At 36.4% G+C, this 108,099-nt stretch overlaps 12 protein-coding genes across 20 annotated transcripts; 7 read left to right on the forward strand and 5 right to left on the reverse strand.

The window, feature by feature from the left end:
• Positions 1 to 3,721: 3,721 nt before the first annotated feature.
• Positions 3,722 to 7,324, reverse strand: LOC121785763 (lipid droplet-associated hydrolase-like). Of its 3 annotated transcripts, none has more exons than XM_042184192.1 (14): positions 7,230 to 7,324; positions 7,052 to 7,156; positions 6,896 to 6,969; positions 6,727 to 6,798; positions 6,601 to 6,629; positions 6,257 to 6,307; positions 6,005 to 6,055; positions 5,759 to 5,818; positions 5,590 to 5,672; positions 5,243 to 5,390; positions 5,038 to 5,088; positions 4,831 to 4,935; positions 4,504 to 4,666; positions 3,722 to 3,877 (listed from the first exon to the last, which is right to left on the reverse strand). In XM_042184192.1, the coding sequence occupies exons 1-13, from the start codon at positions 7,277 to 7,279 to the stop codon at positions 4,517 to 4,519; spliced, it is 1,029 nt and encodes a 342-aa protein (XP_042040126.1). In that variant the 5' UTR covers positions 7,280 to 7,324; the 3' UTR covers positions 3,722 to 3,877; positions 4,504 to 4,516. The 3 variants fall into 3 exon arrangements, with proteins under 3 accessions (XP_042040126.1, XP_042040125.1, XP_042040124.1); XM_042184191.1 differs by having other exon boundaries at positions 3,722 to 4,116; XM_042184190.1 differs by having other exon boundaries at positions 3,722 to 4,666.
• Positions 7,325 to 8,996: 1,672 nt separating this feature from the next.
• On the forward strand, positions 8,997 to 10,832 carry LOC121786208 (putative HVA22-like protein g). Of its 2 annotated transcripts, XM_042184794.1 has the most exons (8): positions 8,997 to 9,080; positions 9,185 to 9,258; positions 9,336 to 9,434; positions 9,635 to 9,691; positions 9,788 to 9,851; positions 9,960 to 10,178; positions 10,457 to 10,594; positions 10,691 to 10,832. In XM_042184794.1, the coding sequence occupies exons 2-8, from the start codon at positions 9,227 to 9,229 to the stop codon at positions 10,730 to 10,732; spliced, it is 651 nt and encodes a 216-aa protein (XP_042040728.1). In that variant the 5' UTR covers positions 8,997 to 9,080; positions 9,185 to 9,226; the 3' UTR covers positions 10,733 to 10,832. The 2 variants fall into 2 exon arrangements, with proteins under 2 accessions (XP_042040728.1, XP_042040729.1); XM_042184795.1 differs by lacking the exons at positions 8,997 to 9,080; positions 9,185 to 9,258 and having other exon boundaries at positions 9,373 to 9,460.
• LOC121786209 lies at positions 10,762 to 11,521 on the reverse strand. Its single transcript, XM_042184796.1, has one exon. It carries the CDS (start codon positions 11,306 to 11,308, stop codon positions 10,868 to 10,870), a length of 441 nt encoding a protein of 146 aa, XP_042040730.1. The 5' UTR covers positions 11,309 to 11,521; the 3' UTR covers positions 10,762 to 10,867.
• A 10,724-nt stretch (positions 11,522 to 22,245) lies between these two features.
• Positions 22,246 to 34,085, forward strand: LOC121786283 (nuclear transcription factor Y subunit A-2-like). 3 transcript variants are annotated; one of them, XM_042184885.1, is made up of 6 exons: positions 22,246 to 22,373; positions 22,738 to 22,954; positions 32,028 to 32,086; positions 32,175 to 32,237; positions 32,575 to 32,718; positions 33,444 to 34,085. In XM_042184885.1, the coding sequence occupies exons 2-6, from the start codon at positions 22,744 to 22,746 to the stop codon at positions 33,750 to 33,752; spliced, it is 786 nt and encodes a 261-aa protein (XP_042040819.1). In that variant the 5' UTR covers positions 22,246 to 22,373; positions 22,738 to 22,743; the 3' UTR covers positions 33,753 to 34,085. The 3 variants fall into 3 exon arrangements, with proteins under 3 accessions (XP_042040819.1, XP_042040820.1, XP_042040818.1); XM_042184886.1 differs by lacking the exon at positions 22,246 to 22,373 and adding an exon at positions 22,538 to 22,601; XM_042184884.1 differs by lacking the exon at positions 22,246 to 22,373 and having other exon boundaries at positions 22,631 to 22,954.
• Positions 34,086 to 35,562: 1,477 nt separating this feature from the next.
• Positions 35,563 to 43,882, forward strand: LOC121787462 (DExH-box ATP-dependent RNA helicase DExH1). 2 transcript variants are annotated; one of them, XM_042186191.1, is made up of 16 exons: positions 35,563 to 35,883; positions 36,495 to 36,640; positions 37,521 to 37,620; positions 37,717 to 37,932; positions 38,016 to 38,111; positions 38,820 to 39,095; positions 39,203 to 39,406; positions 39,502 to 39,657; positions 40,704 to 40,796; positions 40,990 to 41,204; positions 41,689 to 41,848; positions 41,984 to 42,257; positions 42,337 to 42,529; positions 42,654 to 42,837; positions 42,969 to 43,337; positions 43,482 to 43,882. In XM_042186191.1, the coding sequence occupies exons 1-16, from the start codon at positions 35,578 to 35,580 to the stop codon at positions 43,614 to 43,616; spliced, it is 3,123 nt and encodes a 1,040-aa protein (XP_042042125.1). In that variant the 5' UTR covers positions 35,563 to 35,577; the 3' UTR covers positions 43,617 to 43,882. The 2 variants fall into 2 exon arrangements, with proteins under 2 accessions (XP_042042125.1, XP_042042126.1); XM_042186192.1 differs by lacking the exon at positions 35,563 to 35,883 and having other exon boundaries at positions 36,508 to 36,640; positions 37,517 to 37,620.
• Positions 43,883 to 47,276: 3,394 nt separating this feature from the next.
• Positions 47,277 to 48,931, reverse strand: LOC121785999 (E3 ubiquitin-protein ligase PUB23-like). The gene has a single exon (XM_042184502.1). It carries the CDS (start codon positions 48,668 to 48,670, stop codon positions 47,492 to 47,494), a length of 1,179 nt encoding a protein of 392 aa, XP_042040436.1. The 5' UTR covers positions 48,671 to 48,931; the 3' UTR covers positions 47,277 to 47,491.
• A 3,922-nt stretch (positions 48,932 to 52,853) lies between these two features.
• LOC121787178 (probable ethanolamine kinase) lies at positions 52,854 to 61,790 on the reverse strand. Of its 2 annotated transcripts, none has more exons than XM_042185837.1 (11): positions 61,529 to 61,790; positions 60,916 to 61,007; positions 60,644 to 60,750; positions 60,362 to 60,467; positions 60,125 to 60,247; positions 55,078 to 55,169; positions 54,457 to 54,541; positions 53,891 to 53,996; positions 53,717 to 53,783; positions 53,363 to 53,455; positions 52,854 to 53,282 (listed from the first exon to the last, which is right to left on the reverse strand). In XM_042185837.1, the coding sequence occupies exons 1-11, from the start codon at positions 61,651 to 61,653 to the stop codon at positions 53,163 to 53,165; spliced, it is 1,116 nt and encodes a 371-aa protein (XP_042041771.1). In that variant the 5' UTR covers positions 61,654 to 61,790; the 3' UTR covers positions 52,854 to 53,162. The 2 variants fall into 2 exon arrangements, with proteins under 2 accessions (XP_042041771.1, XP_042041770.1); XM_042185836.1 differs by having other exon boundaries at positions 53,363 to 53,461.
• Positions 61,791 to 61,876: 86 nt separating this feature from the next.
• Positions 61,877 to 68,044, forward strand: LOC121787179. The gene is made up of 9 exons (XM_042185839.1): positions 61,877 to 61,989; positions 63,585 to 63,668; positions 63,768 to 63,896; positions 65,418 to 65,536; positions 66,261 to 66,342; positions 67,029 to 67,088; positions 67,180 to 67,287; positions 67,515 to 67,560; positions 67,659 to 68,044. The coding sequence occupies exons 2-9, from the start codon at positions 63,591 to 63,593 to the stop codon at positions 67,871 to 67,873; spliced, it is 837 nt and encodes a 278-aa protein (XP_042041773.1). The 5' UTR covers positions 61,877 to 61,989; positions 63,585 to 63,590; the 3' UTR covers positions 67,874 to 68,044.
• Positions 68,045 to 68,271: 227 nt separating this feature from the next.
• On the forward strand, positions 68,272 to 70,945 carry LOC121787177 (BTB/POZ domain-containing protein At3g05675-like). Of its 2 annotated transcripts, none has more exons than XM_042185835.1 (4): positions 68,272 to 68,540; positions 68,863 to 69,030; positions 69,308 to 69,368; positions 69,463 to 70,945. In XM_042185835.1, the coding sequence occupies exons 3-4, from the start codon at positions 69,357 to 69,359 to the stop codon at positions 70,765 to 70,767; spliced, it is 1,317 nt and encodes a 438-aa protein (XP_042041769.1). In that variant the 5' UTR covers positions 68,272 to 68,540; positions 68,863 to 69,030; positions 69,308 to 69,356; the 3' UTR covers positions 70,768 to 70,945. The 2 variants fall into 2 exon arrangements, with proteins under 2 accessions (XP_042041769.1, XP_042041768.1); XM_042185834.1 differs by having other exon boundaries at positions 68,965 to 69,030.
• Positions 70,946 to 71,043: 98 nt separating this feature from the next.
• Positions 71,044 to 74,180, reverse strand: LOC121787175 (BEL1-like homeodomain protein 1). The gene is made up of 3 exons (XM_042185833.1): positions 73,161 to 74,180; positions 71,838 to 72,139; positions 71,044 to 71,749 (listed from the first exon to the last, which is right to left on the reverse strand). The coding sequence occupies exons 1-3, from the start codon at positions 73,614 to 73,616 to the stop codon at positions 71,176 to 71,178; spliced, it is 1,332 nt and encodes a 443-aa protein (XP_042041767.1). The 5' UTR covers positions 73,617 to 74,180; the 3' UTR covers positions 71,044 to 71,175.
• Positions 74,181 to 86,095: 11,915 nt separating this feature from the next.
• Positions 86,096 to 88,925, forward strand: LOC121786354 (aluminum-activated malate transporter 8-like). The gene is made up of 5 exons (XM_042184971.1): positions 86,096 to 86,392; positions 86,515 to 86,655; positions 86,787 to 87,059; positions 87,195 to 87,325; positions 87,974 to 88,925. Exons 1-5 carry the CDS (start codon positions 86,140 to 86,142, stop codon positions 88,586 to 88,588), a joined length of 1,413 nt encoding a protein of 470 aa, XP_042040905.1. The 5' UTR covers positions 86,096 to 86,139; the 3' UTR covers positions 88,589 to 88,925.
• A 17,836-nt stretch (positions 88,926 to 106,761) lies between these two features.
• LOC121786219 (NDR1/HIN1-like protein 1) lies at positions 106,762 to 107,641 on the forward strand. Its single transcript, XM_042184807.1, has one exon. The coding sequence runs from the start codon at positions 106,829 to 106,831 to the stop codon at positions 107,456 to 107,458; it is 630 nt and encodes a 209-aa protein (XP_042040741.1). The 5' UTR covers positions 106,762 to 106,828; the 3' UTR covers positions 107,459 to 107,641.
• Positions 107,642 to 108,099: the final 458 nt, after the last annotated feature.

Here is a 108,099-nt window from a genome sequence, read left to right on the forward strand (position 1 = left end):
CCACAATGGGACGGATGTCCCAGCGGACATCGCGACAGACTTCCTAAAAACACTGCACTGCCACGTCAAAAGAACATTCCATTGCACTGCCACGTCATAATGACATCCCACTACACAATGACAGACATCCCGACGAACATCCACAAAAAACAATAAAAAATCGGGACGTCCGCCGGGACGTCCGTCGTGTCAACGCAATGGCGGACATCACGACGGACGTCCCGAAAAGCCGCGGAACTCCGGTGTCCGCAGCGGACGTCCGTATCCATATGCATGCGGCCTAATGGCGGACGTCCCGCGCGGACGTCCGACACGCCGGTCCGACGTCCGTCGGGACATCTGCCATTGTGGATGCTCTAATATACAATTAGAATTAGGCACTATTTCAAACCCACCATTTTCCTATTTCCCTTCAAATCCATCGAAATAACAACCACCGCCGCGGCGTCGTGGTCGTGGCCAAGCTGCGCCACCTGTTAGGCGTTTTTGAGCTGATAAAACACTTAAATGATTCAAGAAGTGATTATGGTAGCGGTTGGTGGTTGACGGCGGTTACAACCGATTTATGAAGAGTAGTTATCAAGAAGCGGTTATTGAAACTGATCGAGAAGCATTGAGTTCGATCTTACTCTTCCTATAAGTAGTGCTACAAGCATCAGAGATAAGTAAGAGAGAGCATCTCCATATCAGAGAGAATACGGAGTGAAACCAAGGCGTGTTTCAAGTTAGATTGAGGGAGAAAATGAGTGTTCATAATTCCCGTATGTATTCGATCTGAGAGTGTTCTTCGTTGTAATTTTTAGCTGATCATCAATATATCCTTCTCATTATGTCAGTGGACGTAGACTTATGCCGAAACACTTATATCTCTCTGTTGTTGAATGATCTTGCTCCAATCGGATTTCACACCACCTCCCCGAGAACACGCTCCTTCCGCGCCCCCTGATCCACACCAACAGGAAGCCTCAAATCCAGAATCCGCCGTGGTCAGCGGGCTGAGATCGGAGCGCCTCTTCTTCGATCCCGGCGCGACGAGTTCCGCGCTGGCGGAGGCAGAATCAGGCGGCGGAGATAGAGAATCAAAGCGCAGCGGCGGCGCGGTGATGGCGGTGCTGATGCATTCGAGGGATCCGTTTCTCGATTTCAGGGCTTCGATGGCGGAGATGATGGAGGGCGGCGGGGAGAGGGATTTCAGGGCTTTGATTTTTATTATTTTTTATTAATAAAATTTATATTTCACTAATTCATCTAAAGTAGATTTAATAAGAAATCCATATACTACTGTACATGTTAGGCATCTATTTAATCCGTTGTTTGACTAATTAATTTGTTATCTATCAATATATAAAAGAGCAGTTTTCATGATGCCACCGTGGCACCATTTTGGCGGGAAACTACTATTGCTACTGCAGAATAATAGGAGTAGCTATCAGTCTTGAGCAATGCGAAAGGTATTCTAGAGCAATAGCTATTAGTCTATCCCTGCAACAAAATAGCTGTCATCTTGAGCAATGCAAAAAGTAGTCTAGAGAATTGTTAATACTAGCAGATTCATCAGACTTCTTTATAGACTAAATAAATTATACTCCGTAGTAAGTTCCTTTAGAGTATAAGTACTCCATCTTAAAATTCTTCAATAAATACTAGAGAGTGAATATGTGAAAGATATCTATGCTAATAGCAGAGAACGAGGAACATGCAACGAGCTGGAATTTGAGTGTTATTTGGTTTAAACGACGAAAGACGGCGACACAGCAGAGAATGGTGGAAGAGATTGAGCTTTGGAAGATTCGGAGGGAAAGCAGAGAGGAAATCGGGCAGCATGAACTGGGTGAAATCTGGCTTCGATGCGGTGGCTACCCGTAGTCGACTGACGGCGAGGCAAGGAAGGCGGTGGAGGGGATTTGCTGTGCGGAGAAGTGGGCAGTGGCGATCGAGTCTCCCCCTCTTCCGGACTGATTTTCCCTCACCTTGCCGGGAAATCGCTGTCGCCCCGGAGAAGTGGGCAGTGTTGATCAATTTGCTCTCTACAAAATGAGGTTTTGAAGCGCGTCGCTCTTTAATTACGCCCCATCCGATCCATTTCAAGTTTCTCAATCGGCCACTAGAAGTGGGGGGTCGTGTAGAGAGAGAGAGAGGCAAATAGGCGAGGAGGGAGTGAAATATTTGTTGTATTCATTTTTGTTTATAAACTTTTCCAAATGTATGTATTCTTCTAGATACATTCCGTTCTGCCTAACATATCGAAAAAGGATTGTAATGGTGATTAGGTGGCGCTGATATTTCAAGGTAATATGTGGATAGTGAGGTTGTAAATTTTTAGCCCCTTTTGTAGTCGACTATGGTGTTTCCTCAATTTTAATTTCTGTAGAAGCTGAGGGATGGATTGACGGCGTGGGTGTAGTGGTGAAGTTGGAGAAGGAGATGGTGTGGTGTGGTGTGGTGTGGTGGTGTGTTATTTTATTAAAAACCATTTTAGTTTAGTTATCAATTTTGTAGTGGTGTGTTTTCGGTTAATAATCAGTATTACTTGCCCATTTTATTTAATCAGTATTACCTGCCCATTTTATTTATTTAAATCTGGAATTGTTTATTTTGACTATAATTTAGTTTCAACTATTTATTACTCTTTTCATCCCATAAAATTTGTTTCAAATTGATATGGCGTGATATTTAAGAAATTGTTACTTTTAATTAAACAAAGGTGTATAGTGGAATGGTGTATTTAATACATATTTTAGGTATATATTTAAGTGGGATAAATTTTGTCTGACTGATTAAAATAGTAAAATGGGACAAATTTATAAGATGTGGAACAGAGGGAGTATATTTTTGTTATGAATTTGTTTTATTATAAATTCTATTTTGGTGTTAGATGGTGATGCTGAAAGTTATAAGTTGCCCTATTTTTATTATTGATGTTACTGTTTTAGAGACGATCCCTCTTCTATTTTCTTTTTACTTATTATGTTTACAATTTTCATCTTAGAAGTTTAGTAAACAGATTTCTATTTTCTTTTTACTTATTTTGTTTCATTTTTGACAATTTTCATCTTAGAAGTTTAGTAAACAAATTTCTATTTTCTTTTTACTTATTTTGTTTCATTTTTGACAATTTTCATCTTAGAAGTTTAGTAAACAGATTTTTTAAAAATATTGTGAACGTATATTTTGAATTTATATTATTCTCTTTTTACTTTGTGATTTTTCAAAGTAAAAAGACATGAAATATCACATATTAAGTCATCAAAAAATATACTAAAAGATATATTGAATACTATCATTTTGATGCATATTTGTTAATATATACTCTCTCCGTTTCTTCATAGTTGAGTCATTATATCATTTCGGGAAGTTCCTTTATAGTTGAGTCATTTCCATATATGTTAACTTTTTTCTCTTTCTTACATTACCATTTTTTACTTTATTCTCTCTACTTTATTCACTTTATACTTTATTCTCATTTTTTACTTTATTCTCTCTACATTATTCACTTTATACTTTATTCTCTCTACATTTTCCTCTCTCTTACGTTTTTACCTATCTATTTATTTGACACACCAACATAAACATTCCTTTCTAAAACTTCGTGCTGAAATTTTTTGCCTCAACTATGAAGAAACGGAGGGAATATCATTATTTGAAATTTTATTGTCCCGTGCATAGCACGGGTGGTAACACTAGTTATCATAAAATGAAACTACAAAGAAACATAGTCAAATTCCATAACTAAATTTTTTTCATATATGTAAACTTTCCAGCTACAAATGAAATAGGCTTGGAATCAAAATTGTGCAGTAACTATCATTTGACAGCAACAATACTAGTGATGGAAACACTTGGTGTTGTTGTCATCCTCTCCTCTCTCTCTCTCTCTCTGCACCAATTAGTTCAAACCATTAGCAGAACACCAAATCTCTGAACTCTCATTGTCAAGACAAACGAGCTGGAACGAGCCGTTGATTTTTTATTTCACGACGAGAAAAATTCATAATCGCTAATCCGAGGTGTGCACTAGGTAAACTCACGCTTGAACATCCAGCAAGCCACTCAGTGAATTATTCAACGGAGAAAACAAAAAAGGTGCATTCGATAATTTGGAGTCATGCATATGTCCTACAACAAGGTAGTATGAAATGAAGTGAAAAGACATGAGCTAGTTATGTAGATATATAGTGAATTATTAGGGGTGAATACTTCCCTTTTTCCCCACATAAAAATAGAAAAAAGGCACATCATCTTCATCAGAAATGCAAGAAAACAAACAAGTGAAAAGTAAATTATTCTGTGAGAATGTTGCTGGAATTGCATTAAATTTTTGGTGGTCCATTCATTCACATTTTAGTTTGAATCTTCATACGTTTGATATAGTGTGTGACCTTTTATTTAGTCATAATACACTTGACCTAATTAACTCGTAAACTAGCGTAGTTGATGGGTAAGCATGCGAAACAAGGACATGAGAGACGTCTTCCTTATGTAACTCGAAAAGAGGATTAAAACCTGTAGGCCGGCGTCAGCTGCCTTTTGCAAGTTGTATGTGGTTCTTGATCAAACTCGAGACGTGCTGAGCAACCCACGTCGAGCCAGCTGCAGTGCAGGAGAAAGCGTGAGTATGACCCTCGCGTTCAACGTCAAGACTTGCATCAGGTATCTGTTTTCTCATCTGTGTTTTTCCAAACAGAAAAGGGTAAGACTCAAGCAAGAGATGGCAAGCGTCAGTTAAAATACACAGAAGAGAGTTATCAGCTAATAAATGCGTCCAATTTGCTTATGTGAGCTACGAAATTAAGATGATATAGACGATGAACTGCTCAAAGGATCCAATACCTCTTCGTAAAATTGTAAAGGACCCCAGTGATCATCGAGGCCAAAAAGAAAAGCAATCCGGCTTCTCTTGCTCGCGATGAATTCCAAATCTGGTTTTTCTGGTAGCTGCATGTGGAGACGGCAACAGTTAAAAACGACAAAAACATCAGATGATACTGTCTGTAATTTTATTTTTTTGGGAGTTGGGAGCCAAAAAAGAAAGCTTACTGTCTGAAATTCGGTCATTGCCATATACAGCACATTTCGTAGTGTATGATACTGGAAAAGTAAACATAGAGTGGCTCGTATCAATCAGATTAAAACAAGAACGATTAGATTTATGGGCCTGGGGTACTCAGATGGATCGAGATAAAGAACTATCAAAGTAACTAATCATGTAACATAAGAACCATTGATTAGCAAACGACTGCACCTTCAGAATGTGTGTGCATAGCGCCTCAACAGCAGAAGAAGACCATGACTTCCCGACGAATATTTTTACAAGGAATCCTGTGAGCTCCGATGGGAGGGCTCCAAACAAGGCCCCGATGGCGCTAGCTGCAGTACATAATGCGGGAGACCTGATAATATAATTAGATTATAAGTTCATTTTCTAACACTAGTTATCATCAGCTAATCGACTATCGGTATATATCCACACTGGAAAATTTATTGAAAGAACATAGATTATAATCATCCATTACTGCATGGATTTACATGATTATGCATAGATGCAAATGCGACTCAAAGGGATAAAGAAATCGAAAGGAAGAGTTATACATTGCAAGTCTACGAATGAATGACTGTGTTGAGGATGCAGTGTTCAAAGCCAAAAACGGGTACAAACCAACGCAATATGTAACCTAACAGAGTAAACCGGCATCAGAGTCAAGACAAATAAGATATGATAGCAAAGGGCGAATTAGAAAAAAACAAGCTGACTGCATACCTTCTTGTGACATCTCTTAAGTACTTCAAGAGATATATACGAACCAATGGAATGGCCAACCTTTAGATACAGAGCCAACATCAATCATTAAAAGGTCTAGCAATTGAAATATGAAAACTTATAAAAATTTGAATCATATACGAGTTAGACATAGATTCTGTGAGAAGATTACAAATGTACGAGAGACTGCGTTCTACATAAATAAACTTGTTTTGCAGCAAGGTGGAAATGTTACTAGTGGTTTACCAGTATAATAGGTACTTCAACATCTTGAAGTTCCTGCTCAATAAAGCTTATCTGGAAAAAAAGTGACAAAAGAATAAAAGCCATTTCGATTCAAGAATTCCATGTAATAATCACAGATGGCCTGCATAGGAGAGAGAATCTCATATATCCACTACAATTGTTCAATACTTACAGCTGCTCATTGTTTACCCATTCATATTTGAGTGAGTAAGCTCTTTTCAGAGATATAATAACAATGCCGTGAGAATTTACCTTGTGATCAATTTGTTCTTCTAACGAGAACAACCTTCGAGACTCCCAATCCTGGCAAAACAAAAGGCATGAATCCAATGCCGTTTTCCGATTTCAATTAGAAGTATTCTCTAAGAGACGACGTTTATCAATTGAAAGGCATAAAAGTAAGATATCCAGCAAGAAATATCACATAGTATTCCGTAAAATCTAGAAGAAAAGAAAACGGCATTCATTATTGTGCAAAGCAGATCATCCTAAAACTGACAACTGAGCTTTGTCATGATTCACTTACCTTTGAGCTACAAATCAAACTTAAACTTCATATAAAAATATCACTTGGTAAACTCAAGGAAATTAGTTACCTTTTTCGATTGCGATATGTGGCTAATACCTTCACAAATGAAAACCAAACAACAATCAGCACAACTTCCACAAAAAAGCCCCCAAAAAACCTAAAACAAGATCATAAAAATCAAATCTTTACATGCCTGTGACAGAGGCAGTCCCTCCCAGTAGCTCATACAGTGACTCCAAAAATTCTGTGTAAAATGATACAACACCTACATAACATATTATCCATCCCCAATTTCAAACACAATTCGAAAAAAGCTACTTATCCAGTCATAATTCACATATAAATATGAAATAATTATACACCTGGGTTGCCTGGGATTAACAACACATGTAACTTAGGCTCGTTGCTATTAATCTCCAATAAATCCGTCTTAAATCTGCCTCGAAAATGGGTAAAAAATCAATAACATGAAAAAAAACTCTGATAAAATACAACAATTTTAGTAGGATCAAAGTTACCCTGAAATATTGGCAAGTCTGTAATTAGCACTTTTCTTTCCGACTAAACTCTTGCTTTCACTGCCCATTTTCGAGTGGATAATACACTTTGCTGGAAATTTGCTCCTGCGAAATGAATTGGGAATTGCAGAAATTGGTTAAAAAACTGAGAAATTTGTAACGCAATTAGAAGTAGTACTTTGTGTTGGATAGAAGTGCTGAAATGGGAGAGACAGGCCTCAGAAGCATCGAAATCACTCTTCAAATGGAAACAGCATGTGTCACCGATTTCAGTTTTAATTATAATTAAATTATAAAATAAACAAAAAAAATGGTGTAATTGTATCTAGAGGCTAGAGCTACTCACCAATGAAATTGCTAATTTTATTATTTTTTTGACTGATCTTTAAAATTGCTAATAAAATTCAAATTTTATTATTTTTTTGACTGATTTTTAAAATTGTGGAACCATTTAATATTTGACTAATTTTTATGAATTTTATGACAATTCCCCCTATAATAAAAGATATAAAGTACGAGGGCTACTCACTAATGATGCTTGCCTAAAATTAGGTAGCATAATATTTATCTTTTCTATATATATTTATTATGCATCTGAATAAATATTCACTGTATAGTTTGATGTTAGTAGAAAGCTGTAAGTCCTAATTGAAACTTTAAATAATAATTCCAAAATTAATTGTAGTTAGTTATCAATTAATATTAATTTAATATTTAGTTGCCATGTCGTCGAGGATTAGTAATTTGGTATAATGAATCAATGTTCACATTCAAAATACTACTCCTATATGTTATTTTAGTCATATTGTGAGCATTAATTACGAATTTATTTTTTAAAAGTTACCAACAATATAAGTTGTTTAGTTGATCAAATCATCATCTTGGATGTGTAATTGTGTTGTTTTATTTGGGCTTTTACCTTTTATCCTTTTATCACTTGCCACATTCCTAATATTATTGGGCTTTCATCCTCAACTTGTAATCTGGATTTCGCTTTGCAATAACAACACATTAGTATTCAATAAACTAACTTACCAATACACTTTTTAAATACTTCATTCGTTTTCCTAAAATAAAAACTCTTTTCTTTTTTACCTAAAAATAGAAGTTTTCTATATAGGAAGTTTCTCTTTCTAATATAGTGAGACCAATTTTCCACTTAACGCACTATATTTATCTTATTTTTATCAATTTTACATTAAAACTCATGTTCTTTCAAAAGTTTATATTTCCGGGGGACAAAATAAAATGATGTCCATATTTGGTATTTTGGTCCGTCCTTAAAATAATTTACATATTTACTTCAACTGACTCATTATATTCATATTCTATTATAAAATCAATATAAAGTAGGACTCACATTCGACTTACTCTTTTAACTCACTTTTTTGCACATTTCTTAATACTCGTATGAAGTTAAAATGAGACTTTTAATTATGAACGGAGGAACTACCACTTATTTACTCCCTCTGACCACGAATAAGAGTCAAATTCCTATCCGACAAAGGTTTTAATAAATGTTAAGAAAAGTAGGTGGAAGTAAGTTAGTGAAATATATATCACACTTGTATGTATTAATTTTAAATGACACGAGAGTGAAATGAGTTGATGAAATGTGATGACTACTATTCGCGGACGAACCAAAATAGAAAAACAGTATTCCTAGGTGCGGAACTAGAGCACAATGTAACAGTAATGAGATATAAAAACGACCGAAATCTGAATGTCGTACGGATGAGGAAAGACAGGAATGCCCCTCACCAGAACAGAACTGCCAAACTATAAACCCGTTAAATGGAGGGATCCCAAGAAATCCACTCCACCGTAAGTTTCCCTCCATTTTATTTATTCTCTCTCCTCTAATTTAAAACACATTTTTCTCTCTCCTCAAAACACACACCTATATATACACACCATTATACTAACACCGATTCACGCTTCATTCAAAAACTCTTCCTCTCCCTCCCTGCCTTTTCTGGTTTCTGAGATTTCATTTCATTTCTCAGATCCCATTCAATTCTCGCATTTGGTACCAAATCCAATTTCTCCTTCATTTTTTTCCAAATTTTGGATCATTCTACACAATTATTGTTTTGTATTTCCTTTTGATTTGTTTCTGGATTTGTTGTTCAGAGATATTTACAGGCGGGGAGATTTTAATAAGCGTTTGCAAAGATGATTGAGGAATTGATCACCAGGAGTTTGATGTATGTATTTTATTTTACTAATAAATGTTAATTTAATGGTTTTTTTTCTAATTTTTTTTTATTATGTTGGGAAACAGCCTGGTGTTTGGATATGCATATCCTGCATTCCAATGTTTCAAAACACTGGAGAAAAACAAAATTACTGTTCCAGAACTCAGGTTTTGGTGCCAATATTGGTGAGGACTCTGTTACGATGAAATATGTAATTTTTTTTAATTACTTATGTGCATTTGGCTTGTTTCATATCAATATTCATGAATTGAACTATTGTGACACAAAACAATTAGACATGCGTTACTTGAAATCATTTGTGTATATTGATATGATCAAAACACTACATATAAAAAGGATAATTATTTAGAATTACGTTGTGCAGGGTAATTGTGGCGCTAATATCAATTCTGGAGAGGGTTCTTGATATATTTATTTCATGGTAAGTTGCACTAATCAAAACACAATTAACAAATCCAAATTCCATTTTCATCATACTCTCTATTAGTAATTCCATGTCTTCAATTTTTTTTTGAAGGATCCCTTTCTACCGAGGGATAAAGTTACTATTGTACATTTATTTGTGGCATCCCGGCACTAAGGTAAAAAAATCTAATCCAGTCACCTTGAATCTTAGTTTGACAGGAAGTATTTTATCAACTAAGTTGTTGTGATTTATCATCATGATCTTTGACGCCTTGCATTAATAGGGAACCACATACATGTACGACAAGGCGGTGCAACCTTATGTTTCGAAGCACGAATCGACAATAGATTGGGGTATAGCAGAATTGAAGCAAAGATCCTGGGACTTGGTACTTCGTTATTGGTACAAAAGCGTAGACATGAGCTCAAAAAATGTTATACAATGTCTTCAGTTATTGATGACTCAAGTCATGAACGCTGCATTATCGAGACCTCAAGCACAGGTTTCAATTTGATGCTTTACTTATTACTTTATGTACTTATACATAATTAGTCTATACTATTAATTATTGCTAGAATAAAAAAAATTCTAAATTTTTGTATGCCCCACTTTTTTAAGACGACGTTAAACATAGTTTGATCCAAAAAAGGAATAAATTCAGTTACCTTTAATCCAAAATTTCTGAATTCAAGTAAAGTCACCCTCAAAAAAATTAAAAATTGATTCGCTTTTTATTTTAATAATTACTAATGATTTCAATTTTTTGACCTAAATTTGCAGGAGGGTCAATCCAAAGACGATTCGGCGTCTGCAGCGCAGGAGAACACGCCACCTGGAATCTTCAAGCGAAATGTTGCAGAGAAGCCGCGGCCGCCGGGAACTGCCGGCGGCCCAACCCCTAAATCCGACTTTATAAAGGTGAAACTCAATAATCAAGCAGAATTTATTCATACGGATGATGTAATTTCCCCCAATTTATTCATAAAGTTGATGATTTGATTTCTTTGCTGCCAGGGTCAGGTTGAGGGGCGTCAACAACAATTGAAGAGTAAATAAATCAATTCAATATAGATTAGGAGATTTTGTTTTTAGATTTTTGTATTTTTAATTCATTTTATATTCCAAATTTTGAAAAAAATTGGATATTGTACATTTGTTGTGTGTGTAAAATGTAAATAATCCGCACCGTCGCTATCTGGAGCTGCGGATCCAGACAAGCCGGAGCGTCCAATCGATAGCCTGCGCGGCGCCGCGGCGGAGCAAATCAAAGAAGGCGGCTAGTCGGGGAAAGACGCGGCGGATGAAGCTGCCGCCGGCGGATCCGGGGGAGGCCGACATCGGCTGGAGATACGCCCACGCCGCCTGCTTGACGAGGCGATTCCGGATGCCGATGTCGTATCCGCCGTGCGCGGAGCTCGGCCGCGGCGAATTGACCGCCGTCGTCGGGAGGAGATCCTTCAGCGAGGTGTAGCTGTGCGAATTAGGCTTGATCGACAGCAGCTCGAGATCGTCGGAGGAGGAGGAGCTTCTGTTGTGGTGGTGGGGGAGGAGATTGAGCTTTAGCGGCGCTACTGCGATCGAGGAGGGGACTGAACTCCGGCGGCGGAGGAGAGGCTGTGGCGGTGCCGCCATGAATTGAAAGCTGAGAGGATTTGGTTTTCAATTTCAATTCTGATTTCCTTTTAATTTGGACATTCCGTTGTTTGGAAAAGTGTGCTTATGGTGGGGAGATTTTCTGTTCAGTTTTTATTTTAATTTTATTTTCCATTTTTGTAATTCGGAAATGGAATCACGCGGTCACGCCAATTATTGGCGTATGACTCTTTACTTTATATTATACTATTTTTTTATTACTTATATTCCTTATACTGACTCTCCCAGCCTCTTTTTGGAAAATTATTTAATTTTATTTTCTTTTTTGACTGGTTAACAAGTTCTATTTAAATATGATTACTCACACTATTTATTAAAATACTCTTAAATAGTGGCAATACAATTAAAATGTTCTATTTTATCAATAACTTAAAATTTTCAATGTTATATTACAAAATTTAAAATTTTAAAAGATTCTTAAGAAGATATTGTATGAAGGGCGAATTGTCATAAAAACAACCAAGTTCGGTTAAATTCTAGTCAAATCTGCAATTTTAGAAAATGATCGATAATACTTACTCCCTCCGTCCCAATTTAGGAGTGCAATTTAGTTAGGGGACGGGTTTAAGAAATGGTTGGAGTGTGTAATAATTGAAGTGAGGTAGTGGAAAGTAGGACCCTTTTGACTTTTTGTTTGTAAAAGGTGTTCCTTTTGTTTTATTTTATGAAAATAATGGCATTTGAGTGTAAATTTCATAAAAAATGAGGTTAATTTTATGTCCAAGTATGATAAATTCTAAATGGGACTCTTAAATTGGGACGGACGGAAATGACAAAAAAAAGACTCTTAAACTGAGACGGAGGGAGTATTACTTTGATATAATTTCTCAATTTTTCCCCCCACAATCGCGTATTTGAAGGGATTTTTGTATGGTATGGCAAACAGGAAATACTATGTGCACGGAAACATTCGATTACTTAAACGACTTCGTTTAATACATTTAGTCAGTCGAGCCTTTAATTTTTACACAATTATGCTCACCGTCAATAAATTCAAACGCGTATCATGTCAAAAAAATTAACTATGAGACAATTAAGGAAAAAAGTCAAAGTTATAATATAATCGGTCATTTTTTTAATGTTGTGGGATGGACTAAAACTTAATTAAATTAATATACTCTCTCCTTTTCCTAAAATTAAAATTTTTAGAAATGATACTTGTTTTAATGCAAAATTGGTAAAGTAAGAATAAATAGAAAGCAAAGTGTGTTAATGGAAAATTAGACCCACCTCATTATAAAAAAATAATTTTTTCTTAAATAGAATGTTTCTATTTTTAGGAAATGGACCAAAAAAGAAAGAGTTTCTATTTTCAGAAAATAGAGGGATTAGTTTTTCTTTTTTGTTAATTATTTGCCTTCAATTTTTTTCATATACCGTCTTTGAAGTCAATACAGATTTGTTGATATGATTGGCTCATTTTTATTAATATAAAGGGATTATGGTCAATATAGATTTGTGGATATGACTGGCTCAATTTTTTGAATAAAGGGATTATGGAGATGATTGAGGGTAAATTTCAATAATAATGATAATTAAAATTGATGTTGGAGTTTGTTTTGTCCAGACATCCCAATTTCCATGCACACCATTTGTTTTAAGTTTCAATCTAAAGTATAAGTTTTAAGTTTCAATCTAAAGTATATTAGAATTTATAACAGATATTTGTAATTAGATAGTATATTTGAGTGTAATTTATAATAGGATTAGAATTTAAATTATATCTGTAATTAGTATTTGAGCGTAATGTGATCCCCTTTACAACCTCTGGATTTTGAGACTTTTAGGATGATAAGATTTAGAAACTCTTCTAATAAAATTGATACGTAAGAGAGAAGTAGAAAGAAAAAATAATTAAAGTATTATTGGTGGAGAATGAGTCTCACCTCATTAGAGAGAAAGGACTTTCCAAAATTCAAAAGTGTATATTCTTCTCTTTTTCTTTATCATTTATGGTTTCACCACCCACTACACAATTTTGACTATTTTTTCTCATTCTCTCTTATTTTACTAATTACACATTAAAACATGTGCCAACTCCAATTAACATATTTTCATGAGACGGAGAGAGTATAAGAAGACCCCACCGCCCTTCATTCTTACTTTACTAATTACACATTAAAACATGTGACAACCCCAAATAACATATTTCCATGAGACGAAGGGAGTATAAGAAGACCCCACCGCCCTTCATGTAAAAAAAACGCCCTTCATGTAAAAAAAAGGCATAGCTCCAATATTTTATAGTCATGTAAAATATGTAAGGGTTTTATATCCTTCCTAAATTAACAAACAACGAAATAACACTCAGTTGGTAAGATATTTCTCATCCAACTATTAGTAAGAAGTTTAAGTCCTAAAACTTTAATGCGAAAGGTTAACTAATAATATAAGAGCATCTCCAAGAAGAGAAGGTATATAGAAAATGTATGTCATGTATTTACCTTCTTAAAAAGTGAAATATACCTATCTAAAAAGTAACATATTCCAAAGGAAAAAAGTATATGAAAAGGTATATTATTTTTTAAAAATAAAATAATAGTACAAAATGCATTAAAAAATATAGAGTGTAATACCTTCTCAAATACCTTTCCCCTTGGAGAATGGTTTTTCATGAAAAGAAGGCAAATGCAGTAGTTATAATATTTTACCTCTCTATTGATGGGGAGGTAAAAACACCTATTCAAAATTAGAAAATGTATAATACCTTCTTAAATACATCTCCCTTTAGAGAATGAGTTTTCATTAAAAAAGGTAAATATGGTAGTTATATTAGTTTACCTCTTTAGAGCATCTCCAAGGGGATAGGTAAATGGAAAGGTAAAACTATATAACTACCATATTTACCTTTTTTTCAAAAAAAATCATTCTCCAAAGGAAGAGGTATTTGAGAATGTATTATACATTTTTCCATTTTGAAGACGTATCTTTACCTTTCCATTGATAGAGAGATAAAATTTTATAACTACCATATGTGTCTTTTTTTTTATGAAAAACCATTCTCCAAGGTAGGGAAAAGGTAATTAAGAAGATATTACCCTTTATATTTTTCAATGCATTTTGTAGTATTTTTTTATTTTCAAAAAATAATTTACTTTTTTTATATACCTTTTTCCTTTAGATGATATATATATCTTGGACATGCTCTAATAAAACACATAATACGCTATGAAGAAGCCAGTTACACATGCTCTAATAAAACACATGCTCTAACCAAAATTTCCTTTCCTATAGACAATAACTAATAGAGACGACATAACGTCCCAAAATCATTGTATTTGGTGAAATTATCTTACATTAATCATACACACCTTCTTCAATCCTTTCCCATCTCCCATGGCCTTATCCGCTCTCTCTCCGCCGTTCTCCACCGCTCGCCCGGCCACCTTCTCACCCCCGAATCTCCGCCGCAGCCGCCCCTTTTCCGGCCAACAACTCGACAACTCAACCGCGAACGCCTCATTCTTCTCGGGTTCATCGAAAAACAAGAGGAGCAGCTACGCAGAAGCCGTAAAGCAAGAGCTTCTCGACGCCATTCGCCCCCTCGACTGCGGCGCCGACGCCACCCCGGAAGATCAGAGACTGATCGATCGAGTACACCTTAATTAATTCTACTTTATTTTCCTTTCCATTTTCTTGATGAATTGGTGATTAATTAAGTAATTACAAATATGTCTCTTAATTAATCTTTAGATAACTAGGAAGCTTGAAGCAGTGAATCCGACAGCGCAGCCGGTGAAGTCTGATCTGCTGAATGGGAAGTAGGAGCTTCTTTACACCACTTCACAGCCTATTTTGCAGACATTGGTATCACATGTTTTTTTTGTCTCATTTAATCACATGTTTTTTCGAAGATGTTTGTTTTTTGTGATATACAGGTGCCTAAGAGTATCCACGACCGTGCTCTTGCCAGCGAGCACGGTTGTGGGCCCGGCGCCACTATTCATGTCTGCTCTCTGGCAATAGCACAACACCCACAGCTGTGCTCTTCCGCAATGACGAACACAATTCAATTTAAAATTCAATTAAACAAAAACATTTCCATAATATTAAAATTTATTAAAAAACCACAATAAATATTACAAATTACAAATAAAATAAAAAAGACATAATTAAAATCCTAAAAATTACATAATTAAAATACTAAAAATTAAAAATTACATAATTAAACTCCTAAACAATTTATCCATCTCCGCCGGAGTGTACGGTGTGCGGACACCGCGAGTAGGAGGAGGCGGAGTTTGGGAGGAGTTAATTTAGGAAGGATATAAAACCCTTACATATTTTACATGACTATAAAATATTGGAGCTATGCCTTTTTTTTTACATGAAGGGCGGTGGGGTCTTCTTATACTCCCTTCGTCTCATGGAAATATGTTATTTGGGGTTGGCACATGTTTTAATGTGTAATTAGTAAAGTAAGAATGAAGGGCGGTGGGGTCTTCTTATACTCTCTCCGTCTCATGGAAATATGTTATTTGGGGTTGGCTCATGTTTTAATGTGTAATTAATAAAATAAGAGAGAATGAGAAAAAGTAGTCAAAATTGTGTAGTGGGTGGTGAAACCATAAATGATAAAGTAAGAGAGAAGAATAAAAAAAGTTATTATAAATAGATATGGACTATTTCTATGGGACGGACGAAAAAAATATATAACATATTTCTATAAGACGGAGGGAGTACGTATAACTAATTTCGTGTACCGTATTCATTATATAGGGAAGCAGATAGTGATGGGCATTTTTTCTACTTTTATTATTACATCTGTCCCAAGCAGATAGTGATGGGCATTCTTTCTAATTTTATTATTACATCTGTCCCACGTTACTTTAATTAATCGTGTCTTTTAAGTATGTGATCAATAGGAGAAGAGAGAAATGGAGGAAAATAAAATAGCAAATAAAATAGAAATTAATACTGTAATGAAACCTCATAAAAGTCGAGTCGAATCGAATTGTATTTAATAGGGAAATAAATCATAGAGAATATTTTTTTCAATGAAAGGTTATATGACGCGCACTCATTCTACCATGAAATTTATTTAACTAACGATATTGAACGTTGGTATAGACTATAGATAATAAATTATCGTCCCTATTATAATTTGAAATTAAATTCATGTCCAATTTATAGAAACAGAAACGATAAATATATAATTAATGAGTAGTGATTAAGGGACATCACTAGTTAAATGTATAATTAAAGAACACGAATTTAGTTCACTATAAGAATAATTTAGTTCACTACACGAATGAGTGAACCAAAATGCCATTATAGTGAACTAAATCCTTGACGGAGTAAATACTTCACTATAAATGTATTTTGGTTCATTCCTTGTTTTTTCATATTGTGAATTAAAAAGCTCATATAGTGAACTAGATCGTTTTGATCTAATGACTGAGATTTTTTCTCTAATTATACACTTAATATTAGTTATACTTTGATCATCTCTCATTAATTATATATATACATAATACTCCTTGGGGGAGTATTATGTTGTTAACTCAATACCTAGTTGCTAACTACAATTAAATAATAGCCCTTAGATATTCAAATCAAGGGCCTAGATTATCAGTGTTGAAATGTCAATAAGATCAACAAAAAACGTCAATAAAGATATTAAGGTCAATTTACAACAAATTAGTTGTAACTAACTTTTGAAAAATATCACATAACTCGAAAACACATATAACTTTCTCGATTTAAATTATTTTTTCGCACAACATATGTATCAAATTAAAGATAAATTCATAAGGATTCAAACGAGATCTCACTTGCATATGCTCCGATGTCCAAATTTGAAAAAAAATCAAAAATTTTCAATTTTTTCGTACAGCAACAAATGTCAACATAGTATATAAAATATGTCAATATAATACATGTAGAATGTCATTCTTAAAGTAGTGTGTTGACATTCTCAAAGCATTGTGTTGATATTTTCAAAACACTATATTGACATTTTTATCCAAAATCCTAATATGGTAGTTTTTTTTATCTTTTTGATTTAATTAATAAAAACAAAAATTACACGTGACAAATTTTAGACCACTAGATTTCTAAAATCTTATGGTCTTAAATTAATTGTAGTTAGCAACTAGAGAGTGAGTTAACAATTGATCACTCCCCAACTCCTCGATTTTAATTTTTTTTATAATTAAGTATATTTACTCCATTACTAATATATCTATTTTACATTTTATATTAGGAAATACATCATTGATTTGATTCATAAAATCATCACTATAATTATTCTTTACATATTTGCACATTAATTAAATTTTTGAATGCCTAATCTTTTATGAATTGTACTCAATTTCTTTTCATTTATAACTTATCATAATGATAAGGAGATATTCACAATTCATCGTGAAAATAGTTTGATCCAGATCAAGAATTAAAGAGAGAGTTGGAATTGAAGAGATAGACTTCTTATTCTAAAAAAATCTTTACCTAATTATGTTTATCTTATGAAAAATTGTTGCAATAAGACTATGCGGTAAGAAGATTTTATTGCATTAAATGTTATTAGTATTTTCCTTGTTAGCACTTGTATGAAACTATATATATTCTTGATATTTGTACATATTTAATCAACCTTGTTCCACTTATCTCAACATTTCATTACAAGAGAAATAATTAATCATGGCTTCGCAGAAACTGATTATTTTGGTCGCCATCTTCTTGCTTGTTTCAACAGGTTTGTATAGTCGATAATTCAACTATTTTGAAATTATGTGACAAAAAGTGATTTAAAATGTGTGTTATTATTATATATTTTTATTTATCTTTTCTACTAAACTGCCGCTTGATAGATAACTCAACTATCTCGAAATTATGTGACAAAAAATGATTTAAAGTGTGTGTTATTATTATATTTTGTTTATTTATCTTTTCTACTAAACGGCCACTTGATGTGTTCGAAAGGGATGGCGGTGCCGTCGTTTAAGAAGAAATGCAAGACTAACGCAGACTGCGTGCTTTACTGCAACGAAGGATATCAAGCGTTATGTAGCAAGAGAGGCTATTGTCGCTGCATATTTGATCAAAAGAAACTAAGTGATGATGCTGTTGATGGATCTCAACATCTTGTGAAGAAAGATATTCATAGACTTTACTGATTTCAAGTTTCCATTTTGTTGAATCGTGACATCCATCAGTAAAATGATGAGTTCATTTCGCAATTATTTTTTCATTTTGATTTTGCTTACTCCATAACTTTGGCAAGAGATGCAATTTTCGGAGATTGATTTGTTATCCAAAAATATAAAATATAGACATGGAATTGAGATGTTACTGTAAAATCTTGAAACTAAATTAAGCCATATTACTTGGGAGTTGGGACATATTAATATTTAGTGGTAAGGCATCCTTTTTCAGAGATTTCTGAAAAAAGTGTCTCAAATCGCAAGCCTTTTGGAATTTGGGATTAAATTCGTTGACCTTTCGGAATACGGGATCATGGCATGCGAACTTTTCGGAATAAGAGATATTTGAATTTTTATCTATTATTTATCCCACAATATTTAAAATTGACCTAATTACCCCTAATATTTAATTAACACAATTTTAATGGAATTTTACTTCAATTTTATTTTCGCACAATTCTGTGCAACACCTCTCATCACCGCCGCCTCCATTGAATTTAAGCAGCAAATCAAGAATTTGATACTCAAATCTCCATTGCCATCTTCTCCGAGCTTCTTCATCTGGAATCGGATCCCCAACAAAATAACATAAAACACACAATCGTGATTGTGTGTAGGCTTATAAGGGAAAATTGGTGCTTTTGAGTGATGAAGAAGTTTAAGAACAAATCGATCAAGGGATTGTTGGGGAAGTAGGAGGAAGAAGAGAATTGGGTGAAAATAAAATTGGTGTGTGAAAATAAAATTGGTGTAAAAAATCTAAATTGTGGTGAAATATCAGGAGTAATCAAGTCAATTTGTAAATATAGTGGGATAAATAATAAGAAAAAAAAAGAAAATAGATTAAAAAAATTTAAAATTCTTTATTACAAAAAAATAGCATGCCACGATCTCATATTTCAAAATGTCAGCGAACTTAATTCCAAATTTCGAAAGGCTTGCGAATTGAGACCCAATAATTTTGCAGATAAATTGAATAAAATTGGATACCAAAATATAGGAATAAACCAAATACTCGAAATCCAAATGTCTATCGAAAAATTGGAATTTAAAAATGTAATTTTTAGATTTTGATTCGATTTAAACTTTTGGGATTTTTTTTCTCCCATTCGATTCTGTCATTGTTTCTAAATGGGCTAGTTTTTGGCAAGTTCAAGCCCGTGAGCTAGTTCCTTTTCCAAGGCCCAATTTGTTACATAGGTTGAAGTAGTTTATGAAATAGTAGTAGTCTATTAAACAATCTAGATCATGGAAATTACAATTTATTTTATTTTTTTTATTTATTTCAATCTCAGTTTCGCTGTTTTGATTTAATTTAACAATATTTAAATAATATGCACATATATATCCAGGGGTTTTTAATAAATAACAATTAAAACTAATTAGTGTGATTTTATTATTCATAATCAGGACATGTGTTTTTCACGATTATATTAGTAATAAATATTAATTATAAATATTATATTAAACAATTTTTAATTTTAAATTATCAATCTATTCAGATATTGCATTTAACGATTGCTATTGTATTTATATTTTTGAGAAGATTGTAATTGTTTGGAACTTTGGATATGTTAGTTAATAGTAATTGATTGTATTTTAGTGTAAGTTCTAGAAAAATAAATTTTTAACTTTTAGGTATTTTGTACAATTTTATGGTGAAACAGTCTCACAAGTTGATATGAATTTAAAAAATCTATAGAATTATAATAGCCGATTTCTAACTGATTTTTTTTCATCTAAACCAACGAACAAATAAAAGGAATAACAAAAAGAGGAAAATACCAAATATGATACGACAGGAAACTAAGATATTTAAATGTGTTTCTGTAGCGAGCCCATCAATGTTGGAACAGCACATGATCGTAAATAAACTAATACGTCAATTTAATTAACTAATAGTAATATATATATATATATATATATAATTAAGAGGTGTATTTAAAATCTTCTAAATTAAATAATAGTTCCATTACACTTGCTACTTTTATTACATGAAAAATATGCCATTGTTGCATTAATAAAATTTGTTATTCAGTTCTCATTTTATAGGTGAAGTTTAGGGTTCAATTTTCTTAGCTGTTATCTAGTAAGTATATAAAATATATTAGATGCCCCATCTAGAGATTCCCAAGGTTTAGTGAATTGGCAGTTAATTGTGAAACCGGAACTTCCGGTTACGATTGCGAATCAGAACCGTGAGATTTTGAACCATATGCCGATTCAGGTTCAAAAAATTTGGAATTGAAACCGGAACCGACGATTTTTGAACCAAAACCACAATCGCGAAATACCCTCAAGGTTCGGTTTCGATTCGAGATTTTTCAAAACCATAACCGGCGGTTCCTGAACATGAGCATGTCTACCCCATCAACTAATTCTTGGCTAGTAATTTTTCTTGATTTGTTATTAACATTAGTAATTTTTCTCGATTTGAATGGTAATATTCTCGTTTTGCAGTAAGTAAGATTTAATGGTAGTGACACAAACACCAATAAATTTGGAGCAAATACCGGTGGCAAAGAGCCATATGTTATTGGGAGGTATCCAATGCCACCATCCCCACAAAAATGGGGACCAATTGTATTTGCATTTTGTAAATATAGAAAACTCCACCCAACTCATTTAACATCAACATTTCGAGCACAAGTACATAAATTATTTTGCCAATACAAACCTCCAAATTTTCTTTATGGAATTAATAAACAAAAAATTTTAGTGGTTGCATTATCATAGATTCAAATATGAAATCTTTGACATATACATTATTACATATAGGTGTATTATAATGCTAGTTTTTCTTAAATTGTTAACTCATTAACGCAATGTATTAAAAATGTCAATACAAATTTGTGTTGACATTTTGATATACTATGTTGACATTTTAAATATCAATATTAACACAGTGTATTAAAATATCAACTAAGTTTATGTTGACATTTCAATGTCATTGTATTAACATTTTTAATACACTGCATTGATGAGTTAGCATAGTTAGCAATGGATCACACCTCGATTATCATATGTGCAACTCGCATTTGTGTTCATATCTAAGGGTTTTAGTTATTTTCATTTTGCAAATTATATTGATGCATGTGTAAGTCCTCTTGCGTTAAAGATAAAGACTTTCAGTTGGAGTTTATCTTTTAGTTCTTTTCTAATTTTGAATTTTGAATTTCAATTATTTTGTTTGTGTCAAATTCTATCTCCTTAAAGGGATTGAATTTATTTGTAGTAATTTCCAATTAGGATTAGAAGTTGAGTTTAGATTTAATTTTATTCCCTTATGTGACTGAGTTTATCTTTCCGTTTTCAATTAGTATTATGTTTGTTGACTAAAAGCCCTATTGTTAACATTAATGGTAGCTTTTTTGGAAAATTTAAGAGTAAATAAGAGTTAGAAATTTAAGTTTCTTTATTGGTTGGTTTCGTTTCACTAATATATTCGATCATTCTTGAGAGCGATTTGACATCATATTTTGTTGAAAGTCTGCTATTGCAAACTTGAAATATTCATATGCTTATATATTATATTCCAAAATTGTAATTTAATTTATATTTCATCCTCCTATACTCTTTGGCAGACCAATACTTTCATTTTTCAACAGTAAGAGAGTAGTATTTATTGCAAATGAGTAGAGATTGCAACAAGCTGCACTCCTAACTTCCACTAAAACACACTTTTAAGAGAGAAAGAGACAGATATTGCAAATTATATCATATAATTAAGCACTCTTGCATCATGAAATATTTATATATTTCCATTTTTGTCATTTCCTCCCACTACTATACACATACCTTGTTTGCCTCTCTCTCTCTCTCTAGGCGGCTCTGTTTGAAATTTACCGACAGTTTTGGATTAATTAGACGGCTGTTTTCTTCCCCTTGTAAGATAACAGGTAATCTCTCTACTCAAATCACTTGAATGATAAAATTCACTAATTCGAGACCACTTCTTCAAAAAGTGGAACAATTAAATTTTAAATAACCTAAATCTAGCTAGTTAATTCTATCCGTATATAAATTATCAATTCAATTAATTATTAGGTAGGCAGCTTTATTATGATTTAAATACTAATCTTACATCTGCACAAATCGACAATATCCACATCCATTTTTTATTCAAAGTAATGTGAATTGATCCCTTCCTTTTCCCATTAATCCCTACTTTCATTCTTATCATCTGATTTAACTCTTGTTCTTGCAAACTTTAAGCAAGATTTGTATAAAAAAAGGCTGAATTTTTTTCTTCTCTTTTACTAGATCAAAATGACCATGCACACAATATTCTTCAAAGAAAATGAAGGGATTTTCCAAGATCCACAGGAGATTCCTCTCTGGAGTGTGGTGGGATCTCCGCCGCCGCCGAAGGTGCTGTCTCTGGCCGGAAAGAATCTTCAGTTAGGTGTGGCTAAGGAATCTGATGAAGATCGGCGAGTTCTTGCAAAGGAAGATTCCACTCACTTCACTGTTTTTCCTGGTAATTATTTCTCAAACCCTTTTTTTGGTAATTTTTTTTTGCTTGACCTTTGCTTGAATTGGTAAAAAGCAACCGTCATAATTACTAGGTGAATAATGAAAAAGATTTCTTTGAATTACTTAATTGTTATTTAATTTTGTTTTTGTATGCATATCATCATTTTTCTAATATTTTTATATATTAATTATTACAGTTAGAGAGAGTAAATAAAGAAATTAAATTTGGCTACCTACTATTTGTTGTAGTAGAAGCGAAGGTTTTGGCCACAAGTTTTTGTGTAGATAGCCACAGCTTTTCTTTAAACAGTGATTTTTAATTATTTAGTTCTTGAATTACAACTTACACATTTGATGATTCCGCGAATTTTTGATAATGATAAATGCTCGTAAAAATAAATTACGACACAGAGAATTTTACGTGGTTCGATTTACTGAGGTAAATCTACGTCCACGGGGAGAAATGGGGGCAGGTTTGTATTGCTTGATCTGCGAATTACAGCTTACAACACAGACTTGCTATATGATTATTTCTCTAGAGAGATTCTAACCTCTTTCTATCAGATCTAAGTTCTATTTATACATTGAACTAAGATCGTGGCTTACATCATCACTCTAGGTCGTGGAGGTCGTGTAGGTCATGGCCTAAGATCGTGGCCTGAGTTGACGCCACGTGGCAGTGGGTGTGTTGGAAGTTGTGGAAATCCTGCATGGGTCCACTAACTCCTTGTTCGGTCGAATACTGAGACCGAACTGCTTTGGTTGCCGATCTGAGAGTAGAGCTTGATGCCGACCTGAGAGCAGAGCTTGATTGGTTGGCTTTTACCGAGCTGTAGGCTGAGGCCGAACTCTTTGGTAATGCCGAACTCCTCCGAACTCTTTGGTAATGCCGAACTCATACTCTTCCTTGGGCTTTGGGCTGATGGGCCGTCACTGCTGTTGGGCTTGTTTAGTTCGTACCCCATCACTACCCCCCCCGAAAGACGAAGTGAATCACTTCGGCGAAGCGAGTCACTTCGGCATTCTGGATAAAGGTACGGGGGAGGCTGACGTCAGGGGACATGCCTTGCATGTGACTGCATTAAATGCGACAGTAAAATCCGGCCGTTGAATCCTGAAAAGGTGGGATTCGAAACGGTGCGACGATTTTGAAATCTTCGCCGAATCTGATAAATATGCTCTTTCTTCCTCATTTGAACACCTTTGCTGTTGCGTCTTCTATACTCTCTCTTTCTCGAGAAAATTTCTTCCGCTTTCAAGAGCTTCTTCAGACTTTCTTCACTTTCAAAAAGTAAGAAAAATGTCTTCTTCTTCTTCTTCGGTGTCGGGTAGCGGTAGGAAAGGGGATAAGGGGTCTTCTAGCCGGAAAGAATCCGGGGAGAAGACCGTAGAGTATTTTCACAGTATCTTGAGTAAGGATACTGTGATATCCCTTCACGAGAAATATTTTTTACCTGGGGGGAAGGCGGTGGTTCCCGACGATGATCATAGGGCTAACGACCCGCCGGAGGGTTATGCCACCGTTTACGAAGCCTGCTTAGAATGCGGGCTTCGTTTTCCTCTTCCCCCACCTTTTGTAGAGCTTCTTGATTTTTTTCAACTCCCTTTAGGTCAGGTGACTCCGAACTCTTGGAGGCACTTATCGGCTTTTGCTGCCGAACTGCGTAGGCTAGATAAGGATCTGTCTCTGAGGGCAATCCTTAATTTTTTCCAGTTTAAAAGGAAGGGATCTTGGTTTTACTTGATCCCCTTACAGCCTTTTAGGGCCTTCTGCAGAACCAAGTGGCCGAAATGGCAAAACCGTTTCTTTTTTTATAATAGGACTTCGGCTCCGGGCTTTCCTTGGAGAAGGCCGAAGTCCGTGATTCCCCATCCTCGGTTAGAACCGTTGGCCGAGCTCGAGGGCGAGCTCAATAAGATTCCTATGATTAGGAAACAGTATTCGGAAACTGAGCTCGTCAAGGGCGACCTCGTGTTCAATATCTCGTCTTCGGACGAAGAGGCCGAGGGTGAGGATTTCTCTTTATCTTTATGCTCTACTGCTTTAACGAAGAAAACTAACCTTGTTTTCTTGCTTTTTGGCAGTGTTCATGCTGAATAAGGCTATCCGAAAGTCCTCCGAGCTTGAGGAGCCGGAGAAAGAGAAGGCTACCAGCTCGGCGCCTGATGCCGAGAAGAATCCGAAGAGGCAAAAGACCTCTTCGGGTCCAAAGAAGCCGGAGTCGACTTCGGCAAGTAGGAAGGGGAGGACCCAGAAGCCCCCGAGAGCGCCAGAGAAAGACGTGGTCTTGGCGCCTCCTTCGGAGCATATCTGTGAGCCATTTTTATGGCCCACGGACTTCGCCGAGGTGAATTGTCTTCTTGATTCTTTGGCTTGGCTTCTGTCCTGTATTTTTGGTGCCCTCTGTTGACTTTTTTTCTTATCCATTTTCAGAGGAACGATATGCTCTCCAAGCTCGTCGCCGTCGAACTCTCCAAAGCGTCCAACGACTATGCTGAGATGCAGAGGAAATTGGCGGCTGCTTGTCACCGGGCCGAGCAGGCCGAGGCAAACTTTGAGAAAGCCAGAGCTGCTAGGATTTCGGCCCAGGATGAAGCTCAGTTTGCCAAAAACCAGCTCGTCATCCAGCGAGAGCAGACGAAACGGAGTGATGCTGCCGCCGTGGTTGCCCAGGGGGAGGCTCTCCGTGTTTACACGGAGAAACTCTTTTTGAGCAGCCAGTTCTCGGCCTTTGTCGGTAGTCTGGTAAGGCTAATTGCCGATAAGGGCGAGCAGGGGGCCGACGTCGTACTGCCTCTGTACAGCCGAGAGATAGCAGCTCGGCTTCAGAATCTGCCGCTCCTTGAGGAGCTCGCTTCATCTTCGGTCCTGCTTTCTGCAGACCGAGTCCGGAGTTGTCGAGCTGATCGGGACGAGAACCTGGAGGCTATCTTTGCCTCCGTGGGACCCGTTTCACCCGCTTCGACTTACAACGGAGAGGGTGAGGCCGAGCCGCTGGAGCGGGAGGCCGAAGTCGAGCGAGCCGGGCATCCGGAGAAGGAAGCCGATCAGGAGACGCAGCAGATCGGCTACGGTGGCGCCGAGCAGGCTGAGGAGAGCAAGGAGGCAGAGGCAGAGGCTGAAGCTGAAGCAGATAAGGAGAAGGAAGCTGAACCTCACCGAGAAGGTGGAGACGAAGCTAGCGAAGTATGATTTCGTCTCCCTTCTCTTAGTTTAGTTTCTTCCTTTATGTAAAATGGCCTTGAAGCCCTCCTTGTATAGAAAAATTTTTTTTTCTTATGAATGAAAAAATTCTTCTTTCTGCTCTTGTGTCTTCGTATAGCCTTTCGTACTCTCTTACTCCTGTTGTGGTTTACTACCTGCTCGGTAAGCTGAAATGCCGAACTGACGTAGCTGCTTTGTATTCTTAACTCTCAAGGAGCTGGAGGTACTTCACTGGAAGCGGCTGTACTCTTCGGCTTTAGACGAAGCTGAGAAAAGAGCTATAGTCGATCAGACGAAGAATGACGAGCTTCTGGCTCGTTTAGTGAAGCTGGATGCCGATAATAAGGACTTAGAGTCCGATAAGAATGATCTGGAGGCCGAGCTGAATACGACCATTGCTGAGAGGACTGCATACGAGGATTACATCCGTGTGCGCGGGGGAATGACCATATCAGATGTTCAGAGTCGAGTTGACGAACTGTGGGAGGAATATAATGTACTCCGGAGGAACAATGCGCTGGAGAGCTCGGCTTGCCAACAAGTCGTGACATCATTGCGGCGCTGGGCTTCTCGGTACAACATTGTTCTTTCTCGGCGCCCCTCCATAGAAAGATTCCTTCGGCATATCGCGCCAACAGATGCTCGCACTCCAGATCAAACCTCTGGTTCCCTTGTTCAAAATCCTACTCCCAGCCAACAACGAACTCCGGAACAGCCGGAAACGTCAAGACGAGAACGGGCTCAGGAGCAACCGGAATCGTCAAGACAGGGACGGACTGAAATTCGCCGAGGAGTTGTGACTATGAGCGAGCAAGATCAGCAGATGCTTATTGCAGAGACTCTTCATCGCCGAGGTGTTAGGACTTCTCGGGCTCGGGGAAGAGGCGTTGGGTCGAGGATAGCATCTCGTCGACCTGCTTATTCTTCATCTGCTCGGAACAACCGAACTCGGCTTCCAGAGGATTTTGCAGATAGGTGGCTTAACTTCAGCAACCCTGGACAGTAGAATAGTCCTTTGTAATAGCGTAACGCCATTTTGTAGGGTAGCGGAGTTGTGTGCCGAACAAGATTTGAAAATGAAATTTTGTTTTTGTTTTCGCTTCTAACACTGTGTATTTACAGCTTAGCGAAAAAATTTCATCGTACTTGTCCTCGGTCTTATGAAGTAAACTTCTTTGACCGGACTTGTCTTTGGTCTGATGAAATAAACATCTTTGACCGGACTCGTCTTTGGTCTGATGAAATAAACATCTTTGACCGGACTCGTCTTTGGTCTGATGAAATAAACATCTTTGACCGGACTCGTCTTTGGTCTGATGAAATAAACATCTTTGACCGGACTCGTCTTTGGTCTGATGAAATAAACATCTTTGACCGGACTCGTCTTTGGTCTGATGAAATAAACATCTTTGACCGGACTCGTCTTTGGTCTGATGAAATAAACATCTTTGACCGGACTCGTCTTTGGTCTGATGAAATAAACATCTTTGACCGGACTCGTCTTTGGTCTGATGAAATAAACATCTTTGACCGGACTCGTCTTTGGTCTGATGAAATAAACATCTTTGACCGGACTCGTCTTTGGTCTGATGAAATAAACATCTTTGACCGGACTCGTCTTTGTGTTCTAATTTGGCGATTTTCGTCGCCGGGATCGAACTTTCCCTTGTCCTAATTCGGCGAGTTTTATCGCGTGGATCGGACTTTCCCAGTTAACCGAAGTGGTCTTATGCAGTAAACCTCTTTGACTAGACATGGTCGTCCTCGGTCTTATGAGGTAAACTGCTTTGACCGAACTTGGTCGTCCTAATTCGGCGAGTTTTATCGCGTGGATTGGACTTTCCCTTGTCCTAATTCAGGCAAGTTTTATCGCGAGAATCGGACTTTTGTTGCAGTTCGTTTCAGACGAAGTGCTTGATTCTTAAGCAGAATTGTGGTCTTGTATCCTCTTTAGAAGCTTTGACACACAATCGTGGGCTTGTTGCAGCTCGTTTCAGACGAACTGCTTGTTTAAGCTGAATTGTGGTCTTGTATCCTCTTTAGAAGCTTTGACGCACAATCGTTGGCTTGTATGTTCTAAAAAGGGGATCAGCCTTTGAAGAACGAGATACCTCAGTTTTATTTGTAAGAGACGACACTCACATAGACAGACACAACGCACGTAGAGACAAGAACAAGTAAAAAACAAAGAAAACACAAAAGACTGACCGGACTGTCTCTTACAAAGGGAACTTTTTGAGGTTGGAAACGTACCATGTTCGGGGTACTTGTGCTCCTGACGCGTGAGTCAATTTGTAAGACCCTTTGCCGAGGACTTCTGACACCCGATATGGACCTTCCTATGTGGGCTCGAGTTCGCCCAGCTTTTCTGCTCGGCTTACTTCGTTGTTTCTCAAGACGAGATCTCCCACTTGAAATTGCAGCTTCTTCACCCTTTGGTTGTAATACCGGGCTACTTGCTCCTTGTACTTGGCTGCTTTTAGGCAGGCCAATTCTCTTCTTTCTTCGGCAAGATCTAGTTCGGCTCTCAGTCCATCACCATTCATTTCTGAGGAGAACTTGAGTTCGGGGACTGGATATGCCGATCTCAACCGAATCACGGCTTCAGTGCCGTACACCATCGAGTTCGGCTCCGGTGTGACTTCGGTCATTTCGCCGGCCTCTGATTCCGGCTGCTGTGATTGCTATGCTTGATGGTGCCGAACTGATTGCTCGGCACTTTTAAGCGCAATCTGCGAACACACTTGCTCTTTTTCGATCACCTCGGATGACCGCTATCTCTCCTTTAGTGGAGAAGGTGTTCGGCGAGGATGCCTCTGATCGCTATGACCGGGCTTCTTTTTGTCTTCTCTAGATGAGCTGTCTAAAGACCGTTTTCGACGGTCTGCCTCATCGGCACGAGAAAACTTGTCCGCAATGTCCCACATCTCTTGAGCTGTTTGCGGACCGCACTCCACGAGCTTTCTGTAGAGAGCTCCGGGCAGGATTCCATTTTGGAATGCCGAAATGACAAGTAGATCATTGAGATTATCTACTTGTAGGCATTCCTTGTGGAATCTCGTCATAAAATCGCTGATCTTTTCGTCGCGACCTTGACGTATAGAAAGCAGCTGAGCCGAAGTGCTTCTGGCTTCCGCTTTCTGAAAGAACCTCCTGTGGAAAGCATCCATTAGATCTCGGTAGGATCTAATGCTGCCTTGAGGGAGGCTATCGAACCACCTTCTTGCGTTCCCGATTAGCAGCTCGGGAAACAGCTTGCACATGTGGACCTCGTTGAGACCCTGGTTCGCCATGTTATATTGATAGCGTCCCAAGAAATCATGAGGATCCACGAGTCCGTCATAGGTCATCGACGGAGTTCGGTAGTTCTGTGGTAGGGAAGTTCGGGTAATATCGTCCGAGAACGGAGTCCTCAATGCTCCGTACATGGCGAACCCGACATTTCTTCGGTATGGAGGAGATGGAGTTCTCCTGTGATTCCGGTACCGAGGATTCTTTCTTCTGGAAGACATGATACTACTGCGGTAGTGACTGTCTCGTATGGAGGGAGAGAGAGAATCCGCCGTTTTCGCCTCCGGCTGCTTTTGGCTTCTCTGCAGGAAGGTTAAGAATTCCTCCTGCTTTTCAGCCAAAAACAGCTTGACAGCCCCGTTCAAATCGGGCTGCTGGGAAGACTCGGTGTGACGGCTTTTGGAGCGGCTTGTTCCTCCGCCATGAGAACTGGTGGTGGATTTATCCCTAGGCTGTTTTCCAGACCTATGGGATGGATTGGCTTCCTCCTGGTTCTCACGGGCAGGAATACGGGTACTCTGCGATCTGGTATGCATTTTTTGGGTTGAAAAAATGGTCAAAAATTCGCTTTATCACAAATTTGGTTCTCTGTTTCCCACAGACGGCGCCAGTGATGATTCCGCGAATTTTTGATAATGATAAATGCTCGTAAAAATAAATTACGACACAGAGAATTTTACGTGGTTCGATTTACTGAGGTAAATCTACGTCCACGGGGAGAAATGGGGGCAGGTTTGTATTGCTTGATCTGCGAATTACAGCTTACAACACAGACTTGCTATATGATTATTTCTCTAGAGAGATTCTAACCTCTTTCTATCAGATCTAAGTTCTATTTATACATTGAACTAAGATCGTGGCTTACATCATCACTCTAGGTCGTGGAGGTCGTGTAGGTCATGGCCTAAGATCGTGGCCTGAGTTGACGCCACGTGGCAGTGGGTGTGTTGGAAGTTGTGGAAATCCTGCATGGGTCCACTAACTCCTTGTTCGGTCGAATACTGAGACCGAACTGCTTTGGTTGCCGATCTGAGAGTAGAGCTTGATGCCGACCTGAGAGCAGAGCTTGATTGGTTGGCTTTTACCGAGCTGTAGGCTGAGGCCGAACTCTTTGGTAATGCCGAACTCCTCCGAACTCTTTGGTAATGCCGAACTCATACTCTTCCTTGGGCTTTGGGCTGATGGGCCGTCACTGCTGTTGGGCTTGTTTAGTTCGTACCCCATCAACATTCATATTACATACCTAGACATGATTTAAACCTCCAATCTATTAGAAAAATAGGAAGTATCATTAGCAACTAAGTTGCATTTGTTATTTCAGCACTTATTTATATGATATTATATGTGTTTAGAATCGAGCTAGTGTGCCTTCTTAATCTTCTAGGAATTTTTGGGTACATATTTATGATGTTATTACAAAATTCGATTTGGGTTCAAGGGAGAAATTCTTAATTGATATAATGAGAAAAAGAAATGGATCCTAGTATATTTAATGAAAAGTTAGAAAAGTCCAAATTGTTCTGGTATTGGTGTGTACCGAATTAGATCCATTTCTCCTATCACCAATTGATTTTAAGATAAAATTGTATTAGAGCTTGATTGATCACTCTTTCATGTATCTTCAATGAACGAGGCTCTTTTAATAAATGACAAAAGAGTCCTTGAACTTTTGATAAATTACAAAAAACCTTCGATTTCCGATAATTACAATAATGATATTTGCCATTTAGAAATTTGCAAATCAGTTCCTTAGTTTTTGGAAGAATATTTTAATAGGACTCTGTGTTTCGAAAAATTACAAAAGACGCTTACATATATACGAGAAAAGAATATCTAACTTGGCTCCTTGATGCGAGCAAAAACCATCTAACTCAGCCCATTCATGTGCCTAAACTAATGATGAATTAAAGAAGCTCTTGACGATGATGAAGTGCAACTTAGTTCGTAAGACGTTTTCCCTTTAACCACATAATTTATTTTTTTGAAGAAGCCCCTTGATACGAGTCAAGATTGTGAACGAAAAATGAAGCAACACCTTTCTACAAACATAAACTACACCAATGATGAGTGAAGTAACTCATTGATACTAGTCTAATTAGAAATAGCTTATTGATATAATTAAGCCTAAACTATGAATCATGAATCCAAACAAATCCTAGATACATGTCTAAACTATCCATGAAGCAGCTCATTGACAAGTTTCAAAACTATCAACTTGAAGAACTCTCAAGTATGATCATAAACTATTTATCAAACAAATATAATCATTGCAAATTCAACATCGAAAATCCCGATACTCAACTTGAACTGCAATATTGGAACGGCGATAAGATCAAAACAAGAATCAAGCCAAGAAGACCGAGACAAAATATAAATTATTTTCTTTCCTTATCAACCTAGAATAAAACTATATATTGTAAATTGAATGTAACAGAATAGAAAGCCTAATACACTGTAGTCATTAAATTATTTCAGTGTTTAGTTTTCACATTTTAATTATATTTCAATGATTCTATCACGATATATTATGGTTGAAATGGTGCAAAGACCACTAATTATCACCTTGTTCCTTCAATCCAAGTCCAAGATGCTTCGATGGAACATGAGGGACAGTTCAAGCTCGGATTTGGCCAACCACTGGTAATCTCATTTATATGTTGTCTATATACATTTTCCTTAATATTTACTCCATGTTTATATAATATTGTACTTTTTGGAGACAATGCAGGTTTGTGCTCAGTATCCTTATAATGCAGAGCAATCCTATGGTATATATCCAGCTCAAATTGAGGTTTGTGCCTATAAACTCGAATTTTACACTCTCTTGTCCCTTCATAATTGAGTCGTATTTCATTTTTGGTCGTAAATTGTATTGCTCATGGTATTGGAGAACCCACATGAGAGTAGTTCATCACCTATTTTATGTTTTATTCTCTGTTCATTTATGTCACAAAAGGAAACGTCTCAACTACGGTTATAAAGAGTGGTTATAAAGAGTGGTTATAAAGAGTGAGTATAACTTATACATTAGGTAGGAATCATGATAAGTACAATTGGATAATTTCTAACCAAACTCTTATATTGCCCAAAGGGAAATGATTAGGTGCATCATCGATTTTTTTTTTCAGGGAAGTCGTATGATGCTTCCGTCGAGCGTTGCTATTGAAGGAGGACCTATTTTTGTGAATGCTAAGCAATACAATGCAATCATGAGACGTCGGCGGTGTCGTGCAAAGGCAGAATCAAAGAATCAAGAGATGAAAACTCGCAAGGTAATAATTAACTTGGGATTCAACAACATTACATTTTATATGCTACTATAGACTTGGTAGTTGCCGACGCAAGTTGGTAAAGTGGGAGAGAAATAAAGAGAAAAAGTGACTAAAGGTATTGTTAGTATTGAACGTGACCCGCCTAATACGCAAAAAACTTACTACAAGAAATAGAAGGTGACTGATTTTTGTGGACGATAAAAAATGGACAAAATAAGACTTGTGGACGGAGGAAACATTGCTTAAGCATGTGGTTTTCCGTACGAGCACATCGACTGTTTGGGGGTGTTTAGTAACTATGTTAGAACAAATTAAGAACTTTTATCTGACCTTAATTGTGTGTTTAGTACGCATGTTAGTCTTAGTGAATGACCGTGTTATTATTATGGTTGGAGGACACCTTCCTCAAAACCTATGAATTTGCTTAGAAAATCAGCACACCAATTTGGTGGGTTAGACCAACAACATTGAGACTTCTAATTTTTTAGGATTTGTAACTTTAATATTATAAATGAATTAATTTTGTTATGCATTTCAATTATATATTAATAAGTTGTAGGAGTTGTGGTATGACATAGAAATTGCGGGGAATGATGATTTGGAAGTACCTATCGTCATACCTCTAATTGCGACAATTAGAGGCATGACGATAGGTAGCCGTTGTTGATAATATCCGAATATAACATTGTTGTAACAAAGTGGCGGTTGTTGAATCCATTCCGCAGCCTTATATGCACCTGTCCCGCCATCTCCACGCCGTACGCCGCCACAGGGGCGTCGGCGGCCGCTTCCTCAGCGCAAAAGGCTCCAACACCGACGAAAAAACCAGGGCCACTAAGCAGCAAGCAAACCACGTGCATCCGCAGCCGACGACCGAGTCACAGATGTCTGAAGTCCTAGAATCCGACGGCGGCCATCGTTCCACAAAAACAAGCAGTGGCTCCGAGGTTACTAGCTACCTCCATCACTTCGAGTTCGATCTTCTCCAGCCTTCTTTTCCGCCGTATATGGCTAGTAACTATCTCAAAGTGTGAGGGTGTAGTGAGCGAATCGACTCGGTCGATGGCGTTGGGTTCCCTAGCGATGGCGATGGGGCTAATGCTGTTGAGTGATATGATTTGTTCACTTGGGCAACTCATTCTTGGCTAATCATCATCTCCTTTTGTTGAAAAGAAAAAAGTGTGTTAGAGGTTTGTAATAACGTTTGGGGGAGTTGCATTTCCAGAGCTTCTGATGTTGCTTCTCCCTTTCTGAATACTTTGTTTCTTGTGTTTGTTATGTGTGTTTCAACTTTCCTTTCGCATGTAAACAATGGTTTGGATCTTTCTATTGTAAAATGGTACTACTATACTTTTGTTTTGTACTCATTAAATGCTCTATGGATTCTTATTTGGATGGGTCCTATAGAGAAAATATTCACTAGTCCAACTAATAATTCTTTGACAAATGAAAAAATCCACATCCAATTAGATCACAACTATGTACGGTAAATTGCTTAATAGGAATTTATGTATGGAAAAATCCATATTCAAATTGCTTATTTTGTGGTAACTATCTTTAAATTAAAAAAATCCATGTATAATAATATTAGACTATTAAAACTTAAAAGCGTGTGTAGCTAAGGACTAAGGTCACTTAGAAGATTGTATATACTAATATTATTGTATGTGAATGTTAATTATCATATAATTAAAAATGTCAATTTAAATGCACTACGGATTAATAAGTTGATAAATTGTCATTAAATTTTAAATCAACTAATCTTCGAAATGTTCATTTTAAAAGAGTATAGAATGAATTACCTTTGATTTTAATTTTCTTATATTAATTTTTTGTGACATGATACAAAGAAAGATAAATTAATTAATATGCTAATAAATACTCCACTGATAGAGAAAAAAGAGTTTTGTTTTCAATTTTTAATCCATCTATTAAAATTAGTTTCTATTATCTTTTATGTTAAACTTGTCTATCAAAATAATATAAGTTTAGTTTTGGCTATTAATATTTAAATCATGCATTTTATTTGTGTATATTTTAACTTTAATATATATTTATATACATAAATAAATAAGAAAAAAACTATACTTTTCAAATAATTATAACAAAGTATTAATTGTATATCCAATTTTTTTTGTTGATGTCAATGATGATGAGTACACATAAAAATAATATTGTTATATTATGTATATATATTATGCATATATATTATGGGAGGTGAAACATATGGTAATTTCCATATATAAATACTACCATTAAGCAATTTTACATAAATAGTGGTTGTCTAATTGGATGTGGTTTACCCATTTGTCAAAGAATTATTAGTTGAACACACCAACTCATAACTCATAGTGCCGCTTCGTTATAGAAGGACTAGTGAATTTTTTCTCCTTAATATATGTCTTATTTCATTTTTATTATATTCTTACATTCCATTAATTCATTACACTCACAATTATATATAAAAATAGGATCCATATTTCACTACCTTTTCAATCCATATTTCTGAATATAGTCTCATTTAAAATTTGAAAGACTAGATGTAGATGCTATAAAGTCAAATGTGGAATTAACAGACATCCCCTGTATATTAATTGTGGGGGGATGACATGTGGAGTACATATGTTAGTACTCCTAATTTAAATCGTAAATGCTATTGTGCACATTTTATATAAATGTTTTATACTTTTATCTAATAAAATATGTGCTGGATGTATTACTTCTATGGACCCGGTTATCTAGCCCAATAATGTGGCCTTGAAAAAGCCCATAGCCACAATCTGTAAGCCCATCTGAGAAAAGCGGGCCAGGCTTCGGCTTCGGCATCAAAACTTCAAGGACGGCACGTGCGTACTTGAAATGTCGGGCCGTCTATTTCCCAACCCCTTCCGCCATAACCACCGCCTATTCACGCTCACTCCTCTCTCAATCTCACTCGCCGCTCCCCCTCCGCTGCTCGGAAATCCAGAAATCAAGCTAGCTCGGATCTCGAATTGCACTTCTATGTACCGCCCTAACGCACAAGGCGGTCGTCGCGGCGGTCGCGGCGGCGGCGGCCGTGGAGGCGGCGGAGCTGGCAGAGGTGGAGGCCGTGGAGGCCGAGGCGAGCAGCGATGGTGGGATCCTGTCTGGAGAGCTGAGCGTTTGCGCCAAATGTCCGCTGAGGTAGGTTTATTTCGGTTTCGTGTGTGTGCGGATTAGGTACGATTTCTACTTGCATTTTTTTTAATTGTGGAAGTTAGGAGAGGTTTCTAGTCAGTTCGATTTTAGCAATTTGTATTAAATGAAGAGGCTAATTGTTGATGACTTACATACAATGGAGAAATTATGTAGGGCATAATAGGTTTTGTAGTTAAATAAATAAGTTGTTAATCAACGTGATTCACTAGCTTTGGAGCTTGAATTCTGTAATTAGATGTTTGAAAACTTTTATCGAACACAATTGAAGTTACTTTCTTTTGAGGTGACTCATATGACTAGTGCTATTTTTTGTTGCATGGAACATTGCGAAGTTGTTTGCATACCTTGAAGTATAGATCACGATCAGATTGGATGCTGAGCAAAGCTAGAGGAAAAGCTGATGATATGAATGTTCTGTATTTCTTGGAAAAATTGTGCTTGCCATATTTAGTATGCTATGAATGTGTTTGCATGTATGTAACTATAGATGATGATATGAATTCTGACCAATAGTAGAATAGATGACTTATTCTGTATATCAGTATATCTGATAAAATTTGTGCTTGTCTAACTTGGTATGCGCACATGGGCTGTAGAAAGAGACAATGGATCCGAATGAATGGTGTAGAAAAATAGAACAGATGAAGACTGGAAATGAGCAGGAGATGGTAATAAGGCAAAAGTTTAGTAAAGATGATCAGCAAATCCTGGCTAATATGGCTCAACAATTGGGTCTATACTTGTAAGTTCACTTATCCTTATAGTATTTTGCACACAACAGTTCTTTATGAAGAACTGCCGGAAACATATCTATCTTAATTCTTAAGTTTATGTACATTTACTTTTAAGATTTGGCTTGGCAATACTTGGGTGACTTAAATTTGTCTTTCTGGCTTGGTATGATATTTTCTACTACTAGAATAAGTTGAACAAAGTTTCAAATCTGTAGTACAGTAATTTAGATCTGGGAGCTTCAAATCAAGGTTTGAATCGTCTGATCATAGAATTAGTTTCATGTTTCCTGGCGTGTACACAATGATTTAAACACTTGATGTACGGCATCAACATGTGGCCATTCTGCCTTTTGAAATCCAATTATATGCTTAAAATTTGTAATTGAGAAACCACAGTTATCAACTTCACTGATTTATCATTTATTCAATGGGCTTGGATGAAGGTTTAGTATCCTGGTAGATTGTTTCTTGCCATCCAAGCCATGACAGCAATACATATTCTCTCTGCTGCCCATTGCCAGCTAATTTGGCCAAATCTTATTGCCATCTAGAGTTCTTGTTAGTGGAGTGAAACTAAATGAGCATTAGTGGAATAATCCTCCGGCAGCAGGCCTGGTATTGAAACTACAGAAATTTGAATAGTTAGGATGGCAGAATACAAAAGAAAATCATTGCTAGGATGACAAAAAATACCCTTGAAGTTAGCCACATATATGTATAGTAGATGGGGGGTTTATATTTAGTTTTATTACCTTCTTCCCATAAATGGATATGATAGCCTGCTATTTAAGTATTACTTTGAAATGTGTTTATACTTTATATCTTCCTGAAGATATTATCATGTGGTTTTAACTGACTATTTGATTTACTTGTTTTGTGGAAAGGAAGTCATGCTTATAATAAAGGAAAGGCCCTTGTTGTGAGCAAAGTCCCGTTGCCCAATTATCGTGCAGATCTTGATGAAAAGCACGGTTCCACTAAGAATGAGGTATTTCATCAATTTTTTAAGGAAAAGTATAAAATCTCTGCATGCTAATGTTGCAGATATGACATATTGCATCTCTCGTTTTGGATATCATTTCAGATATCAATGTCCACCGAGACCGAAGCAAGAGTTGGATTTCTGCTAAGAAGCTCCTATGTGGCAAAAGTAGTACAAAACATGTCTTCATCATCTTCTGGGTCTGCGACAAGTCAATCCAAACCTGCTGAAATGGAGAGGGAAGCACCACTACCTTACATTGATACTGACTTCGAGAGACTTAGTATTGAATTAAAACAAAAGCAGGAAAAAATGAGGGTATATATATGGCTTGATATCCTGAAGTTCTGATATGGTTTTTCCAGATATTTTGCTAATGCTGATTTTCTCCTGACATGAAGGAAGGTGATAGTGTAAAGGCAATGCTAGCATTTAGAGAAAAGCTTCCAGCATTCAAAGTAAAATCAGAATTCTTGAAAGCTGTTACAAATAATCAGGTAGATAAAATTCTTCATGTTAGCCGTTTCCATGTGTCATTTCATACCTTAGAATTCAGTTATCTGCTAAACAGCAGTCTCTATTCTATTTTACTTATCCCCCCTGTCCCCTAATAATAGGGACTTTTGAAATAACACGGGTTTTAATGCAAAATTGGTAAAGTAAGAAAGATATAGAAAGAAAAGTGTGTTCCACCTCATTGGAAAGAAGAAAATTTCCTAAAATGGAAAGTTTATATTTTTAGGAGACGGAGGGAGTATTATTTTTTGTCTATCTATTTTTTCTGGTATATATTTCTGAATCATTATTTAGGTTTTCTTCAATATAAAATTATACATTGTGATTTAGGGATTTCTTTAAGCTTTTCAAGGTGCTGTAATGTTATGGAGGTAAATTTACACTTGAGATTGCTGAAATCGACTCCTTTTGTGGAGTACTTTGTAAAATTATTGATGTCATTAGTTTTTTTTCACTAAACCACTTATTTATGGACCTCCCTCTTATGAGGAACCAGCTTGGTTGTGCACCTTGATGCAATGTGGCCTATTTTAGTAATGCTGGCATTTTATTTTTCCCTTGCATAACTTCTATTGATAAAAATAATGCATGCTCAAATTTTCTCTGTATATATTCTAACTGAACGGATAATCTTTTGCTTATCTGAAGCATTAGTTTGAACCTTTCTTTTGTATCAATTGGAAGTGCAGGTGCTGGTTGTCTCAGGAGAGACTGGCTGTGGTAAAACAACCCAGCTTCCTCAATTTATTCTGGAAGAGGAGATAGCATCTCTACGAGGTGGTAGCTGTAATATAATATGCACTCAACCTCGTAGAATCTCAGCAATATCAGTCGCAGCTCGAATATCTGCTGAAAGAGGTGAGAAGCTTGGTGAAACTGTAGGTTATCAGATTCGCCTTGAATCAAAACGCTCAGCTCAAACAAAATTGCTTTTTTGCACGACTGGGGTGTTACTTCGACAGCTGGTAATTTTCTCTTTTGGCAGCTCCAAGTCTTGGCCCAAGTTCCCAGGCTATATATAATCCTATATTAAGGTTCAGGATGTTAATTACTTTTTTCTCCATTGTTACAGATTCAGGACCCAGATTTAACGGGAATTACCCATTTGCTGGTTGATGAAATTCATGAAAGAGGAATGAATGAGGACTTCCTTTTAATAATATTGCGAGATATCCTTCCTCGCCGTCCCAACCTCCGTGTTATCCTTATGAGTGCCACTATTAATGCCGAGCTATTCTCCAAATACTTTGGAAATGCTCCCACTATTCACATTCCAGTATGTACAACAGTCTTAAGTGTCATAACATTTCTCTGCAAGATTTATTGTTCTATGTGATGTCCTATGATTTTTGTAACTTTATTTTCCTCCAGGGATTAACGTTTCCTGTTAACGAACTTTATTTAGAAGATGTGTTGGAGAAGACTCGTTATACTGTCCAGCCAGAGTCTGGAAACTTACCAAGAAATTCAAGAAGAGGCAGTCAGCAACAGGAGTCTAAAAAAGATCCTTTGACAGAATTATTTGAGGTTTACTTCATTGTCACTATTTCTTATAACACCTTAATTTTTTAAAAATGGAATGTTACTAGAATATTCTTTGAGAAAGTCAGATGAACCCTTAGGGAAAGGTTCAAATAGACACCTTATTTTTATGTACGTTAGTAAATTATGTCTGTTAAGATATTAAATAAATATGTTGACATTTTTATTAGAACAGTTTGCTACTTATTCATTTATCTAGGTTTTTCTTTCAAGTTTGTGCATAATTTTACATAGTTGATTGGGCTCTAATTGTTTTCTTAGTATATATAGGTAATTTGTGCCAAAATAGTCGTCAATAGACATGATATAGCCATATAGGTTGTACAATGCTCAACTTAGTGCAAGTAAGAGGCATGGATATGGATGTTAGCTTACTTTGAGTGTGGGTTTGTACCCAAGAATACTTTAGGGTTTTCTTTCTGTTCATTGGGTTAAAGTTAAACACACTGGATTTATTTTACTCATCTCCCAAAACCAATAGTACTATGTTTTACTTAAGAGATGGAGTATGATTTTTTTTTCACAATTTTAATGGAAACTATGAAAGAAAGCTAAATAAATTAGTTTATGATCATAACGAAAATTGCTTCACATTTCTTGGTGTGCAAATCTGGAAACCAGAATTTATTATTATTATTATTATTATTATTATTAATGTTATTGTTATTATTATATTATTGTTTCTTTCTTTTTTCATCCAATGTGGTAAAGATAAATAGTTGAGGACTTTAAGCCAAAGTTAAAAGATCAGCTTTGTACATCCCTTTTGAGTGGAAGAACATCGAGGGTGATAATCTGATCTAATTTTGAAAACCAGAAATATTCAGTTTATTTTCTATTTGTTTCAACCAATGTGATAAAAACAAAAATATCCTTGTCCTATGTCTGCTTATCTGCTAGTATTCCTTTTGCATGTTGATGTGAGATTACTTTTGAAGAACAGTATGTCTAGTAACTATTGACGCTGCATTTTTTGTTCTGGAACTCCTATATATTCTACCTTATACATGTTCTTTTAACTGTTTCATCAGGATGCAGATATTGATGTGCTCTACAAATCATTCAGTGCAAGCACCAGGCAATCTCTCGATGCTTGGTCTGGTTCTCAGCTGGATTTGGGCCTTGTATGTATCTGAAAAGTTTATATTTTAACTCTGTACATATACATAGTGGAGCAACAAGTTGTATGAATGGATCAATGAGAAGCAAGAAAATATGGACACCTTGGGCCTCCAAGTGCAGCAAGTTGCTGCTGTATCTTGTGGGATAGTCATCCAAAATTTTATTTTTGACAAAGTTAGCTTCTTTGTCATACAGGTGGAAGCAACTATTGAGCATATCTGTCGCCATGAAGGTGATGGAGCAATTCTGGTCTTCCTTACTGGTTGGGACGATATTTCCAAGCTCCTTGATAAACTCAGAGTTAACATTTTTGTTGGAGACCCAAACAAGTTCTTAGTTATTCCTCTTCATGGTTCAATGCCTACAGTCAATCAGCGTGAAATTTTTGATCGCCCACCCCCTAATGTTAGGTAACCATCTATACCTTATATTTAATTTTACATTTGCAATATTTTTTTGGCACACAAAGTGGTCAATTTATCAGTTCATGATACATGGAGATATTCAATCCCATTACAGGAATAGTTTGATAATCTTCTATAATGGTGGGGTCTTTCACTCCATACACAGGACATTGATGGAACACCTATCATTGTGTTGTTGTGACCATCTGCCATCATTGTTCTTGTGTGGCACTTAGTAAATCAAGATAATCGGTGTCTAGCATGACATTATTACAATTTCCTGGAATTTACCGCTTGACAATTTCTTTTGGTATCATGACACTGCTCGTGTCTCCTTCTGTTCTTTCTAGTCATAGAAAAAATATTTCTCAATAGTGTGGATTTCTACAATTCTAGGCTTCTAGCTACAGACTCATAGTTACATTCATGGTTCATTACATCTAGGCCTTTCGGAATACCTCGTAAAATAACATTGATGTTTTTCCTGCAGAAAGATTGTGCTAGCAACCAATATTGCCGAGAGTAGTATTACCATAGATGATGTTGTGTATGTTATAGACTGCGGGAAGGCAAAGGAGACTAGTTATGATGCTCTTAATAAGCTGGCTTGTCTTTTACCTTCATGGATTTCCAAGGCTTCAGCACACCAGGTATTTGACAAATAATATTACTATGCAAGTATCTTGTGTTTTTAGGTATTTGTTCATGTAGGTGGCCTTCAAGGTAAATGAAACTTGTTTTCATCTGAGCATTTTTTACTAATGCTGTCTTTTGGTTTAATGCAGAGACGTGGTCGAGCTGGTCGTGTGCAGCCAGGAGTTTGCTACAGGTTATATCCTAAGTTAATTCATGATGCTATGCCCCAGTATCAACTGCCAGAAATGCTTCGAACACCTTTGCAAGAGCTTTGTCTTCATATCAAGAGTTTGCAGCTCGGAGAAGTTAGTACATTTTTGTCCAAAGCAATTCAGCCACCTGATCCTCTATCAGTTGAAAATGCAATCGAGCTTCTTAAAACAATTGGTGCTCTAGATGATAGGGAAGAGCTCACTCCCCTTGGTATGTTATTTCTGGCTTGTTTTGTCCTTGAGTTTGTGAATCATTAAACTAACTGATTGTTAAATACCTGACACAACAGGACATCATCTTAGCACATTGCCTTTGGACCCAAATATTGGAAAGATGCTTCTGATGGGTTCCATTTTCCAGTGTCTCGACCCCGCACTAACAATAGCCGCTGCTCTTGCTTACCGTAGCCCATTTGTCCTTCCATTAAGTAGGAAAGATGAGGCAGAAGCTGCAAAAAGATCATTTGCTGGTGATTCTCGCAGGTTAGGCTACAGAAAAGTTCATAATCTCTTCACTTCACAAATAAATTTTGCTAGGTTGATGATTTGCTGCTAAATTGTTTTTTTTTTGTTTATTTTTGTTTCCGTGTTTCTTTTTGGGTGACAGTGACCACATTGCACTTCTCAAAGCATATCATGGGTGGAAAGATGCGAAACGATATAGAAATGAAAAATCTTTTTGTTGGGACAATTTTCTCTCACCAGTAACTATGCAAATGATTGAAGATATGAGATTTCAGTTTCTGGACTTACTGGCCGGGGTTGGTTTTGTGAACAAATCACAAGCCAATGTAAGTGTTTAAAATTCTAAGAGATCCAGTTTCCATAAAGTCTTGTTCGATTGGCCCATATTAACCAAATTCCAGTAAAAGAGTTTCAAATGTCTTTCTGTTGAACTTTTATTCATGCTATATTTGTGCAGGCATACAATCAATACAGTTATGATTTAGAGATGATATGTGCAATACTCTGTGCTGGACTCTACCCAAATATTGTGCAGTGCAAACGGAGAGGAAAGCGAACAGCTTTCTACACTAAAGAAGTTGGGAAAGTTGACATTCATCCGGGATCTGTCAATGCTGGCATTTTTATGTTCCCTCTTCCTTACTTGGTTTACAGTGAAAAAGTAAAAACCAGTAGCATATACATAAGAGATTCCACCAACATTTCAGATTATGCTCTGCTGATGTTTGGTGGCAATCTTCTGCCTAGCCAAAGTGGAGATGGCATTGAAATGCTTGGTGGATACCTTCACTTTTCAGCCTCGAAGACGGTATTGGACTTGATTCGGGTATCTCTCTCTCTCTCTCTCTCTCTCTCTCTCTCTCTCCCCCCTATAGTTTTGGACATTTGCAAGAATGGACTAGAAACTAGTAAAAGTAGATGCGCGTATTCTATGTTTAATTGAAGCTGATACTTGATGATGAATGTGCAGAGGTTGCGCGGGGAGCTCGATGGCCTTCTAACAAGGAAGATTAAGGAGCCGGCACTCGATATCACGGTGGAGGGAAGAGGTGTTGTCACAGCACTTATGGAATTGTTGCACAGCCAAAATGTGCGGATTAGGTGAATCATAGTGATGCTTTTAGCGTTATTAAATCCACGTCTCATGCTATTTGATAGTACTTTGGCAATTTATCATATGGTAGCAGTAATCTGCTATGGACCAAATGTAATGAATATTGCTACCTTTAGAATGATTAGATACTAGTAATATTTACATAATCACTATCTTGATGTTTCTAAATTGGCGTTCGTCTTTGGACCCAAGAGAGGACTTGATCTAGATGTGTTGGAAATTCAAATTTATGAACATTATTTTGGCTGGTTTTTTAATGTTCATTCAAAAGAATATTCGACTTTGGCGTCTCTACTCCATATTATATAGGAGTACCACTTGTGGTTGGTCATAGGTTTATGAATTAGTGACTAATTAATGTTCGTCTTTGGAAAAGACTCGAACTTTCTTCTGAATGAAGAATGACTCTTCCAATTCCACAGATAAATTGGAAAATTGGTGCAACCAATTATGAATATGCGTATGCCAAGCCAAATTCATAATAAATATCTAGAAATAGACATTGTTATTCTTTTCCTATTTCTTAAATCCAAAGTACAAACTAAAAACACACTTCCTCTCCATAACTAATAATACTTCTATTTTTTAAAATTTTGGTTCTTCAGCAAAAGCTAGTCTCTCTTTTTGTAATAAGTTTTGAACTAGTCCTCTTTTGGGTTTAAGTTTGTAACTATGATGCATCTCATATTCTTTATTCTTTACTAATAATACTCTGTACACTTTATATCTCCATTTTATGAATTTTATATTCAAGCTAATCTTGCATGTCGTCCACTACAAAAACAATGGTACTTGATGGAGGGAGTAGGAGTATGAAATGTTTCCTTTCCGAATTTTTGGTTTATTCAATTCGTTGAATAATTATTTTATCCCTTCTACTAAATATTATTCCATCCTGTCATTTCAGGACGTCTATGATCTAAAGTTCCATATAATACTTATGATTCATAGGTCCCATACAAATAAGTGCACATTCCATTTCCGTCAATTACTAAAAACATTAATTATAACGCGGGTCTCACTATTAACTAACACTACTTTAACTACCATTTTTTTCATCTCTCTCACTTTACTAATTGTGCATTAATTTCCGTGTCATTTCAAATGTCTATATTTTTATAGGACAAATGAAGTATTTTATTGTTGATTAGTGGGTTTCACATTGTATTAACTCATTACACTCACATTATTATAAACTTAATATATAAAAATGAAATCTACATTCTACTAATTTTTTCCACCCACTTTTCTTTAACGTATATTTTTAAAAATTTGGACATCGAGTTAGAGCATCCGCAGCAGCGGACGTCGGACCGGCGTGCCGGACGTCCGCCATTAGGCGAGCGACCGGCAGACGCGGACGTCGCTTGCGGACATCGGAGTTCCGCGGATTTCCGACGACGTCCGTCATGACGTCCGCCATTGCGAGTTCCTGACGGACGTCCCGATTTTTAATTTTTTTTAAAAAACTCTATATATACGGCTCGTTGAACTTCATTTCATTCACACCACTTGTTTTAACGAGTTTCTCTCTCTATACTTTCATTTCTTTTGAAGATAAATGGAGCACCACGATAGTGATTCCCCCGCCACGAGCGAGTCACAAACGACGACGTTTCCCGTTAGAGTTGGGGAAAACGCCAACGGAAGTGCACCGATGTCCGGGATGATGCCCGGAATTATGCCGATGATGCCCCAACCCCAAATGGCGGGGATGATGCAGGTACTACAATATGTACCCCCCTTGGTGTGCATGGATGGATGGGATGATGCCCCAAATGTCTGGGATGATGATGCCCAAGATGATGCAGGGCATGCCTGCCGTTGCGGCAGAGCAGGCAGGGAGTCCCCCAATCACCTAGGGACAATGTCTATTACCCATACATGATTTTATTGTCAAGTGATTCCCCTTAGAGTACTCATCTGGAGACTCAGTTCACCGGCATCAAGACTTTCTCTGTTGAGGAGTTGGGACTATCTCCGGTCAGAGAGTCTCCCACTGAGATGCAACCGGCGGCAGGGAGGACGCGGAAGCAGGTGAGAGGGAATGGCAAGGGCAAGGGCACTACCTCGTCCTCGCGTGCGGGGAACGAGGGTGGGGCGGGGGCCTAGGGGGTGGGGGAGGAAGCCGGCAGGAGAAAGAGAACCATCTGGAGCATAGGGGAGTGCGTCGCGCTGGCGAAGGCCTGGGTCGGTGTAGTCGAGGATCCCTACGTCGGGGCTAATCAGCAATCGATAGAATGTGGTGGCGCATTAGCCAAAGCTGCCTCCAATTCAAATCGCCAGGTGGGAAGCCTCACGATGGAGAGCAATGCCGGAAACAGTGGGAGCGGCTGAGGAGGCAGCTCAGCCGATTTGCCGGCATCTACCAAAACAACCTCCGCACGGCATCAGGCGGCATGTCCGCCGATGATGTGAAGCTTCTGTCTCACCAGCAGTACCCCGACAGTGAATTGAGTTCCGGGAGTTCAAATATTGGGAGGTTTATCTTGTGGTGCAGATTTCCGCCAAGTTTAGTGTGGGTGTTGAAGCTGGCTGTCCGAAGCGGACGAAGATCAACGCCTCTGGGGAGTACAGCAGCAATGTCGGTTCCCACGAACTCCCTGACTCCGAGACAGAGTTCCCGATCCCTCAATCGTCTTCCCGCCGCCGTCGCCCGGTTGGGCAAAAGACCGCGATGCGAATGGCTAGGGGAAGCGCCAGCGAGTCTCACGAGGTCCAATCGGAATCTATGTCACTGGTTACTCCCGAGCTCAACAATCTCACCCGTGTGCAGCTAACGCAGAGCATGCTCGACACCATGGACAAGTGGTATGCAACGACTGATCCCTTATACAAGATCATGTTGAAGGATGCCATCGACACTATGAGACTCGATTTGGGGATGGCACCCCTGCCCGAGAGTTGCGCCAGGACTGGCGGCGGGGATGACGGGACTGGCGGCGGGGACGACGAGGAGTGAGACTGGGGCCGCATTTGTCGAAGCTTGATATTGTTTTTTTTTAACTATGTATTTTTTTAAATAATTATGTATGTTTTTTTGTTTTAAATAAAGTGGTTGCATTTTCTCCGTATTGGTGTCGAAATTTTAATTCCGTAAATTGTTTAATTTGGTGAATTTATGAATTTTTATTATTGTGGATGTCCGTCGGGATGTCCGCCATTGTGCAGTGGGATGTCCTTATGACGTGACAGTGCAGTGGGATGTCCTTATGACGTGGCAGAAGGTGTTTTTGGGAAATCCGTCGAGATGTCCCCCGGGACATCCGTTCCACCGTGGATGCTCTTAAATGGAAGACTTCACACTGTGGACGGTGATATATTATGCTACTATTTAAGCTAGTTACGATTTTGCGTTATAATTTTCAACTTGGTCATTAATCCATGACCATGACTCTAATACTAGGATAATGCTTCAATGCTCAGAACATTCAACCAATTGAGGGGAAACGTCTTGCGCTATTGAATATTCAACTATCAATTCAAGCTTTGCATAAATGCTCGAATATTTAATTGCAACTATTGAATATTCAACTATCAATTCAAGCTTTGCATAAATGCTCGAATATTTAATTTAATTAATGCTTGTAACTTTTAAAGGTTAATTTGATTGCTTGACTGTTAAATGTAAGATATGAAAAACCAAAAAAATTAAAAGATCACAACCGAAGTGTTTATGTTTCGAATTTCTAAAATCTTGATAATTATAGAATTCTTCAACTAATTAATGTATCCCAAAATAGGCAGTTCCTGCCCCTCGTGTACCAATTCTATGATCCAAAAACTCCACGTGTTTGAGAGAAAATTTTTCTACTTTAAAAAAAAATGAAAAACCTAAATTTGCATGGATTCAATAAATATATTTTTCATGCGGGATAAGAAGTGATAAAATGATAAGGCAAGCAAGGTGAATTCCTCCACGCTCTCACATGCGCCTTCAAAATCTCCATCGCTCTCTCCTTTATCTTCACCCCACAATCCACCTGCACCACCAAGCACAGCTTCCCTACCACCCCGCTCTGCATCATCTCCGCTACCACCGCCGCCGTCGCCGAGTGCCTCGACACCGCCTGCAGTATCCTCACCCCCTTCTCGCTCGCTGCCCCCGACACCCTCAGTATCTTCTTCGACACCACCGCCAGCCCCGCCGCGTGCCCCACCAGCTCCGCCCTCCCCTCTGCGCACTGGCACAGCACCTCCACCACCGCCATCAGCATCTCGCACATCCTCTTTTCGCTCGTTTCGAGCAATAAATCGATCGCCGCAGCTACAACTCCGGCTTCGACGGCCTTCACTCGATTCCGCCCCCAAATGCACACGGAGGATAGGGTTTTTAGAGCCGATTTCCTCTCCTTTCTCGTGATGTCATCTGATTTTAGGAATTGAGCGATTTCGGTGAAGAATTGGGGGTTTAGGGCTGTGAGGGTTGATGGATCGGCGATTTCGGTTATGGATCTGAGGAGATTGATTGCGTAGGATCGCGATTCGTAGCTGCCGATTTGTAAAATTAGGGTTAGGGATTCGATGAAATTGGGGGTGGAGAGGGGTTTGAGGTTCGATTCGGGGAGCTGGAGGGCGCAGAGGATGCTGAGAGCATCCTCTGCGGCGGGGGAGGAGGTGGCGATTAAGGAGGCGAGGAATTCGGGGGCGCCGGCGGCGGCCATGATGCGGCGGTTGGTGTGGCTCTCGGCGGCAGCGGATTTGAGGGATTGGAGGGATTGGGACTGGGCGGCGGAGGAGAGGAGGCGGAGGAGGTGGGGGCGGGTGAGGGGGGGTTTGGGGGTGGGGAGGCGCTGGACGGCGTGGAGGGTGCACCAGGACTGGATGAGGCGGCGGAGGGTGATGTTGGGGGTGAGGTCGAGGGTGTGGAGGTGCTGCTTGGTGGCGGGGCAGGTGGTGTTTTGCTGCGTGAAGAGCCATTTCTCGATGCTGTCTCGGTCGTAGGTGATGCCGGTGGAGACGGTGACGGGATCTCTCATGATGTCGAGGGTGATTGGGCAGAGGAAGTAGGATGGGATGTCGATCTCGGTTTCCACTTCCGCCATTGCTGGAGATTTTTTAATTAGGGTTTTGTTTTGAGTTGATTAAATTTGATGAGGAATGGAATTGGGGGAGAGTTGGGTTTATATATACGAGGATTGAGAGAGGGATTCAACGTTTGTCAAAGTCAAAACACGGGAAAATTGTGTGTTGCTGCTGGAGATTAGTTGTACTTGTGTGTTTAATAAAAGTAATTTAGGACTTTTCAAAGGTTGGATGGTGTCAGAGATGATTGTTTGACTTTACATATGTGGGGAATAATAAGAGAGCACGTGGTGTTTTTATTTTTGCTCGTGCTATATTTAGTTATTTACAGTTATTGTATCACTCAATCCAATTATTACAGTTCTGGGTACTGGAATTCACCAACCCATGATGGGTCATGAATCTAGGGATTCGAAATAATAGGATTATGATTATGAGTGATGCTAAATGACCATAATGTGGCCGGCCATAAAGAGTTAATTTAGTCCATTTACATGTATAAAAAAATTAGAATTACCGATATAAACTTATATGTGTGTGAATGGACTTGTAAGTTGATACTTATCTTTGAATTCCATTACGTAAAACACATTAATATCACGAATTACTGTATACGTTGAGCAACAATCAAGAAATGACAGTAGTAATAAGTTGAGCAAAAACTACAAAAGAACAACACTAACATGTTGAGCAACATATAATGGAGATGATATAAAAGTAAAATCAAGTAGTATTAAACCAAAAATAATAAAAAAAAATCAATTTTTTTTGTTATTTAATTAATTTATGGCTGGCCATAATGTGGCCGCATAGCTTTATTCTATGAGTATATAGTACTGCTCCCTCTATCTCTTCTCAAAAAAAAATCACATTTTGCCATTTTTGAATGTTTTTTAAAAGTAGATTAATTTTATTTAAGGAAACTCTTTTCTTTTTAATAGTGGAGTCTCATTCTTCACTAGACCACATTTGCCATTTTGTGATGTTCACTTAAAAACAGATCAATTCTATTCAATAAAACTTTTTTCTCTTTAATGAGGTGGTTCTCATTCTCTATTAGATCACATTTGTCATTTTAGGATGTTCTCTTAAAAAAAGATCAATTATATTTAAAGAAACTTTTTTCTCTTTGACGAGGTGGTTCTCATTCTCCACTAATAATACCCAATCACTTTTTCTTTCTATCTCTCTTATTTAACCAATTGTGCATTAAAATTCAAGTTTTTCAAATGTTGTCTACATTTTAGGGACGGAGGGAGTATATTTCTATAATAGTACGAAATTACTGTATTAGATAAATTTTGTGTACATGTGAAATAGATATATGAAACTAGTTACAATTAGTATGGTAAGACGTTTTACCATCAACTGTTAATTGTTTAGTGAGTGAATATTGCGTGAACTATAAGTAAAAAAGTGTTATAATCAATTGCGTAAATTTACAATCTAGTCATAATTAATACTCCTACTTAATCATGACGGAGTACATAAAAATAATACTTTCCATGTCCTATAAAAACAAACATTTTTGGGATGATACGTGTTTAATGCATAGTTAGTAAAGTAAGTGATAAAATAAAAATAAATGAAGTATTGTTAGTGAAAAATAAGATCCCTCTTCATTAGAGAGGAAAAATTTACCCAAAATATAATGTACTATTTTTATAGGATATAACAAAATAGAAAGAGTGTCCATTTTTATATGACAGAGGAAATATGATAAAAAAAATGATATTAATAATACATTTAGAATATTTAACCTTGAATAATACATTAATCTAACTTAAACCTTGTTTGTGCAAGAGATTTTTGACCTTTTTGACTTTATATTACTCATTTTAACATTTTTGTGTTGTCATATCATATTTTGCAGCTATCTTTTCTTCATCTATTTCTCTTATTATAGCCCTTCCTAATTATTCAATCTCATAAAATTGGTTGTTGACTTAGTAAAGACTAAAGATTATTTTGAACAATATTGGCAAATTAACAATCGAACAAAAAAAGAAAATTAATAATGTGGTAAACTAGTAGCTAGGAGCTTACGCCTCTAACTAGTAGGAGCTTAACTCCTCTATATAAAACTCAAATAAAGAGGTTTTATATCAATTACTTATTACTAGTTACTAGAAGATAGCCTCTCTATAAATTCTAACTCAATTAAAGATGTTTTGTACCTAACAATAAAAGTGTAACAACTAAAGTCCATCGACGCATCGACCGGAATCTCCAATATACACATATTCTAAGTTGAAATAAAGAATCACCAATAAATAATGTGAAAATGAGACACCTAAGCAAAGATTTGAAGAAACAAGATTAAAGTGTAACTTTTGAATTTTTATGTCAAAATTAAATAAGTAATAAACAAAATAGTAGTCGTGCTTACTTCTGATCACGATGCATGTATTTGGCTGCCGACAAAAAATGGTGGGTACCAATTAAATGAAATGAGTAGAAATTTTTAAAAAACTAACAATCAAAAGAGTCAGAATTTGGTTTCATATTTGGCTGCTTGAGTTAGGCCTGTCTTAGTCTGGACAGTGCTGGCTCGGGCCGGGCCGTTTCAGTTGACCAAGCCCATGAAATCGGCTCCCTTGTTGCAACTTGCCACTCAATTTACTATTTTTGTCAACTCGATTTTAGAGGTTGACTTTATATTTTAAATCTTAAATAAGTCTTTTTTTTAAATAAAGTCAACTTAAAGTGGGGGTTGACAATGGAAGTAAAGGCTTAATTAGGACGAATTATTCATCACGAATTAACGGGAAAATTGTATTGTGCATTTTTTCTTTTTTTTTTTCCATAGAACTTGCTACTAGCCAATTTCTTTGGCGTGAGCATTTTTATTTGTAAAAAAGCAAAATTGTTAGAATTAATTTATACATGTATAATAAATCAAGAAATTATTGTGATTCATTTATTTGTTCAATAATACGTCATAACATTAAGCATTGTACTAATTTGTACGTTTCGAAGTAAATTTTCGTACTTAAAATACATTGTTAGCTATTTTAAAAAGTCGTGAGCTATTTTTAATTAACTCAAATAAAAGTCAGGTCAACTCAAAGATAGTTAGGTTTGGGTTTTTCTAACAACTTATTTTTTAGCCCGATATCGAGATTACTATAACTTCCCATAATTTATAAACAAGTCCCTTTTTTTTGCATTTTCATTTTATATTACAATTATTCCCTCTTTATTTTTAGTAACTAATTCACGGTAAGCGTAGCCAGGATTTCATTTGAAGAGAGGCAAAAAATAATACTCCAGTAAATAGAAAAATTTGTGTATGAGAAGGGGCATTTAGTTTTGTTGAAGTATATAATTGAAATTACACATATAAATATATGAGGAAAAAATGGTAAGATAGACTATGTAAGATAAGTTAATGAGTTTAGACTAGTTTTACAAAAAAATGGACAAAATTAAGGTTGCAAAGTTGAAATTGTGCTTTAGAATCAAAGTAAGCGCCGGTGGCCATAAACATGAGTTATGTTACGTGGAATCTTTGTTTCTTTGTGACTGTTTCTATTCTTTTCTTGTTTTGAATCTTTGATTCTTTGTTTCTTTACGTAGAAGAAGTGTCGAAAAACACATGAGATCATCTAGAATTATTAATGATTTGCCTCCTCTTTCAATGATGTAGCCACTGTCTTGATCACAATATTCAATACAGTAGACTATTGGGTTCTAAAATACGACCAAAACGTGAAACTAGATCTATACATTCATAGTAATATTTACGAATTTAATTAATTTTGATTTTAATTCGTTATTAATTGGATAAAGAACATATGTGTCACTCTTCCATTAATAGTTATTGAAGTGACGTCATGAGTGACGATAGTCTAGAAGAACAATTTCTAAAAGATATTGTGATTGTAGACCGTTTGATTCTTTTATTGCAACTTTATTTATTAGTAACTATTTAGGTTTTTATTTTATTCTGATAGACTTTAGATAATACAAATGTAAAATAATTACCATCGCCCGCAATTAATTCCGTATTTGCAGTTGTTCAATTTATCATATTTTTAACATATCATGTAATATCAACAAAATCGTGTCACCTTTATATTCGAGCTATGTTCGTATTGATTTCATACTGAAGTCTAGTCACCATTCATCGTCACATACCTACATATCTTACTCTATATTGCCATTTGTAAAAGAATTCGCAACATATTCAAAATTGTGAAATTAAAAAATCAGAACTCACCTAATGAATAAAACAATAATCATTTGCCTACTGCACACCTTTAAAAAAATGAAAAAAAAAATCGTTGAAGAAACACCAGAATAACTAGTAACACAGAAAACATCACTGGGATTAATAAGCAGCAGCCCCTTTTTCGTAACAAAATCGGTCATTGGTGCAATGGAGTCGTTTCGTGCATCTTTTCTTCACACAAGCATACCTTTATTCATCCAAGTAGAACAGTATCCGCAACCAAAATTTTTACAACGACATCCGTACATGGCAACATGCTGCACAGTAGATTTAGTCATTTAGCGACTTTGAAAATACGAGTGTGCCAGCGAAAAGCACTTCTCCTTCTGCTTCTTGTATTCGTTGTAGCATAGGAAGAAGTAACTCAGATAGTCAAAATCGATAGGAGACATTTTTGCCTGTCAGAAACAAGGCGAAATTGTCATACCAATTACTGTACTCATTCGAATTGATAAGTGCATATGAGAATTATCAGTACCTGGATTAAAGCCCACAGTGCCCAGTATAGGTGTGAAGCTAGCATGTAAAGATTTGTTTCTGCGTAAAGAGCAGAAATCGCCTCCTTGGACACCTGAAGCTTTTTCGCCATATTTTGCTATTAGATTATGAACTTGGGAAGTCATGCATAAGTCATCATGCTCATATTGAGCTCATTGTCCCAATAAGCAAGGTTGAATAAGTACAATTCACGTGCAAATTCACTCAAGATGATATGTTCATTCCCAAGAAGGCAGAGAGAAAAATATATAAAAATAAACTGGAGATCATTCAAGTCTCATGACGTTCTTGTTCTACATGGTATGAATACAATGTATTACAAGTTTTCATGTACCTCATGTGGTCTATCAGGGCTTAGATAGTTCCTGAAGAAGAAGAATTGTTCGTCTTGCCTTGGGTATCTGAGACAAAAAAAATTTCAACAGTAAAACTTTGTATCTTTATCAGCCTAAAAAGAGAAAAGTGACTCTTAGGCCTTATCTTGTTGTTTAGTGAGGACAGAACATACAAATTGTAATCACAGTCGTAGCCAGCATATTCATTGAAGTGATTTCCAATGTCAAAGCCTCTGTAATTGTATGATCCATACTCAAAGTCGATGAAGTAGAGTTTACCTGAAAATTTTCAAGGATACATGGGAGGTCAAGAAGAAATAATGCCAAGGGATATGATAAAAGTAGCTGATAATAGCTTACATACTGTCCAAGAAATTTCCTCAAAAAAAAAGTCCAGGAAAGAGTTTTCATTTCCTGGAGTTTTCACAGCTTCACTGAGAAATGAATTACCATATGGTAGCAAAAATTCCCAGTTTTATTTTATTTTTCAATCTCGAGATCTTTATGCACCATTAATGTATATAAACAAAACCTATGACTTGACAAGCACAAATGACTTAAGGTTGTACAAATCATTCTTGTATTTTTTGCACCACAGTACTCACCTATGTTTAAATAGAGAAGGATAATCTAAAACACTGCCCAAAGATTTTCAAAACATACCCATATACAGAAATCTAGCTAGCAAGCAAGCAAGAGAGAGACTAATTCATATAGAAATTTATGCATTGTATGTTACCGTCATTGTCATTAAGCATCAGATTCCCAGAAAGCAGATCATTGTGACAATATACGACGGGAGCATCAAAACGATCTGTCATTTCCTGTACGAAAAACATATTAAGTTTATGAATAAAATAGTGTTTTTGACCAAAGTGAAATTTAAACCAAGAACAAGACACCTTCCTTGCATTTGGCTACTACTGATTTGGAAAATAAAAAATGGAGATATCACTAGCAAACAACACTTCATCACATTCGGTTTATTCTTCTATTCACAACGATGCAAAAGAAATTCCAGAGTTACCAAACAAATAAAGTTACAAAACTATTTGGAACATAACTGAATTTTATAATAAAAGAAAGACAGTAGACATACATAGCACATCTTTGATCTTACAAAACTATATGGAAGATAAACTGAATTTTCAAATAAAAAGAAGACAACAGATATACAAAGTATACCTTGTTATTCAATTACAAGGCTTCAAGCAATAAACTTTGAAATGAAATCAAGTAGCTGCTTTCTCTGTTTTAAAAGTAAGTAATACTATGAAAATACCAGGACTTTTAAGATACTTTTAGATTCTAACAAGATGAGCTTAAGATAGCATCTATCATGATTTTTTCGAAAGACCACCTTGAGGCCATTGATTTCTTGATTAATTTCTTCAAACGAAACCATCTCATACTTCTTTTGCTTCTCGCTCTCATCAAACTTGAGGGTCAATGCTGCATGCACGATGATGAAAATAAAAAAAGGTGAAGCCAAACAAACAGTCAAGACGAAACTAGAATCAGGCTATAGGTGTCAAAAGTAACAAATCAAGCGTACCAAATCAAGCATGATTAGAGGAGAATATATTTGATTGATATGAAATAAATGTGTAATACATAGTCTAGAATTAGATTGATCTATTACCTTATTTACATTGTACAATCTCCCTATAAATTGGGGAGAGAACCGAGAGCTAATCAATGAAGATATACAATTCTCTTCTCTCAAAAGCTTCTAATATGCATCGCCTTTTCAAGTCTCTCGATTACCATCGTTAAGATGGTATCAGAGCAGGTTCGGGACTCATAACAGATTCATCATTGTCCTGGGCATACCTTTCCCGATCCTTCCCAAAACCACCAAGATGTCAAAATTTGACAAAACCATAACCAAACCCATAAAAAACATCCAACTATCCAATATGACTTCAAACACATATCTTGCTGCACAATTTGCAGAATTTGTGAAATGGCAGAGGGCAAGGCAAACCCGGAGTGGAGGCCGAAACGACGGAGGCCGAGGAGGCGGGAGAGCCACAGCGGCCGCCGCACATCACCACTCCACCAACACCGATCCTCCGGCGGGCGGCAGCAGTGGCGGCGCTAACGAAAATGGCAGCCATGGATCCTTGTTAATCCAGCCATGGCAGCAACGTGAAGCTCGTCGGAGGCGGCGCTGCAGTGGGAGCAGCGTCTGCAATGCCGGAGGTCTTCGTTGCTGGACAGCAGTTGCTGCTGACGGAGACAGCAGCCGTGGATCCATGTCGATCCAGCAACGGCAGCGATATCTTCAGGAAGTCAGCGTTAGAGACCACTCCGATCCAGTGGGAGCGACTGCCGGAGGGCGCGCGATTGAGGGCAGTAGCGACGGCGCTGGTAGCGGCGGCGAAGGGGCACACAGCGAAGGGGCAGCTCCGATCGAGGGCACCATGGCAGAATTGAGGGAGGCGGCTAAGGAAAATCCCAAATTGACTAAATCCCAGATACTCCAAATTAAACCCCACCCAAAAGTTATCTATCCAATTACACCCCTAAAGTCCCGAAAATCTCAGTTTCACCCCCACCGAAAGAAAAACACAAAAAACACCCCCAAACTTCCGAAAAAAATCCAAACTGACCCCCCACTTGCAAAAACTTTGCAAATTGCACCCCAACTTTCCGAACAAGTCAACTATCAGCCAACCATATCCTGCCGGAACTCCTTTGACGCCTTAGCCTGTTCTTCTACATCTGTTTTCGGCCCAAAAGACCCTCAATGGATTTTCGACTGTGGGGCAACAGACACGATATCATTTGAAGCCTCAGATTTTGTGTCCATATCCAAATCAAAAAAATCCTATGTCCAAACTGCTAGTGGGGACCTAGCACAAGTTATGGGGGCAGGCACAATCAATATCTCGCCGACTCTATGCCTCTCTAATTGTCTTTTTGTTCCGTCTTTATCACACAAACTGTTATCAATAAGTCACGTGACTAGAGAACTGAACTGCAAATTACTGATGCAACCCCGCTTCTGCATGCTACAGGATATCAAGACGGGGACGATAGTTGGGCGTGGCACTGAGCGAGACGGACTGTACTATGTGGACGAGATAGCCCAACAGAGTGCTGCAATGATGCTGACTCCCGGACCGACAGACAGACAGACAGGCTTGGCTTTGGCACCGTCGGTTAGGTCACCCATCTTTGGGATACTTTCGTCTTCTTTTTCCTGAATTAGCTAAATCCTTGAAGTCCTTTCATTGTGATACTTGTGTGTTGGCTAAGAACCATAGACATTCATTCAAATTGAACAATACGAGAGTAAAATCTCCTTTTGCTTTAATACATTCGGATGTTTGGGGTCCCGCTCCTATCCCGGGGGGACAAGGTTTTCGGTATTTTGTGCTCTTTGTTGATGACTACTCCCGCATGACCTGGATTTATTTCTTAAAAAATAAACATGACGTGTTTGATAAGTTTGTAGACTTCTATAACCTTATTCAAACCCAATATAAACACACCATCCAGATCCTTAGATCCGATAATGGGGGGGAATTTGTCAATCATAAAATGCAAGAATTTTTTAGGAATACAGGGCTAGTCCACCAAACCTCATGCGCTTACACTCCAGAACAAAATGGGGTTGCGGAACGGAAAAACCGTTACATCTTAGAAATCACACGAGCTCTTTTAATTGAGTCCAAAATACCAAAATCCTTCTGGCCCGAAGCTGTCGCCACTGCCGTATACCTCATAAACCGTCTTCCAACCGGAATACTCAACTTTAAAACGCCCCTCGATACCCTTTCCCAACATTTTGAAATCCCATCATCCCTATCTCTTGAACCTAGAGTGTTCGGGTGCTCGGTCTTTGTTCATATTCCCAAGCAAGACCGTTCCAAATTCGACCCTTGTGCCCTTAAATGTGTATTCCTTGGCTACGGTAAAAATCAGAAAGGCTATAGATGCTATGACCCAAAAACCCGTAGGATACACACCACCATGAATTGCGATTTTGTGGAAGGGGAATATTTCTACACCCAATCTAGCAGTCAGGGGGAGACACAACCTTCAGACCATAGTCCTCACAACGACCTCCTAGATTGGCTGCCAAGTATCCAAAATAACCAGTTAGGGGGAGAGCCTCAGACAAAGGAACCACAGATAGGGGGAGAACCTCAGACGAGGGAACCACAGATAGGGGGAGAACCACAACCAAGTCCTGTCTCAGACGTTGGTCCAACTGAGGAAGCTAGCAACACCGCCGGGCCGTCAAGTCTTGTAATACAAAATGAGGAACAAAGTGACACTACCCGACCATCAACCCCGCCTTCGATTCCCGAGGTAATCAGTTCAGATGTTGATACTAATCTTGACAGGAACAGTGACGACCGTGAAACTAGTGGAGACATACATGATCCATACGAACTGCCCCCACGGAGAACAAGAGGGGTACCTCCTAGACGATACTCACCAGATTGGAAAGGGAGAAAGGCAAAATACGCAGTTTCCAATATTGCGCAGGGTCACTTATCAGAAATGGCCCGGGCCTTCGAGATGGCTTTATATGAGGAAGAAGACATCCCACAATCATTTGAGGAGGCAAGCAAACACAAACACTGGAGAGAAGCTATGAAGAAAGAAATAGACGCTCTAGTCAAGAATGGCACATGGGAGAAATGTACGCTGCCCAAAGGAAAAAAACCAGTTGGATGCCGGTGGATATTCACCATAAAAAGAAGAGCAGATGGTTCAATCGAGAGATACAAGGCGAGACTCGTGGCAAAAGGATACACCCAAGTATATGGGGTAGATTATGAAGAGACATTCTCTCCTGTGGCTAAAATGGAGACTGTGCGAACACTGCTATCTGTTGCGGCATGCAAAGACTGGAATCTACACCAGTTTGATGTGACTAACGCCTTCCTCCATGGAGAACTGGAAGAGAACAAGGAAGTATACATGGAGGTTCCACCAGGTTTTTCTGGAGAATTTGGAGATGGAGAGATATGTCGGCTGCGGAAGACCTTGTATGGGTTGAAACAGTCCCCACGGGTCTGGTTCGGCAGGTTCTGCCAAGCCATGCTCAAGCATGGATTTCAACAAAGTCAGTCTGATCACACACTCTTCACAAAAAGAAGAGACAACAAGGTAACTTGTCTGCTTATCTACGTTGATGATATGATTATCACAGGAGATGACATAGAAGAGATCCAGAGGTTGAAGGAGAATTTGTTCAAAGAATTCGCGATGAAAGATTTAGGAGCACTAAAATACTTCTTGGGGATAGAAGTGTTGCGATCTAAACACGGAATATTCCTAAGGCAGAAAAAATATGTTCTAGATCTATTGGCGGAAACAGGTCTCCTTGAATGTAAGCCCGCAGACACTCCAATGGTCCCTAACCATGGTCTGAAGATAGAGGAAGGAGCAGAGCTCGCTGACAGAGAGAGATATCAACGGCTTGTCGGAAAACTTATCTATCTCTCACACACCAGACCCGACATTGCATACGCCGTGGGTATTGTAAGTCAGTTCATGCACCTACCTCAAGCGAGTCACATGGAAGCTGCATTGAGGATCGTGCGGTATTTAAAAGGAACTGTAGGATATAGGGTGTTCCTAGCAAAGAGAGAAGACTTGGAGATTGATGGATACACCGATGCTGACTGGGCAAGCAACCCGGTGGATAGAAAATCTACTGGAGGCTACTTTACTTTCATAGGGGGAAATTTGGTTACTTGGAGGAGTAAGAAACAGAAGGTTGTAGCTCTATCTAGTGCCGAGGCAGAGTTCCGAGGAATGAAGAGTGGACTCATGGAAATCCTGTGGCTCAGGAGACTGCTCACAGAAATTGGCTTCCCACCTACTCGGAAGAGTCAGTTGTTCTGTGACAACAAAGCTGCCATTAGCATCTCAGAAAATCCAGTCCAACACGATAGAACAAAACATGTGGAAGTTGATCGACATTTCATCAAAGAGAAACTAGACGGAGGCATCATTGAATTCCCGTTCATCCGCTCAGAAGAACAATTGGCAGACATACTCACCAAAGCTGTTAACCCAAGTTTGTTCAAAGAAGTGTTGACCAAGTTAAGCATTGGAGATACCCTTGCTCAACTTGAGGGGGAGTGTCAAAAGTAACAAATCAAGCGTACCAAATCAAGCATGATTAGAGGAGAATATATTTGATTGATATGAAATAAATGTGTAATACATAGTCTAGAATTAGATTGATCTATTACCTTATTTACATTGTACAATCTCCCTATAAATTGGGGAGAGAACCGAGAGCTAATCAATGAAGATATACAATTCTCTTCTCTCAAAAGCTTCTAATATGCATCGCCTTTTCAAGTCTCTCGATTACCATCGTTAAGAATAGGAAACTAGAGCTACATTTTACTAGAAAGATAATCATATATTACCTCTTGAAAAGAACTTGGAGATGTCATTCCACAGTTGGGGTTCTTTAGAACCGGGAATTTCCACCTCATGGAATCTTCGCAGCTGTTTAGCAATTTCTACTACAAGCTCTGGTTTTCGCATATCTAAAAAGAGAAGGTTAGTGTTAACCTGGAGTGAAAGAACACCATCAAAAGGAGAAGATTTATCCAAGAGAGGTAATGCCTATTTCTGATAGATGGGTGGTCCAAGGTGCTTACCTGATGGAGTAAGTGTACGTGCATCAATAAACGATTGCACCATTCCATTCCCAAAAACACCTAGTAACTTGGCACCAAATCCAGTAGCCGAGAGGTATGGGATAGCCTAAAGATAATATGAGGATTCATATATAATTTGACTTAACTAAAATGGAAAGGAATTATACACAGTAGGTTTTAAGTAAAGGAGGACGATAATGTGCGGTTTCACTCATTCTAGTCATTGCAAGTTTAGTGAAGTAATTAACGAAAATATCTTTTTTCAGAAATACCATAGCGTACCTGCAGTTCCCTTCGGTGATCAATAACATATTCAGTATTTGGACCATATAATCTGACTGTCGTACTAACAGAATTTCCATCTTTTTCTCTGACAGACACCTTGAGCACTGTCGAAACAGAAGAAAATTCAAGATTCTTTTTAAGACACCATTTTCCAAAAGAAGCAGCTCGATGAGATTTCTTCAACTACACATGTACTTGTGAAATACCTAACTCTTCAAGCTCCACTAAGAAGAGTAAACATTGTTATTGGAAGAGAAAAAGATACGCACACAGATTTGTGATGCCGCCAGATACTGTTTCAAGGGAGAAATCCGACTCATCCAAATTCGACCATTGTTTGAATAAATCTCTGAAAAGCTCCCTGCCAAGAACCATTCACTCAAAAGGGTAAGTGAAATGAATCACAAGATTCACAACCAGATAACAGTTAAATAAAATGATAACTCACATCTTTCGACTCTATAATCTTTGGTTGATTTAGATTGATTTCTTCCTTTCTTGAATAGACTATAATTGTAGTCTTGAATATTTTCTCATATATCAATCTTTTCTTCATTCCAACCACACACTATGGTGTCTTGGTTCATATTTATAAATTATGATGACTACAGTCGACGAAGTAACACATAATCAAAAGATGAAAGATAACAGCGTATAAATTTAGTCATTAACTAGCGCCTCTCTGCAGCTCAATCACACAATCATTCAACAATACAAACAAAGCAACAATGTTCTCAAACTTGAGCTACAAATACATGAAGCTAATGCAGCATACGGCGTTCTTACAGCTATAACACACACCAAAACCTCCGCGTTGAGCTCATTCCAAAACGGATGCAACAAAGAAAAACATAAATGCAAGGAAGAGCCAAAAATACTGACACGATGCGAGGCTTCATTTCCGGTAGAGAGAGGGAGTGGTCGATGGCGCGAGAGGACGACGGAATGTCTGAGCTATGCGTCCCCGCCACTTCCGTCGCGTTCCAAATCTTCTCCGCCGCCCCCATTGATGAAGAAGAATCGCAAAATCGAACAGTGGCGGTGAATTGAGCAAGCTGAACTCGACGACGATAAAGGAATTTAATATAATTTCCAAAAAAAAAAATCCTCGATTCTGCCAAAATCAAATGAATAATGCAACCCGGGAAGGCGGTTTTGATTTTGTTTTTCGGTTTAATATCTATCTGCATCAATACCTAATTTTGGAATGACTGAAATACCCTGGGTTAATTTTGACTCTTGACTTAAATTAGCTCTTTCGAAAACCCCCAAATTCAGAAACTCTCAGCTCGCCGCCGTCTCAGCCGTGTCTGCTCTACGCCGCCGCCGTCTGTCTTGAAACTGTATTTCTCTCATTCGCATTTATACTATTATCTGATTATTCGTTTATGTGAATACAATTTTCATTTGGTTTTCAGTTTTAGCTGATTTCTGATTCTCATTTAGACTGTTTAACTAGAATTGAATTCTGTATTCCAATCTCATTTAGACTTTCTAACCAAAATTGAATTCTGTAGTGGAAAACTTATGTAACGATTCACTTCAAAGAGTGAATTTAACCCGACCTTTAAAATTTATGTTTATTTATCCAATGAAAAAGCCGATGAAGTTCTTTGCTATCACCAGCTAAATGTAGACTTGAATTTACCTTTGAAAATTGTTATGTATTTTTAAATAATTAAAAACTGAAAATCGAAATATAATGTGTATTTACCGATTGCTATTAATCTTTTAAAAATAAAGAATTTTGACAGACATTTTCCTCCGAAATCCAAAAGGAAATCCCCATTTTTTCTGGTATCACAAAACCAAATCCCTAACTCTCTCACTCCCTTTCTTCTCTGGCGAGAATTTGCGCCTCCCTTTCGGCCGACGCCTAACCGCTCGCCCTCAGCTCGGTCCAGCGACTCGATACTACTAGAGTACCTACCGACTCGCTCAACTCAGCATCTTTTCCCCCTTTTATTTGATTTATTTATTTATTTATTTTATCTGCCAAATTTCAATCCGTTGTTTACTGCTCGAATCTACATTTGATGGAAAGGTTATATGTGCTTTTTAGCTTGAGTTTAGTATTGTACTTTTGGTAATTAGTTATCTGTTATGCACAAATTTCCACTTATCAGTTGAGAAATAGTAGCAAACAGTGAAGCTGTGAAGTGATATGATGTTGTGTGATAGCGGGAATGCCAATTTTCTGGTCATTTGTTGATTGGAATGTGATGAATCTAGTGAATCTAGTGGATCGTAGTTTTTTGTGGATAAGATATCAAATTTGAGGATTTAATGCAACCCGGGAAGGTGGTTTTGATTTTGTTTTTCGGTTTTCCTTTCAGTTTCATACTATATCTGTTTCAATACCTAACATTTGGAATGACATAAATGCCCCTGGATTAGGCGCCACTGATTTGACTTTTGACTTAAATTAGCTCTTATGAAACTCTATTTCTCTCATTCGCATTTATGCTATTAGCTGATTATTCGTTTATGTGAATACAATTTTCATTTTGGTTTTCAGTTTTGGCTGTTATCTGATTCTCATTTAGATTTTCTAACTAGAATTGAATTCTATTCCAATCTCTCTTGCTTACAAACGGAGAATTGCAATTCTGTATTCCAACTTAAATGTCTGCGACATTATATTAGTTAGAGATCTAGTAGAAATGTGAAAGGGCCAGCAGTAATTTACTCCAACCTAGATTATATGATCCTCCCATAATATGAACACGCAGTTATGTTTTTAGGAAATATACTGAACTGAAGTAATATAAAAAGCATTACTCGTATGTCGTGATAATTTTTTGTTTGGTTCTTATATACGTAATGTCAGAAGATACCCTTTGCCTATGCGTAAATCAGGCATGTCTTTCTATTTTAGTTGGTGAGAAAGGTTTTCTTATGTGCATTGCTCATACCTGGTTGGCTGGTTTTGCAATAGGTGAAAATGTTCAAAGTATTATGTTGGAAACCGGCTTATAGGCAACTCTCTGCAGTTACTGTTTCTCCCCAATTCAATTTGTGGGTGAGTTCTTTCTCATAATTTAATTCTATGAAATTTGATTATGTTCTTGGTTATTTATTTGTTGTATATTGACCAAGCTTCTCTTTGATATTTTTGCAGAGAGGAATGCATAGTAGGTCTAAGAAGGCAATGGAGCTCATAGCCAAAGGATATAGTGCCTTGCAGGAAGTTGACAGAGTTATTGACTATTGTGAGCGTGGTGATCAGCGTCTCCTCCCTTTGCTTAGGGTAATTTTCATGCTTGAATGAAAATAACACGATCTGAATTGGTAATCTCATTTTGTTAAGAGCGTGTTATTTGTGTTGCATTTGTTAAAACATTTGTATAAGGACAATGGGGCTATGGATGTGCTTTCTAGTTCATTGCTCACCTTAAGCTAGGTTAATGTCGTAGTGTGGTGTAATTGTGTTGATAAATGTCTGCTTATGGTACTAATATTATATCATGGTGATCTTCTGGTTGTGGTAGTAGTAATACTACCTCTGTCTCATAATACAATCATGTTTCTCTTTAGGATGACCGGTGTTTTTGTTAAAGAAACCTGATGTGTTGTTTATTACTCCCTCCGTCCGCGAATTGGAGTCCCGGTTCACTTTTACCATAAATGGTGATAGGGTCCCACCTTCCACTAACTCATTCCACTCACATTTCATTTAAAACTAATATATACAAGTGGAACCCAGTGTTGTTAGGGTCGCGGGGCGCATCGGGTCGATAAGGTAAAAATTCGGGTCGCGGGTCGACGAGTCGACTGGGTCGAGAGACCCACAAATCTAGGCTAATTGTTTTGCCTTTTAATATTAAATAAAATAAATATATTGCTCTAATGCTTATAATATATCAAATAATATAAATGTAGACGCAATTCATGTGAATAGAGATAAAGTGGAAAATAAAAATGATCAAAATATCAAAACAATTCATAAGTCATAACACAATAAATAATTGATACCATTGTCTGAAAATATCAAAACAAAGGAATATATGAAGGGTGTCAGCAAAAGATCTTTGAATTGTTTATTTGTTTAGGAGTGAAGAGGCCGAATTCTAAAGTGTAGAAAGTAGGTTTGAAAAGTTTGATGTGGTGCATGCATATATATAGAGAATTGTGATTCATAGAGTCAGAAAACATGTGAGAGATTTGAGAAAATCAGAGATAGCATATGTTTAGGGCGACCCAACGGCGACCCACTCGACCCAACGGCGACCCTGTATCTCGATCAACCCACCCATGTTGGGGCGGTGATGGTCTCGACCCAGGCGACCCGAGCGACCCGAGAGACCCGAACGACATTTTGACAACACTGGTGGAACCCCTATTCCACTAACTTTTTCCACCCACTTTTCTTAACATATCTTAAACCCGTGCCGCCAAGAAATGAGACTCCTAATGGCTGGCGGACGGAGGGAGTAGTTTTTAATATTGTGAATTTGCTTGTGCTGATGTATCTATGAGTTTAATTTTGTGAACTTGCATATGTTGATGTATCTAAGGTAGATTACATCTTTAGTCATGTTTTTCATGATTCTATTTTGTGGAGTTTCTTAAGTATTGGAGTATTATCAATTCATTTTCCAAATTTTAGATGGTTTAGAGTTTAGACTGGTGAACATTATCTCATTGGTTCTCTATCTGTCTCTATAGCTATTCTATAGTTATGATGCACTATAATTGATCACATGTTTCATTTGTATGTCAAATTAAATCTTCCTTTATCTAAACCACTTTTTCTGGTTCTTGTTGTCAGGCAGCAAAGCAAAATTTTGAATTGGCTCTTGAAGCCGACAACTCAAGCACTCATGCTAGATATTGGCTATCTAAAATGCATCTCAAATACCAGTTCTGCCCTGGTGCAAGTAAAGCTGTGTAAGACCATTTCTTTTGCCACTATCTCTGTGGGAGGTCCTGCATTTAAGGAATGTGATATTGCTTAATCAGCTGTGTCTCAAAAACTCTAGTTTGCTTCTCCTTACATTTAAACCACTTTTACCCATAAATTATGACTTTTTTTCCCTTTTCTTTTGTCACTTCACTCAATTCTCAGCTACTTGAATGGTTGTTTTAACTTAAATTGTGCCTTAGCCATGATATTACACAAGTAGTACTAAATTTTATAAAGGGAAATTGGTCCCTAAAACCATAAACTTTGTCTAAAATTTGGTATTTCCCACAAACTTTGAAATTGGTATATAATATCACAAACTTTGCACTTTGTTTGGTATTTCCCACGGTCTATTACTATATTTGACTAACTTACGAGGCTTTTTTATCATGCTTGACATAATTAAATCAACGTGGTTTTCAACTTGACTTTTTATCCTACATGTTATGAACTTAAAAAGTGATTTAAATATCATAAAACGTATCACGGTTGCCTACGTAAAATAAGATTTTGATGAATATATCTTATTTGAGTGAGTTTGGGAAATACCAAACAAAATGCAAAGTTTGTGATATTATAGACCAATTTCAAAGTTCATGGAAAATACCAAATTTTAGGCAAGGTTCATGGTTTTAGAGACCAATATCCCTTTTGTAAAATATGTTATATGAGCTTGCTACATTTCTTAACATTTACTTTTAATATCAGAGGAGCTGCATTGCTAGTAGAAGCTGCTGAAATGGGCAATCCTGATGCACAATATGATCTTGGCTGCCGCCTAAGAGCTGAGGTCAGATTTCTTCATAAACCATTAAATCTTACTACTTGTTATCTCAACTGCTGTTCATAATTAAGAAATCTAGAAATTTAAACAAAAGACAGAAGTTTTACAAACTTATATGAGAAAGTGACCGTCTTGCCTTGGTTTATACACACTGATACTATGTATGTTCAGAGATCAATTCATTTGGTAAATTCTTTTCTAATATTTTCATGTTGCCTTCATCTTGAATTTTCTAGAGCAGCTATAGCCTATAGCTTCAATTTGTTGAACCATAATCCTCAGAAATGTACTTAAAATTAAGCTTGGAATGGTTGAAGTGTCTGCTGAAAGGTATCAAAGATATTATTTAATGGGGCTGAGCAACACGAGTCCCGAATCAACTTTTCAGGACCTCAATTCGTGACAAAACTGGGTCAAAATACCCCCCACCCAAAAACAAACACATGAAAATTTCAGACACAAATAGTTGTGAGAAAAAGTAGATGAGATGGTAGATTTTCTTTTCTACTACTATAGTAACTTAATTCTACTGATAAGACACATCTCTCTAGGAGGAGTGGTAAATGCGTCTGTAAATATAAATGGAATTGTAGTTTCAATTGCATACACTTGCTCCTTTTCCTTATCTTATTCCAAAGAATGGTGTCAGTCTTCTGAATCTTGTTAGCGTCATCGTTGCAATATTTTGGCAGAACCCTTATGTACAATCCGTACAGCAAGCTTTCTATTATTTGGAGAAGGCAGTTGACCAGGTATATATTGTGATACTGCTTTCAGTTCATTTTTTGGTTCATCCTTTTACATATGGTGTTTGAAACCTTACTAGAATTTGTGATATTCTAGTTGCATCCCGGTGCCCTCTATCTCTTAGGAGCTGTATACTTGACCGGTGATTGTGTGAGCCAGGACATTTCCTCCGCCATTTGGTGTTTCCATAGAGCATCTGAAAAGGTAGTTCAACTATAAGTCTGCTTCTTAGACATATCTGCTATTTGTTCTTAAAAAAATTATCCGTCTAATCTTAGTGTGTTGCCTCCTGTGGAAGTTTCTAAAATGATTTTGAGTGGCTTAGTTAAAATCGTTCATGTTATAAGAATATAAGATGTCTTTGGACCTAAAAGTTTTGATTATTTATCGTGTTAAATAACTATTCAACTTTCTTGCCTTGATTCATTTAGGGTCATGCTGCTTCTGCCATAGCCTATGGATCTCTTCTCCTTGCAGGTTTACTCCTTAACTTTCGCTGTGCTGTGGTATGTTCATGGAGATCTTTCCGTTTTGTTATTGCTTGTTAGTAAACATTTTGGTGGTGAATGCTTTAGGTGTTCGACTTCCTGAATCAGTAACCAAATTCAACGTGAAGAAAGCATCCTCAAACAGAAAACTGAGGAACGATTCTGGAGCCGATGAGTATGATCCAGTTGAGATGGCAAGAAATCAATTTGAAATTGCTGCTAATGCAGGATGCGATCTTGGATTGAAATGGCTGAAACTTCTTGACGAGGAAGAGAAAAAGAAAACCGGGACGAGCTCTTAATACCGGTCTTGATAGCTTATGTACTGTTGGAAACACCTGTAATGAAATCGTATTTATTTTATTATGAATAGAAGAATGGAAAAATAAAATGAGCAAAATAGTTTGTAAAGCGAGGTAGTGGAAAACTTATGTAATGATTCACTTCAAAGAGTGAATTTAAGTTTAACCCTATCTTCAAAATTTATGTTTATTTATCCAATGGAAAGGCCGATGAAGTTCTTTGCTATCTATCATCAGCTAAATGTAGACTTGATTTAGATTAATATTCTCACATTCAATACATTAAATTTACCTTTGAAATTTGTTATGTATTTTTAAATAATTAAAAACTGAAAATCGAAATATAATGTGTATTCACCGATTGCTATTAAAAATAAAGAATTTTGACAGACATTTTCCTCCGAAATCCAAAAGGAAATCCCCATTTTTTCTGGTATCACAAAACCAAATCCCTAACTCTCTCACTCCCTTTCTTCTCCGGCGATAATTTGCCGTTCGACCACCCAACACAGCTGTCCGACGGCGAGCTAACGCCGCTCAAACATGACGATTCCAACAGCCGCCGTCTAACCCAACCGCTCGGCAGCACAGTCGCGCCTCCCTTTCGGCCGACGCCTAATCGCCACTTCCCGCCCTAAGCTCGGTTCAGCGACTCGATACTACTAGAGTACCTCTCTACTCGCTCAACTCAGCATCTTTTCCCCCTTTTATTTGATTTATTTATTTATTTAATCTGCCAAATTTCTATCCGTTGCTTACTGTTCGAAATTCGAATCTACATGAGATGGAAAAGTTTACGTGTTCCTTTTAGTTTGAGTTCAGTGTTGTACTTTGAAAATTAGTTATCTGTTATCCACAAATTTTCACTTATCAGTAAAGAAATGGCAAACAGTGAAGCTTTGAAGTGATATGATGTTGTGTGATCATGGGCATGCGAATTTTCTGGTCATGTGTTGATTCGAATGTGATGAATCTATTGTATTGTTTAGTTTTTTGTGGATAAGAGATCCGATTTGAGGATACGCTTAACGTTGCTGGAAAAAAGACACTGTATATGCTTGATGTGCGCTTAATTGCTCCCCTCGGTGCAGACTATCTATAAAAATGAAGGGGAAATCTGTGACTCCACACAAATGGATGAGGCAAGAGTTCATATTGTGAGTTTTCTCCCAACTGAATTCCATTGATTCCACAAGCTTTTTTGGTTTCGAAACATCCTTCAGCAATGATTAAAAGCTTGAATCTTGAAACTCTTTTTTGTGCTGTCTAGTCAGGTTTTTTTTGCTTTCCATGTTGAGATGTTTTCTTCTTCCTTGCCGGGCTTTTCGCTCTGGTCCATTGAATTTATGAGTTTTTTGTGGGGATAGGCTGATATTTTGATGCTCATCCGTGGGTTACTAACCATTTATCTGTATTTTTCTTGTTTGGCTACAGGTATTACAACGTGTAAAAGCTACAACGTTTTTCACTAGAATATCAGTGGATGGAATTATCTGTGAGTTATCTTGCATGCTTAAATTGCTAAAAATCATGCTTGCTGGAAATTACTTAGCAAATCATTTCTTGCTTCAACGTTTCGATAATTCTAGGATAAGGAATCTAGGACGCCGTGCAGGATTGGTGACAGATCTACGAGCGACGTTGTTGTAAGGATTAGAACACAGGAAGGGCGTGATGATTGGATATACTGTCATTCGCATATTCTTGTAGATAAATGCAAGTATTTTGCTGACCGATTATCTGACAGTTGGCCAACATGCCAGATTCTTGACTCGCGTAACTGTGTTGAGGTTTATTGTGAAGAATCCGATTTTGACCATTATATTGTCATTCTTAGACTTTTCTATATCACCTCAGACGTGACTGTGGCAGATATAGGCAGTGTGAAGAATGCTCTTGGCATATTGAGAGTTGCGATTCATCTGGTATGCCCCCATATTGTTTCCACGTGTGTAGGCTATTTGGAAGCAGTCCCTTGGGATGAATCTGAGGAAGAAGAGATTTTGAAAGTTATTCCTGGAATGGGATCCCAAGCAGAAGTGGTACTTGCTCGTTTGCAGCCAGTCAATCCTTTGGCTGTTGTTAAGATATTCATATCAGCCATCCAATTTGCCACATCGTCTCCACCGTCTTCGATGAATGATCTGAAGGTGTCGTCTCAGGAGCAGCTTGAGTACCTGCTGACTGAGGACGATGACGCTCCCTTGTTAACTGCTGACGATGAAATCAAAATGGAAGCAAAGTTATGCGTCAACAAATTACTAATGAGATTCGTTAACCTTGTGGATTCTTTGGTTGGTGATCTCCAAGAATCAATGGCTGAAGCAGGGAAGATCGAGTTGTTCCAGGCCTATTTAAATGATTTATCATGGGCTTCTCAAATCGTAACAAAGTTGGAAATCTCAAGTGATTTTGTTCTCACCTGGGTGGAGACATCTGTAAAGATAGTGAAAGTTGCTGAGGAAGCGTGTCGAGAAAGTTCACTACATATACAGGTGAAAGTTCTTGAGATCGCTGTCAAAGTGTTGGAAGCTATAGGGTACGGAACTCTCATTTTGCCAACTATGAAACGCCTTCAAATGGTCAAAGTCTGGCTTCCATTCGTTAGACTCGTGAAGCCCTCAGTTGACTCCCTTGCTTCTGATGACGACAATGACATGCTCCTGAAATCTAACGACGAGCTTTGGCAATCATTGGAATCAGCATTTGTGTCAATGATCCTCGCATTGCCATCGTCAGACCAAGCTGAAATCTTGACAGAGTGGTTTGAAAATAAACAGATTCGCTACCCGGACTTGACTGAAGCATTTGAAGTGTGGTGCTACAGATCGAAAGTTGCCAAGCGAAGGCTGGCATTGCTCGATGGAAACGACCTAACTCCTAACAGAGTATGATAGGGCCGGCTTTGCTCGATGAATTGCAGCAGTCTTCTTGTAAGATTGTCAATTAACAATTCAACAGCAGTGTACTAATTCGGAAATCATGTAGATAAGGTGTGCGTTTCATGTAATTTTTACTCTACATAGTTTTGTTGCATTGAGTTCTGAGGATTATTTAAATTATTTGATACTACTTTGTTTTGCACGTTTTAGAGTTATGAAGATAGTTTTTCTAATGGTTGTTTGCCATGATTGGACAAAAATAGCATGAAGAATTCACATGCAAGAAAGTAAAACAAAGCAACCATTATTATTTCTTCTATACCACCCAACAATACATTGGTCTCAACAAAATCACTATACAAACCCCCAATCAAGAAATAGTACTAATCATAATGCATCAACTCCTTTTTCCCTATATTGCTAGTAATAAACAAAATCATTCCCTTGAGCAGAAGCCTCAACGCTTCTGCTTGATATAAAGCTTTGGTTGGAGAGGTTCTCACAGTGCTGGAGCCCTAACGTGAGCGAAACACTGTTCCTCGAATAGGGTTGTTGGAACTGCTCGATCCCCACAACCGGATCATACACCCCGAAGAAATTCGCAGGCGCCCCAGTTATGGTAGTAATGTGTTGGTTCTCCACTTCAGACACAATCATCGATGGGGAACGCGACACAACTTCAGCATTTCGCGGTTTCTTTGAGCTCCTCATCCACTCTGTGGCGACACTGTCCATTTCTGATGATCCGATGAGGCTGAAACCCGCGTTGTTGTTGCTGTTGTTGGCAGTTAAACTTGCATTTTCGTCCACCAAACCCTCGTTTTCGTGTTCACTCTTGGGCGTCTGCTGCTGTGCCTTCATCTCCTCCGCGTACATCTCCTCCACCATCGGCTTCCAGAGGCGAACGCGGGCGTTGATGAACCAGTTAGACACCTGACTTCTAGTAAGTCCTGCCTGCTGGGCAAGCATGACCTTGTCCGAATCTTTAGGATAACTGCAAAATCAAAAATCAGATTTAGAAAAAACAATGATATGAAATGAGAAGATGGAAAGTGAGACGATGAAAGGATGTGTATATATACGGGTGGAGGAAGTGTTGGAAGAGCCAAGCGCGAAGAACGCAGACAGATTTCTCCGGCAAGCCTCTCTGAGGTCGCCATGGATTGTTGATTTGGAAGGTTGAAGCCTCCATTTTGAGCCCTGAGTTAGTGGTTCGACGTCGGATTTGTTGCATTATTGCATCTTTGAGGGAGCGGAACTGCTTTGAGATTGCTTCCAATGGCGAAGCAGTGTAGGTTTTGGCACATCCGACGCCGGCTGCTTCCTCCAACCAGCTTATCACCTTCTGCATTTGCTCTTCGTATTGCTTGTACTTTTGCTCAACCTGCAATTTTTCTACATCATTTTCTATTTCTTGGAAATATTTATTCAAGGGGAGTTTACTTTGAGTTTTCTGGGTGATACGATAGATCGATAAAAAATACTCCCTCCCGCCCATAAAAATAAACACTTTCGAAATGACACAGGTTTTAATGCCCGATTGGTAAAGCATGTGAGATATAGAACTGATTGGAGAACAGGTTTTAATGCCGATTGGTAAAACATGTGAGAATTGTTAGTTGAGAACGAGACTCAAACTTATTAAAAAAAGTTCCCAAAAATGAAAATGGAATATTTTCATGGAACGGACAAAAATGAAAAAATTGTTCCTTTATGGAACACATGGAGTATGATGTACTTTTTGAAGGATAAGATGGTCAAGTAAGCTCAAAATTAATAACTATGTCGAAAGAAGTAAACGGTTAATTGTTAAGGGATGATAATCCTTTATTCAGAAGAAGCTTAAAATTATGAAGTTTGATCAAATTATGGTCCGTCCACAATTTAAAAATTAGCTGAAAATATCATGATGTTTAGATTTGTTCACAGCGAACAAATCCGATCATTTACATGTAGTATATTATTGGTGTTTTTCAGCCAAGTGACTCTATTTTCTCTATAAATAAACATCATTGAGCTCACTGGCAGTAAATTCCACACATGATTTCACCACTACCATGCAAATACAATTTCATCAAAAATTATCAAAAGTTTGGACTTGTTTGCAATTATCTCATGGCCAAATATTCAAATCGTCTACATGTTATACTGTTACTTTTACGTTTTTCAACCAAACGCCATCGTTTTCTGTACGAAAAATCAACATCATCATATGATTTTCAGACTACCATATCAGATCCAATTTCATCAAAAATTTCAACATCGAATAATTGCAAACAAATCCAAACTGGAAGTTTTTCAAGGTGATTTTAGAAATTGAAAAACGAACTAGAATTTGAACGACCTTCATGGTTTATCCAACAATTTATCCTTCAAAATATAAAGCACTTCTAAAACGGGGTTACCTCATGGAGCATATCAACAAGCTTAGCTCTCTTCATCTGAATTTCTTGTTTCTCCGCCGTAGTAAGCTCAGCCCCGCCGTCTCCAGCCACCGCCTCCGCATCATTCCTCAGCTCCTCTTTACCTGATTCCCTACCCTTCTCGGCCTCCTTCCTTACATTCACAACCTCATCAAGAAGCTGCTGCGCCGCCTTCAAATACTTGCAACTCAGCGCCGCCTTCTCCTCTCCCCCGAAAACCCTATCTCTCTCCGGCGCTGAGGAAAGGCTCAGGGAGAGTCCCCGCTTCACTTCACGCGCCGCCACACCGCCGCTGTTGCAGTGAATCTGAGAAGGGTTGAGGAAGATGGAGTTGGCGGCAGAGGGCGGCGCCGGAAGGTGCTGCTGGTTGAGAATAAGGGTTTGTAAAACGTCGCCGTTCCCTTGCATTTCTGTATCGCCGTGAAAGTACTTCGCCATTCAGAAAAAAAAAAGACTTAATTTTCACACACAACACACAGTGAAGAGAAGTGTTGGGATTAAATTGGCCTTGATTTCAGTTACTACATTTCTTCATCATTCTTGCAAAAAAATCTCTAACTTTTTTTCAGACTGACAAAGATGTGTGTTTTAGATTGAAAACAAAGTGTGTCAGAAGATTCATACAGACAGACAGCTGAAAAACGAGGAAACGTCTACTTCTGACTCAAAATTCTTCTATTGCAATATTTCAAAAGAAAATCAAAATAATTGTGATAATATATGTGGAAGAAGATGATCCGAGAAGGGGTGGTGGCTCTTCATTATTGATTTCCCTTTTTATTTTTATTATATTAATATTATCTTTAGATATTATTCTTGGTTTTTTTCTGTGGTGGAGAAAAAAGTTTCACATATAAAGCCACAAAGCATTTTAAATGCCTATTAAAATCGCTGGACCAACTACCCAAAATATTTGATCATCCATAAAATTTGTAAAAAAATTAAAATTTAAATATTAGAAAGTCTAGTAAACACTTGCAATAAATGTGAGTAATCGATAAATAAAATAATTTCAAGTGTTAATACACAATAAAGTTTACATAGATTAGTCGAGCCAAAAGCAAATTAGCTTAGAGGGAGTAGAATATATATAGGGATGTCAATGTAGCCCGTAACCCGTGGGCTGGCCCGAATAGCCTGCCAAATTTATAGGGTTAGAGTTGGAAATTTCTAGCCCGATAAAATCAAAACCCGATTAGCCCGCACCCGATTAACCCGCAACCCATTAGGGCCAGACCCGAAAACCCGATGGGCTGGCCCGAAAACCCGGTAAAATTTCTATTATTCTATTTTTTTACTCCTAATTCGACATTTCATTGATTAATATTAACTAAAAAAATAACTTTCAATTTTACATTAAATATACAAATTATATATTGAATTTTTATTAATATAATAATTGATAAATAAATTAAAAACTTCAAATTCACAAAAAAAATATTTAAATTTCTAAAACATGCATTAAAATTCTACGAAATATCTCAAATATTAGTATTTGATCATGTTTATGATTGAGTGTAAGCATATATCTCAAATATATCATAATTAAATGTTTTACATTGTATGAATATTAGTAATTTTAATCATTATTTATTGGATTGATCGCATGTTAATATTATCGATAGCAACCCGATTAACCTGCTGGGCTAGCCCGAAACCTGAGCTTTTAGGGTTAGGGCTGAGTTTTTATAACCCGAAATAAATCACAACCCGATTAGCCCGCACCCGATTGACCCGCAACCCGACAGGCCAGCCCGATTGACATCCCTAAATATATAGATAGGCATAGGCTAATGTTTTTTTCTTTTTTCAAGTAATTTAATTAAATTTGGGATAAGGAGCCACCTTTATTTCACGGTTACTTGAAAACTGGAGACCCCATTTGCACGTTCATTGGTCAATAACTTTTAATAACCAATTGGAAATGTGGTCCATCAAACCAATTAATAACGTTTGGACATACATGTCTTTTATTTTTACTAATATAAATTTATATTAATTTACTACTCCCTCGTCTGCAAAATGTTGTCCATGTTTGACTCGGCACGAGTTTTAAGAAATGTAAAGAAAAGTTAGTGGAATGTAGGTCTCACATTTATATATTAGTTTTATAATAGAATATTAGTGTAATGAGTTAGTGGAATGTGGGGACCATTTACTAAAAATGAAAAACAAAAAAAAGCAAAGTGGAGAGAACATTTCGCGGACGGACCGAAATGGAAAAACTGGACAACATTTCACGGACGGAGAGAGAAACATATAGTAAAAGTTCAGTGTCACTTGAACATAATGTACAACATATTTACTATTTACCTCATGGATCTCACACAAAATAGTTCATCTTTTTCAAAATTCTAGACATTCTAGATCAAGAACAATAATACTCCATTTATCTTCAGTTATCTATCAAAGAAAAAGAAAAGCATGTCACTTTTTATTAGATTTGCCACCCAATTAAAATAAAGTACTTCATTACATGACGATTTAAATATTAAAACCTTTTTTTAACATTCCTCTAATTCTCCCATGAAGGCCGACAACCTTTAACATTTTCGTTTTTTTTACTGTATAATTAATATGGAATATAATTTTATTCATGTAAATATGTAATCATTAACATGTTACGAAAACAATCTGAAGATGAATCTCAATTTGCAACATAATTTGCATTGATTTATTGCATACATTTGGAAGCATGTATACTTATGCATGCCCTCATCAAGTGCTGCATGCTTTTGTACCTCAAGCACCTTATATATGCACCAAAAAGATCTTATATTAATATTATTAAATGACATTACCAGCAAAACTTAGGGCTTCATCTTGAAAACTAGTACTATATCATAAAACTGTATATAAACTATATAGTTATATTTGGAATCTTGATATTATGATAAGGTTGTACAAATCAGCACCCACTGAGGTCCATTTAAGCTGCATCATGTGTCCTGGCAATATCATTGTTAATTAGGCTTATAATTATTTTTAGCATTTAATCTTCAATTTATTTGTTCTGCTAATTTTGATTAAAATTTAATTTTTAATAGTATTAAATTTAATAATACAAGGTAAAAGTAGAAATCAACTAAAGAAAGTGTCTGACTAAGACATTATATAAAGTCTAAAATAAAATCCAATAGCATACGATAAAAAAAAATAAAATCACACCCAAGTGAATGGAGCAAACCATTTGGTCATTCCTCTGTTGTTAAGTGCGCTAACTGTTGGGACAAGGGTTTGTCCTCTAGCTATCGGTAGGAGGATACCATGGAAAACCCAAAAAATCAAACCGATCTTAAAAGTAAAAATTAATTTTGAAAAATAAATATGTTATGTTTTGTTATTTCAATATTATACATTTGCATTTATAAGTTTATAAATAAGCTTAGCAAACACCCTATAAATCGAAATTAACTTATATAATCACATAAAAGCTTGATCAAACTTTCTTTCAAAAACCTCAGCCTAGCCGATTGCCCAAAACAAACTAACCCTAGCTATCATATTATTCATGTATAAATATTCGTGGAAAGTTCTATAATTTTGGTATGTATAGTCTTTATTAGCACGAACATTGGATGGTCCAAACCCTAGTCTAGATACTTCTTTTCGTGCAATAAAGCCATCTATATGTGTATATTAGTAACTGATGAACATCATTGGCTCTCTTGTTCCATAAATTAAATCACACCAATCCCCACTTATATTTATTTCTTTTCAATCTAATTAAATTGCTTGAAACGTCCAATTTCGTGCGACTCCTCATGCATATTCTGCCCTTCTCATTTAGTAAGTTCGAACAATAAGAAAATTAGAGGATTTCGAATTAATTAGTACTAGTAGGGAGTGCAACTGGCCACATGGTGCGGCCACCCTAATTAGAATTTGATAAATATCGACATCCGATTATTAAGTTTTAGTTAAGGGTTACTCAATTCTAGCTAAGAAATAGTTAATCCTAAGAATATTGAATAATTAACGGCTTCGGGATTTATCAAGAGATTAGGATTAATGAAGAAGTTTATGGTCGGCTACACCCATATTTATGGCTCTTCCTCTTCATTATCTACAAGCATTTGTTTTTATGGAGTATAAATTTAATTCATTTTGATTTAGTAGTTAGGCAAGTAGTCATTTTGTTGTGATAATTTAGTAGCTAGAGGGTTTGGTAGGCCCGAGTTAACCTTTTTCATAATAGAAATGCTACAAAACACCGGTTTTTCGAAGGTTAGCAGCGATGTGTATGGATTTGCAAACCAATAAAAGAATGGTGAACAAATGATCAATAAATAGAGCAAGCAATCTATAACAAGCTAGACATGATATAATTTGTGATAGTTATCATAATTTTGATTAATTAATTTATCTTGATTGGGTGTTTGATAGCTTAAGATAATTAGGACTTATATTATTTAAGTGTTTGGTACAACAAATTATAAATAGAGATAAAATTATAATTTTCAGAATTATCCTCATTAATTTAAGTTAATGACTAAACTATCCTTGAAGAATAATTGTTCTCTTCTATGGCACCTAAACGGCCCCTAAATAAATTAAACAACAAGGATAAGCAAGAAACAAGCCAACGTGGAACATTAACCACAAAAAAAAGCAAAGACAAAGCCTATTATAATATAAGCAAAAGGTAATATTGTAGTTCAATTTTACTTCTATTGCATAATATCGTTCGATTTTCCATTACAAAAATCAAGAAAGAAAAAAGAGAGTGATTATGAACATATGTGTTCATATTTTAAAAAGTAATTAATGTTTGGTGCGTTCAATCAAATTGATCATGCTATGTTGGGATTATGTTAGTAAAAGACAATTTATTACTTAAATTGTGTGATTTATGTCCTTGTCTTTGGAACATTCTGTTGAGGGACTCGACACAACTTCTCTGGCTTAACTTGTATTTATCTTATTTTTGGCAGTGCGTTTCTCTTTCTTATTTAAAAAGATACATGTGTGGTAGTTGAATTTTTTTTACATTAATTTGTAAATTTAGTAAAAAAAATTACAATCTTTTGATTAAAATGTCAAATTTCAATTTTCGCAAAGTATTCTAATTCATGAGTACCAAAAAAACGTTTGAGGACATATTTGTAAGAATTCAAAAATTGTGTTACAATTAAAATATCGTATAAAATTAATTATACAAGAACGAGAGTTTATACAACATATTGTGTTCTTAGTAGTATTGAATAATATACTCTTTTATTAATTACTCGATTTCCTCTATTCTTGTAGTTTGCATTAAGTTTTTGCGACGTTATTTCTTTCATATACTACTCCCCCGTCCCACAATAACAGTCATATTTTGTCAATTCGGTCCGCCCCACAATAAGTCGCATTTCACTTTTAGCATAAATGGTAAGTAAGTCTTACATTCCACTGTGTGTGCGAGTTGGCCAAGTGGTAGAGAGATTAATAATGCCCGAGGCCAAAGGTCTCAGGTCCAAAGTTCAAATCCTCCATGGTGCAACCATTAAATTTATATTCATTTAACTATTTAAAATACTACTCCATCTGTCCAAGAAAATTAGAGCACATTTAAAAAATGAAAGTTTTCAACAACTTATCTCTTACTTTTTTCTCTTATCTCTTACTAATAATATGGACCCCACATTACACTAACACTACTTTTCTCTTATTTTTTTTCCCTTCTCTCTTACTTTACCAATTCCACATTGAAACTCGTATCATTCACAATGTGTCCTATTTTTCGTGGATGGAGGGAGTGTTTACTTACTATTGTAGTACATATTTTAGTAGTTGTGTAACAATGTACTCCCTTTGTTTTATTATTAATTTCCAATTATTTAGCATATGTTTTGTAGAGAAATTAATTGAACAAGTATTAAATAATATAAGTCTAATTTTATCTTAAAATGATATACTTAATCTGTTTCTTCATAGTTGAGTAATTTTTTTATTTCAGGAATTCCTTGATAGCTAAGTCATATATATGGTAATACTTAACTTACTTTTTCTTTCCTACTTCATTCTCTCAAATTTTTCTTTCTGTTAGTTTATCAACTTTTTCTTAGACAAGGTTCTTAAACTCCATATCCAAAAATTCCGCTTAAATTATAAAAGAACAAAGGGAGTAACATCAATATAGCCTAGATCTTAAACTCAAACCCTAAATTAAAGAGGGCAATTAATTAAGGATAAGCTGAATATGGGCCCACACGCGGCATATGAAAAAAAAAAAGAATCCACACAAATGGGTCCCACAGAAGGCCACGATGGGCACAAGATTCGCCGGCCACGGGACCCACTCATTCAATTCTTTCTTCTCTGATTTTATCAGATGTAGCTACCAGCCAATCACGGGGGCCCACGTGGAAGTTGAGAAAATGATGAAAGCCTAGAGGAGGTGTGGGGCCCAGCACCTTATTGATTTTGCATATTGATTGTGACTCGTGTCGGCAGGACACGTGTCGAGTGTATAGCAGCACGGGGTAGGAATAGCCATACAGTAAGAGATAAATTAAAAATAACTGAAATATTAGTAATTAAAAAATGAAACTTATTTATTTTTAAAAAATACTACTATAAATAAGGAATAACATTGGCTATAGACTTAACAAAAAAAAAATAAAAATTATGTATCTATTTTTAATGGATGAACGAAGTACTGACTTAAAAAAAGTTTGGAACGGCTTTTAAATTTATAGATTACTCAATTGATAAGGTAAATTTTTGGGTCTATATCATATCTCCATGCCAGTTTTTGGCATCAAAAAATTATGGTCAAGCCAGTTATGGTTTCAGTTCATTCTTTAATCTAGATTGTCTTGCCATAATTCTTGAACCGTCGAAATCTCTATCGTCAACCCTCAGTATTACCTTCATTTATGCCATTCATCAAACAAGATCAGAGTTGTGTAGTAAAAAGAAACATATTTTTCATGACAGTATTATTAATAACGTTATTGAATACACAAGAAATATTGTTAGAGAAAGTAATAATTACTATATTATAGAAAAGCGTCATTTCATGTGACATTGATAACAAATCCCCAATTATTCTTTTAGTTAGTACAATATATTGACCAGATTCTAACTAGTTAATAGAATAAGGACGACTTAATTACATCGAAACACATCCTTATCAATGATTGTATGTATAGTCTATAGCCTACCATTTCACATTAGGATTGAGAAGAATTTCCAAAATAAAATGAAACACAAAGAGTGACATGTGTATATTATACTAATAGGGGGATTATTTACTTCCTTTATCATTGTATATATAGTCTTTACAGTTCTTCTAGTATTTTATTTTCAGCATTATGTTTTCTATCATTACTGAGGTAGTGACTAGGGAGAAAGATCAATGACAACTTCACTAATGGATAAATTAATGGATTTTTTCATGTTTACTTACAAAAACTTTCTTCTATACAAGATCTCGAAGCCCCAATAACTAAGAAACTTTCATTTGTGCACATATCAAAATACAAAAATTCCTAATTAATTTCCAAGTTCGTATGAAACAACATTATGAAATCCAGATGGACACTAATTTCCATAAATTCAAATGCAATATGTCTTAACTTCATCAAATTGTTGGATTCAATTCTTAAATCTCAAGGAGGGTCCATTTGTTTTCGAAGTTAAGTGTGTTTAGTGAAAACAGGTCCAACATAAAGTAGGCCCATCATTGGAGCTCACTCACAAATGATACAGAGCCCACTATGAATTATTCTAACAGGCCCATTAAAAGCCCATTGTAAATAATTCTAACAGGCCCGTTATGATGTCTTAACGAGTTATGTCTCAATTGATAGATTTTATCACTCAAATCTTCAAATGTTTTCTAATAAAAATTTCAAATTTTAGTAGAGGCTATGTGTGTTACATTGTTAGATTGTTTTGCCGCTTTTCAAACGTCATATTTTGAAATTTTAGAGTAAACCATGCTTGATTTTGAATCCTAGCCTTGTCTTAAAGTTTAGAAAAAATATACTAAGAGTGTAGGTCCTTCAATTTCAGTCTCTTGTATTTTAATACTCCCGTCCCATAAAAATATGTGCACATTCTATTTTTAGAAAGTTATATCAAGTTAATAATATAGGTCTCATTATCCATTAACACTACTATTAATATAGGTCTCATTATCCATTAACACTACTATAACTATCATTCTCCTCCTCTCTTTTACTTTACCATATCATTCTCTTCATCTCTCTTACTTTACTAATTTTATCTTAATTCTCGTGTCATACACCTTGCCCATATTTTTATGGGACGGAGGGAGCATTTAATATTAGAATTGCTAATTAGAACCATTTATATACAATTTAGAGTTTACTGTTTTTAGACTTAATTTGCAAAATAACAATTAAATATTGATTTATTTGAAGCTATTACCTCATAATTGGAATATCTTTTTTTAATTTCAAATTTTATACAAAATATTAATTGTGATTCATTACATATCAATTATTTTTATGTTAAATCAGTATTCTGTTAAAATAGTAAACGTAATGAATTTGGTGGGGTTCGAAAGGTTTAAATAGAATATTCGAACTGCATTAACATCATAGATGATAGTGATCAAGAATTATGGCAAAATTGGTGCTACTTTTCGGATGATAAAAATAGTTCATTTTCCAATTGTGTGGATGATATAAGAGGCCGTGCACATGCTTTACTTCTCTTTCATTCCACTTATTGGAGTGACTTATATAGAGTTCTTCTCAATTAACTAATTAAGTGTGTTTCTATATATGTATCAAAGGGGTTTTGTATAAACTCTTCTTGTGATAGTAAAAATTACTTTATCCGTCCCTAAAGAGTATGCACTATTTCTTTTTTTATCCGTTCCCAAAGAGTATGAATTTTCAATTTTGGAAACTCTCTTCTCTCTAATGAGGTGAGACTCATTCTCCACTAACAATACTCAAAAAACTTTTTCTATCTCTCTCTTATTTTACCAATAATGCATTAAAACTCGTGCCGAACCCAAAGTTCACTCTTTGGGGACGAAGGGAGTACCATTTTCTATCTTTGTCTAGTATCAGTTGTTTGGCAGTGGACAACACAAAGATTCAATACAAATTAAGTTTGTAAAGTATAAAAGTCATATAAAGATAAAATGATTGAAGATTTGAATATATTATGGTAATTGGTGCAAAACTTATCAAAGAGGGAAAAATTTACCAAAAATTCAATCAATTTTTTGTATCATTTGCAAGTATAGGATGTAATATATAAAGTATATAACTATAAAAGTTGTTTTCTTGTATTATTGTATATACTACTATATAGTATCATATTGTATATGTAATTTGAGGGAATATTTTATTTGGTCCGCGTACTTTGTTAAAGTATCATATTTGGTTTATAACATTTGAAAATATTCTATGAGTTCCATTAACTTTAACGTAACATTATTTGAGCTACTTTTTTCAGGTTTTAATTTTTTTCGGACGAAAATATCCTCAAATCCATGAAGAGCATTTATCCGTCCAAATAAGTTCCAAAATAACACATCCATGTGATTGTGGAGCATAGGGGCGTATCCACATGGGCCTTTGGTGGGGCATTTGCCCCTCAAAAATTTGTATATATACTAATATTTCTTCAAATTTATATATTTGTTTGAATTCTTTCTTAAATGTCCTTGCTCAATTATTTAATTTTTTGCTTATTCATAATTTTGCCCCTCTTGATTTTAATTCTTGCCTTCGCCCCTGGTGGAGCAATAAGAAAGCAACAAAAAAATTACCCAAAAATCGAATTGTGAAATACCAATTGAAATTCTCACCTCAATTACGACGTTTTTAGAGCTAAAAATGATAAAACTAAAGGAATAAACGAAGAGTATATTTGATCGGTGATACATGTAACTAAAAACAAAGAAAGTTATGAACTCAAAGGTGAAAAACATTGTGATTTATTAGATGTTGATATCGATACAACTTCAATGCAGGTAAGAAGGTAGAAGTTTTTGTCAACGCCTAAACGTCAGCAGAAATGTCGTGTACCAAATTAAAAAAACCATTTAAATAGTTGGGAATTTTCTTGGAAATTATCACCAAAGGAAGCTTTAAAGTTTTAGAATTTTGATACTCTTAAATTGGAAAAAAAAGAGAAGAGAAGAAAAATAAAACCTTGAAGTTTGTCTTTTCCTTCTTAATGCTCGCCTGCCCATAGCATTTTTTTTCTATGAAAGTTTTTAATTTGTAACACTAATAATATGCACTTATATTTTGTTGCAATTTATTCGCAAAGCCGAAGAATCGGTCAAATTGAACTGTCGTGGCTGATTTTAAACTTAATTTTATACATTTGATTTAGTCGAAATTATTTGCAGAATAAAACAAATGTTTTGATTTAAAAATGTTAATACCGACTAAATTTATAATTTTACTATACAATGTTTAAGAATAAAATTTAAATATGTTGTTTTAACATATTAATTTTTTTAAAAATGAAACAAATAGGAGGGCATGATAATCATTCCCATTCCACTTTAAAAAAAAATTTAAGCTATTCGAAATTCGCCACTGAGAGGCTCTCAACTAAAAAGAGTTGAGAGCATCAACATCACATATATAGTTGAAGGAATGTTTATGACATATTATTGCAATATTTTAAAGAACTATTGGTTCTTAGAATCACAAATGCTGGTCAAATTTAATATTTCCACCTAATTAATATTTCAAATCAAAATATTCTCATATTGTCATTTAATTAATATTATTACGTGTGAGTATTAAATAATTCAAAGAAGAAACTCCTTAAAATTAATTGCAATAGAAGAATACCACGGATTTGATCAAATCGAAACTTGCAAGTATCATCAATATTACGAACAAAACTTAGTACTCATGTATAAAGGTCATGACTTTATTACGATTTTTATTGATATAATGAAAATTGATGGTAGATTTCAGCAACATTTATAACAAAAGCGTGAAGCGCAATTAATTAAGTGGAGAGTCGCATTAAATCAACATGATGACGTCATTATATATCTTGGTTTCCGTACGCAACAATTGATATGAGCCGTACGTTTTAGAGACTCAAGTCCACTTATCATAAATATCACTTTGACAAACACTCAACCTTTCATATATATTAATAAGATAATAGTATACATTGAACTCAATTTCCTCTTTTCCTCCACATTTATTATTTCTTGTCAACTGTAAATTCGACCGGTTTAGGCAAATCTGCTGAAATTTTGTGGAATATCGAATGGGATATCACTAATCTGTGACAACTTTATTAACTGGTAATTAGCTATACACTCGTGCTAACATACATCTAATTAGCTATCAACTTTTTTAAATACAGAATTTTGTATTAAAAAATACAGATTTGGAAAGTGGCGTTCACTCTCCCTCATAAATTGTCCCTCAGTATATCTTTTCTCTTAGTTATTATATGTATATGTGACATTTGAGAACCAAATAATTAATACTAATTTTGAATATAGAAAGAAATATTTTCACCGGTGGATAAAAATATAACTTTAAAAATAAGGATGCATAAAATAAGATTAATTTAGTGTAGAACCAAATATGGGTGTTCGGTTTGCAAGATTGTATCCCGGATTAAATATGTAGTGTGTTTGGTTCATGAGATAACTCAATCCTAGATGGATAATCATTGGATAATTAGTCATAGCTTACCCATATGACTAAAATAATCTAGCAACTCAATCCTAGATTATATCTTGGTATTATTTTATATTGAAAACCGAACACAACCATAGTGTATACAATATTAATGTATGTGTATATATAGAGGAGTATTAATTTGGCACTTGTCAAACCGAGTTTTATTTAAGATAAGTGGTGGGAAACAGCACTCGACGAAGAACTAAAAGTGAAGTTTATTTATTGTTTAATTAATAGGCAAGTTGCACCTTCGCCGAAAAATAGTTCTTAGTTTTGATGATTGTAAAGTAGCTACTTTTCTCATCATAACTGGATCAAACATAAAACATTAATTAGAATTAATTCATTATTAATAAATTTTATAATCAGTATCAAATGTAACTCACTTTAGTATTTGAAGTAAAATTCGGTACTTTAGACTCATTATCATATGATATGTTCAATCTAATTACAATTATAGAAAAATAAACAAAGATAAAAGAAAAGAGTGAATATTTATGCAATTACGATCGGTTAGATATACGTTGTGACGTGTCCAATCAACCCCAATTGCAATTCAACTCAAATTATTGATTTTCATTAAAAATGAATCATATTTGAGTACAACTTTGATTCACACCTATTGAAATTTTAGAAAAATTATAAACTAAAAGTGATATTTTTATATTTTAATTTATTTTCAAAAAATAATATTTTTTTTCCTTTTTAGTAATATGGTATGCCACTTTTTCAATGTTTCCTACCATTTTTTCATCTATCTCTTGATTAATCAATTTTAATTAACATTTTTAATCACTTTTTCTCTTTCTTTGTGCCATCTACTACCAGATTAATATTGATAACAGACAGAGGTAGTATGAAAATAAAACCATATAAAAGTAACAGTAATAAATTAGTTATGCATATGAGTACTAAAATTTGCATTCTATAGAATAGAAGGGTTTTTCATCACCTAGTCCACATAAGTGTCTAGATGAAATTATATTGATATTCAAACAAAACACACCTTAATTAATAAGTAAGATGTTTCTTTCAAATTAAAAGGTCTAGTAAATGCAAATGCGAATATGACTTGTAACTTAAAAAGAACTATGTTTTCCTCAATTCATATTTAAAACAAAATCACTCCACTTTTATTATCTGTAAAATCATGCCATGGTTACATTTACTACCACTTTCTCTCTCTCTCACACACGCAAACTCACACTATCATCTCCTACTTTGCCTATATAAGTTGGAAGCTCACCATAAATCACCATATCACCATCACTCTCTTGAGCTTCTCTCTCCATTTTCCAAAAAAAAAATAAAAAAATTATATGATGGAGATGAACTCACAAAGCCAAGAGAAATCATACATGGCCTCCATTCCTTCAAAACTCCATGAATTCATCAAGAAAATAAAGAAAATCGGAGAAGAAGATCCAAGAAGGATCATTCACTCCACCAAAGTTGGATTGGCTTTGACACTAGTCTCCTTCTTCTACTACTTCCGGCCACTCTACGACGGCTTTGGACAGGCCGGGATGTGGGCAATCTTAACCGTCGTAGTTGTCTTTGAATTCACAGTCGGTAAGTAAAATTTGAGTATAATGAGTTATTAAAAGTGAAACGCGACATTTAACCGTTAATGTCTTAAAATTGCAACATGTAACATTTTAACTTAATTTATAAATATTTCAAATTTGAACCAGGCGGGACCCTATCGAAAAGCATAAACAGAGGCTGTGCGACGCTGCTAGCCGGGGCATTGGGTGTCGGGGCCGAGTATTTGGCCGGTGTCTGTGGCGAGAAAGGCGAGCCCGTTGTTCTTGGACTCATGGTCTTCTCTCTAGGTACAAATTGTTAAAGATATATATATAACTGGTGTGGAGTTTATAGACCAATTTGGTCCGTAACAAATTAATTAATCAACAAATTAATATTTTAAAAACTACTAATTAATATGCTATAAATGCAAATGCAGCTGCGGTTTCTACATTTGCAAGGTTTTTTCCAAATGTGAAGAGGAAGTATGATTATGGGGTGTTGATATTCATACTGACATTCAGCCTTGTGGCGGTGTCGGGTTACCGGGTCGGGCAGATACTGGAGCTGGCCCATCAGAGGCTCTCGACTATACTCATAGGCGGGGCGACTTGTATGATCATATCCATATTCGTTTGCCCGGTTTGGGCGGGTCGGGATCTGCACTTCCTCGTCGCTGGAAACATTGAAAAGCTTGCTGCTTTTTTGCAAGGTATTTACTGAATTTTAGATGTGTCTTTTTGTTCATAGAAGGAATAGATGGTAATCACGTTGTTGGATTCTTTAAGTGTGACCTTTTTTAAAAAAAATTTATTGTGTTAATTTTATTTTGTTTTTTTGTTAATAGGATTTGGGGGTGAACTTTTGGCTTGTGGTGGGGATGAGAGTAGCAAGGATTCAAGTGGGAAGAATGTCGAGAAATCGTTTCTCAATGGCTATAAAAGCGTGCTTAATTCTAAGGCCACGGAGGAATCATTGGTGAGTATATTAATTAATATGGACATTTTATTTTGTATTCTTAGAATGGCTTTATTTTACCTTAATGGACTTCTGATATAAGACGGATGTAGTACTTTCTACAACGCTTTCATTTCTGTTCCTTGTTTAGTTGAAACATAAAAAATAAGACCTCTTTAGAAGTGTATGTTATCGGGTTGGACCAGCCTTCGATCAAATTAATCCAAACTTTAAATTCAAATATACTACTTCCTTCGTCCACGAAAAATAGGACACATTGTGAATGACACGAGTTTTAATATGGAATTGGTAATAAGAGGGAAGGAAAAACAGTAAGAGAGAAGTAGTGTTAGTGGAATGTGGGATCCATATTATTAGTAGGAGAGAAGTTGTTGAAAACTTTCCTTTTTAAATGTGCTCTATTTTTTGTGGACAACAAAAAATGACAAATATGCTCTATTTTTCATGGACGGAAGGAGTATTAAGTTAGTCATTTTTTAGTTTAAATCCAAATATACTGCTTAATCAGTTAGATTTGGTCAACTGCTAGCAACCCCATGATCGAAATCATATGGTTCCATCCTAAATCTATAATATCACATTATACTTAATCATCAATTAATCTTTTTTTCTCTGTCTTTCCTCAATTAAATTGTTAATTATGTGTAGGCAAATTTTGCATGGTGGGAGCCTCCTCACGGCAAGTTCAAATTCAACCATCCATGGAAGCAATACTCCAAAATCGGAGCTCTAACAAGGGAATGCGCATGTTTAATCGAATCCCTAAACACAAACACAAATTCCAAACCCCTCACCCCATCGCCGGCGTCCGAGTTCAGCGCCAAAATCCGGCAACCGTGCGTCGAAATGAGCACGGAATCCGGCAAGGCCCTCGCCGAAATCGCCGCCGCAATTAAAAAAATGAGGCGGCCGCCACCGTCCGCAGAGGCGCACGTGCAAAGCGCCAAATCCGCGGCGGATCGGCTGCGGAGCGTTCTCCAGAACTCCTCGCTGCCGCCGAAGCCGGACCTGCAGGAGGTGGCGCCGCTGCTCGTCGCCGCGTCGGTGCTCATCGACGTTATTAGATGCGCCGACGGAATCGCGGCGGCGGTTGGCGAGCTTGCGAGGGAGGCGGGTTTCGAGGGTTTGAAGACGAACGAGGCGGCGGCAGCGGCGGTTCATCGGCGTGGGATTGTTAGCCCTGTGGATGACGGTGATCATGTGGTGGTTGAGATTCAGGCGGCGGCGGCGGACTCGCCGGAAAAGAAGATAATTAGTACTTAATTAATTATTAATTATTAATAGTGTTTAATTTAGCTTAATGTGAAAAATATATAAGTGTCGCAGTACTTATACATGAGACCGGGTATTTTTATACAATACTTTGGTCGATGATGTATAAGTCACGGTTGTGATATGTATTTTATAGTACTATAAGTCCGATGAATTAAATAATGTATATTCGAATAGGCAAATTATGTATATTCGAATAGGCAAATTCATATATACTGTTATTTGATTTTCCTATATTTGAAAACACGCAAATTGTAGTCATATATACTCTATCCGTCCCAAGATAAGTGACTTACTTCTTTTTTGCCCTCGTTTTAAAAAAATGATACTCCCTCTGTCCTATGTTACTCGCACTTTTCATTTTAGGCCGTAAATTTCGGATTGATTTTTTAGTGTAATTAAATTAGAATTTTAAGTGCAATAAGACATTATTTAATAAAGGAGCTCTTAACTTAATCTAACATATTAATTAAATACATTAATTCTAACTTAAACTATAAATAGTGTAAGTAGTTTGTGACGTGCCGAAAAGTAATATGAGACGGGGGAGTATAAAATAAATAGAGTAGAGATAGTAAAGTAAGAGAGAGAATTATGTAAAGGAGAGTCTTCTCTACGTCATTCTTATTCTTACTCTACTTTTTCTCCACCTCAAGCTATTTTTGGGTATATAATTACTCTATACCCTATTTTAAATAGATAAAGTGACGATAGTTACAATTCTAACACAAATTTTAAGTCTTTTCGAAAATCGGTCACGTAGCAAATGTTTGTTAGATTAATCTAACCACTTTTTGGTATCCACATGTAAATTATTTAATTGATCTTTGACTTTTTAAAATTATTTTTGGGTATAACTTCTAGCACTGAATATTGATTAGCACGATAGAGAATGATCCCATTATAAGGATTTCAAATTTCACAAATAAGGAAAATATCTATGCATTCTGTTAATTGATAAGTCAAGTGATACCAATATAATGATCCTATTCTTTTAAGTCAACATTGAAGTGTCTATTCAGCTCTAGTCCTTGCAAATATTTCACTTTTAAACCTGTTTAGTATTGACCTCAAGTTTTTGGCCTTAGCAGAAAATTAATCGGTAGCTATAAGAAATAGATTGGATAGTCTCATTGCCATAAAATAATAGTATAGGTCGAACGTGTCAAATATTCATACATATATTAGTAAGAACGTGTCAAAAATAGGATGAGTATTCATTGTCAAGTATGTTTGCTGAATTTTGTAATTATTGATTGTTATAGATGTGGAAAATTGAAAATCTAGTTAAGATCATGTGTTATTTAACAACATATAGGTAATTCCTTGTTTTGAAGAACACATAGTGATTCAAAATGCCGAAAATAAATTTAAAATGTCTCCATTTTTTTATTAGTCGAAAAATGCTCGAGTCGGCAAGCAAAGGTTCAAATCAAGCAGTCCAAAGCCAAGCAGCAAAAGCTAAAATAGAAGGAAAAATAACAACACGATAATATTCCAACAAAATAAAACTTAAAAGACGAGACAAAGCCAGCCAACTACATTGCCTAAGAAACACCTAATGAATTAAAAATGTCTCCATGTATGGTTGAAAATGAAATGTCAATGATGGTTGACTTTTAACTTCTTCAAATTAACCATAAATATTAGTATAATTTTTCCTACTTTATATTTGACCAATTTAATGTATTAATATACGTGTTATTCATGCTGCCTTAGTCGTGCAACCGGGGAACTCGGATACATTGCCACACGTATAAGATTATACATTTAGTTGCCATTTTTAAATTGAAGAAAATCTAATTCTTTTTCTAGTTTTTTCATTGTCGAATGTGACTACTACATTCTTAATTCTTCAAACTATATATATAAATAGAAAAAAAATTCAAGTACACGTTTATACTATTTCCTCGTAAGATCAAAGGTCAATTATCACTTTTCTGCATTGATTATAGATCAAATCTGTATGCAATTTCAGTATAATTTGATACCATTAATTAAGAACAAAATTAAGACACGACATTTATTAACAAATGAAACAAAACATAAATTAATGGGTGGTTTATGATGGGATGGAAAGCACTAAACCGACCAAAAAAAGCAGCTATTAGTACGACCTCCGTAGCTGACTTGAAATCCAATAAAGATTAGTCCTAATCATGCTTTCTTGATTTAAGTCAATATAAAAGGTTTGATGGAAGACAAAAGAAGATTAATTTAATTCAAACCTATATTTTAATTGCAAAAACTAATTAATGGGTCAAGAAATCATTTGGCACCACTAATCGCACCTTTTTTTCTTCAGAAAAGTCTAAAATTGACGCCACAATACAACTAGTTGCACTTTTTTATATGGAGTATAATTTTATAACTTAATATTTAATGAAATTCGATGGTACAACTATTTTTGTCCCAAATTAAGATCCCACTGCAATTCTCTGACCAACACTTATTTATTTTAAGATGATCTATAGCCTCACAGATCAACTTGCATATATATTTTTATTTTTTCTGAATTTTTGAAAAGTAGATGTACTTATTAATTTTAAATTTTTTGTTGTATCTCTGTCTCATTGCTGACAATCTCCACCACCCAAATTGCTGTGTGCATGAAGGCATATTCTAGAATCACTATTACGACTTGTTAATTATCCCTCTTAAGCATAATTAACCCATGTGATTGATAAAATTAATTGGATGACGTGGGATTCACCTTTACTAGTACAGGAACACATGTACTAATCGATCATAGATTTGGATTGTTCTAGTTAGGTGAAAAGATTGATGGTGGTTGTCCATGTTGATTAGCAATATAATTAACTATGGAGATAGTATATTTATACTATTGTTAAACTTCCTAAAAGGGGTATATATGGTTTGTGATATAGTATAATTAATTAATATCTTGTATTAATTAATTTCAATAAAGTTTTATTGGGAAATTTCCTTATGTTTTGCTAGAGATTATTGAATGAGATGATGGTGCCCAGAGTTTTTCTTCACTCATTGTCACTTGATCAAAAAATTTCTATGATATTAATGATCCATCTTGTGGAGACATACCATTAATAACCCCACACCATCTTAACCATCAAGTCAATTAAGAACATGGCCCTCAAGTCCCAATATAATGATCCATGGCAAACACTTTCCAAAATCGTTGAAATGCTCTAAATGTGGATGAAGTTTTAGTAAGAGTTATAAATTGAATAATGCTATGCGGCCACATTATGGCCAGCCATAAATTAATTAAATAACAAAAAAAATTGATTTTTTTTCAAATTTTTGGTTTAATACTACTTGATTTTACTTTTATATCATCTTCATTATATGTTGCTCAACATGTTAGTGTTGCTCTTTCGTAGTTTTTGCTCAACTTATTACTACTGTCATTTCTTGATTGTTGCTCAACGTATACACTAATTCGTGATATTAATGTGTTTTACGTAATGGAATTCAAAGATAAGTATCAACTCACAAGTCCATTCACACACATATAAGTTTATATCGGTAATTCTAATTTTTTTATACATGTAAATGGACTAAATTAACTCTTTATGGCCGGCCACATTATGGCAATTTAGCATCACTCTTATAAATTTGCATAAATAAAAAAAATGAGAGAGAGATAGAGAGGGATTTTCAGACACGTATAAATGAGTGCGATTGCTTTACGTCAGCTTGTCCTAATATGATTATAAGCATCCAAAAGCAACAAGTTAGATTCAAATCAATCTAATTATCAGAGCTCACTTCCACAACATGCAACTCTACGCAACTTTATAAATGTGACAAATCAAATTCAAATTTTTTGAGCTCGCATTTGATTCATAATATGAATAAAAAAATTTAGCAAAGTTTTATAAGTACATATATAATCCATAACTATATATGAAGAGACATCTGGTGAGATTTGTTTGGAATTATAATTATAATTATAATACAATTGAACTCTAAGTGATAAAATTATAATTATTTCGAATATTAGTTTATAACTGATCAGTAGAATTATCATTTTACGAATCTTAATCAGTGAGACGGTGCTAATCAGATAAGTTTTTGTATTATTGAATTTATTTGTGTATGTGTGTGACATGTTACTCTTCATCATATATATGAATAAATAAATAAATCTCATCCACTAGATAGAAAATCTTTTTGGATATCAAAATCTATTAGCAATAAAAAGAAAATTTAAAGTAACAAGATACCTAATGCTAGCTAGAACGCGTATAAACTTGCTTTTCTGCCCTAGCTAGGGTTGGAGACGAACTCATATATAGATAAATAAATCATTCGATTGTATTCGTATCAAGATATAAATAAAGTTATGCTATTTATAAAATATTTCAAATCAAGTAAAATATAAATCAAATTATATTATATATCCATTTACAAACCGCAGAGTTTCGGGTTGAGATAAAAAAAATCAGCTGAATAATTAAATCATAGTAACTATTTTCGTGTTAGTAAATGTTAGTTATAATAGAATCATTTGGATTTTCATTATATTTTTAAAAATTTGGGTTATTTTTACAAATGACTTCAAAGTGTGACATAAACTACAATTAACGCTTTATACAACTTAAGGAGACAAACAATTTGAGTGACCTAAAAAACACATTAAAGTACTAAAGTAAGTCTTATGCTTCCAATTAATCAATCCACTAAGTTTGCCAGCCATGTCTTTATGTTTTAATTAAATCATGATTAGGCATCATATCTTTACTTGTTTTGAGCAATTCTTTCAATAAGCCTACTTATGATATCAAGGCGAAATTTTGGACTATAGTCTGATAATAATATTTATCAAATAAACGCAATAGATAGTGCATTTAGGATTTAGGAATCTACTTTTCTATCTCTTTGCTTTTAAATTTTGATACAATGATTATAAGAAAAACGATTTTTTAAGGCGGGGGATTAAATCTTTTCTTTTTAATCAACTATTTAATTGCTAAAACTGTAATAACAAAAGTATCACAATGAAATTAGTAGTAAATGAGAAACCAAACTGATCACACAAAGTTGGATTAAACCAAACATTTGATAGGTTTCAATTTGAAACCTCAAGTTTTCACAATTGGATTTTGATCGAATGGCTCTACAATTTTGTTTTAATCATACAATAAAAAATTATATTACATAATCATAATTTTGGTGGACGACTTAAAAATTTATGGTATTGTGATAATAAATTTATTTTTGAAAAGGAATGAATTATTTGAATCAGTTCGGTTGGATGGATTTAATCATTGAGTGGATATGGGCCTGGCTCAAATCTGAGTTTGAATGGTAATTTGTAAGCCCAAAAGGTGGGTATGGTAATTCATCAAATAGCTAAAGTTGAAACTATTCATAGCCCATGTATTATAATTGTAGCTTCCACTAATTCTTTTTTTGTAAATTTACTGGTGAACTCTATATATAGCCCACAGTTATTCATATCAATAATCTTTTATGTTATGTTATTTCTTTATATAGATCTTCCTTTGGAATATGTAACTAAATTTTCCTCACTAACTAATACTCCATCCGTCCCAACTAAATTGAGTCGTATTCCCTTTTTAGATGTCCCAACTAAGTTGAGTCATTTTTTTTTAAATAACAAAACATCGAATCACTCTTACTTTATTCCACCATCTACTTTACTCTCTCTTCATCTTTCCTATTTTATTCATCACTCCTAGTTTCCAATATAATTTCTTAATCTCTGTGCCCAAAAGATTTGTCTCGACTTATTTGAGATGGAGGGAGGGGAGTACATGTTTTAGGCAAGGTTACTATATCAATTACCACCAGAGCCAAATCTCCCAAATTTATTGATCTCAATTGTTTGGTTTCATGATAATGATTTCTGTTTGTTGTTTTTCCTTGGTTTGGAGAATGTGAGATAAGGTAAAGTCATATTATGGATGATGCGAGTTTGTATACTAAAACTCACATCATAAGTAATGTATACTAAAAAAATATTGTAAAAATAGAAATAGACTAATCTAATAGAATATACCAAAACAATAAAATAAATTAATTTTTTGGACGGTGGAAACAAAAACCTTTCTTTGGAAATTGTTACTTAATCTGCCTTAATATCCCATTTACTATAATAATTCCTAATTTATTTATAGTTAATGAGGTTAAAATGTAGAGAGTGTATAATTTCGGAAAAAGTAAGTTTCCTTTATTGACAACTGTAAATAATTAAAAAGACTAGCCTAACAGAAAATCACACTTAATCCGTCAATAAATCTAAAAGTGGGTGTAGAATAATAGAGAGAGAAGGGTTGGATTTGTTATGGTCGTTCAACTTTCAAACTCCCCAAAACAAAAATTCGTTTAACCAAGAAATATAAAACGAAATCTAAATCCACCATAACATTATCATGATATATAAAAATTTATAAGATATTATCATTGAAAATTCATATCTAAGATCTTCAATCCTAACCCAACCATTAATTTACAATATTAACCTTCAGAAATAGCAAAAGAACAAAACAACCGTTAATATCCCAGTGGCATAATGGTCAATCGCAATATCATCACGCAGATGAAGCTGCCTACGTACGGAGCTCGTGCCCACGGTGTTGCCATGGGCCGCACTCACAAGATCATGGCTCATTAGAGCCCGTTTTCCAGAAATAGTTAATCTAATCTATTCACGCAAAATATAGAGTTAATTACTTTTAATAGCATTTATTCGGCCGATTAATCGGCCCTAACCGCGTGGCGAATTGAGTCACCACTTCATCATTGATGCAGTGGTGAAACGACGTCGTACCTCCGTTCCTCTCCGCGTTCCAGCACTCCTCGCAGAAGGCGTTGCCACGATCTCCGCTTCCGTCCACCGCCAGCCACGTCGGATCAAACAAATCGCCTCTCGGAAACTGCAATTCCGCGCCTCCTCCTCCTTCCGGCTGAGAAATCCGATCGCACAGCGGGGCCGGTTGATTCCTCCTCAGCAGAACCAGATGCGGCTCCGGCTGAGCAATCCGAGCCACGAAATCGGCTCCTCCGCCAATCATCCTCTCCCTTCGGCTCCTCGACTTGCGGGACCGCTTCAGTATGACGAGGAAGCAGCACTCCTTCAGGCGGCAAATCGCGGCGAAGTTCGCCTTACCAGTGACCGGAATTCGGCGGCGATCGTCGGAAAACGACGATTTCCTGTTCCTCCTCCGATTGACGAGGTATATCGAGATCTGATTGGGCGAGATCCCGATCATTTCGCTCAGAATCAGCTGGAAGGACTTGTAGTCCATGGCAGGGGTGACTCTGACGTCGCCGATGTCCATCTCCCTCTCGCCGTCGAAGAAGGCCACCGGGAAAACGCCGTCGTCCACCATGAATCCGCGTCGTATTCACGGGAAAAAGGAGGGGGTTTTTATATAGGAAGGAAAAGGAGTGGGTTTAGAGGGGATATAGTTGGAAATAAATTGTGGCGTGGGGATTAAATGGGGAATTTAATAAATAATCGTGCAGATTGTGTGGGGCTTCGGAGTAGCTTCGAGAGGGTGCTTTCTGGTAATTTCTTGGATTCCAAGCAAACAATGTGGCCAATATAATCACCGCGTCAGGTCCAGACCTATTTTTTTAAATTAAAAGTAATGATTTAGTTTCAATTTTTAATGTGACACGAATTATATTTCTTTTTTTTTTGTTTCGTTTTATGTGTATATGATTATTAATCATGTACGGATTGATTAGGGGATGTGATTTTTTTAGAGAAAAACTACGTGTTCATTATTAAAAGGTCGTACGATATATCTTAGCGACAACCAATCTCAAACATAGTCTTAGTTTTTTAGATAGAATAATATATAATGATATGTACATTGTGAGATAAATTAAGATATTAATTTTACATTATCTTTTCATTTTTTTGAGCTTACATTATCTTTTCATTTGTTAAGTATGTATTGAAACAAGTTTTAGGGAATTCATATCACTCTTTCTCATTGATAATCACAAGATTTACATGCCTCTTTATAGGCCTTCAAGAATACAAATAAGGTAAGATTGATTTCCCTAACCATATTCTCTATACAAGGTAAATATCAATTTCTAATTAATCGTGATCACAGGAAATCAGCTACGGAAAATCTTTCCTTCCACGGTGAGATCTTTCCTTCCAACACTCCCCCTCAAGTTAAGTAATGGGATCACCGATACTTAACTTGTCCAATACATCTCGAAATGAGTGAGAGCTCACTGCCTTTGTCAAGATATCTGCCAGTTGATCTTCTGACTTGACATAGGGCAACTCAACTATTTTTGCATCAATTGTATCCTTTATGAAGTGTCGATCAACCTCCACATGTTTGGTTCGATCATGCTGAACTGGATTCTCCGAGATACTAATGGCCGCCTTATTATCACACAACAAACGGCACGGCTGTGTGGACTTGAGATCAAGCTCTGTCATGAGTCTTCTGAGCCATAATATTTCTGTTAATCCACTCTTGATTCCTCGAAATTCTGCCTCGGCACTTGATAGCGCAACTACCTTCTGTTTCTTACTTCTCCATGTCACCAGATTTCCTCCTACAAGGGTAAAATACCCCGCTGTAGACTTCCTATCATTAGGATTTCCTGCCCAATCTGCATCAGTGTAACCATGTATTTCTAAGTGTCCATGCTTCTTAAACAGCACCCCATGTCCTGGTGTACTCTTCAAGTATCGTACAATTCTCAATACCGCCTCCCAATGTTCTTCTTGCGGTGCATGCATGAATTGACCTAGTACTCCAACGGCGTAGGCAAGATCTGGCCTAGTGTGAGATAAGTAGATAAGTTTCCCGACCAGCCGTTGGTATCTTCCTCGATCAACAAGTTTGGCTCCTTCCCGGATCTGTAGTCCATGATTCTGGACCATTGGGGTGTCTGCTGGCTTGCAATCCACCATCCCTGTTTCTGCTAGAATATCGAGTATATACTTCCTTTGATTGATAAAGATCCCCCGTTTTGACCTGAGTACCTCTATCCCCAAGAAGTACTTTAAGAGGCCAAGATCCTTCATCTCAAATTCCATGGACAGATTTTTCCTCAACTGATCTATTTCTTCTTCATCATCGCCAGTAATAATCATATCATCAACATAAATAATAAGACAGGTGATCTTACCATTTCTTTTCTTGAGAAACAGGGTGTGGTCTGAGTTGCTTTGACGATAGTCATACTTCTTCATCACTTCGGTGAATCTCCCAAACCATGCTCTAGGAGACTGCTTGAGGCCATATAGTGTCTTCTTAAGTTTGCAGACGTCTCCATTCTGAAAATCTCCAGTAAACCCAGGTGGGGGAACCATGTAGACGGGTTTGGTCAGCTCTCCATGTAGGAAAGCATTGGTCACGTCAAATTGATGTAGAGGCCAGTCTCGGTTAGCCGCCACTGAAAATAACACTCTCACTGTATTGATCTTGGCAACAGGAGAAAAGGTCTCCGCATAATCGACACCATAAGTTTGCGTATATCCCTTCGCAACTAGTCTCGCCTTGTATCGGTCAATGGATCCATCGGGCCTCCTTTTAATTGTAAACACCCATCTACACCCCACTGTAGTTGCTCCCTCGGGTAGCTTACTAACTTCCCAAGTCTTGTTTTTCAACAGAGCGTCCATCTCTACAAGCATAGCATCTCTCCAATGCTTAACTTTCCATGCCTCTTCTGCTGTATAAGGAATTTCTTCTTCTTCGTAGAGGGCAGCTTCGAATGCCCTAGCCATTTTAGCTAGGTTTCCTTTCACAAAGTTTGCCACTGCATATTGGCTTTTTCTGCCTGTCTTCTCTGGGGAGAACCTCTTCGGAGGGATTCCACGATTACTTCGTGGTGGGAGTATATAACGACCTGTATTCTCATCTAGAGTCGTACTCTCATGATGAGTCGTACTCTCATCTGTAATTTCTGCATCAGTAGAGTCAGTAGTAGTAGTATCTTCTTGAGGTGAATCGGGAATTACCTCAGGTGCCTGGGATACCGGTTGAGGGGAGCTACTCGAGCGTGGTTGAGAGTACTCCATAGTGTTTGAGACATGCTCGGCGACAATGCTAACCTTTTCTGTTGAGTCCTCGTTGGAGGGATTTGGCCCAGGCACAAACCAACTTAGGTAGTCCAAAGTGTTATATGACTCGCTACTCTCCCCCTGACTACTAAGGTTGGTTTGGTAATAAAACTCGGTTTCCAAAAAATTACAATTCATTGTGGTTACTACCCTCTTTGTGGTTGGGTCATAGCATCTATACCCTTTCTGGTTAATCCCGTACCCTACAAACACACATTTGGTAGCACAAGGTGACAGTTTAGTTCTTTCATGCTTTGGGATATGGACGTATACAGTACATTCAAAAACTTTGGGTTGAAGGTTAAAATGTTTGGGTATTTTGGTGAGTTTGGAGAGGGTGTCGAAAGGTGTTTTTTTGTTTAGGATTTTAGTAGGGAGTCGGTTTATGAGGTAAATAGAGGTGGCAACAGCTTCGGGCCAGAAGTGAGTTGGGACTTTTGATTCTAACATCAGGGCTCGGGTAATTTCAAGGATGATTCTGTTTTTTCGTTCTGCTACCCCATTTTGTTCTGGTGTGTAGGGACATGAGGTTTGATGTATCAGGCCCTTTTGGGTAAAGAAGTCTGTCATTTTCTGGTTCACAAATTCCCTCCCATTGTCGGATCGAAGGGTTTTTATCGTGGTCTGGAATTGGGTTTGGATAAGATTAAAGAACAGAATAAACTTGTCAATTACCTCGGACTTATGTTTCAAAAAATATATCCACGTCATCCTAGTGCAATCATCTACAAAAATCACAAATTATCTTAACCCATTACCCCCAACAATAGGTGCAGGACCCCACACATCAGCATGAACAAGGGAAAAAATGGAATTCATACGAGTGTTTGTAGATTTAAATGATTGTCTGTGGCTCTTGGCCAAAACACAAGTCTCACAAGAAAAGTCTTTTGGAATAGAGAGTTTAGGAAAAAGTAAACGAAAAGAACCAGGGGAAGGGTGTCCCAGTCGTTGGTGCCAAAGCCAAATCTCTCGTTCTGTGGACCCGTGAGCCAACATCACACTGCCTTGTTGAGCTATCTCATCCACGTAGTAGAGTCATTGGCTCTCAGTGCCACGCCCAAGTATCTTCCTCGTCCGAATATCCTGTAAAATACAGAAGTCGGGATGCATCAGTAAGGTACAGTTCAACTCCTTTGTTACATGGCTTATAGACATCAATCTTTGGGACAAAGTTGGAACATAAAGACAGTTTGACAGCCTCAAGGTTGGGGATATCTCAATAGTGCATGCCCCGGCCACAGTAATCAATTCACCACTAGCAGTCTGTATATAGGTTTTAGTAATATCACTAAAACTAATAAAATCATTTTTATTTGGAGTCATGGTGTCTGTAGCTCCACAATCAAATATCCATCCCCGTTTTTCACCCCCATTATCTCTCTTAACAGTAAGTGCAGCGGAAATACAGTCCAAGGGCTCAAAACGATTTTTCAGTGGAAGGGGGTTAAATTGCATATTTGGCCAAAAAACTGGGGGGTTTGTCACAATAATGTATAAGCTGGGGTTCATTATGCAATTTATCAGGAAATTGGGGACTATCATGCAATGGGTGGGGTGCATGCCGATATTTAATAAAATTCTGGGGGGGTTTTTTGTGAATAATTATGGTGTGGGGATGTAAAAAGAAAATGAGGGTTAGGGTTAATACACCCCAACCCTCTACCTCCGTCAATTCTCGCGCCGCCTCCCCCATTTTGGTTCCACATCTTGCCGGGGAAATTGCCAGCGCCGCCGCCGTTCTCGCCTATGCCGGAAGCTTCCGGTTCCTCCTTTTGCTTTCCCCGTCCGGTTACCACTTCTCGATTGCCCGATATAGTTTTCGCCGCTTCACTGCCGGCGGAAACTCCAATGGCCATCTTGGCCTTTGCCGTCTGCCTTCCTTCCCACCAAAGCTTGGATTTCTCAACCGGTTCGCTCCCCGGGTGGTGAACGGCGGTGGCTTGGCGCCAGGTTCCGCTCCGGTTACCTTGGCGTTGCCCCTGAGCCGCAAGTCCATGACCGATTCCTTGCGATTCTGTTCCGCCGTGGGTACTAGGATTTGAGGATTCCGGTGGCCCTAATCTCTGTCGGACCGCCTCCCTTTTAATCCACCCATATGCGGTCCCCAGTTGGTAATCTCCTCCATTAAGTTCGAATGCAACAGTTACATTGCTGCTTGATGATTCTGACGAATCTGTTGTTGGTTTCTTCTCGTCGTCTGACATTTTGGAATTGATTTGAATTTTGTTTACTCACTGGTTCTTGGTTATTTTGGCCGAGATAGGTTTGGGCAATGATGAAAATAATTCTGAGCCCTTGTTTAAACAAAGCTCTGATGCCATGTTGAAACAAGTTTTAGGGAATTCATATCACTCTTTCTCATTGATAATCACAAGATTTACATGCCTCTTTATAGGCCTTCAAGAATACAAATAAGGTAAGATTGATTTCCCTAACCATATTCTCTATACAAGGTAAATATCAATTTCTAATTAATCGTGATCACAGGAAATCAGCTACGGAAAATCTTTCCTTCCACGGTGAGATCTTTCCTTCCAACAGTATGATTAAAAACTATTTATAAAAGAAAAAAAATTACTTGTTTAACTTAGTAAGAGATGAGTATAAACAAATTTGGAAGTCACAAATCCAATCTATTATGATAACACATTTTTCTCAAAGATGACAAGGTTAATTAGAGTTAAGTATTTTAGTGGGATTCTAGCGCAGTCGCTTTAACCCAATTGACATCTTTACTCATTGGCGATATGGATTCGTCACTTGTTGACAAGTGTGTTGGAAGACCTTAGACAACTGGTTGGGCTCTTTCATTTTTTTTCATACACCACACAAGAATATGTTCAATTTTTTACTAAAAACAATCCTTATAATTCCACTTTCCAATTGTTAACTTTATTATAAAAAATGTATGGTCCACACCATAGACTCGTCAATAATAATCAGTAAATAGATTCCTACACAAGGACATACGTCCAATTTTTAACTCAAAATCTTTAATCAAGTATTAAAACTCGTTTATTAGAAAGATTGAACACGAGAAAAAGGAGTGTGAGATAAGCTTTAATCAAATTGAGTTTGATTTTGCACCCCACCAAATGCAATCAACCAAAATTTTAATATATCTGTCCACGGCCACGCACTATAGTAATATTTGACAACTTATTTCTCCCTTTTCTAAATTGCGACTTATTCGTAATTTTGGGAAAATATTGCCACTTGTTGATAAAGCGTTATAGAGATATAATTGGGTTATCTCCAGCATTTGTCTGTTCCATCTATTTACTTGTTCAATTCATTGATATATACACATCATCTATATAGTGTGATTATAGAATTCACAAAGCATACATCGAAAATGAAAGAAAATACAAAAACAGAATAATATTTAATAGGACATGATTTGCTTGATTGTAAGTTGTAACTGCAGTCTGTTTGTCTAGAAGATTTATCAGGGAATGGGATTAGGGTATTAAGTGATAAATATATTATACTAAATTCAAATTTATTAAATATATTATACTAATATAGTAGTGTTATAGATTTCTATTTTATTAACCGTATATTTCTCGAAATGGATTTTTTTGGCAATTAATCAAAAGATTTAAAATATTAGTAGGAATATATTTATTTTATGCATCTTTCTAATTTATTTTTATAATTGTTAAGAAATTTTTAGATAATTTAATTTAATTTTTAATATAGCGTATATTTTTATGATCCATAATCATGATGAAAATTGAAAACCATAGCACTTTTCATGTATAAAACAAACTAGAGATAAGGCACATGCTTTTGCTCTCAATTGAGTTTGTTTTTTCCCCAAAATCCGAGCCTCATCAACTAACATCATCGTTGTGAAATTATGCTTTAAAGTATATTTTAGCAAAAGTAAGAATCTATCAAATTTACATCTTCATTTCGAAATTCCGCGTTAAATCGTGTCTGTCCATGACTCCTTCTTGTTAATCGTGTTAGCGCCTTACAATAACTGTCAACGGAAGCCGCTTCTACAGTTGTGCCGTTTATGCGGATTTTTGTGTAATTAAGAGAATTCTATGTTTCCATTTCCAAATAAGGAAAACGGGAGGCTTTTTTTGCTGATAATGCTAGCTAACTTCGAATAACATCTTTTTATAATTTTCTTGCTAGCTCTTAAATGCTGATATATGAACCTTAAATTTCTTGATTATGAACTTTAAATTTTTTTATTATGAAAAAAAATCAAAACCTATACAAGTTAAATCTTATTTGACTATAAGAGGAAAAAATGTGATTTCTACTTGTTACAATGGAATAAAGGAAGAAGAGGAATAAAAATAAGAAAAATAACAATTTATTCCTATCTCCTTATCATCACACTCTGTAGACTCATCAACAATAATTAGTTAACTGATTCCTACATAAACACACACATCCAAATTTCACTCAAAATCCTTAATTAGTTTTTGTTAAAACTCGTGTCTATAATACTCCATGTGAACTCTCCAAATGCAATCAAACAAAAATTGAGTATATCTGTCGACGAACTACTCAAGTAATATCTCACGTTAACCTCTCCTTATATGAATTTCTCAGATATCTTCTATTTTATTTTCAGCCGAGTCGACTCAGCTTCTTCTACAGTTTATGCTCATCTTTGTGCAATTTCGATAAATGGAGTTTTTTTTGGTGAAAATGCTAAGTTACATCAAATAGGAGTATCTTTCAATGTTCGAGAACCTTCTTTCTGGCTTCCTTTTTCTACACATCTCATCTATATAACTACAACAAGTGAACAAACCCTCTCCCTCTCCATCTCCATCTCTCCAACAACAAATTAAACCCTCAATTCACAATGGTTGCTCCCTACGCCGCCTTGCTTATGCAGCCGCCGCTCCCGTATCATCCCAACCGCGACCCCGAGCCGCGCCACCCGCTCCCCGCCTTGCTTTTTTTTTTGGTTATAAAAGCATGGCTGACCCCGACCAAATGCAATCAAACAAATTTTAGCATCTGTCGACGCACAACACTAAGTACTCACTCAATTACAAAACCGAAAACTGAAAACACAAACTTTACGTTTTTAGTTGACAACTTACTTCTCCCTTTTCTTAAATTGCGATTTTGCACTTGTTGATAATAAAGTGTTATAGAAATATAGTACTCCTATCTCCATTTGTCTACTTAAAATAGAATCTCTTTCCTTTTTTGTCCGTCCCCTAAAAATAGAAATGTTTTATATAAGGAAGTTTCTTTTTATCTAATGAAATAAGACTAATTTTCCATTAACTACCTTTTTTTTCTATCTCTTACTTTTCCAATTTTGCTTTAAAATCCGTGATATTTAAAAGGGTCTTGGTTTTAGAGGGCGGAGAGGGAGTATTTAGTTTATCTGCAGCATATGTCTGTTCCATTTATTTATTTGTTTACTTCTATATACACATCATCTAATTAGTGTGATTATAGAATGTGCAAAGCCTTCATCGAAAATGAAATTAAATGCAAAAACAGAATTATATTTAATTGGACATGATTTGCTTGATTGAAAGTTGTAACTGCAGTCTGTTGAGTTCTATTTTATTAATCGTGTGAACCAGAAATTAAAAGTCCCAACGTTCCTTGTTCTATGTCCCTTTTCATGAAGAAAATAAATCATATAGTACTAGAACTTAATAGTTTAAAGTGGATTCCAAATTAACTCCCACAACTTACGAAATTATTGCGAAATTATAGTAGGGTGATGCATATTTCTCGAAATGGACATTTTAAGCAAATAATTTAAAAGATTAAAAATGTTATATATCGGTTAGTTTTTTTTAACAAATTATATGGTCAACTAATCGATGGGATCCTTTTCTAATTTCTTCATCAGATGCATCTTCTACAGATAAGCTAGATTCTTGAATTTTATCTCATTGGCATACTTTTTCCTCTTACAATCAGCATGCTAGATAACTTGGCACTAGCTTTTCATGCAAAAAAACAAACTTGAGATAAGGGACATGCTTTCTCTCAATTCAGTTTGTATTTTCCACAAAATCTGAGCCTCAACTATTGACAAGTGACAACAACCTTGCAAAATTATGTTTAAATATATTTTATCAAAACTAGGAAGTTATCAAATTATGTTCAATATTAGCTTCCACTCTCAAACTAATCTTGATATATAGATTAAATAAACTTCTTTGGCTCAAGTCAAGTGTGACTTTTAACATTTGACATGTTTGGATTTTATCGAAGAATTCACAAACTGATAATATATCATCATTAATTATCGACAGATTGTCATGGATAATATTACCAACAGAGTTCCTGACATATAAATGCAACTGACTCAGTGCCTTACCAAAACAGCCTTCCCGCTGCCAACATGCCAACGGAAGCCCGAGCCAACAGTTGTGCCGTTTATGCGCATCTTTGTGCAATAAAGATAATTCTATGTTTCCATTTCTATATGAGGAAATAGGAAAATTTTTGTTAGCTGCTGAGTTCATCATTAATCTCCACATTAGCTAGCTATATCATTTCATAATCACCCCATTCCTAATCATCAATTTTCACCAATATAGTGTTGGGTTGAAAAGTTACAACAAGTTTTCTTCTCTGAAAAATACATACTATAAGTTTCCATTTTTATTGTGTAGGTTTCTATTAATTACCTCCTTCACCTGCCTTCTCCTTGTGTATCTGAGGAATTAAAAGTATGGAAGGCAGACATGTGCCTGAAGCCTAAGCCTGACACTTATGTGTATTTTGTTGCTTATTCCCTTGAAGAGGATGGCGCTATCTCACACAAATTTTACACATGTCCTCCATCTCTTCTAGTGAAAGAATGTATATACACCGGGGCTGGTTGTAATAGTCTATTTCATTTTCATGATAAAACGTTGGGTCATATTCTTTGGAACACGATCAGCTGAAGTTCCTTCCAAAGCCCTTACCTCAACTCTCTCCTCATGATTCTATGCATTGGGGTCTGGCCATCAATCTTAAGATTACAAATTGATGCATTTTGCGCGGTCAGACTTTGAAGATCAAATTATATATTACATTGACTTGTATTCACTCAGAACTAATTCCTGGAAGAGAATACCATGCCCTGAGTTTGTTGCTGAAACCTTTTCTAGTTTACCCTTACCGATCGACATGTGTGGCAGATATTTTTTTCTAGAGTATAAAGGGTTGTTGAGTGCTCTGACCATCAAGAGGATGTGTATGAACTTTGGATTATGAGTGATGGATTGTGGACAAGCGAATCTGTTTTCCGACAGTTGGACTGAAGAAGCATAAGCTCCGATGATTCTACCTATTAGTATTTGTTGGATATTAGCAATGTATAAATATTTAGTAATTTATTGTCAAGTATTTATGTCATGGAATATACTAGGATTCAGTAACTTTTTAGGAAGCAAGTGTGTTTGTGACCTTTCATTTTGTTTATACTAAGCCATGACATGAAAAAATAACTCTTGGAAATAAAATTTACAATTTGTTGGTCCTATTGTGAACAATTTCTCTAACAAAAATGATCCGGTAATTAATTATCAAAACTTTATTATTTATCTTAGAAATTGATATTCAAATCCAAATATATTCTGACCTTATTCGAATTTGAAGGATTGGATTACAGAGTATAATGCTATTAACTGGGCTGGTGTATTTATAAGCGTTGAAAATTATACTCATATTAACTTCAATAAAAAAAAATCAATATGAATATCCAACTGTCCATGGCGAATATCCAAAAACCTGTGTGATGACTATCGTGAAGATCATTGAAAACTGATTTCACTTCCAACAGCTAAAAACTGAATTGACAATTCAGAAGGAAGTACACAAGCATGAACTAAACTAGATTAAAAATGAAAATTAGCTACTGATTGGATTAGGGTGGGGGTATGAATATAAGATAAGAAGATTAAATATAGATGCATTAAATAGATCCTATTATGAAATATCATTCTCGATGAAATATTAAAAACCTCGTACAATGATGTAGTTGAAATATCATTCTCAACTATACCATTATGAAATATTCAGTTTCATCTACGACGAATACATTTCTGATACGACACATACACATGTTTTGCTAGACCGATAAATATTCTAGATAAAATATTCCCCTTTATATATCTCCACACTTCCACAACATATTACTAGACACCCAAGTCCCAGTCTCCTCCTCAGCCGCCATGTCGGAAAAAGTATGCGACCACCACAACACTGCGCGACGCAATAGGGCGAGGTGGTGCGCGGTGGCCATCCTAACCTTCGTCTTCGTCTTCGTCCTCGTCGTCCTCCTCGTGTGGGCCATCCTCCAGCCGAAAAAGCCCCGGTTCACCCTCCAAGACGCCACCATCTTCAACCTCAACATCTCCGCCGCCAACGTCATCTCCGCCACCGTCCAAGTCACCGTGAGCTCCCGCAACCCGAACCGCCGCATCGGCGTCTACTACGACCGCCTCAGCGCCTACGCCACCTACCGGAGCCAGCAGATCAGCTACTCCACGGCGATCCCCGCCGTCTACCAGGGCCACAAGGACGTCAACGTGTGGTCCCCGTTTCTATACGGGGTCGACGTCCCTGTGGCCCCCTACAACGGCGCCGCCCTGGCGCAGGACCGCGCGGACGGCGCCGTGAATTTACTTGTCAAGATGAACGGCCGCGTCCGCTGGAAGGTCGGGTCGTTCATCTCCGGCCGCTACCACCTCCACGTCGCCTGCGCCGCCTATATCCCCGTCGGAAATAGCAAGAACACCGGCATTGTTGTCGGAAATTCAGTTAAGTATCAGCTTTCACAGAGATGCAGTGTTAATGTTTGATTCATTTTCGTTTCTTTTTTGTGTAATTTTTTTTATCTTAATTATATTTGATGGAAATAATGTGGGAGATTATCAGGTGAATGTAGAAATTTGCAATCTTGTATTATTACACTAGATTAATTAATGATTATGATGTAGTTATAAAATATTATATGTAATACTAGTTGTTTTTTTGATTTAAAATTTACATTTACATACAACCAATGTTTTAAAAACCGGACCGGACTGGCCGGTTCGACCGGTCGGACCGCGAACCGGTAGGTAGTCCGGTCCGGTTCACCCCTTTAAACCACCATTGCATTGAACCGCCGTGAACCGGTGGAACCGGCCGGTCGGACCGTGAACCGAAAACCGGTTTTCTATTTTTTTTTCAAAATATTTTAAAATTTATTGTTGGTAGAGGTTGAACTCATGACCTCTATTCTAGTTAAGAAGACCTCTACCACTCCACCACATGGGCTCATTGAACAATTTGAACATTAAATATTTTAATACATTAACCATTAATTTTATCTAAAAAACTAATAATTCATTTTAATTTTATTATTCTTTAATATAATTGTTAATTATAATATATATAATTATCATCCTTTATATTTTAATGATGCTCTACTTACCACCTATATTATTATTAGTACCAT

The sequence above is a fragment of the Salvia splendens genome, chromosome 22 (genome assembly GCF_004379255.2).
Source record: "Salvia splendens isolate huo1 chromosome 22, SspV2, whole genome shotgun sequence".
Classification (NCBI taxonomy): domain Eukaryota; kingdom Viridiplantae; phylum Streptophyta; class Magnoliopsida; order Lamiales; family Lamiaceae; genus Salvia; species Salvia splendens.

What these genes read in the sequence shown, in the direction of transcription:
- LOC121785763 (XM_042184192.1), bottom strand. Translation starts at nt 7,279, where the DNA reads ATGCTTCTGAGGCCTGTCTCTCCCATTTCAGCACTTCTATCCAACACA. An exon ending in AGGGACTGCCTCTGTCACAG is followed by an intron (nt 6,630 to 6,726) that starts GCATGTAAAGAT and finishes TCATTTGTGAAG; the next exon opens with GTATTAGCCACATATCGCAA. An exon ending in TTCATTCGTAGACTTGCAAT is followed by an intron (nt 5,391 to 5,589) that starts GTATAACTCTTC and finishes TTATATTATCAG; the next exon opens with GTCTCCCGCATTATGTACTG.
- LOC121786208 (XM_042184794.1), top strand. Translation starts at nt 9,227, where the DNA reads ATGATTGAGGAATTGATCACCAGGAGTTTGAT. An exon ending in AGGTTTTGGTGCCAATATTG is followed by an intron (nt 9,435 to 9,634) that starts GTGAGGACTCTG and finishes TACGTTGTGCAG; the next exon opens with GGTAATTGTGGCGCTAATAT. An exon ending in CTAAATCCGACTTTATAAAG is followed by an intron (nt 10,595 to 10,690) that starts GTGAAACTCAAT and finishes CTTTGCTGCCAG; the next exon opens with GGTCAGGTTGAGGGGCGTCA.
- LOC121786209 (XM_042184796.1), bottom strand. Translation starts at nt 11,308, where the DNA reads ATGGCGGCACCGCCACAGCCTCTCCTCCGCCGCCGGAGTTCAGTCCCC.
- LOC121786283 (XM_042184885.1), top strand. Translation starts at nt 22,744, where the DNA reads ATGACCATGCACACAATATTCTTCAAAGAAAATGAAGGGATTTTCCAA. An exon ending in TATATCCAGCTCAAATTGAG is followed by an intron (nt 32,238 to 32,574) that starts GTTTGTGCCTAT and finishes TTTTTTTTTCAG; the next exon opens with GGAAGTCGTATGATGCTTCC. An exon ending in AAGAGATGAAAACTCGCAAG is followed by an intron (nt 32,719 to 33,443) that starts GTAATAATTAAC and finishes TCCATTCCGCAG; the next exon opens with CCTTATATGCACCTGTCCCG.
- LOC121787462 (XM_042186191.1), top strand. Translation starts at nt 35,578, where the DNA reads ATGTCGGGCCGTCTATTTCCCAACCCCTTCCGCCATAACCACCGCCTA. An exon ending in AAGCTGTTACAAATAATCAG is followed by an intron (nt 38,112 to 38,819) that starts GTAGATAAAATT and finishes TTGGAAGTGCAG; the next exon opens with GTGCTGGTTGTCTCAGGAGA. An exon ending in CTCCCACTATTCACATTCCA is followed by an intron (nt 39,407 to 39,501) that starts GTATGTACAACA and finishes ATTTTCCTCCAG; the next exon opens with GGATTAACGTTTCCTGTTAA.
- LOC121785999 (XM_042184502.1), bottom strand. Translation starts at nt 48,670, where the DNA reads ATGGCGGAAGTGGAAACCGAGATCGACATCCCATCCTACTTCCTCTGC.
- LOC121787178 (XM_042185836.1), bottom strand. Translation starts at nt 61,653, where the DNA reads ATGGGGGCGGCGGAGAAGATTTGGAACGCGACGGAAGTGGCGGGGACG. An exon ending in TACGACTGTGATTACAATTT is followed by an intron (nt 53,784 to 53,890) that starts GTATGTTCTGTC and finishes TTTTTGTCTCAG; the next exon opens with ATACCCAAGGCAAGACGAAC. An exon ending in CACTGTGGGCTTTAATCCAG is followed by an intron (nt 53,283 to 53,362) that starts GTACTGATAATT and finishes TGTTTCTGACAG; the next exon opens with GCAAAAATGTCTCCTATCGA.
- LOC121787179 (XM_042185839.1), top strand. Translation starts at nt 63,591, where the DNA reads ATGTTCAAAGTATTATGTTGGAAACCGGCTTATAGGCAACTCTCTGCA. An exon ending in GTCTCCTCCCTTTGCTTAGG is followed by an intron (nt 63,897 to 65,417) that starts GTAATTTTCATG and finishes TCTTGTTGTCAG; the next exon opens with GCAGCAAAGCAAAATTTTGA. An exon ending in GCTGCCGCCTAAGAGCTGAG is followed by an intron (nt 66,343 to 67,028) that starts GTCAGATTTCTT and finishes ATATTTTGGCAG; the next exon opens with AACCCTTATGTACAATCCGT.
- LOC121787175 (XM_042185833.1), bottom strand. Translation starts at nt 73,616, where the DNA reads ATGGCGAAGTACTTTCACGGCGATACAGAAATGCAAGGGAACGGCGAC. An exon ending in TTGTTGATATGCTCCATGAG is followed by an intron (nt 72,140 to 73,160) that starts GTAACCCCGTTT and finishes GAAAAATTGCAG; the next exon opens with GTTGAGCAAAAGTACAAGCA. An exon ending in TTCCAACACTTCCTCCACCC is followed by an intron (nt 71,750 to 71,837) that starts GTATATATACAC and finishes TTGATTTTGCAG; the next exon opens with TTATCCTAAAGATTCGGACA.
- LOC121786354 (XM_042184971.1), top strand. Translation starts at nt 86,140, where the DNA reads ATGATGGAGATGAACTCACAAAGCCAAGAGAAATCATACATGGCCTCC. An exon ending in GCTTGCTGCTTTTTTGCAAG is followed by an intron (nt 87,060 to 87,194) that starts GTATTTACTGAA and finishes TTTTGTTAATAG; the next exon opens with GATTTGGGGGTGAACTTTTG. An exon ending in AGGCCACGGAGGAATCATTG is followed by an intron (nt 87,326 to 87,973) that starts GTGAGTATATTA and finishes AATTATGTGTAG; the next exon opens with GCAAATTTTGCATGGTGGGA.
- LOC121786219 (XM_042184807.1), top strand. Translation starts at nt 106,829, where the DNA reads ATGTCGGAAAAAGTATGCGACCACCACAACACTGCGCGACGCAATAGG.